We start from the raw sequence: 122,804 nt of genomic DNA, 5'->3' as shown, positions 1-122,804 counted from the left end.
AACCCAAAAAACATTTTAAACAAGAATTATAATTATGTAATTGTACCAAGTAATATCTCAACAATACCAACTGCTTGCAGTGCAGAGAGGGAGGTTCCACGCCAGGAATGGGTCACAGTGTTAGAGGTCAGGAATTCAAGTTCTGGCACAGCTTCACTGTGCTGAATATCTTTAGAGTTGTTGAAATCTGCACCTTCATACCGGGACAAAGGCTCATGTTCTAATACCGAGAATGTTTAGCAGACCCTTCTGCAGGAGTACGGACGTTTATGCTAGTGGGAGCGAATAATGTTCCAGGAATAGAACAGACTTGAGTATTTATAGGGGAGGGAGCTGTTAAGGGGCATAGCTTTCACATCTGTAAGAGCTGAGAAAAATGCACAGAGGTAAGAGGGAGAGAGAGTGAAAAAGAAATAGGAAAGAAAGGTGAGAAAAATGTAAAATGATAACAAGAAATAAATATGTAAGAAGGCAGAAAGGGGAGGAGTTTTTCCTATTTATCTAGGATATCTTTCCTAGACTGTGTTTACCTTCTTAATGATGGCTCACCTTATCAGGAAGTTTGGATAAGACACCACTTGCCTCTGTCTGATATTGATACCTCACCCAAGTCAACCTCACTGTCTAAGCCAATCCTGGTTCTCTTAAATCCCTAACCCACAGCATTCTGGGATTGGTAGTCCTACTTTGTTTTTAATTATTAGGACTACAGGTCCCAGAATGCAGTGGGAAAAAAGGGCTTTAAAAAAAAAAAATCAGGCCTAGCCTTTGATGGTTGACCTAGGTCTGTACGTTGTAGGATCAGTTTTCAAAGGGTTTAGGAGTTAGAAGATCTATATTCAGCTACTGGCTGGCTAGGAAAGTTAGATGGATACATTTATCTGGCTAACTTAGTTAGGATATTCAGTGGCACAAATACATGGCTATCTTACAGTTAGCTGGATAACTTTATCCAGCTAATTTTAAGGCTGCTCTTCGGCTGTCCTAAAGTTATCTTGTATAAAGGAGTTTGACTGCTATGTTAGTCAGCTCTTGAAAGCCAGCCAAGAGATGTATTAAGTTACGCAAATAAAAAGGTATCATGTTTTATATATATAAAGAGAGAGAAAGATAGTTTATATATATATATATATATATAAATACAGAATTTAGGCAACGTAATAGTGTATGAAGTACGCTATTGTAATTATAGAAAAAAATCTCCCAAAAAGGGAAGAAAGCACTCATTGAGAATTGCATTAAAAATGTTTTACTCAAATATTACAAAATTTAAAAATTAATAAGCAACACCTATCTTAATCAAAACTAAATACAATACTAACTGCCTGCAAGCAAATGCAGTGTACTCAGATGAATTACAATACAATCTAATACATAACATCACAAGACAATCTTGAATTTATACGATAATTGGACATCAGAAACGTATAGTAAAGACAAAATAACCAGAAATTCAAGATGTTAGTACATTCGAGATAATGGGCCTTTCCGATACTTGGTAACATACGACTAAGTATATATCAAATGATCACAAACAAAAATGAGCAATAATGTCCATATGTAAGACAATGTACTGTCCAAAGACCCTCACATATCCCTTCACACAAGTTTGTTTTCTATTAACATTTAGTGGCCCGGGTGTGAAAAGTATGAGGTCCCAACAAGGCCCTTGTTTTGCCAGTGAAGGCTTCCTCAGGGGGAGCCCTGGCATAGAAGACACCATAAAAAGCATTTAATCCCGTCAGCTGTTTTCAGGCTAATCAGCGAGCATTTGGCGAGCAGAAGAATTTTCTTCTTAGAGACAGAGCAATATAAGAAATATTCACGGCTCGAGCAATCTAAAAAGGCTGTTTTCAAAAAAAGAGCGTTGGGTGAGAAGAAATGGCGGAGTATATTTACTAAAAGAATTCAACTCGATGAGAGCGGGGTTTTGAATGAGTTGAGCACCACGGTTAAAAAAAAAAAAGTTTGGACTTTTAAAAAAAAGTTTGGACTTAAAAAGAGCACGATCCAAAGGAGTTGACTGCACTGCGGCTACTAAAAAAACAGCCTGAAAGATATGTAACTCCGACTATCCAGCAGGATAAATACATCCCTGAGGAAAGACTCTATCGGGTCTGAAACAAGGCCTTGTCGGGTGGATAATGACGGGTGGACTACGTCACTCATAAAGATAAGTCGGTTATGTGTTATGTTTGGATTGTAGACCGAAGTTTGCAGGATAATGTAAGCTACCAAGTTCAAATTAAGCCGGTTCATTCTAACACTTAGCGAATAGATTTACTGCAATTTTTCAGCAACGATTGTGCTTTAAAATAACCTACAGGGAACATTCAAAAAAATCTAAAAGGATTCATTTTAATTCACACATTTCACAAAATAAAAAAACATCAAGGATTTATTTATTTTTAATTTTTATATACCGATGTTCTTGCATGAAATACAAATCACTCCGGTTTACATAAAACAGTGAAATGCCCCAAAAAAGTGGAGGGGCTTTACATAGAACAATAGAACAAAGTACAAATTAAACAAAGTATAATATAGTATAAATAGTATAAATATAGTATAAATACAAGAAACGATTGAACTCAAAATCATAGTGCAGTTAAAAATCATAATAGTGCAAATCAGTGAGGTGTCCCATGATTGGGTTTGTTATCTCATCTGGGCAGCATTAAGTGTCTGGGAAGGCTTGGTGGAAAAGCCAGGTTTTTAGCTTTTTTTTGAACTCCTGATGATCTAGTTCAAGTCTTAGATCTGGAGGGAGCGCGTTCCATTGGCGGGGGCCTGCTGAAGATAGCGCTCGTTTGCTCAATGATGATTTTAACGGCGGGGCATGCAGTGTGCCTTTGTATGTGCTTCTAATTGGTCTGGAAGATGTATAAGGTTGGAGTTGTGTGCTTAACATGATAGGAGCAAGGATGGAGCAAGGATGGAGGTGGATAGTTTATGATTAAAAAACCTGATACATTACATGGTGGTAATGTCATGGGAAAATTTATGAAACTTTTCACCTTCTCCTCAACAAATTGTTTTGGTATTTTGAAACAATGCTTTAAAGAAAATTTGCGGTAAAAAATAAAAGAAACTTCATGTTCTATATTGAGTAATTATAAGAATACAATTGAAGAACATATATACGGGATATTTTTTGGAGTTGGGATTCAAAGTATTTGTGGGGCATGCAGGGCCTGCTCCAGCAACGTGCAGTCCCTCTGGTAGGGCAAATGAATGTCCTAGGAACTTGCTCACTCTGTAGGCACCCCCACGGCTGTTCCTGTAGTGAGGCTTCCCAACAGAATGAAGTCTTTAGAGAAGCCTCATTGTGCAGGAGAGCGGCTCCAAGACCGGCCCCACTTTAGCACAAGCCACGGTTAGAATAAGTACGAGTGAGGGTGTCCCGACTAAAAGAAGTATCAGGTAGGATTTATGAGCCCCGTGCACCCGACGTGGCAGTACAGACACTTAACAATGCTTCAAGGTAAGAAAACACGGGGCATGGAACGAGGACGCTACGTGTATTCAGATATCACTGTCACAGCCTTTTTTTTTTGTAAACCTTTATTTCTAAAGTTATCCAGCATTTATCTAGCTAACTTAGGCCTGGATTTATCAAAATGCACTAAATATCTCATGCGATAGGAAAAAAGGGGCATGTTTTATGGTAATAGGCAGTTTATCGTAAACAGAATTGTTGTATTTCCTACATACAACCACTGGGGGGACCATTTTTAGTATTTTAAGCTGCTGGAGAGCCAGCCTAGCTATCAGGGCCCTCAAACGAGACAGAGACAGAGACAGAGAGAGAGAGAGAGAGAGAGAGAGAGAGAGAGAGAGAGAGAGACTAGCCATAATGCCCTCATACTAGGTAGATATTTATACCTCTTTATGAGGCCCACCTAGTCACTCGAGGTGAGGTTTAGGTATTAGTGTAGGGGTTAGGGGCCACTTTGACATTCAAAGGTGTTTAACGTATGCAAAAACACCTTAACGCATGCAAAAATGCCATATAGCACTTTGATAAATGACCTCCTTAGCCGGATAACCGGCCTCTCTCTGGATCACCCTGCCCCAGACTTATCTGGCTAACCTTTTAGCCAGCTGAGTCAATGGTAGTCAGATCGGCAGGATTTTTAAATCCCAGTGCCAAACTTACACGGACAAGGGTGCTGAATGAATATAGATTTCTAGGTGCCTAAATTGGCCCCTTTGAAAACTGACTAAGGCTGATATCCTCAGTTTAGGATCCTAAAACGTAGATGGCAGAGTTAGGCACCTAGAACGGATTTTCGATACTTGGCACCTAACTTAGGCCTGGATTCATCATTCCTCGCAGAATGATGAATCCTGCGAAAACGAGCGGGGGGGGGGGGGGGGGGGGCGGGCCTGCAAAAGCTTGCAGCCTTCGCACCACGGCGGTGCGCCGGCTGCCAGCATTTGCACCGAATAGCGCCACCGTGAAAGGTGGTGCTATTCGGCACGCTACTGCCGATGATAATGTTAGTAACATTATCACCGTCAGCGAAGACTCCGACTCCACCCCTACCCAACTCCTCCCCCTAATTTGCATTCTATCACATGCGAAAAGGTCCTTTTCGCATGCGATAGAGGCTTATCGCACTCCATACGGCTGTATCGCGTGCGATAAGCCTTTGATAAACGATCCCCTTAGGCACCTAAATCTAGGCAGATGAATTGTAAGCCTACATTTAGGAGAATTTTCTGCGGACAACAAAGCACTGAGCATTTTTTTAAAAATTGACATTACTTACAGCAAACCATGGCACTGATGTTATGCATGCAGATTGATAATCACCTTATAAATTTATACTCTCAGCTTGAGTAATATCATGAAATCATTGTAAACAGCCTCATTTATTCTTTTTAAACCATTGTGATATCTTGGCTTGAATGTCGGTATATAAAAATTAACAAACAAACAAATAAGTATTATGGGAATGGCAATCATAAAATCATTTAAACTGACCTGGCTCCAGGGACATGTTATATCTCCATGTCTGTAGGGAGAGGCTGAGTCAATTCTCATTTTCTATCTATGGCATAGACTGGACTTGCAGTTCCGTTTCTTAATTTATTTATTTATAACTTTTTATATACCGAGGTTCAATTAACAGGATTAATTATCACTTCGGTTTACATTACAACCTGCAAAAAACAACAGTGACAAAGTCTTGTCTTACATTTAACAAGGTTAAATAATAAATTGATAAATTGGAACTGCAAGTCAATGCATTCAATGAGTGGAAAACCAGGACTGGCTCAGCCTCTCCCTTACAGACATGGTACTCTATTCATTTCTTTAATTAAAATTCATCTGTTGAGCTGGGGTTAGGCAGATTATAACTCTACTGTCTCTGTCCTCTACAGAATTCAGGCATGGAGTTGGATGATTTATGCTGCCTTATTTAATATTATGTGGTTTGTGTGCTCACAAGTGTCCCGAGTTCTGATCGCATGTGGAGTTCAGTTTGCCGATGAGGTGCCTCAGTGCTTGGAGATTTGGTTTCAGCTAATGCCAAGCTCTTTCCTCCTGGCCAGCACTGAGCTCATTCTTCTCCTTATTTTCTCTGAAAGATGTCTGCCCTGTTCCCACCTATCTGCTATGGGTGATGTCTGTGCTCTCCTGACCGCCTGTTACTCAGTCTATAACAAAAAGGACTTCATTCATTCATTCATTCATGCATTCCATTTTCCACCTCACCTTTCTCAGCATCAGAGCAGCTTACATTAAAAAAACCCAACATACAGTCAATAAAAAAAATACAATAGTGTACAAAATAAAGCAACCAAACATAGCATAACCCTCCACTCAACCCAATACCCCCACCCTATCAGCCCTGCCAAAAACAACAGAATGCAATTTAAAATAAAATTCTGCATCCCAACAACCTCCCCCACCCAAGCCCAGATAAAACCTAACTGCAACAAAAATAAGATCCCAATTAAATAGCCTGAACTTTAAACTGGGGAGCCAGCCTCAGCATACCCTAGTCCGGCCTGACCTAACCAAAAGCTGCCTGGAAAAGCCAGTACTTGGTTACTGCAAAACTTAAGATAATCAGCCTCATTATTCAAGAATTTCTCTTCCTTAATGTGGGAAAATATTTCATAAATCCCACTTGGAGGGTATAAGAATGGTGGAAGCACAGAACATCCAATGTCCAAACCCTCATCACCAGGGCTTAGACTTGGGCAGCACCAGGAAGCGAGATAGGAGGCTGCGACCCCCTATTGAGGCCTATGTATTACTTTTGGTATCACCCAATTTCACCCAAATACCAACTGAATAACAGCAGCCTGAATGTGCTCTACGCAGCCTGTTTCATCTTTAACATCAGAAGCCCTCAGAATGCTGCAGCCGGTCCAGTGGTCTGGAAGACCAGTTCTTGGCACAGCCTCTCAAGAGGAGAGGGGAGAATTATCATTATCCAATTACAGTTGGGTCAGATTTGGCAGAGGGAGGTGAATGACTTGGTAAAATCACACAGAGAGAGTAATTGGGAGAGCAGATTTGCCCTGATTTGTGATATAAATACTGAGAATACACAATTCATCTCGAGTATAAGAAGAGCATTAACAGGCCTGTCATGTCCTAATACATGGACAATCAGTACTGGATGGGCTCTCCAATGTGTCCAGTAAGATGACGGCCATCCTTGTGATCTTAAAGCTCGTCTCCTCCACACCATTTATCACAGACTTCAATAGCAGAGTCCTCATTAAGGGTCCCATCATATCTATTTTCAATTAATCTCATTCTGCTTTCTTTTACATTTTCTCTGAGGAAAAGATGTTCATGATCTGTTAAGCTGTTGAGTAGATATCATTTTTTTTTCAGTCAGGCTAATACTAAAACCTTCTAAATCCCTAAGTCTAATTAGCTGACAGGATTCTCTGTTCCTCTCATATTAATGGATAAAATTAACTTGTTTGGAGCCGTTACCCCTTACGGACACTTCACCTCTGACTCCTGAGTTAGATTATGTGACAGGATTCACATTTAATGGACCCTTTATTTTTATCCCTGTATTATAATCTTCCTTTACCTCCGAACCCTGTGTTGTTGTGTTATCAAATGCCAGGAGTCCCCTCTCCTGGATTCATGGATGCTTCGCCTCTCACCCTTGAGTTAAAACCACGTGACAGCATTCCCTTCTCCTATGCATTTACAGTTGCTCTGTCTTTGTGGCGCTGGTGGCTTGTGCTTATTAATAGACAATTTGCTTAGGAGCCACTCCTTGACTTGTAACTGACATGCCAAAGCCAGTGAGTCACCCTTGTTTTAATTCTCACCAGGACTGGGATTGCAAGGAATGTACGCAGAGAAAACAGCCACAATAGCCCTGTAATATACCACATACCCAGATTTTTATTTTTGTTTTTTGGCACATAGTTTGCATGATCTGCACTGCCTTGCCACAGATAGCATAGCAGGCACACCTACAAAACTGAAAGGACATTTCATCATTGAAAGATGGTCTTAAGGTATGAGAGCAACCAGGGAAACCTCCCTGAATCTGCCCTACGTGCGTACAGATATTTCATCTTTCTCTCTAATGGTTTCTGCAGGCTCTGCCTGGAGAAGAAAACCCCTTCCCTCTCCGGGGACCCCACATGTACGTGTCCGACACAAGTTGAAACATATTCGAGTTGGCCTGATGGCCCTAGCGCAGGTGCCCCCCCCCCCCCCCCCAAACTGTGGCATGAGGGCTGGATGCGGCCCTCGGCTGAACTGCAACCGGCAGCAACGGCAGAAGGAGCCTGATCCGGCCCGCGGCAGTGACGACGAAAGGAGTTCAAAAGGGGGATCAGGTTGGCAGACGATGCAAAATTATCTAGCGTTGTTGTTAAAAAATCACGAGCGGATTGTGCTAAATGGGCAGGAGGACCTCGCGAGACTGGAAGACTGGGCATCCAAATGGCAGCTGAAATGTAATGTGGACAAGTGCAGTCATGCGCACGGAAGAAAAGTAAAACCAGGTTGCAGTTACAGAATGTTAGGTTCCATATTAGGAGTTACCACTCAGGAAAGAGACCTGGGAGTCACAGCGGGCAATACATTGAAATCATCAGCTGAGTGCGTTGCAGAAGTCAATAAAAATGATGTAGAATGTTAGGAATTATTAGGAAGGGAACGGTGAATCCAACAGAGCATGTCATAGCACCTCTGTGTCGCTCCATGGTGAGACCCCACCTTGAGTGCTGTGTGCAGTTCTGGTCACCGCATCTCAAAAAAAAAAAAAAGATAGAGTTGCACTGGACAAAAGTTCAAATTGATATAGGGGATGGACTGGCTCCTGCCGCATCAAGGGCACCTTCCTCTTTGTCCGAAGTTGCCTTCTGTGCCAGGTCTATTTATTTAAAACGTATTACTTGCCAATTCTCAATGTGTGCGGCAGCGGGGATCCATGATGGCTGCTTGGGGCTGGAGGGGGAAGTGCGGGCGGTTCGTGGTGGTGGGGGAACCCGTGGACCATGAAATTCAGCCCCCTGATCTAGGCAGAGGTCCCCAAACTGTCTAATGATTTCTGTGGATGGGGGTGGGAGGATAGGGAGGGACTTTCTTTTCCCCCTCCCCGCACCCTCCAGTGATTTCTGGGGGGACCCCTTGCACCTTCTAATGTTTTCTGGAGGGAGCCCCTCCACCCATACCTATGGCTGATGCCCATGTTTTAAATCCAACCCTGAGTCACAATTCTGGTAGGCCTCCTCCTCCTCTGGATTGCTCCTCTTGTCTATCTTTCCGGAGGAGTCACCTGCAGAGCTGGACATGATATGGTGGAAGAGCTCTTACTAATGATTTACAGAGTTACCTATTTTCCCATCACATGTAAATGTTAGCTCCAGGCACTCAGGGGTAGCTAAGTGCCTTCTAGCTGAGAGCATTTCGGATCTCCTCGTGTTTGTATCTACTGCAGCAGTTCTTGCTCTGCATATGTGGTAAGCAACCTGGGCAAACTTCAGCTCCTGCATAAACCTCTCTGCCAGGTGCGCCCTCTCCCTCTCCCGCCATTGTCTCCTCGCACGGGTTTTGCCACAGCTCCCACAGTGGCAACATCAAGAATGGAGCCAGGGCCCTGCCTGCAACTTCTGGGCACTGCCGCCAAGGGACGCATCTCCCTCCCCAGGAAGGACGGGGATGAAGCCCACGGGCAGTGGCGGGAAAGGGGGCAGCGAGGTTTCCAGTGCAGTTCTAATCCAGCCCTTTTCCATGCGCATTCAATTCCCCCCCCCCCCCCAAAGTTAAACCTGAGCCCGTGAATGTCACTGCCCGCCCCTGCGCGGGCAGGGGTGAGGCACAGCCCGGAGAGCAGGTGGCTTTCATTCCTGGCCGCGCCCTGTTTGACGATGCAGTGGGCTCCGGGAACCGGTTTGGCCGGGCTGACTGCTGTCTGAGCAGCCCCGCCCGGATGGCTGTGCCCCTGGCTGCTGGCACAGCGCGGGGGCAGTTTCAGGGCAGAGGGGGGTCCGGAGGCAGCTCTGGTTCTCTGGCACATCGCTTCCAGGCCTGCGAGTCCCCCTTCAGCAAAGTCACACTGCCCCAGGTCTTGCCAAATGAGTACAAACGGCCTCTGGTGATAAAGACTGAGGATTATTTCGACCCCTTTCTGCCTGTCTAATAATACATTTCATTTTCTGCCGGATTCCCTCTCTCCCACCTCTAAATCTGCACATTTCTTCTCAGTTTCTCTCTCATGTCCCCTCTCTTCTCTCTCCCCTATTCCCTCCCTGTGCCCTCTGCGCTTCTCGCTCTCTTCTTCCACCTGCCTGTAGCTCCCTCCCCTTTCCTCTGTACGTCTCTGCTCTTGTCTCTTACTACTACTACTAGGCATGGTTTCTAAATTGCCACTAAACGTGTGCAGCGCTCCCTTCCCTGCGGGTCTCTGCTCTGTACCCTCTCTCTCTCCAGCAGGCTGTGGGCAGGAACAAGCAGCTTGCAGGAAGGAGACGCCAAGCGCCACTGACTGGGGTTCTGGCTCTGGAAATGCAGGATTGAAGGCAGGGGGGTGGGGAGTGGGGTTGCTTGGAGGGAGTGACCCTGAAGATGAGGAGTGGAGATTTAGCAGGTATTTTGTGAAGCCCATGCTCAGCCGGTTGGGCTGTCCAACTCCTTCTGTAGTTCAAAAACATGGGGATAGGTTGAACCCATTGGGGGTCCTTATTCAAAGGCATTGAGCCAGATAATCTGCAGGTTATCTAGCTAAATGCTGACTTTTGAATATTTTGGGCACTTATCCTGCTAAATTTGTCAAATAAGTCACTCTCTGGCTAAAATTTCTCTGAATAACCTAGAAGCGTTCTGGAGCAGAATTAAAGTTAGCTGGCTAATTTATCTGGCTATCTCTGATCATACCCTAGGGCAGTCCTAAGGTCATCTGGATAAAGTTATCCGGCTATCTTTACAATAGTTGGGTACATTCAGCAGCACCGCCATGCCACTGAGTATAAGAATCGCGTGTCCAGCCACCTCTCCTAGGTGCGCGATTTTTTATTTACATGAGGGGGTCACGTTAATAAGGAGGTGCTAGGGACAATAGTGCACCCCTAGCACCTCCTTAGCAGCGGAAGCCCAGGAGAGGGGGCTGTCAGAGCGTTTGGAAAATGGATGCTCAATTTTACCAGCGGCCGTTTTCCTAACCTGACCCACTGGCACATTTTTTTTAACCTTTTGGCACCTCAGACTTAATTTCCTCACAATATTACGTCGGAGGATGTACAGAAAAGCAGTATTTTCTGCTTTTCTGTACACTTTTTGGGGGATAAATTTCTGAGAATAAAATGTGCAAATCGGGCGCATATATTTTTTTCTGTATCTCGGGCGATACTGAGTGCATGCGCATATAATGAGCGCTAATAGTTTCAGGGGAGTTTGGATGCACATTTGGACACGCTAAACCCCTTATTGTATAAAGGGGTAGTGGCCGCGCGTCCAACCTCGGGTAAAGCAGTGGGCTCAGCTGAGTGGGGAACATTATGCGCCAGCAGAAAAATGTAATTTGGAGGTTTTCATGTGAATAGGGATTTTTAAAACCGGCACTTTTATCGTGCAAGACTGAGCTGAAACCTTACTGCAGTGCTACGCAGATTCTGGGGACAATTGCTATCGAAATGTATAGCCCTCTGTTTTCAGCTGCGTTATGTTCTGTGACTCTCCCTTAAAATTAAAGCAAGAGTACATCAGAGCGCATATCCCCCATCTGTGGTATTAATTAATGAATACATAAATAAATACAAGGCAAATCTAGCAGAATGGCTGGGCTGGCAAAGCACAAAACCAAGTGAAGAAGCCTGGAGAATGGCTCCCCCTGAGCACCGCCCGCCTCCTGTCAGGAAGGCCAGATTCTTTTCTGAGCGCACCAAGCCCTGCTCCCAAGTGACAGAGCCAGTTGCAGCCGCGGCAGCAGTTTCGGCAAGCCCTGCTCAGCCCCACCCTCCCCCGAGATGTGGCAAGCAGGAGCGATCCCACCCTGTCACCGCGCCTCTCTTCACCTTTTTGCAAAACAGCACGGGTGACAACTGAAGGAGCAGCTGGAGCCGAGAGACATTTCACGAGGTGGCGCTCTCCAGGTCATTGAGACATCACTGCCCCGGCCCGCACGTGACTGAGAGCGAGCGCGCGAGTCAGGGAAGGGACTGGCGCTGGGGTTGCAGCGCTCTGGGACCTGTCACCTGGGCACCCACGTTGGAATCGCACTCACAGGGCTTGCGAGCTGCACAGTGGCCCTGTGCTCAGACTTAGGCTGTGCTCTTGTCTACTTGATTGAAACTTGGCTGGCGGTTGGACTAAAAGTCTGACTGGACTGGCAGGGGGAAATGGAGCTTTCCACATTGGATTTGTAAAGGATCTCCATAGGTGACCTCCCCACTCAGTACAAAAAAAAAAGGAATAATTCTGGCAAATTTTGCAAAAGGGAACATTCTATTAGAGCCCAATATAAATTCATACAAATGGCAGGCCAGCCTGGCGGCTCAGTGGAAATTATGTTCACTACTCTGTGGCTGGTCCTGGGTTGGATTTATGTCAGGTCTGCTGGCAGCTGAGGCAGCTAGGAGATTTCTCTCCAAGGACTGTGAGTGCCGAGTCCCAGTAATTGCACAATGGTGACACCTAGTGGCCAGAGTTCATGATTGCAGAGGAGCTTTGGTGTGTGCCCCCCCACCCCCCACCCCACCCGCCTTGCCCGCCAAGGACAGTTATGAAGTCTGAATTACAATAAGTGGAAAGGGGTATAAAGTAAGGGAAACTTCCATGAGAAGCTAAATGAGAACTCATAATGCTAGCTCCCAGCCCTGGGTCTGACTACACTGGAAATCCAAAAGGTGCAAGAAGCAACTGCTGGATCAAAATAAAGAATACAAATGCCAAAAAAAAAAAAAATGCTGATATTTACTTTGCAGGAAAATTATTTGCATAGTCCCCTCCCAACTCTCATATGAACATAACATGTAAACTAGCACAGCTCCCATCTCATGGCCCAGCCGGCAGTGACAAGCACTCTTGCATGGAAGATATCTGGGAGAAGCATGCTCAAATTAGGGGCGGAGGAGGAGGGTTCTCAAGGGATGTGTGGTGTCGGCCTGATAGCTCATGTGGTTTGATACCAGAGCCAGGTTTCTGCTCTTTGGGTCAGCTAGGGAAGCTGCATAGTCCTTGAAGGGGAAGGACTTCTCAGCCATGGCTTGCTGGGGACACCTAGTGGCCACAGTTGGGGGTGCATGCATGCCAGTTTTTTGGAAGTCACTGTGGTCTGAGGCACCTGGTTGAGGATTGCTACTGCACTGGTAAGGTTAGTTTGAAAGGATGGCACAAGATGGGGGGAAACCCCAGGTTAGCTCATGGTACTGTGGCCCCAATAGAGACCAGTTCCAATTGCGTAGAAATCCCAAAAGAGCAGAAGGAGTGAAAAAAAAAAACCATAAGAAAAAGATGCATAATTGGGCATAGAAGCCTTGACCACTGGCACTACTGCTCACAAATTTCAAATGTATGCTAATTCCATCCTTTTTGGTACAGCAGCAGCAGAAGAAATCCCAACCCTAAAACATTCAAATTCCTAAAGACATCTGTAAGATATTGAGACACATAAATATGGGCTATGTCCTGCAGGGTTGCCATACACGTGCATTTCTATAAAGGAGTGTACAGAAGGTTGCCTGCCTCAGACCTACTCCAGTGCTGGATGCTTATTAAAACTATTGGATTGATATACAGCAAGCAAGTGGAGACATGCCTGCATATATACATACATGTATGTACTTTGTGACATTTACCAGTAAACGAGAGAGAGTCCATTGAAGTGTGCCAGCTCCCTCCCAGGAAGTTTAAGATTGGAACATCTCCAATGAGATGTCCTCTCCCTGGCTCCTGACCTTGCAGAATAAAAATCAGTGCTCTGTATCCTTCACCATCCTTTGCACACTGCAGGGAATGGAATAAACCAGAGCTCTGTATCTTTCACAGTTCCTGACACTCCTATGTCCTGCTAACACTGCAGGGAACAAAATAAACTGAAGTTCTGTATCTGCTAAGTAAATATCCCAGATCCACGAGGGTGCAGTTGTCTCTGCAAGCATCCAACAAGCTGCTATTCATAGCGGCTTTCTATTGCTGCCGGCATTGCCCTCACAGCTGAAAAAGGAACCTATGTAATTTGAACATTTCATTGTATAATGACATCTTTAGGTCATCTTACTGATATGTTTGTTCTATAAAAGGTATCACAACCTGCAGTGTATCTAAAAAAGAGACAATAATTCAGTTAGGTTTGTTACACCATACCATCTTTCAGGGGCCTGAGCTGGATATTGCATGGTTTATTGGTTTCTCTATATCTCAGTTTCCTAGACCTGACACATCTGCTGAGTTTTTGTTCATCAGTCATGTATAGAGACAGCCTCCCACCCTTGCAACTCACCTCCATAGACTTGCATGTCATCCTCTACTTCCATATATTATCTCCGGATTCATCCATAGACTAAATGGTGTCCTTTTGTACTCTCTCTTTAAACTAATCACATTTTCCAATTTATAATTTCCATCTTATACAAATAAAAATTCTACAAAAAACATACAAATATGCAGTTACTAACCCTATGCACCCAACAAACCCAAGTTAATCAATACTCTTTATATATTTCTTTCACGTTATTGTTTCTCAGATATCAGATAGCTGAATAAATGCTATCTCCTTCTCATCCGCCTTTATCCTTTTCTGTGATAGCCTCTAGAACTTGCATTTTCATAAATTTGAGAACATAAAAACATAAGATATGGCATGATGGATCAGTATCCTGTCTGCCAGTGGCCAATCCGGGTTTTAGGTTACCCAGATCCAAAGACAGATCCATTCCATGTTGCTCACTCCCAGGGATAAACGGTGGCGTTCCCAAATCTACCTGGCTAATTGTTTATGGGCTTTTCTTCTAGGAGCTGTCCAAATCCCTTTTAAACCCCACTATGCTAAATGTCTTGACAACATCCTCCAGCAACACATTCCACAGCTTAATTGTGTGTTGAGGGAAAAACACTTTTTCCAATTTGTTTTAAATCTGCTGCCTGCTAGTTACATGGAGTATCTCCTTGTTCTAATTGAAAGGGTAAATAAATGTTCCACTCCACTCATGATGTTATAAACCTTAATCATATCTCCTCTCACTCATCTCTTTTCCAAGCTGAATAACTCTAACCTGTTTAGCTTTTTTTTTTTTTTTTTAAACAAGGAGCTGTTTCATCCCTTTTATTATGTTGTTGCCTTCTCTGTATCTTTTCTAGTTCTGCTATATTTTTTTTGAAATAGGGTGATCTGAAATGCACTCAGTACTTAAGGTGCGGTTGCAGCATAGATATATACACAGGTATTATAATATTCACAATTTTATTCTCCATTCCTTTCTCAAGAATTCCTAACATTCTATTTGCTTCTGGAGTGCCGCTGCACACTGAGCTGAATATTTCAGCATACTGTCCACAATGACTCCAAGATCCTTTTACTGGATGGTTGCTCTTAATACGAAGCCCAGCATTCTGATCTACTGCATAGTTTGGATTTTTTTTTTTCCTATGTACATCATTTTCACGTGCCACATTAAATTTAATCTGCCAATTAGATGCCCAGTTTTCCAGGGCTGCAGGATCCTCCTGTAGTTCTTTCTGAGTTTGCTTGTGTTTTAACTACTTTGAATATTTTTGTGTCACCTGCAACTCCAATCACTTCACTCATTGCTCCCTTTTCCAAGTCGTTAATTAATAAATTAAATAACACTGGTCTCAGTATAGATCACTGGGGCACTTCACTATTTACCTTTCTTCACTGGGAAAACGGACCATGTTGTCCTACTCTGTTTCCTATCTTTTATTTAACCAGTTAGCAATCCACAGTAAGATATTGCCTCTGATCCCATGAGTCTTTCATGAGGGACTTGCGTGCATTTTCAAAGAGGCCCAGCCATGGGTGTAACCCCCGTTATGCACAGAAGTGCCGGGCCCAAGGAAGGGGGCGGGGCTGGAGGCGGCCATTTGCTGCTGTGCCGGGGAAGCGCACGCCAGCAGTTGGCCAGCTCGCGCAAGTTGCTTCTGCTCCAGAGGAGCTGTAACTTTAAAAAAAAAAAAGGTAAGGTAGGTTAGGTTTAGGGGTTGGGGAGGAGAGGGGAAGGGGAAGGGAGGTTAGGTAGGGGGGGGGGGGCGTTGGAAAGTTCCCTCCCGGTCTATTCCTTAATTGGAGCGGGCTGGGAGTGGCCCGATCTCATCGCTGCACATACTTTTAAAAAAATTAGGCCCCCCTGTGCACGCCGCCCGTACAAATGTATGCGGATTATAAAATCCAGTATACATGTTATAAAATCGATGTGTGCATGCCAGGAAGTGCTCGCACCTTTTAAAATTTACCCCTAAATGAATAGATCCCAAGCTACTAATCTTTATTAATAGCAGTTTATGGACTTCTGCTCTAGGAACTTATTCAAATCTTTTTTAAAACCCATTTACACTAACTGCCTTAACCACATCCTCTGGCTTAATTATGCATTGAGTGAAAAATAATTTTTTCTCCGGTTTTAAATGAACTACTTGCTAACTTCATGGAGTGCCTACTAGTCCTTGTATTATATGAAACATTAAATAACCAATTCACATTTACCTGTTCAAGTCCTTTCAGGATTTTGTAGACCTCTATTATATCCTCTCTCAGCCGTCTCTTCTCCAAGCTGAACAGTCCTAGCCTCTTTAGCCTTTCCTTATAGGGGAGCCATTCCATGCCCCTTTATCATTTTGGTTGCCCTTCTCTGTACTTTCTCCAGTGTAACCATATGTTTTTTGAGATGCAGTGACCAGAACTGCACACAGTATTCAAGGTGCGGTCTCACCATGGAGCGATTCAGAGGCATTATGACAGCCACCATTTTAGTGGCCATTCCCTTCCTAATAATTCCTAACATTATGTTTGCTTTTTTGACTGCTGCAGCACACTGAGCTGACGAATTCAATGTATCATCCACTCTTGCCACCTAGATCTTTCCTGGGTGGTAACTCCAGCATGGGTTATCTTTCACTATATGCATCACCTTGAAATTAACATGGACAAATGCATCTGCCATTTGGAAGCCCAAATCTTCCAGTCTCACAAGGTCCTCCTGCAATTTATCACAATCGGCTTGTGATTTAACTACTCTGAATAATTTTGCATGATCTGCAAATTTGATAACCTCACTCATCGTATTCCTTTCCAGATCATTTATAAATATATTGAAACGCACCGGCCCAAGAACAGATCCCTGAGGCACTCCACTGTTTACCCTTTTCCACTGAGAAAATTGACCATTTAATCCTACTCTCCGTTTCCTGTCTTTTAACCAGTTTGTAATCCACAAAAGGACATTATCTCCTATCCCATGACTTTTTAGTTTTCTTAGAAGCCTCTCATGGGGGACTTTGTCGAACACCTTCTGAAAATCCAAATACACCACATCTACTGATTCACCTTTGTCCAAGTTTATTCACCCCTTCATAAAGATGTAGATTGGTGGGGCATTGGTGTCTCTCCAACATCTCCCTCAGTAAAGACCAAAGCAGTTAGTTGATTTTCTTATGGCCTTATTCTCCTTGAGTGCCCTTTTACAAACCCCTCTGGCCTACCTTGGTCATCTAATAACTCAAATGACTCCTTCACAAGTTTCTTGTTTTTAATGTACTTGAAAAGTTTTTATTATTAGTTTTTTTCCTCTTTGCCAAGACTTGCTTTAAAATTGCTCTTGGACTACTTTATTGATGTTTTACATCTAATTAAGCAGTGCTTATGTGCCTTTTTATTTTTCTTATTAAGTCCTGCTTTCCATTTTTTAAAAAGATGCCTTTTTGGCTTTGATATCCTGTTTCACAGCACAATTTAACAATGCTAGCAGATGCTGGGTCTTCATTTGACCTTTTGTAATTTATGGAATACATTTTATCTGGATTTCTAGGACTGTCTTGTTAAATAGTCTCCATGCAGACTTTTAACCTTGGAATCTCTCCTTTTATTTTCCTTATCTTATCATAGTCTCTATTTTTAAAATTATGTTATTTTGGAGTAGTTTTTTTTTTATATTATTTTCTTTCCAATGTTTATCATCTCAAATTTGATTAAATTATGATCATTATTACCAAGCAGTTCCACCACCATTACCCCTTGCACCAGATCCTGCTTTCCAGTGAGAACTAGATCTTGTTATGACCGTCGGTCGCAGATGGCTGCTCTGTTTCAGAACTCCCCAAGGCGGCGAGGACGCTGCCAGCCACCATGGCTCTCCTGGGCCTTCCCAGGTGCGCGCACGCGCTCCATGGCCCTCCTTTTAAGGATGCCAGGGCAGGAACCTCAGGGGCATCTCCTCTTGATGACATCACTAGCCCTGGACTCTTAAGCATCATCGGGGCCTGACTCTAATCGACTTGGCAACAAGTTCCTTCCTTGCTGTATCCTGCTGATCTCTCTACGGTGCTGGTTCCTGCTCTTCCTGGCGTGAGACACTCTCGGGTACCCGCTCCTCTGGGGCCCTGCTCCTGTCACGGGCTACCTGCTCCTCAGAGGGCCCTGCACCTTGGATGCTGTCTACCAGCTCCCCTGCTCCTCGGGGTTGCTCCTGGAACTACTCTACTTATGGAGACTCAACATTGGTGTACCCCACTCTGCGGCCCATTGCCTTATGACTCTGCTTCATGGATACCCAACGTAGGTGTACCCCACCCTGTGGGCCATTGCCTCACTGCTCTGCTTCATGGAGACTTAGCACTGGTGTACCCCACTCTGCGGCCCATTGCCTTATGATGCTGCTTCATGGAGACCCAACGTAGGTGTACCCCGCTCTGTGGGCCATTGCCTGTGCACAGAGTCACACCCCCCGCTCCTCAGGGTAGTGCGTTGTGTATTCCTGTGACTACACCTCGCTCCCCGCTTTATCTCAGAGACTGTACCGCACTCCCCCGCTCCTCGGGGAAGTGTCCTCTCGCACTGCCAGAGATCCCTGGGCTTCCCCGCTCCTCAGGTAAGTCTACATCATCCCTATTCTGGCAATCGTATCCACACCCCAGTCTCCTGCTCTCTCTGTACTCTCTAGGCTTTATCTCCTATTGCTGCACACCTCACCTCCTGACGGTGAGGCTCAGTGGGGCTCCTCCCCATGGGCGGTACCATCTCTCACCTCGGGCCAAGGGCTCACATATCCTAACAGACCTAAAGTAGCTCCCCTTCTCACTGGTTCCAGGACCAGTTGCTCCATGAAGCAGTCATTTATGGAATCTAGAAAATTAACCTCCCTTACATGTTTTGATGAGGCATTCACCCAATCAGAACAGAGGTAATTGAAATATCACATTGTTATTGTGTTTCCACACTTCATAGCCTATCTAATCTCTGTTAGCATGTCACAATCTGTTTCACGATCCTGGTTGGGTGAATGATAATAAACTCCCATTGTTATACTCTTTCCCATCATGCATAGAATATTTCTATCCATAGAGATTCCAGAGTGCCGTTTGTTTTCTGTAGAATCTGTATCCTGCTTCATTCTAAGGAATCCTTCACATATAAACACCATCTACCATCACGTCTATCTGCTCTATTAATTTGAGATATTTTCTACCCTGGTATTACAGTGTTTCACGAGTGGTCCTTTCTCCACCAGGTCTCTGAGATGCCTATGATGTTGCTATCTTCATCCTAGTGCCATACACTCTAAATCTCCCATCTTTAGTATGCGACTGCCATAATTCTAAAACGCTAACACCTCCATGTATTATTATTAATCTTTTTCATAACATGCTTACTAGCAGTTGATGCAGGTAATTTGGAATTAACTTTTTCTACATCCTCATTGTCAGGACTCTCTAATTTACCTTTTTTTTTTTTTTTTTTTTAATGGTATCCATTGTAGATATCCTGCTCCAAGCCAGGCATTCCTGAGCGACTGCTGGCTTTCCCTGCAATAATAAAGCAGGATTTGAACTTTGGCTTTCCTGGTTCTCAGCCCGTGCCTTCATAAAACACATTGCCTCCGCCTCCCGCCGTTCACCTCCTTAGACGTCCATAGCATTAAAGTCTTGCAGTGCCTCACTGCGCTCAGAGTTGGCAGTCGGTTTTTTTTTTGCCCAGAGCTGCAGTGTTGGCAATGCCTATCCCTCCCCCCCATTTTCTTTGCGAGCACTGTAGTTTAGCTTCTTCAAAAGCTTGGCCTGGAGATGACAGAGGGAAAGAAAGTGGCATTACATCAAAGTTTGAAGAAAGATTCACAGGGAACAGTGGCATATGGAGGCGAATCCAGAGCCCCATACAATATGCTCAAAAATCCATAGTTTCATGAAATTTGACCCTTTTTCTTTTTTTATCATCATAGTTTGCCAGTTTATGTATAAGCCAACCAAAATTTAATGTCATTTTGCCAAGTTTCTTCTCTTGGTTAGATCAGGAGATTATTTAATAATTACCAATTTTCGAACGTGCCTTATATTCAGGGACAGATTTAGGATTTTGCTGCCCCAAGGCACTTTTGGTGCTTTATTAACCCCTCACCTCCAGTAAGGGTCTGCTACAGGGAGGCAGAAGGCTTTTCTCTGCCGAATGAGATTCGCCGAGCTGGAAGGCAGCAAACCTCAGCCAGCCTGCTGCCCCTAAATGGTTGCCATTCTAGGCACAAGTATAATAGGTGCCTATTGACAAATCCAGGGCTGGTTATAGTCCAAAAATAAAACCAGACATGTTAGCAAGTTCGACATACTATAGAACTTCTCGGCTAAGCTGGCTTTCACTTGGAACAGCAACCCTCCAGCAACCGCGTCTCATGACCCAAAAGTTTCCCGTTCCATCGAGGCCAGAAGACTGTCAACGCAAAGGTTTAGCAGTCACAGAGAACTTAAAAAGCAAGAGGTGAGGGGGTTAAACACACAGTGTGACAGATACGCTTTGAGTCAGATTTACTGTGGCATTTTTGTCAGCACAAATCGGAATAAACACCTCTCCCCCTATCTTCTTGGATGCTGCCAGAATGACTTTTGAATGTAAGCTAACGGGAGGGGGGATGAGTCAGAGCTGTAGCGAGAGTGCTGTGCTAAGACACACAATTATTAGTGTCTGAATTCAAGTGGAAGAGACATTTCAGTCTCCTAAGGGAACTGATTGCCTTCTATAAGTATTAGTATATGATTTTGGGATAAACGTATATGTAAGGTGATGGGCATCATATTCCCCTGGTGAATACAAGAAAGCGAGCTGTAAGGGAAACCTGGGAAGGAGATCCAGTACATAAAAGAAATCAGAACAGGAAATGGGTTCCAACTCCCAGAAGATACAGGTGGTCTGGAGGGGGAAGGAACTTCCCAGGCTTTGCCCTATCGAGAGGACGGGAGAGCTCGGGCATGGTAGAAGAAGGGTGAGAACTTGTCTGAAGGAGAGAGGTGGGGCAGGAACAGGAAGCACCAGATGAAGAGACGGTGGAGATGCTGAGCAGCCCCCGAGGACGAGACAGAGCCGATGGACTTGGGAAACGAGCGGTGGAGACCCCCTCCAGAGGAAGACACAGTCATGAAGACTGCAGGTCAGGAGTTTTAAATGAACGCGGCCATGGGGTGGATGTAGTTGCAGCCATAGTGAGAGGAGAAGCACAAACCCCAGCTGCAGACTACGGTGGGACGTGGTAGCAGGGTCTGGCTCCCTATGAACCTGACCCATAGAGCAAAGCTACGCTTCGGCTTTGCAGGAAACTGTGAGCAGTGTGCAGGATGATTAGGGTGAGAGTTGCTTACTTATCATATGAGTTTGAGACTGATGCAGTTTGATAAAATAAAGCTATGGAGACTTTAAGCTACTGGGATAAACTGGGACAGTGTGTGCTTAAGCCCCTCTCTCCAACTGAGGTGAGATCATTTGAACCTGGAAGGAACAGGCAAAATAAAGCTGTAGAGACTTTTAAAAACTACCCCCATTTCTGGAGAGGAAGGACCATGCCTGTTTTTTCAACATTTACCCAGTACCTTATGGTAATTTGCTTTCCTCTGAATTAGCTCTATAGGTAGCAAAATGCTTTGTGGGTGGGTGAATGGGACAGAAAACAAGAGCTGGCCTGAAGCAGCCCTCCAGAAAGCAGGTTACTTGTCTGCTCTGGTTTTCATGGGAGCTGGTTAGACTGTAATATGCCCCTTTTGGCAAAAAACTTCACAGAGTGAGCCAATCAGCTACCCGTGTGTAATTAAATTGTCACGCTTATCAGTAAAGTGGCTTCCAGGGCTACGTATTGCATGCTTTGTTTTTTTTTGTCCCGCAGTGACTTCCTGCTGCTTTTGGGCTTCACCACACACCCAAAGTTTTTTTCTCTAATTTTATTTTGAGTATTAAAATGTTATACATCAAGAAGAGAAAGGCACATCAGTAATGCTCCCTCATTTTATAATTCCCACTTCCAATTCATTTATCCCAGCCCTTGCAAGGACAGTCCCTGGCCAGGCACCACCCACCAGGGCTCTCTCTGGAAATCTGCACTGAAGGACCCTAAACTAGTCACCAGATGTCAGTGCTGCACAGGCAGCAGCATCCCAGCCGGAACCGACCTGCAGAATGGAAAGGCTGGAAATTCAATCCAAGCCTTCCCCATGCCAAGACAGAGCACTGTCACACAGCCAGGAGCCTGCCCCATAATATAACACATACCTAAAGAAGTTATCTTAAAGCAAATTTGGGGCGTATGGAGTAGATACTTGCTGCTCAAAATAAGATCTTTCATGGCATTGTCCAAAGGAAGACGGTGAAAGCAAGGAGAGAAAGATTATTTTACTCTTCTACCAGTTCTGCGTGACAGATTCTTGGGTTCATGTCCCTGGAGCATGGTCAGATGGCGGTGGAAAAAAATCCAAGCTCACCACAGAGTAAGTGAAAACAGTTTCTACCTCAAATATATATAATCAGAATTAGCTTTCAGTGAATTTCCAAGAACATTCAGTATTTTGAGCAGGAACAAAAGGTTTTCATATGCATGAGTTTTTAGAATTATTCTATGTGACTGTAGGAATACGCTGGGCAGGTGCTCATGCTGGCTCCAGAGTGGTGCTGAAAGGATTTAATTTCAAAGGAAATGTCACCTTTAAGAGGACTGGCCTCCCTCAAAAGGAAAAAAAAGAGAAGAAATAATGATAGAAAGGAAACACAGTGCCTTGCGCATAAGAGATGCACGTATCCGGCCTGGCTCAGTCATGAAGCCTCTGGTATAGCTAAGTCAGGGTTGTAACTAGGGTAGGCAAGAGCGGAAGGTGCCCAGCGCAGGTAGAAAGATGACTGAAATGCAAGTGTGGAGCAGCAGCAATAAAATCCATGACCTTTCTCTCTCCTCCTGCGATTTGGGAAGAGAGAAGAGAAGGAAAGAGGATCAGAGTGGAGGGGGTGTAGGACGAAAGGATCAGGATGGGAATAGGGTACAATACACTCGCCTACCTGGGTCCTAAATTACTTAGTTATGGCTCTGGACTAAGGGTACAGCAGCATGAAATATATGCCCTATCCACACAGAAAATTTCCGTTATACAACACAGAAACATTTTCCAAATGTGAATACAAATCTCTCTGCAGTGGGTTTTCATGGCTGTTTATATATTTAGGTGAAAAACCTATGACTGTCATACAAATAGATGAGTAATCATTTTGATGCAGATAAAGACTCATAAACATCAGTGGGTGTCAAAATGGGAATATGAAAAACAAAAGAAAAAATGCTCCCATATCAAGGTTATACATCAATGCCAACCATTGTAGTCTGGCACATCAGGGCCCTAAACCTATAGGGGTAGATTTTTTTTAAAAAGCGTGCGCAGTTCCCGGCGCGTGCACATGGACATACACGCATGTTATAAAATCTGTTGGCCGTGCGTGCGTGTGCAGGCAGCATGCAAGGGGGGGTGGGGCCTTAATTTTAGTACAATTACATGTGGTAACACAATCGGGCCTTCCCCGGTTCCCAAAACGTTCGCTCCAATTAAAGGGTAAGTCCCAATTTTTGTGCACATGGCCCTTTAATAATTCGCCCTATAACTTTTGGTAAAATGATGAAAACAAAAAAAGGGATGAAAGAACATAACACATGGAAAGCAGTAACACTCGAATAACATTTTAGGGCACAATAATCAAAAACGGTTTCCATCGCTGCAAACTTTGCAGATAGCGTTTTAGCCACTAGTGTGGCACCAATACTCAATGCAAAAGCCGGCAGGTATTGCCCCTGGAAACGTTGTCTGCGGGTAACGTTTCCTACAGAAATGTGTGTATTTCTGATTATATAAAAAACTAAAGGTTTTGTTCTCATCTCCAAAACTCTCCTCGATCCCCACCTCTTCCACCGTGCGAGTAAGAGCCTGCATGTTATTAACCCACCTACCCCCAGACAGATTGGGAAGTCATGAAAGCCCTCGTTTTCACAGTTTTCATTTTGCCTTCCCGATGAATGGAATTTGAGTTTGAGTAGACATTAAAAACAAGAAGGTTTACATTAGTCTTGAGCAGAAACAAATTGGCCAAGTCTATGGAGAGAGACCATTATATAGACCAACCCCCCCCCCTCCCTTCAATAGGGGACCAGTTCATGTTACTGCCGGTGCTCTTGCCATCGCAAATCAAGAGGAGACAAGGGTGGCAGTATCCCTTAGAAGCAGAAGTTGCTGGTCATGGCATTTGTCTAATAAAAACTATAGACATGGATTAGTGGTAGCCTTGGACTTTAAAAACATTTTTTAAGTCATGTTCCATAATTTTAGAAAAACAATATCTTAGACTCCATCTATGTTTCTGTTAGGGTTGTGTGAGATTCAAAGCCCAGTCATGCCCATCACTGTAGAAGAACGTCAGTTTTTTTGTCATCATCTCTAGGGAACTATTGTGCGCAGCTCCCTCGTACCTGCTGCTAAGCCACTGGTGAGTGAGATGCTGTGACTTTGAAATAGTAATTATGGAAAAAGTCTTGATATTGAACGGGATTATTCTATTGAATGATTTGGAAGTAGCTGATGTTCTCAGGGCCAATGCAAGTATATTTAGGCACTGTGGGTGAACCTCCAATCGTGGCAGCTTCTCTGGCACAGCATCCCCTCTCACCGTCTGCCAGCACCCCCCTCCCTGTCCAGCATCTCCCCTCTCTTCTCCCCTTCGTTCCCTACTTAGCACATCGTCATTCCAGTTTCCTTACCCACGTCTTGCAGTGCCTCTTGCTTCTTCTTCCTCTCCAACCCCCTACTTGCCCAGAATCTTCTCTCCCCATCAATAGCTCAGCACTTTCTCTCTCTCTCCACACTTCCCTCATCCATCCAGCTTCTTCTCTGTTTCCACCTCCAACACCCATTGCCTTCTCTCTGATGGTGCCATGCCTTAAAAGTAGGGAAGCAGCACCTGGAAGTTTCTGGCAGTTTTGCCGGCCCCCAAAGTTTCGGCTCCTTAGGCACCTGCATAGTTTGCCTAATGGAAGGGTGAGCCTGTATTGCTATAAGATTGTCACCCTCGCAGTGAACATGCTCTGAGCGACGATGGTAAGTATGTAATAACCAACAGCTCTAGCACTGACAAAAACAAAGCAAAACCTGGCATGCACAGTGATAGTCTTCCTAACAGGACAGTACTCGCCTTTCAATTAATTTAAACATAAAAAAAATTCCATGTATTTTCAAGAAATCAGAGCAGCAAAGTTAATTTTATTCCTATGTATAAAACAATAGCCTCCATGTATAATCTACAACAGCCCATCCTCCAGTACAAAGACTAAACAGGCCCAGTCATATGTTTCAACTTAAATTAGTCTGCTTCAGAGGTGAAAGCTTCTGCTAGACCTTTATTTTTTTTTTTTTTGTAGGCCTGCTCTAATAGTTCCTCTTCAAAGCTACCAGTTGGACAATGTAGAGGAGTAACCACCACAGCATTTGGGTACTTTTAAGTTTTTAAATGTGAAGTAATTATGGAAATGGATTTTGAGTTGCATTGTGAGAACATCTGAAAAGTGTCTGTATTGATCTTTTAATTTTGTGTATAAGAAGATTTTTTTTTTTAATTCTACAATGCATTATGTCAAGCTTTTTTTCCTCCATCTAACTATCTTTAACAGAAAAACCACCTAGCCTGTTCTGCCTCACACATTCCCAGCTTGGAGAATCGGCAGCCATGAGGAGGCATTCAGTATGACCCCAAGGACTCTCATGAAAAGCCAACATACGGCTCCTGCTCAGCTTGCTGGATGGATCCTGTCTAATTCTCAGATGCAGCAGATTGGTATCTTATGCACTAGGAGCAGATAGGATGGGAAGGGCACCAGACAGGTGTCTAATAATTTTGTCATAGCATAGGCAACCTGTTCAAATTCTCTGAAAGTGCTTGGAGTTAAAGTAATTAGGAGCAGAGAATAGTCTGGAAAGGACATGACCGAGTCTACCATGAATTATATAACTGTTTTTGAAAACAGCTGTGCGAGAACGCTGAGTGTTAGGGAAAGTTGAATTTTGAGCGTCGGTTGATGCAAGGAAGTCAACAGTAAAAGCAGTTTGAAGATGTGGAATCTCTGAAAAAATGGGAGAGTCGTGGTGAGCGTCTTGATGATTATAAAGAGATAAAGGTGGAACTGTGGAGGACAATACGCTTGTTTGCCTTTTTGCGGTAAGAGTAAGATACTGTGAAAATTGAGTGTGGATACATTTGGGTGAATTTGTGGAGGAAACTTTTGAAGATCTGTGTATTATGCTCCCCTGAAGCAGCCTATTGAATAGCGAAACATGTTGGGAGTATGAACTTGTGAAATATAACTACAAAAGAAATACAATGTTGTAAAGAGGGAGGGGAACAACTGTATTGTTATATAGATTTTCTAAAAAAATTTTTTTTTAATAGTATGACTGTGTATGAATTAGTTTTTATGGTGAACATTTGTTATTCGCTATGTATCTGCGATGAATTAGAAATGCATGTTTGAGGATTTTTTGATAAAAATGTTTTGTATACAATAATAAAAATGTTTCTAATGAATTTATATGTCACTATATATATATTGTTGTGTTGAGTGTGTCTGATTATTTTTATATAATTGCCATTTTTTTTAATCTAATAAATTATATAACAGCATGTAGAACCTGCTTCATACTACCATAGTTCTCACTACAAAACCACATGCGTTATGCAAATATTGTTCCAAAATTCTCAAAACTGCTTGTGCAGAGTGCTGAAAAGTGTGGAAAGTCAAGATAATTATACACAGGGCTTCTGATTTTGTGGGGTAGTTATTCAATGCTAGCCATGTAAGTGACTTAGCTGGCTAAGTCATGATGTGCATGCAGCAGCACACAACGCTGCTGAAAATATACATACACATCTACATCCATATACACACACATATATACATACATAATATATATACACACACACACACTTAGCCGTATAAGTCTACCTGGCTAAGTTTAGATCTGCTCTTTAGGGGCATCTAAACTTAAGGAGCTAACTTCAAATATTGGTAGTTAGGTGTATAATTTTATACAGCTAACTCTCTCCACCCAGTACATGCCTACTTTTTGTATGTGTAACTTAGCCATATAAGGGACTTATATGACTAAGCAGCAGCTGCTGAACATAGGCACATATTCAACAGCTGCTACCTAACCACACAAGTCCAGTTTATCTGGCTAAATAGCACTGAATGCGCTTTGAATATTGCGCTCTAGCTGTTTTATAAGTTGTAAATTTAGGTGCTTTATTTTCTTGTAGGCAGATACAGTACAGTGCGCTCCGACTGAGCGCACTGTTAGGTGGCATTTGGACGCGCGTTTGACGCGCTAGCTTTGCCCCTTATTCAGTAAAGGGTAATAGGGCATCCAAAACGCATGTCCAACCCCCCCGAACCTAATAGCGCCTGCATTTGCGGGCGCTATTAGGTATTCCCGCGCGATTCAGAAAGTAAAATGTGCAGCCAAACCACACATTTACTTTCAGAAATTAGCGCCTACCCAAAGGTAGGCGCTAATTTCTCCGGGCACCGGGAAAGTGCACAGAAAAGCAGTAATAACTGCTTTTCTGTGCACCCTCCAACTTAATATCATGGCGATATTAAGTCGGAGGTCCCGAAAGTTAAAAAAATAATTTGAAAAATCGGCCCACGGCTCGCAGGTTGAAAACCGGACGCTCAATTTTGCCGGCATCTGGTTTCCAAACCCGTGGCTGTCAGCGGGCTTGAGAACCGACGCTGGGAAAATTGAGCGTCGGCTGTCAAACCCACTGACAGCCGCCGCTCCTGTCCGAAAACAGGCGCTAGGGACGCGTTAGTGTCCCTAGCGCCTCTTTTTACCACCGGGCCTAATTTAAATAAATTAACTTACTGAATCGCACGCACAGGAGAGTGGCCTGTGCGTGTGCCGGGAGAGCGGGCGCTCGCCCACTCTCCCGGCACTCGCCCGCTCTCCTGCGATTTTTACTGTATCGGCCCGTGAGTTAGCTAATTTTTGCTGAGTGCTGCTGCTTTAGTGTTGCATGATAAAGAATCAGCAATACAGCTGTATATTCAAATATCAGACTATGACCGGAGAATTTCAGTCTAAGACTTACCTGCCAGCTTCAGGGTGCGTCAGCCATTTCAGGTACGGTAGGTATTTCCCTGGCCCCAGAGGGCTTTAAGTTGCTACCGGAGGCAATGAAGGGTGAAGTAACACGCCAAGGTCACAAGGAGAATCAGAAGGATTTGAGTCTTGGCTTTGCTGGTATGAAGGTTGTTCCTTCATTCACTAGGCTATTTTCCATGGTAGTGCAGGCCACAAAAAAGAAAAAGGCCCTCTGCTTGCTTCCAGCCATTTAACATTTAAAAAGGAGACGGAGCAGCTTTTCAACTAGATCATTAAGCTTGTCCAATCACAACTATGAAAGTCTAAAGGGATAAAGAAAAGCAAGCAGCCATATCCCCTCTTCTAATACACCCAGAAGGCATTTTTGAAGGTTTGTATGGGTTACGTGCCCGGGGGGGGGGGGGGGGGGGGGGGGAATAATTAGGACTACAGTTGTAGCTGGCAATTAAATCATCAGGAATGTAGATAGCTGGTTGGCTGGTGGTCCCGACGATCACTTGGTTACTTGCATGCTTGACGCAGCAAACTTCACACACAGTCTAGGATTTTAGTGTTTGTGGTACTGACCTAGAAGGGGCAGGAGGGAGGTTCTGGAGGCTAAATTTAGACTTTTAGGTAGGAAATTGAAATCCAGAGTCTACAAGGTGGCAATCTCAGAAATGCTCCCCACGCCATGTGCAGGACCCCAGAGGCGGGCTGAGCTCGAGTCTCAGAGCATGGATAAGGCGATGGTGTGGAGGGAGAAGAGGGTTTTAGATTTGATAGGAGCTGGGGGAACATTCTAGGAAAGAGGGAGGCTAGTCCCAATGCAACAGGCTCCACCTTAAGCAGGATGGAACCAGGCTGCTGGCGCTAGCATTTAAAAAAAGGAGACAGAGCAGCTTTTCAACTAGATCATAATGGAACTCCGATAGCTGCTCAGAAGCACATGGTTCAGGAGGGAGGTATTGTCAAAGGATACTGTCAGAACTGTGGCAATTTCTGTACTAATAAGCAAGCATACAATGCACCAACCGCTCCTGTACAATTGCTGTTTTTAAGCATGCAGCAATTCTGGTACTCAGCAACAATAAATAAAGCTCACATTACGTTACACAAGGTTTCAAGTGCAACAGGTACATTTACTGAAGCAGTATAGGAAAATTCAGTATAAAATGTAACATATGCCTGAATCAGCAATGACCTTTTCTACCCAATATAAATGATAAAGACAACTATTTGGATAGAGTAACTTAAGCATATAACCATATAGTGTGAAAGGGCTCAGTTTGTCCTTAAAGTGATTACCAATTCAGTGCAGAGTGACTTATACAGCAGCTCTTTGCCCTACTATCTTCACACTAACTGCTGGTTCCTGGAAAGCTTGACTTCTCCACTGGGAAATGAGCAGAGCAGATTAACCATTTAAAAGGTGCTCAGGCAAACGTCTGTGCATGGACCCCCTTTATTTCTGTGTTGACTGCCACTCTCCCTCCTGTCCCTGATCCTAGCACTCTTCTTCCTCTGCAGCAGCTGAAGGGAGGGTAACCACAGGCCACGTCTGGCCTGTGTGGGTCAACACAAACCCACAGCCACATTTTTCCAGCCTATATAGGCTGATGCAAGCCCAACTCTCTTCTTCTGGCACGTGGAGGCCCATGAAACGCAACATTGCAACGCACCGCCTCCATTGCAGTAAAGTAAACGAAAAGAAAGAAGGGGATAGATCTCAAAGTCCTTCAGGAAATCTTTGTGATAAAAGCCAGTTGCTCAACACTAGTCCGACTCTGGCTGAGTTTCGCCACATGAAATGGGCTGCTTCAGGGGCTACCAAGTGTCAACATAGAGATAACATAGAAAACAATTATATATGGGATCCTACTTTGAAAATAAATACTAATACATAAAACTGACACAAAATATAATTACATAAAAGAACAAATAAAAATTCCATATTTCATAGACATAAAAAGACATCACAACAAGGGGCCTGTACATATAATTAAAAATCTGCTGAAAATGTGTGTAAACATTTGCATATAAAGGAGGCATCATAGGAAGTTCATGGATATGGATCAATAGATTAAATACGTGTGTGGATATTATAAATTAGGTACATTTATTCTCAAACCCATTGACACTGAGAATCATGATCAACAAGAATAACATGACCAGACTGGGTAATACAAATATTTATTATATTTAAAAAAAAAAACCAATCATACAATTTATTTAAGAAGATTTAATAGACGTATTTCTCATTACATTAAGGATACCATTAGATGTTGGCCAATCAACATACTCTGCATCTTATTGTATGACTGCTATATCATCCACTACTTGTATCTTCAAAGAATTAAAGGGCCAATCCTTAATTCAACCAATCCTGCAAAAATTCCAAAATGAGCAGGATCCTAACTGAATGAGAAAGCACTCCTCGATTGTCCCACCAAACTTCACACACTCACTAAACCCAAATGTAGGCTAAGGAAGTGGAGAACTTTCATGCTCGTAGCAAGGGCCATACTGTAAGACCAAACAGAGTCGGATCTTTGTGAAGGACAGGTCCCTGCTGCAACAGATTCCCATGTACCGGAATATGGAGGCTGGAGTCTACCAGGAGTCTTTGCAGATCTGCATACCATAGTCTCCTAGGCCAATCTGATGCCATCAAGAGCACCAGCCCCCCTGTGGCCTTTGACCCTCCAAACTATTCTGCCCAACATGGGCCATGGGATAAAGGCATACAGGAACTTATCCCTCTGGCCAGACCTGCACGAAAGCATTAATACCCAAAGAATTCGGATCTCTCCTGCAACCGAAGAATTGCGGAACCTTTGCATTGCGAGAAGTTGCCAGCAGGTCTAAAAAACATAAGCCCCAGCATTCCACCTTCAGGCTGAGATGCCTCATAAGAACATAAGAAATTGCCATACTGGGTCAAACCAAGGGTCCATCAAGCCCAGTATCCTGTTTCCAAACAGTGCCCAATCTAGGCTACAAGTACCTGGCAAGTACCCCAAAACTAAGTAAATCCCCAGGCCAGTAATAGCAGTGGCTATTCTAAGACAACTTGATTAATAGTAGTTAATGGACTTCTCCAAACCCAGCTACACTAACCACATCCTTTGGCATCATAGAGTGCCCCCCTAGTCTTCTATTATTCAAAAGAGCATGATTAAACTCTGGAATTCATTGCCAGAGGATGTGCTTATAGCAGTTAATAGAGATGTGCATTTGTTTTTCACAAATTAGACAATTTCAACAATGGAGCCCCAGTCTCACCCTAACAGGTGAGACTGGGGCTCCTTCCTGTGGATTACAGTAGCAGTACTGGAGAGTTCCTTGAGTCTACTTAGCCAGAGGACTAAAGAAATTCTACACACCAAAATCCACTATTTTGTTGAGCGTGTCCTCTGATCTGGTGTAGGTGTGGGACACTGAGACAAGAATGGGCTCCTGTTCTTGAAGAGGCGGCTTATTGAGGGTAAGTAATACCCACAGAAACATATTGGATCTGGTGTTTTCCAGACAATCTTTATGCCAATAGCCTTAATGGTGTAAGGGCTCTGGTATTGGGAGGGGGCAGAGATAAAAGATCTCCTGCATCTGATCTAGGTTGTCCAACATAGAATTGCATGGGTATGCTAGCAATATGCTCTAATCAGTGTCAATGCTCTCAGTGTAGGAGATTTATGCTTCTATGGTACCAAGTGCTTAGAAGACTTGGAGGATGTACTGAGTGGCTTTGCTTCAAATGTGTCGAAGACAGTGCTGAGTGAGATTGCATTGACGCATGCATCAATGGCATCAGGAATGGTCGTATTGAAGGGATACTGGCACCATATGTCTGTGTGCTATGCATTCTTAGACTTGTGTTTTTCAGTGCCAATTGTCCTGATGGCTCTGCAGAATGATGCCACTTCTTCCTCAATGCAGGGTGGTCAGCGCTACTCGACCCCCAAGGCCTAGGCCTACTGCAATAACAGGGAGCTCCTGCTCAACTATTTTCGGGGTGAGGCAGACAACACTGCACTGTGGGTAGAAGAGCAACTGCAGCCTCTGAGGGACTTATGCAGTTTCTCCATAACACTGGGTGCACAGGAACACCCATCCGCAGGCCTAACAATTTACCTAGTCATAGTCTGGACCAAGACAGTGGTAGCACAATTCGTGCCCATCGGCGAGGGAGATTACCTCTCCGCAAATGCAGTTCTTAAAACCGCTTGCCGTGGTTTTCTTTTTGCCGGACATCTTGAGGCAAGAAACTGAAGAAGTTGTTTGTTTTTTTCTGTAACACTGAAAAATGCTGTTGTGGGTGCTGCGGGGGCAGCAAGGCAGCTGTAAAAATGAAGATACTTAAGAAAATAAAAATAAATGTGAAAATATTGAGAAAATATATCTTGCTTTATTACATCAGCCCCTATAGAGAAGCGGGAGTGTGCCTGGAGAGCACAATTACTCTGCCCCTTCACCAGCCCCTCCCTGTTTCCTGCAGGTTGCGTGGACCTGGTCCTGCTGTACTGTGTACCAGCTCACTTGCAGTGCTGCTTAAAATATCCTGATTGAGATGCTGTGGTGAAGGATGAATTAGCCCAGATGGATTTAAATTAAGAGCCCACAGATATGATTGACACCAAAATGCCTATATAATCTGCTAATAAAGAGATTAGGAATATAAATACAAATAAACATACTTTAAAATGTCTGTACGAAAATGCCAGATTTTTATAATACATGGCACTAAGAGAAGATACAGAAGTAAGAGTGTGATCTTGTCACCCCAGGAGCTCCCTGCCTGTCACGGTGCCAAGGAGCAAGATGTTAAAAGTGATAAGGTCTCCTTTGAACCTCATGATTAAGAGAAACACCGTGAAACTAATTAGTAGCAGATTTAAAAACAAAAATCAGAGAAATTTTTTCATGCCATGCACAATAAGCTGTGGAATTTGTTGCTGGATGTGTATATAGAATAGATGGGTTTAAATAGGGATCTGAACAAATTCCTAGAGGAAAAGTCCATAAAAGTTTATTAGCCAGATGGACTTGGGAAAGCTACTGCATATCCCTGGGACCAAGCAACAAGGAATGGATCTGCTGTTTGGGATTTGCTAGTGAGACGGACCATGGACAGGATGATGGGCTCGATGGATCTTTCGTTTTACCCAACATGTCACATCTTATGAACATGTTTTTATGCTGTATTGGCCAAAGGCCTGAAATTATACTGCAAATAGCCAAGAAGTAATCCTCCATCTCATCTCTCTGAAAATGGGGGTCACTGCTCAGTGTCTGGAGGATATTAAAAAAAACCAAAACTATGCTAGAAGTCTAGCTCCCAAAGTTCCAACATTTGAAACAAGGAAAGACACACGCAGCAGAACACACTGGAAACTCACAATATCCCACTGCTGACATACAGCAGAATCGTATGACTCAGGAAGAGATACAGGAAAAATGCACACAGTGAATACTGTCACTGTACCTAATCCCAGCCCTCCTGTGCTCTCATTTTATTACCCTGCAAGAGACACAGATGGAAAAGATATGCAGGACATATTACTGTGTCCCAGGTATTACAGCAGCGACAGTAACCTAAGGATGCAGAAAACTGAGAGCTTTGTAGAACCCCCAAACAAAAATGTATATCCAGAGGCATGCAGAAAATCTCACACATGAAATAGATGCATTGTACTTTCTCATGTGATGAAATGGAATTCCAAAAAAAGCTCAACAGTCAATTATATTGTTCCAAGACTAAAAATGCTGACTCTGCAGTCCACAGTTAGCCAGGATGCTGTGCTGGCACTGCTGATTACTTAACACAGGCAGCTGTATTCAGATTCTATATATATTTGCACTTTTAGACTAATGACAAAATACTGTGTAATCTCACAGTCCAGGTTTGAAATGGAGAGTTAGCTTTTCCTTACCCTACATAACTTTTCATACCAATTTTAAACACCATCCAAGTCTCATGTGTAGTGTGGAAATCAAGTTTGCTTACCATAAAACGTTTTTTTGTAGACAGCAGGATGAATTAGCCATTACATATGGGGTGACGACATCCGACAGCACCAAATGTACACCCTGGAGGAAAGACGAGATGGGGAGATATGAGAGACATTTAAATATCTCAAAGGTTTCCATGCACAGGAGGTGAGCCTCTTGACAGAAAGGAGACTCTAGAATGAGGGGTTATGTGATGAGGTTGAAAGGGGATAGACTCAGGAGTAATCTTAGGAAATATTTCTTTCAGGAAAGTGTGGATACATGGAACAGCCTTCTACTGGAGGAGGCAAAAAGCATCTGAATTCAAGAAAGCAGGGAATCTAAGGAAATTATGGGAATTATGCTAAATTAATTGAATGTATGGGCAAACTAGATGGGCCACACAGTATGTTCTAAATGGACTTCTCGCTCCAAGCTAGTAGAGCTTTTAGCTCTAAGCATGTGCAGGAATTCCTATGCAGGCTTTGCCTCATGAGCCTTCTCAGTTGATAGAGCTTGTTTAGGTGTGTAGTTGACTCTCTAGAGAGGTAGGCAGGCAGGCATTTAGCATGGTTAATTCATCATATCTATGGAAATCACCGTTTACGGTAAGCAAACTTGCTTTTTCTGGACATGTGGGGAGTCCCAAGCTGAGGTTTGATGTGGAGGGTTTACTAAGTAAGTAACCTGGACCCCACCATAGAGAGTAGACTGATTGAATAGGTGGTGAAAAAACTGCTTGTCCAAAGTTACTGTCTGTGCTTGAGAGATTATCAAGAAAGTTGTGTGACATAAAAGGTGTGTACCAATGACCAAACTGCAGCTTTGCAGTTGTTTTTGGGAGGTAAATGAGCAATGGAAGAGGCCATAGCTCAAACTTGAATAGTTTTGACTGTGTCTGTAAGTAGGCCTGCATCAGTGTAGTAGTGCTGGATGCAGTCAGCTATCCAATTAGGCAATGTATGTTGGGAGACTGCCGCGCCAAGTCTATTAGGATTGTAGGATTTAAAAAGCTGCGAAGCCTGATGTTGTGGTAGGAGTTCACTTCTTGTAGTAAGCCAAGGCTCTTTTGCAATCCAAGGTATAAAGATTTTTCTGTTCATGCACGTGTGGCCTTGGAAAGAAGGTAGACAATACGATGGACTGATTGATATGCAAAACTGATATGACCTTTGGAATAAACTTTGGGAGAGTATGAAAGAATTGTATATATGGTGGATAGTGAACTAGTGCTTGGAGTTCGCTAGCTCTTCTGACGTTACTGTCAAAAAGGAAAACTTCTCCTCATGTCAAGTATTTGAAAGAAGCAGATTGTAAAAGTTCAAAGGGAGTCTTCATCAAATGAGACAGGACAATATTCAGGTACCATGGTATCAGAGGTTTAACAATAAAGCATTCACAAATCTGGATACCAATGATGAGTAAAAATAGATTTTTCATCAACTGTAATATGGTAAGCTGCTATGGCACTGAAATATACTCTAACAGAGGATGTGGGGAGGCCTGATTGGGTTAGAGTAAGCAAGTAGGACAGCAAATGTTTGAGTATGAAAGAAAACTGATCCAAGGCCTTTTGATGACACCATTTAAAGGCATATGTTTTTCTGGTTGATGGCTTTTCTGGCAGAAAACTATTGTGTCTTCAATCTCTTTGGGCAGAGAGAGGTCTGCAATTACTAAGCATTCAACATCAAAGCTATCGGGATGAAAGGCTCAGGTGAACGAGTTCCTTCATCTTATTTATTTATTTTATTTATTTATACATTTTTATATACCGGCATTAGTTGTGGACATCATGCCGGTTTACATCAAAACTGGTAAAGTATGGAAGTTACATTTTAACAGGGAATTAGAAACTGGGAGGAGGGTAAATAATTAAATAGGATAGACGAGAAATAACAGTAATATTAACATCTTGAGTTAATAAGGCAGGATTTGTCAGATGGATCAAATGACTGTTGGAAAGTTATTTATTTATTTTATTTATTTTAGTTTTTATATACCGATGTTCCTGTATAATATACATATGAGATAAGAAAACTAAATTTGCCTGGTCCATGCTGGAGCTATGAGGATCAGTTGAGATCGATCCATTAGTACCTTCTGAACTGTTCTTGCTATATAGTGATATAGTGCAAAGGCGTGCATGAGACCTTTGTTCCAGTGGAGGAGGACAGCTTCTGAGCTAACGTGAGTTGACTGGGAAGAACTGAGCAAAACTGTTCCAGCTTTCTATTCTGTTCCAGCATGAATAGGTCAACCACTGGAAGACCCCATAAGTTGAATAGTGTGCCTGTTGTAGAGATCACTTATGCAGATGGAAAACTCTGCCGAGATGATCCACTGGGGTGTTGGAGATGCCTGGGAGATACGCGGCTTGTAGGACCACTTAATGCATGCATGCCAATTCCCAGATCATTAGCGCTTCCTAGCAGAGAATCAAAAGATCCTGTGCCTCCCTGCTTGTTGACATAAAACATGGCCACTTTGTTGTCATTTTGAGTTAAAATGGTCTTTCTGCAGAGAGGATGCATGAAAGTTCATACAGCATATCTAATTGCTCTCAGTTCCAGAAGATTGAAGATATTTTTCCTTGAGAGACTGAGTCCTTTGGGTCCAAGAAGTCCCTTTGTGGGCACACCATCCTTTTTTAGAGGCATCTATCACTAACAATACTTGAGGAGGAAGAGCAGAGGAGAGTTTGAATATATTCTTGTTTTCTTTGCTTTTTTCAGAGCAGACTCTACAACTACTGAGGTAATTAGACTAGTCCAAATCCAGATAATTTTTGTACTCTATTGAAGGTCCAATTTGTCATAGGGACAATTGAGATGGGGGGGGGGGGGGGGGGTTCCTACATTGTTACTTGTAGTTGTTACCAAATGTTATGAACTGGGTGAACTACTGGTTCCGAGGAGTGTCCAGAATTTGAAGGAGATCAAAGACCTCCACCCAGATATCCTTATATTTACAAACATTTACTCAGAGAACTTCTCCTTGTTTTTCCACAAATTTTGAATAAGTAAGATCAGAGAAAAGGTATGTTCAAATGGGCCCTGAAGTAGAAAGTATACCTGTTGAACCTTCTTTGGAACTCAAAAGGGTGTGGCAACACCAATTCAGGATTCCCAATATTTGAGATGGTGAAACAGGAGGCTTCCTCAGTTGTCTCAGGTGAATAGGCTTGGTCTACAACCTCTTAATGGCTCGACTCCACTACAATCAAAATGATTGAAGAACCTCTCAACAGGGGTGCTAATGATGTAAATACACAGCAATCCCACAGGATGAAGTCCCAGTATCCCTATTAGAGCAAATACAAAAAGCGTTACTGGGACTCAGTCCTATGAGATTGCTGTGGCAATGCTGGAGAGGAGAGGCTGAAGAGTTAATACCTTTGTCTTTAGTCAAAAATATAAAGACACTTTTCACCAGGCCCGCTATTTCGTAGCATGCTGCCATGTTCTCTGACCAGGTGCGAGAGGTGGAACATCTTCCTTTGAAACAAATTGGGTTCCTGTTCTTGAATTGGAGATAAGTGGTTCCAGTGAAAATATTGGTTCCAATGTTTCCAAGCATAACCCTTCTGCAAGCAATCTCAATGGGGTAAGTGCTCTAGTGATAGGAGGTGGTAGAGACAACATAGCCCCTTCCTGGACAGTCTGCATATAGTCAGGTAGGTAATTCCAAATTATGGCTAGGACCCCGGACTCGATGCATCAAACGAGACACCAATGACATTGATGCTTTCGGCTAGCTCGGTACCGGAGACTTATGCTTGAACGTTGCTGGCAGCTTGGAAGTCTTTGGATGCATGATTTGTCTATGTCAATGCTACCTTGAGATTTTAAGCAATTGGAATATGCCATCTTTGGGAATGTGCATTTCTTATATTTTTTCTTGTATTTTGCTTTCTTTCTTCAGTATTCCACCATTCAGAGTCTAGTCTCTCTGGCTTTCTATTTTGGTTTTGTCTGCATGTTTGTTTCTGATTTGTAGTTGTTCTCTGTTTTACCTATGTGTGACTGAAGTGCAGTATTTCTGCTAGCGTGTAGTTTCTCTGTAGCAGTCCAGCTTGCTCTGTTACTCCAGTAGATGATGCATTAATGTTCTAGGGTCTGGTGTAGTATTTGCAGTACTGCTTTTTCATAAGTTTGCTATTATTTGAATCCCGAGAATCAGGGCTGTGAGTGTATGGTATGGCAAGGTTCTAGATGTCGCTTTCTTTGCAGGAGTTTGTGTTACTTCACAAAATAGCAGTGGAGGGATATTTTTTGCTGAGGTAACACCAGAATTTTTTTCTCATGTTGATTGTAATGTGACTTGTCCTAGCTCTGCTCAGCACCTATTCTGATAAATGACATTTTGTTGTAGTTATGATGATTTCCGGCTTTCTGCAAAGAGAATTCATGAAAAAAAAACCAAAAAAAAAACTAAAGAATACATTAATTTTTGTTTTATTATATGATTGATTAGATCTTTGTTTTCTTTGCTTTTTACATGATATACTTGTGCATTTATAAACTGCAATAAGTATAAAAAATTTAATACAGATTAATAAGGAATTTTTAATTCTGGTATGTGCTTGAAATAATTGAGGTAAAAATGTTTTAAAAGTTTCATGCATGATACATAATGCTGTTGCAAACTACTTAGAAAGCCACTGCAGGGTGCAGCATTTGGTGTTATTTATCAATAAGACTACAACTAGCAGGTCTCAGACCCGCACGCCTACAACCTACCTATGTTAACTTTGTGCCCAACCAAAAAATCAGTTCTGGCTACGCCACTGATGCATGTACTTTTACGTGCATACCATTTAGGGCTATTTTCAAAGAGCCCTTGCATGGATAAAGACTGGTTTTATATACATGCATGCCCTTGAAAATTACCCCGCTATTTCATAGCATGCTGCCATGTTCTCTGACCAGGTGCGAGAGGTGGAACATCTTCCTTTGAAACAAATTGGGTTCCTGTTCTTGAATTGGAGAGGTCTTTAAGATCATGAGAGGTCTTGAACGAGTAGATGTGACTCGGTTATTTTCACTTTCGAATAATAGAAGGACTAGGGGGCATTCCATGAAGTTAGCAAGTAGCACATTTAAGACTAATAGGAGAAAATTCTTTTTCACTCAACGCACAATAAAGCTCTGGAATTTGTTGCTAGAGGATGTGGTTAGTGCAGTTAGTGTAGCTGGGTTCAAAAAAGGTTTGGATAAGTTCTTGGAGGAGAAGTCCATTAATGGCTATTAATCAATTTTACCTTGGGAATAGCCACTGCTATTAATTGCATCAGTAGCATGGGATCTTCTTAGTGTTTGGGTAATTGCCAGGTTCTTGTGGCCTGGTTTTGGCCTCTGTTGGAAACAGGATGCTGGGCTTGATGGACACTTGGTCTGACCCAGCATGGCAATTTCTTATGATAAGTGGCTCCAGTGGATATATTGGTCCCAATGTTTCCAAGCATAACCCTTCTGCAAGCAATCTCAATGGGGTAAGTGCTCTAGTGATAGGAGGTGGTAGAGACAACAGAGCCCCTTCCTGGACAATCTGCATATAGTCAGGTAGGTAATTCCAAATTAGGGTTTTGGGGCCAGTTTGACATTTCTATAACGCTGCTGAAAACAGTAAATCTGTTACCTTAGTCTCTTCCTCAGGGTCCCTTCTTTCTCCTCTGATGTAGTGCGAAGATTCCCTGGAAAGGGTCATCCTATCTCCTATTTCCCTGCAATACTTGGGATCAACCGACTGTTAGTCTTACATTCAGCTCTCAGCTCTAGCAGAGAAGGATTTTAGTGAGGAAAAATCTCTTGCTTAGAGACTTTCTCTCCCTAGTCATACACAAGCAGGTCGATGCAATACGGCTCAGACCACGGGACACGTTTTGGACGTGCATCCAATCGAGCGCATAGGTAATAGCGCTCATCACATGTAAATTCATATTGATGACGTTTTTTTACCTATTTCCCCCCGATGCGAAAAAAAAAAAAAAAAAGTGCACCCAACGCGCACATTTTACCCGCAAAAATTAACGCTGCCCAGATCAGGCGTTAATTCTTGGAGCCCAAAATAATTATTGAAAAGCAGAATACACTGCTTTTCTGTTCCTTTTTTCGGTTCCTCCGACAATATTGTTGCAATATTAACTTGGAGGAACCAAAATAGGAGAATGAAAAAAAAAAAAAAAGTGTGCCGGCGGTTAGGTTAGGAAAAGGGGCACTCGATTAATGAGCGTCCATTTTCCTAACAGCCTGACAGCCACCTCGCCCGGGCGCTCACTGCAGAGGAGGAGCTAGGGGTGCACAATTTCCCCTAGTGCCTCCTTTTTACCACGGTACCCGATTTAAATATTAAATCGGGCGTCCAGGAAAGGTGGATTGGTGGGCGCCCATATCGCATCAGCCTGTAGGAAATTTAGATCCAGCCAGACTGACTGCAGATCAGTTCATTCTGCCAGGGTACTTATGCTTCAGTAGTGGTTACAGCTTCTGGTTTTAATACCAGTCTGTGGCTGAACAGGTCTGTGGCTGAACAGGTGCTTCTTTTCCACCTACAGGAGCAATAAAACAAGAGCACAGCTCAGCCCAACTGCTTGTTTATTTTTCTTTCCTGTCCAAGTGCTCGGTTTAACTTTCTTTCCCGTTGAAAGCTCAACAGGGCAGTAAGCAATTAATAAAAAAAAAACATAGGATCTCTGCCTGTTAACCTAATGCAGTTCTGCTCTCTCTCTCGCTAGACCATTCTTCAGAGGCCCAGGCAAAAAAAAGTTTTAAAATTGCTACATTTTGTTATAATTCTTACCTTTAGACATCCACGTGGACTAACACGGCAATATTACTTTATCCAATCTGAAATAATCTAACCTGTGCGAACGACTAGCTTCCGTCACTGGCACAGTAATGTTTGGCAACTTAGGTTTAGGAGGAAAATGACTGCTACACATTGACGAAGAGAGGCAGTGACTATAAACGAAACGAGTTCGAACACGCGTGACCTCCAAACGGAGCCCCTAAATCTGCCAAATGCGCCTGCTGAGTCCTCCGCGCACGCTGCTTCACCTGGAGCAGGCGCAAGAGGTCGGCCCTAAACCAGAGGCCGAGGCTCGCCCAAGAAAGACCGGTTACATGCAGTGCAGGACCCTGACACAGGGGGGGGGGGGGGGGGGGGGGGGATGGAACAGGACATGGAAAAAAACCACCAGGGGAAAGTATGGAAGAGGAGGAGTCGGGGTGGATTTTAAAAAAAAACAAAAAAACTGGCCCATGGGGTATCCGACGCCCTCGTGCACTTTCCCCTGCAGCACACGTATCGTCCGGCTGCGGCAGGACGGGCTCTGCCGTGGCCTCGCAGGCCTCCAGGGTCGGTGCTAGCTGCTTTGCTGCCCTGTGTGAACCGTTCTTGTGCTGTCCCCTCCCCTGCATCATTCAGTCTGGCCCCGCCCATCAAAAAAGCCTCTAGCCCCCCAAAATGGAACTCGTGGTCAAGGGAAGGGTATTAGGTACCCTAAGCAAGCCTTACAGTCTTGCGCACACACACACACACACACACACACACACCTCAATTATACATTTATAACATTTTACATGAAAAAAGAACATTCAAGAGGCAAAATATCACTTACAACATGCATATTATATTTATATGCACTGCTGTGGTGCCAACCAGAAAACTCTGCACTTGGAGCCCCTATGGAATTAGACTTTTTGTAATGTGTGCTGAGTGTGGGCTTTGCCCTCTGAAAGCCACGAACAAACAGAATTACCATTACAATATAGTAAACCTCCCATACCAAAATAACCCTAAATGCCAGCACTCAATCAGTAACAATCTTTTCTATGAAAATTTAACACTGCAAATATTACACCAGGCCCTAGAACACCAATACACTTCCTATTAGGAAAACAAAACAAATCAGACTGCTATAGATCACTACAGATAAATTATATGGTAGCAGAATATCTCACCTCAGTCACACAGGGAGAACAGACAGACAGACCCTGACCAAATACAGAATAGAGAGGCCAGAAAGTATAAATAGAAACATGCAGCAAACTGAACTGGATCCCACAACAAGCCAGCCTCTATATGCAGAGCAACAATGGAAAAACAGAAACATTACCCATTCTTCATAAAACATAAAAAAAAAATCAAGAAATATAAAAACTCATAATAGCAAAATCATAGTCATAAAAAGAATAAATATTTCAAACCAGTTAAATAGAACATCCAAAATTTCCCAAACACCAATAAAATATTTCAAAAATCTGATGAATAAAAATAGGAAATAACTAAAATATGTTCTAATATTTCCCCCCAAAAATATATTTCAACAGTAGAAATATAAAATTACATCCAATAATTAAAAACTAAGGATTAAAAAATCTCCTGCTCTTCATACCTGGGATCTTTTGATTTAGTCACGGCCACACAAACTATCTTCACTCTCTCACATGCTCCATCTCTTATATATATGCCTATGCTCTCACATACACATTGTGTGTGTGTAAGCATACATGTGATACATAGGCTCTCTCTCTCTCTCACACACAAGCTCCAACACAGATACAGACACATGGCTTCCTTTCTCCAGGTCGTGGTGGGATGGGCTCCACCACATCCCCCTCCTTCCTGTTCATTTCAGGCCGTGATGGGATGAGCTCCACCACGCCCCGCAGATCAGTGGCATAGCCAGAAAGGTGGGTCCAAGGTTATCAAGGGTGGGCAGTAAGCATTCAGGTCTGAACCCTACTAGCTGTACTCTTATTGATAAAGAATGCCTTAGCATGCACCTTACAAGAGATTCCTAAATAGTCTACAACAGCCCTTATGCATCTTGAGTGAAACTTTTTAGAATAATTTTAACTATTATTTCAAGCACTTACCAACATTAAACATTCCTTATTAGCCTGTATTAATTTATTTTATATTTATTACAAACAAGAATATCAGGTAAAAAGCAAAGAACACAAAGATCAGATCCAATCAATTAGGTCATAAAACAAATATCAATGTGTTCTCTTTCTCAAATCCTCTTTCCAGAAAGGTAAAGATCACCATAACTACAATAAGATAGCAATAATCATGGAAACGGGTGCAGAGCAAAACTAGGACAGTTCACATTACAACCCAACATGAAAAAAAGCTTTATTCAAACTCTAGGATCGTCTCTCAAAAAAAAGAAAACAAAAACAAACAAAAAAAGGCACCTAGAAGCTTGCCATACCATATTACAGAACTGACTCTCAGGACTCAAATAACAGCAACCCTATGAAACAGTAGTAATGCAAATACTACACCAGGCCCTAGAACATTAATACACCACCTACTGGGATAACAGAACAAGCCAGACTGCTACAAATCTCTACAGTGAAGTTACAGGCAGCAGCAATACTGCACCTCAGTTACACACAGACCTGGGTGTTTGCACGGAACATCCTCGCACCGGGGCTCCCGTGACGACCTTGCTTCGGCGGGTCTTCTTAGCCACTCCACCACCACCACCTCTACCTCTACCTCTACCTCTACCTCTACCTCTACCTCTACCTCTACCTCTACCTCTACCTCTACCTCTACCACCGCCTTCCCAGGTGTGCCGAGAAGTTTAAAAATAAATAAATAAATAAATAAAAGAATCACGTGATGGGAGCGGCCGGCCCACCGGGGGGAAGCGCGATCCCCCGATAGGGCAATCCGCCCCTCAGGAGGCGTGTCGTCTCGAGGGTCGGGGACGCGGCCTGCCAAGGGAAAAGGCGGGGCGGAGCGTTGAAGGGGGCGTGGCTAAGCGAGGGAGGCGGAACGGGGCGGAGCAGAGCGATGCCGGGTCGGTGCTCGAGCGAAGCAGCCGTGGAGCCGGAATAGGAGCGAGCAGCGGGTGGGCAGAGAGAGAGCGGGGGCCGGCGAGCGGCAGACGGGGGTGGCCGGCGAAGAAGAAGCGCTTCCGGATGGTTTTTGTCGCAAGGGTAGGGGGTTGCCGGCTGGGCTGGGTACCGATCCATCTCCCGGGCGGAGAGGGAAGGCGGGGTGGCTCCTGTGCACCTATTAATAACTCCCCCCTCCAGAAATAGCCATAAATGTCAGTAAGAATAAGTAGTAGTGCGGATAACAAACTGCAGGAAATCTGATAATTATTTGACAGCGCTAGTAAATTATTGATACAGTGGGTGGATTGCAATATGTATAGTATTCGGTGACAAATAGAAATTAAAGAAAGAATAATTACATAATCTGCATTTAGTTTATCAGCTATTCAATGCAAATCTAATAATCTGTGATAGATTTCTTTATAAAATGTTGTGCATCTTTTAATCCGTAATTTATTAAATACATTGCAACATCTAATAAATAATAGTACTAAACTGTGATCATTTTATAATAATAGAAAATATTGGGAGGAGATGAAGAGACTTGAGTATAGGCTTGGAAAATATATACTACAATGAAACCAAAGTGTGAGAAAGAATAAGGAGCAAGGGCATAGGCAGTTAGTAATGAATAACAGGACACGTCCTAGTATGACAGAGAAACATTAGGAGACTTGGAACGAGGCAGAACTCGACTGGGACACCAGGACTCCAGCCACAAAGACACAGCAAGGAGAGTCTGGCAGAGATGCAAAAGGAGAGCTGGTGTGAACCATCAGGCATTTGAGCCTGGACTGGAGGCAACAGCAATGAGGAGAAGGTGAGACATTAAAATGCTGGCATAAACTTTAGGAAATAAACCAGGATCTTGAAGCTGAGAGGAAGGAAAATAAGATATAGGGTGAGCTTAGACCTGGAGGAGAAATAGAAAGAGACAGGAAACCAAGTAGGGTGCATAGGAAATAGAATGAGATTGAAGAGCCAGAGGGAAGAGGAGTGGAGTCCTGACTCTGTTATTCAGAGGGGAGGAAGAAGACACTAAGGCTATGTGAAGTGAGTTAAGAGCCAGACAAGCCATGCAAAGAGAGGCCACAGATACAGAGGAGTCCAGAAAGTAAAAAAAAAAAACGAAACTGGTGATTCTAAGAAGGTTAGAGTTAAAAGGAGGGTAAGTAAAGGCAAGTATAGAGCAAGACAAAGATGAATGAGGAAGACTATAACCGTTAGTGGAGAAAATCAGACGGGACAGAAGCACTGAGGACTTATCCCCATTCCTGAGCACCTCCATTTGGAATCACTTCATATGTTATTAGCTTCATTATGATATGCATGAACCTTTATATTTCTTTTCAGATGTGTAGAATGTGAGATTACCAACATTTGGATTTGGGTGAAAGAAGTGAAATGAACATACTTACTTATACTGTGCTGTCACTGCTAAGGGCAGGAAGCCTGAAGCACTTCCCCAGCCTTCAGCTGCCTCACTAAACCACTTTTGCAGCTCAAAACTACGGAATTCAGTTCAGAATGTGTAGTATTCTCAGGCTGCTACTGTGAAACCCTAAAAAATGCCAGTTAGGATCAAAATCAAGACAGTCTACAGATCTGAAGAGAGAGCACAATGTCATTAGAGAAAGTCAGAGCATCTGGGAAGGGAGCACCTTTGGCGATTGTGGTCAGAGCCCTGACATTCCTGGCAAATCCACTCCCCTGGCACTTCCACCCCAGGCACCAAGCAGCAAACACCTTGCGCAAGCAGGCTGCAGCTTTATTAAACTCAGTAATAGACTGTGCGAACTTGAGCCAAATTTAGAAAAAGCAAAAGCTCCCGAGTGGTTGCCAAAGCTGTTTGCCCATCAGTGGACCGGCTGGGCAGACTCCATCACCGCAAGGCTTGCCGTGGAAACAGCTAAGCTGCAGACGTCTATTCCGCTGCCCAGGGCCCCTGGCAGAACACCGGGTAGGCTGCCCCTTTTCTGGGCTTGACTGCCCACAGCTCGCTCCGCCCGGGGTTCCAGAGGTCACTCGGTGCCGCACCATCTGCCAGCCATGCAGATTAGTGATGGTATGACCCCCCCCCCCCCCCGGCTGCTGCAAGACGTGCTCCAGGCTTCTTGCTGGTGAAGGAGCGGCTTCTCTCTCCCCACAGTAGCAGCCGCCCAGCTGAGTTCCTTCTTTAAGCTGACATCTCCAACACAGATCACGCTCCAGCTCCTTGTTACCTATCTTTTTCTCTCCCTGCACCCTTCCTTGTGAACTCCATTTATCAAGCAAGTCACTCTTCTCTGTACCCTTTTCCTCCATTGCCCACTCCTGACTCCGCGCTTTCCACCTTGCTGTGCCATATGCCTGGAATAAACTTCCTGAGTCGGTGCATTATGCTCCCTTTCTGGCCATATCCAAATGTAGTCTAAAAACGCATCAAGATTGCTTTCACATCCTAACCAGTAACCGCTTCTCTACAATAAATGCATTTCACCCCCCCCCCCCCCGCCTCCTGGTTAGCATTATTAAACCGATCCTGTACATTTGAGCAGCTGGATTCTGTCCTTACTGTATAGCCCCCATATTTCTGTTGTCGCTTAAATTTAAAAAGAAGTTTACAAAGGGAGAATATCTGAAGGTGGAGAGAAGAAATATGAAAAAAATAAGCTTAGGCTTAAGAAGTGGCAGAAAGAGAAGAGAAGCAGGTGAGATGCGATCGTAAAATCCTTAAGTGCTTATTTCAAGAGACTTCAGAAACCAAATGTAGTTGAGCCAGGATGGAGGAAGCGGTGACTGCCCATTGATGGGATTTGGGACAGGAAAGGGAAAGGTTCAGAGTCCGAGAAGCGGCCTGTTTTATGGAGGAGGGAACAGAAACAAGGATTTGGAAAGGGAAAAACAAAATAAACCATTCAATATGGAAAAGACAGGAAAACTGCAGGAAATTTGACATCTTTTAAAAAGGAGAAAGTTCTAGGGGTTCTCTTTTGCAGACGAGTGAGACAATCTAGCCGTAGAATAAGAGGGCAGGGAATTTGAAACAGAGCTGCATCTCCTTCCTTTGAATCAAAACCTGTGCTTTCTAACTTAAACATGAGTGTTTGTCAACACTGTCCTGAGTTAAAGGGCTACTTTTGGGATTAGTAAACTGTGAATTTGAAAATTGTAGAGGTTTCCAGTCTTGACACACAATGCAAAATCTGCAGACTGGGGCAATAGAATTGGCCCATTTCACACCATCTCCTGCTGACTCTCTGCCACTTTGCCTGCCTCTAGCATAGCACCACAGTCCTTAAGAAATAGTCGGCCATTTTGGGCTGGCACACTGTGGCTCTAACATCATCACACTCCTTAAAAAGTTTAGAACGTTTACTTAAATAATGAAAGGATGAAAGAAAGATAAACAGGTTGCAGCAATAGCACTTGGATTGCAAGATTTACTTTCCTGGGATTTTCAAATTCCCATTTAACCAAGCATTACATTTTCCATTTTTTAACCTCTCCCTTGCTAAAGTCCTACCCAACCTTTTCCCTTACCTCCATGTTAATTAACCTCTACCTGCCGTTTTTACACTTCTTCTCTAGCAGGCTGTCACCCTTTTCCCTTACCTCCATGTTAATTAACCTCTACCTGCCGTTTTTACACTTCTTCTCTAGCAGGCTGTCACCCTTCTTGCACATTAGCATTCTTTGCCCTCCATCATTGATCTCCCTGCTTAAATGGCTCCAGAAACCCCACCAGCCCGCTGAGCACTGTTGTTGGCTGACTGGGGCCTGCCAATGTAGCGGCACCTGGTCCCTCTCCTGGGATTTGAATACATTGCCTCCTTGATATGTGCAGGCCCAGACAGATGGGGGGGCATGAGAAGCTGGATTCCCTGCATCATGGCTTAGAGACCTGTGCCATAAACCACAGAGCTGGCCAACACATTGCCATCCTTGTTCTGTAAACCTGGATGAGGAGCCTTCTCCCAGTTTTCCTTGAAAGCTTGACTATAGAATAGATGTCACACTTCTGCTTCCTGCAGGTGCCACTCCTTCCTGTACCACCAAGAACCTCCCCTGGGTCCTTGTTCCCATATGTTTAATATGTGTTCCCATGCTATTTCTCCCTTGGTCAGGCTGCTGTGTGTCAGTGTGTGAGCTCAGAGCTCGTCTCTGTTTACCTCTGACAGGTATCAGCATTACAGCATCCCGTTGCTGCATTGTGTTACATCAGGTTGCTGCCTTAGAGTTCGCCGGCTGTTATATGACATGGTTCGCTCTGTCTCAGCATGTTCTTGTTACCTCTGCTGCTTTGGGTTCTAGGGTTTCTTAAGTGGCTGTCATTCTACTGTTTTGGACCTTATTAACAAAAATTATTTTTTTAAAAGGCCAAGCTTAAATTCTCTAAATGTCCTGTAACTGTTCCACAGCTGTCATGTTCTCTCTTTCAGAAGAGCCGGTAGTTGCATGAAAATATTCAGTTGACAGTAACCTTCAAGCTTCATTCAGGTACGTCCACATTTTTCACTTGTTGAGTGCTCATTGGTTGTGATGTCTCAGTCCCTGTCTCCTCCCTTCTCTCACCTCTGTATCTTGGAGCACACTCGGGTTGTGTTACATTCTGTCACAGTGGCTTGAGATAGAGAAACGTCTGATAGAGGCTGTGGTGTTGCTTTATTAACTCTTCAGTGAGCTCCAGCGCTGCTCCTGCTTCCTGAGCTGTCCTCTGGCTCTGTGCATTGCTTGCTCTAGTGTGAACTGGAATTTGAGTGGGATAAGATCACGGACTTCTGGCTGGCTGAGGCACTTCTGGTATTCGCAGAGGTTTGACAGAGAAATCAGGGGGCATCACATCAAACTGGATTTAAAACACGCAAGTTCACCATTTCTTTTAAGTTTAATTTCACTGTTTGTAAAAGAATATTCTTTTTCTGTAATACTGTTGTATCTTTGTCATGAGGTCAAAGAAGAGAATGCATTCATGTAGAGAATGCATGAAGACTTGTCTTTAAACTATAGTATAGGCGGTCAGAGATACAAAGTTGCAAACGTCTGTATCCCTGACTACCTATAGGGCAGTTCTCTGAAACTTTGTATTTCTAACCACGTCTATGAAAATCTGTCTGTTTCCATATCGGTGAAGATCTGTGCGATCTCCTGCTCTGTCCATGCTGATGTAGCCAGTGCGAAACATGGCTTTGACAGGGGACCACCATCACAATTAACTGTTTCACTGCTTCCAAATGCAAGATAAGTCTGCCTGATAATTATACTGAGTGAATAAAAATTCCTTCTACTTCAGTATGGTTTCTGTGCCTGTAGATGGTTCATCTGACCTGACACTCCCTTGTATTACTTGGATTTGTCCGTCGATGTGTCTCTTGTTCCCCACTTGTTCAGTGGAACAAAGAGTTGTGTTTAAGGTGTTTTGTACAGTGTTTAACGTACATTGAACTTGGATTCCTAAGTATCTGGCTGACCTTCTGGTAGATAATGTTCCTTTAAAGCGATTGTGTTCTTCACAACAGGCATTACTGGTTATGCTAGGGCTGAATAAAATCAAGCTTTCGGTGCCTTGGCATAGGGTTTTCAGTTACTGTGCGCCATGGTTATAGAACTCTGTTTTATTGGATCTGTGAATTGAATTGAATTATCTCTCTTTTCAAAAAAAAAAAAGTTAAAATTGTTGCTTTTGTGGAAGCTTTTGAGGGGACTCAATAAATAATGCTTATGGTTTTTGAGTTTAGTAGTTAATTTTAGTGACAGAGGAAAATTGGAGAAGGTGAATGATGTCTGTGGGTTGTGGATGGGAGATGGGATGGATGGATTCTTTAGAAATGTTTTTTGTGTATGGTAAGCATTCTTTTTTTGGTTTAGACAGATTTAGTGCTATATAACTCACTCTGGGCTGAAGGGGTAGGGGAAGAAATGAAGTTTAACTAACTAATTAAATAAATAAGACTAATAGTCGAGTTTGAAAGTAATGGCATGATGGCATTTATTTATTTATTTATTTATTTATTTATTTAAAACATGGAAGGATCTTGCTTGGATGATGACAGAGTTATAGGAGGAAATGCTAGGATTTCAAGGAGGGTTGACATAAGAACATGCCATACTGGATCAGACCAAGGGTCCATTAAGCCCAGCATCCTGTTTCCAACAGTGGCCAATCCAGACCATAAGAACCTGGCAAGTACCCAAACTCTAAGTCTATTCCATGTTACCGTTGCTAGAAATAGCAGTGGCTATTTTCTAAGTCAACTTAATTAATAGCAAGTAATGGACTTCTTCTCCAAGAACTTATCCAATCCTTTTTTAAACACAGCTACACTAACTGCACTAACCACATCATCTGGCAACAAATTCCAGAGTTTAATTGTGCGTTGAGTGAAAAAGAACTTTCTCCAATTAGTTTTAAATGTGCCACATGCTAACTTCATGGAGTGCCCCCTAGTCTTTCTATTATTTGAAAGAGTAAATAACCGATTCACATTTACCCGTTCTAGACCTCTCATGATTTTATAGACCTCTATCATATCCCCCCTCAGCCGTCTCTTCTCCAAGATGAACAGCCCTAACCTCTTTAGTCTTTCCTCATAGGGGAGCTGTTCCATTCCCTCTATCAGTTTGGTCACCCTTCTCTGTAGCTTCTCCATCGCAACTATATCTTTTTTGAGATGTGACGACCAGAATTGTACACAGTATTCAAAGTGCAGTCTCACCATGGAGCGATATAGAGGCATTATGACATTTTCCATTTTATTCACCATTCCCTTCCTAATATTCCCAACATTCTGTTTGCTTTTTTGACTGCCGCAGCACACTGAACCGATGATTTCATTGTGTTATCCACTATGACACCTAGATCTCTTTCTTGGGTGGTAGCTCCTAATATGGAACCGTGTGGAGTAATGGCAGCACCTAGGGAGATTTTTTTTTGTTTTGTTTTGTTTTTTGTTTTTTTTTTATTAAAGTTTACACAAGAAATTCTGAAATCACCACATGAAAAAAACAAAACATATACTTTTAAAGTAATACAAAGATCATTCAAGAAGCAAGTCCCCAAAACTGAAGGAGGCCATCATATAAAAGATTTAGTCCCCTAACAGGGAAAAGAAGAGATCAATCAAATATTAAAGGCCTTAAAGCCACCCAGACCCTTCTCAAACTAACCAGTCTCCATAGGAAATGTTTCTAAATGTGAAGGGTCAGAAAAAACAAACAGTATTTTGATAAGGAAACACTTGCAAGAAATGTAAGAAAGAGTATGGCACAGAGAGCCAGCACCCTTTGCCTCAACTGTAGGAATTGCGCTCTCCGAAGTTGAATAGTTCATGAAACATGTGGAAACACTAGAATTTTCAGACCTCAAAACAACAATTCTTTATTCTTAAAATATTTCTGAAGAACCTAACTTTTAGCACAAAATGATACCAATAGCGTTGGGCTAGTTGGAATATCATCTACGAATGCTTCCAAATCAGGGCTCACAGGAAGCAAGGTGGATAGGGAGGATCTGAGTTGTCAAAGTAATGTCCGGACTGATGGCAGTGTTTGGAATATAGGAAATGACATCACTGCAGGGAAGAAATGGTTCCTGAGAAAATGCCCGAACACGGGGAAGAATTTAATTAAGGGGAGCATGAAAAAAATACACATTTGGGGGTGGGTCAGGGTGGCGAGCTGTGGGGATTGATTCTATAGATTGAGTATATCTCATGCACAGTTCTGTTTACGTTTTGCAATTTCTGGTCAGAGGCTATGATCAGGGGCTGAAAATTGATAAGGAACGGAGTAAATTACATGAACCTAGGGGAATGAAATCTTACAAAGTTACACATTTTCCTACTCTGCCTTTCTGATATTTTATACTTAAGGGGTTACTCTTTCACACTTTCTCTGGTCCGTGCTTCCTGGTTTTAAGGGTTGGGGTACAGGTTAAAAAAACACTGTTTGGCAGCATCTCTAGTGCAGAGCTTTCCAAGAGCTTTCTCCAGTGCTCAGTGCAGTAGCTCAGGTGACTTGACTTCAAGGTAATTAACTGAATCACAGCTCCGTAAGCCATGGAGACAGAGGACTATTTCACAATCCCTGTCTTTCGGGATTCACTTAATGATGTCCATCATTAATCACATGGACAACTGATATAAATGTTTGTTCTGTTTCATTGCTAAATTCTATTGTTGTTACAATGTATTTGACTACTTTGGGTCGAATGTTTGTTTGAGGAAGGCAATAGAGAAATGCAACCTACCATAACATAACAAAAGGAGATTCCTGTGCAGTGATTACAAATGACCCCTCTATAGTGCTGGGCTCTGTTTCCCTCCTGGCTGTTAATGGAATGACAGTGTGAAGACCCCACATGCCCTGACACTCAACAGCACTTCCACCTAGGACCTAGTCTTAAAACTGTGATCCTAGGATTACCCTCCTAACCCATTGTTAAAGAAGCAGGCTCTCATTGCTGAACCTATAGACCAAAATAATACATCAATATCAGGAGTGCATCCTTAAAATATAAATACATTAATGATACAATAGCATATAATCAGTCTGGATTTTGTAACTCAAGCCACCCCACTTGTGCTAAGGTGGGATAATCCACTAATCCATTTGCTCAATTAACTTCACATAATGATAATAGTCAAACACATTTAAACAAGCCCTCATATAAGTCGAGCCCACCTAACATCCCCAATGGATTATACCAAAGCCCCCAAACTCTAAGCACCTAGTCACTCCTGGAGGAACTCCCAAAGGGACAACCCCCATTAGATTCACCCCTTTGGGAATGACCTACCCGGAGGCAACCTGCCCCTGTGATGGGGAATTCATTTGGTTTCCTAGTACCTCCCATTGAGATACAGCAGGAAGCTGCACCCTTAAAAAAATCCTCCTTGGCTACCAGTGGTACTGGCTGGCCCTTTCCAGGAGCAGGGCTGTAAGCACAGTAAACCCAACTTTTACATGTCCTGAGACAAGAATACGGGCCTGTGGGGTAATACCGAGCCATTAATCCAGCAGCACAGGCTTGTTCACCTTAGTAGGTCTACCCACATTTGCAAACTGATGCCACAGATCACTGTCCTGTACATAACAAGAATCGGTTTCGCAAGAAGTATTAATTGCTTTCATTTAGGAGTAGTTATATATATATTACATCCATTTCAAAGCACTGTAGGTTTTGTGACCATTCTTTTAAAATTTGATAGCGTGGGAGCTGTTCTGATATTAGTGGGAAGGGTGTAAGTAGTTGGATTACATTTGTTTCTTTATAATGGTATAATTTATGCTGTTTGGCTGCCCTACTGCAGCTGGTAAAACACGATGCCCTCAGAAACTGCTAAATTCTCTGCAGGCTGCGATGCTTTTTATTGGTTCAGTATTATCCCAAGATAATGGTGTGTTATATTTGCAAAGTGGGCTTCAGATGTGACATCAAAAAGAGGGATCTACATGATTTCAAAAGTTCACGTACGTCATTAACTTTGTGCGATTCTCAATTCTGGGCCAGTAAAAGGGATCACAGCCTGTAAAAAGTTTGGCTTTCTCCAGGGTCAATATGGTCACTAAAACTCTGCCCACCAGAAGTTGGCAAATGTGAAGAATTTGTTCAGCTTTTGAGTCTTTAGTGACTTTCAGTCCACTGCAAGAATAATCCAGTGTAAATTGTCACCTGTGGAATCTAAGTGGCAACTTTCATTCTGGCGTGCAGGCTACACATGTGATTGTATTTGCCAGCTCGCGCACATGGATGCATCCATTTTATAAACATACGCGAGTATATGCACACATGTTATAAAATCGGCTGGACGTGCATACATGTGTACACGATTTTATATGGACATGCTCATGTGTGCACAAATGCCACATCTACTGCCTAAGTGGGGGATTTTGTAAGATTCATGCACTGACACCAATACCCATTTCCCCAGTCCATTCCCAGTTCACCCAGTAAAAGAATAGGATTTCCTTATTCCCCTAGATAACTAGCTTTTCTTTTCCCTTACCTGCCTCCATCCTTAAAACCCTGCTGAGTAGCCTAGTTTTTTTCCCCTACTTACACCTCCTCCATAGCAGGAGTAAAGTTACGTGGTAGGGGACCCCAGCGCACACGTACTTATGCGCACATTTCTAGGTTCGGACCCAAACTGCCCATGTCCTGCCCAGACTCCACCCACCCCGCCCCACCCATTTTTTGGCCTTTTGGATTTGTGTGCGTACCGGGAGATTCACGCATACTTGGGCATTTTTAAAAATCTGCGCAGCATGCGCTGGCCCAAGACACATGCATATCTCCTGGTTTTCAGCTCGAAAAGACAAAGCAAGGGAATGTTTGTTAAATCTCTAGGGAAACCTCATATAGTGCCACTAAGGGCTACAACCTGTTATGCACAGCTCTAGAAGCGCCAGGGCTTTTTAATCATTGGAATCCCAGAGAAAATGATTCTTTGAAAAGCTATCATATGCATAGGTGCAAAAATGTGTGTATATATACTGTACTATTGTATATAATTAACCTCCTTTTTCTCTTTCTATTTTCCCCCTCCCAGTTATCAGCCCCTGTTAATTGTAACTGCATCTCTTCTTCACGTTTATTTATGTTCTTGGTTGTTTCTTCACACCCCTGTTTCATGTAAACCGGCATGATGTGAATGCTTTCATGAATGCCGGTATAGAAAAACCTTAAATAAATAAATAAATAAATAAATAAAAATGCACTATATGAGGTTTCCCTAGAGATAGTCCCTTGCTTTGTCTTTTTGAGCTGAATCTCTTGCATTTTTGATATTTAAATATTTTCAGCGATACTGGATTTCTTATTTTTTTGGTATCTCTTGGTTTTTTTGCAGGCATAGGGCTTTTAAAATCTACCCCTTAGATTTCTACACCATTTCCTTCCATTTATATAGTCAAATTCTACTTGCATTTTTTGATTAGACTTTCAGTAAAGGGCATGTGCTTACTTGTTTTTTATATTTTCGACCATCAGTGTGCAAATTACAAATTTAGATGATGTAATGTGATGCCAGAGATACACAGACTAAATATTCCTGTGCATCGAGAGACCAATATTCAGTAGTGCGAGGAGCTGCTGATTAGGCCCTCTGCTGATTATAGCCGGATAAAGTCTTAGTTAGCCAGGTAAACTCATCCAACTACCTTTAGGACTGTCCTCCGACACGATGAGACTTAATTGGATAAGTTATCCGACTAATACTGAATATCGGTTAGCTGGGTAACTTTTTTTTTTTTTTTTTATTTGTTCAACTTTTTCAAATACATAACAAGGAACAACCTTGCAAGGAAATACAGAAACATAATTATTTTGAAAATTATACATACATTCATTCATTCATGTATACACTGTTTACTTAACGAAATTTTAACTTCTATATGTTTTTCATTGGAAATCAGGGTGGGGGGAGGAGGAAGGAAGAAAAGCAAAGGAGAATTAAAGGCAATACATAATCCATCATTTGCGACTATTTAACGCTCTGCCTTATTATTGACCCCCATTATTCACGGTCTAGGCCCTCCCATCTAAGAATTGTCTCAATTGTTCGGGCATGAAAAAAAAATATGTATTTCCAGCTGATTTTACAAAGCATTTGCAAGGAAACCGTAAGAGGAAACGCGCCCCCTTGGCCAAGACCTCTGGGCGCATAGTTGTTGCAGCTAAGTCCTGAACTTAGCTGGACTAACCATTCGAATCTTGACCCCAGGGATTCTAAAATTCCTCCAGATCTTTCTCAGTAGGGACAAAACGTAATTGCTGTGTATATCCCCCCCCCCCTCCCCAGCCCACAAAATACTTCTCTATCTCTTCTTCCCACTCCTTGCGCCACTATGGAGCCCTCTCACTGTCTTCCCCCAACCCCCCACAGGGCTGTCCCTGTGATCCAGGGCTGAACCTAGTGGTGGGCGAGAAGGGCACTTGCTTGAGATGCAAAGCCCCTTTAGGGCAGAAAAATGCCTGAAATGCACATGTGGGCTGGTGGCAGATGAAAAGCTGGAACCATGGTGAGGATGGAGAGGGTGCAAATATGCTTGCCTACCTTAAGGCACTAAAATGCTAAGCTGTGATGCTCTTCTTCTCAGCAGCTCTCTCCCTATCCTCCTCCACTGCCCCCATCCCAGCAGCCCTCTTACACTCCTCCACGTCTCACTTTCATGTTTCTGATGACAAATGTTGGTCTATGAAATTTCATCAGACTCTTGCACATTCCAATTTGTTGTCAACAGCAATGCACAGTAAATATTCCATAGTTTCTGAATGCACAAGTGTGGATATCTGTCTAGTTCATCACCTGGATCTTTAGAGTTCAAAGTTTGTACAGGAAAGGGCTAAGGTTTAGAAACTTCTCTGCTCCTTAATCTATTTTATCTTTCCCCAGCTCATTATAATTCTTAAACATTTTTTTTCCCAGTAAGAAAGGTCTTAATGCTCTGTATCCCCATTTCAGTTGCATGGAAAAGGTTTCCGTTACGTCCTCTCAAATCCACATACTGCAGTACCCCTTGGATTTGTGCCATACTGACTAAATGATTGCACCTATTGCGATTACATTTTCTGCACAAAGGAGATTTAACAAAGGAGTCAATTAATTTTCTCCCATTGTAAAATGTTTTTAATAAGTACCTGAACAGTCACATAACCCAGTAATTACTACGTGCAAAAGTGACAGCCATTTGTAGCCTTGTATTCACTTTTGAGGGTATGGTCTCCGGATGCTATATCCTCTCTTAACTTCAACATATGCCTTAATATAGCTCTTCTTCATCTACTTTCCAAAAGAAAGGAAGGCTTAAGAGATCAGTAGCTCTGTGTGCTAGAATATGTGTGTAGAATTTTCAGGATATGGCAGGAAGGCACATAAAAGGATTCCGCACAAGTGAGCATTTAGCTCTGGATGGAACTCCTTGTTAGTAAGGAGAAGATAGCTTAATATTATGCAAGAAAATGTTTATAAATAAAGGGATACATTTACTAAGCACGAAAAGGGTAAAATGCAAACAAAACAGCATTTATCACATGATATTCCCATATCATGCAATTTTTTATTATTATTAGCTTTTATATATCGACATTTGTGGGTACATCCTGCCAGTTTACAATATAACTGAAGGAGGAAATTACAAAAAACCAGGGTGGGGGGAAGAGGGAGCAGATAGGAAGAGAGAAGGGGCGAGAGAAGAGAGGGAAAAAACAGGAAGAGGAGAAAAGGAACAGTACCTAATGAAAAACAACTGAGGAAACATAATAATTGCATTGCAAATTATATACTCAATAAGGGACAGTGTGTAAAACTTTTCCACTGTGAATAATCTTATATAACTTATACATTCCAAAAAGTATTATATACAATAATAACAAAAGGTATTATATACAATAATATACATTATCTTTAACTAGTACATACAGGCGACACTATATATGACATTACAAATTATGTGTTCAGAAAGGCAACTATATATAGACTAGCAGGGTTGCTATAGGGAAAAGAAAGGGTTAAAGGAAAGCGGGGGGGGGGGGGGTAACTAAGGAGGTGCAGAGAAATGGGAGACAGAACAGAGGATAATTAAAAGGAATAAAGGAGAAGGCTGTGAGTACGTTGATGACAAGGGCTCTTTCTCTGAAGGAGTAGAGGGAGCAGGGGGACTATGTGGGATCCGGATCAGGGTAGGCCATTTTAAAGAGCCGTGTTTTAACCCTTGTTTTGAATTTCCGAATGCATGGTTCTAGTCGGAGCTCAAGTGGCATAGTGTTCCAGAGGGAGGGGCCTGCAATGGATAGGGCTCTTTCTCTGGTAGAAGTGTGGTGAGCACATTTAAGGGAAGGGGTGTGAAGGGTTCCTGAGAGTGCGGTTCTAGCAGGACGATTGGAGGAGCAGAATCGAAGAGCATCCTCAAGCCAGGAGTGATTGTGGTTGTGCAGGGAGTTGTGAATAATGGTGAGGGTTTTGTATCTGATGCGGGAGGAGATGGGAAGCCAATGGAGTTCCTTGAGAATAGGGGTAATGTGGTCAGCTTTACGTGTATTTGTAAGGATTCTTGCCATCGCATTCTGTAACATTTGCAGGGGTCTAATGGTAGAGTAGGGAAGGCCTAGAAGTAAGGAATTGCAGTAATCCATTTTTGATAGCATTGTCGCTTGCAGGACTGTGCGGAAGTCTTGAGAATGGAGTAGGGGTTTAATATTTACGATATTGCTCGTTTTCCCCTCCAGAATCTACCTCCTATTGAAATTACTTGCTTTGCATTCATAAAATTTACAAATTCATGCAACTCAGCTAATGAATAGGTAATCCTATGCAAATAAAATAATGTAGCTTACCTCAAAAGAAGCAAGCCGCATTATTTTAATGAATTTTCAAGAGCTGTAGTTAATTTATCCTGGGGACATTGAGATGCTAATGTGCATCCCTATGTCCCCAGGATGTTTCTTAAAGGGCCACGTGGCCCAAAAAACTCCTCTCCAATGAGGAAACCTCCCCAAGGGTCTTGGAAGACTCCCACCCACTGCCAGCACCCTTAAAAAAATGTAAAATATAAATCTAAAAGCTGTGTGTCAATGCCTCACCCCTTCCCAAACCCTTCTCTTTGTTACATATAGCTCTCCCAACCAAAATGTCCCCACTCAAACCAACCCACAACCCTCCCAGTATCATCCTTCCTGGCTTCTCCACCATACAACATAATCCCATCCTCACCCCCACTTAAATAGGAAAGACACCCTGGTGGTCTATGGTGGCCGAAGCCATTTCCCAAAATGGTACCAGCCGGCCTTTTGAAAAATAGCGTTAACTGGCCTAGAGATTAGGGGGTGCTTGGCTGCCACTGGGCTACCAGGGTGTCACCTTTTAGGTAAAGAGGGTCCCAAGAGACAGGAGGAAGTCCCTAGACCGCTAGGGGGAATGGAATGGGGCCACTAATCTACCAGGGGTTATGTTATATTGTGGGGAGGGGGTTAGGAGGTTGATTTGAATGGGGGATATATTTAACAAAGGGGAGGAGTTTGGGAAGAGGTTGGGGTGTCACAATGTGACTTTAAAATCTATTTTTCACACTTTTTTTTAAGGCAGTGCCGCTTCTAGAGGTGGTGGGGGTGGGTGGATGGGAGTCTTACAAGAACCCCAGAAGGGTGTTTTCCTCATCGGGGAGGGGGGAGTTTGCAGGCTGCATGGCCCTTTAACACAATGATAGCCTTGGGTGAAGTGGGTCTTCATCATGCATTTTTCCCCATTTGGCTGTGATACTTTTTAAGTGGTTTCTTCCACGATAAACAAATATCATGATGAAACCGCCACAATATTCTCCCGGGGGGGGGGGGGGGGTGTCAAAATGTCATGGTAATCCCCCCCCCCCACACCTCTTGATATTTTGCCCCTCCCGTGACAAAATATCACGGCTTGAAAAATGACCCCCAAAATGAAGATAAAAGCAAGAAGGTAAAGTTAGAGATGAAAATACCTCAGGCCGTCTGATCTCCGTGGACATCAGGTTTTATCACTCTCATTTTGTGCCTCTGTTTGTTCTCACCTTTCTGATTACTGAATTCTTCCCACGCATGTTTTGCATGAAGCACCGTCCACACCCTTTTGAGCCTGACTGAGATTCTTACTGATTTGGGACCTGATGAGATGATAACTAGCAAAACTCTCTTTTGAACACTTTGACCACAGGTGGGACGTGGCAATGGTGCAGAAGTACCAGTCGCCGGTGCGCGTGTACAAGTCTCCCTTCGAGCTGGTCATGGCGGTAAGTGAAGCTGGGACACAGATTGGGTCTGCAGGGCTGAGCTTGTGGGGCGCGGGGCAGAATCATCTCGTTTCAGTGGGATCTGATACAGAAGAGAGGTGAATGATGTTTCTCTGTCTCCATGATACAGATTCTTTCTAGTTGTTCTCTTTCTTTCTGTGGCTTGTTAAAATTTTATTTTTGTTTTCTTTTACTTTCTTGTTCATTGTTTTTTCTTTCTTGTTTCCTTTTACCTTGTTCTCTTTTCCTCTCACTTTCTGATGTGCTACTTTGTGCCTTCCTTTTCTTGCCATCATCTCTCCAAAGTCCATCTTTCATGCTGCAAGCCCTTTGGGCTTCAAAAAGCAATGAAATCCCAAGACATCCCCCATACCAGGTTCTTTTGATTTTTTTTTTTTTCTGAACCGGTAATTTCCTCCTGCACCTGTGGACTTCCAGCTGAATCAGAAGTGGGACTGGCATCAGAAGCGTTCGTTCGCAACTTTTCTGTTAGTCCAGTGACTGCAGCAATAACCCTTGGCTGGGGGCTGTGCAGCAGGGCTCTATCTGGAAGCCTGCAATCACGGGTCAGTCCAGCTACCAGATGTCGCTGTTGCATGACGACTAGGACTGCTCCTTCCCCAAAAGTACGAACCTTGCCCCCGCAGCTTCCCCGCCAACTCAGGAAGCGAACCCAGGTTTCTGCACACGGCAGTGCATTACAGTGCCACCGGCCCTCCCAAATCTGGTTCTGCTTCTGATTAGCCTCTCTCTGGTTAAAAGGACGGGGACTGAGGAGCAGGAACAAAGATTTGAGTTGACTTTCAGCCTCTGGGAAGCCGAATGCTGCGTTCAAAAAGTTAGTGTGCGAGAATATTTGCCATATGCTGTCTCATCAAAAGTGCTGAGGTGGCTGTCCAGCCCAGCAAAATCCTGTGTAAGCTTGTTAGCAAACATACCTATAGGCTTGCTTTCTGCTGATCAGGACCTGATGGAGGTAGGAATTTATTTCTTTTCAGCAAGTTCAGGAAGATCTCTAAAAAAAAAAAAAAAAATGCCGAGGCCTCTGCTGAATGGTGGTTGACAGCTCTAGGGCTGGTGCGCTGAAATAGTTAAATATTATGTGAATTCCCCGTTGTAAGTTTCTAGGAAATGGTTGGGTAAAGACACCTAGGTGTGCATATTGACTGAACTGTCGAAAGGGCTCCAGTTGTCCACTATAGTTTTGGGCACGCAATGTCTTGTGAATCACTTTAAGCAAGCATGGAGGTGAGGAGAGTCACGCACGCCTGTTATTGTTGCTTGCAACTTAGGCATTGAAAAGGAGGTGGGGCACGGAGGCCATGGCCTGATCAAAATTTGGCCCTTCTGGCAGAATCGCTGGGGCCAGGTTGGGCAGGCAGGAGGAGAGCAGAGGTGCGATGGCCACACGTCCTCCGCCTCTGAAGCTCTGAGCCTGACCGCTGCTTTGAACCACACCAGGGTACTCTGTACAACCACAAGCAGTTGGGGGTCAGCTGGCAGAGAAAGAGGAGGAGGTGGCCCCAGGCCGCTGGTGAGCAACATGGGAAAGGGGGGATCGAGGGGGTGGGAAGAGAGAGGGAGGAGGGCAGGGAGAAAGAGAGCGTGGGAGAGGGAGGAGGGTGCAGGAGAGAGACTGGTGAAGGGCAGGGGACAGAAGGAAGGGGGAGGGGAGGGGACGGAGCATGGTTGTCCCGGGTCCCTCCTTGCCCTCATCTACTTTTCCATGGTCAGGTCCCCGATGGGTGAGAAGCTTGCTTGGTTAGCAGTGCACATCTGCGTGGGAGCAGGGTCTCCCTGTGAAAGAGAATCCGAGGGGGTTTCCTTTGCCGGGGTAGAGGTTGAGACGGGTTTGGTGGAAAGTTAAATCTGGGAGCATTGCTATGCAGCATGGGGACACAGCAAGCTCGTAGTGAATCTGTTGGAAAATGAAGAAGGTATATTATATTGTTCGATCCAGCAAGCCTTTTTTTGTCTGTTTGCTCAGTCACGTTAGAATTTAGTGGACCTAAAATGTTGCTAGAAATTCCCTGTTCTTCTGCCTTTCTGTTCAGCAGGTGATCACTTACAGTGCCTATGAATACCCGTGCACACTCCTTATAAGTTGTGCTTCTGTCCTTTCTAACCCAGGGGAATTATAGTGGATTTTTTTAAATATTTGATTTGTGAAAACCACTCTGAGCCTGGTGCTGTTGATAAAGAGGTACCCGTTTAGGTTGATGTGCCTTGGCTGGAATCTTATTGTGAATGACATTTTATTTTCCACTAGCTGGAACAGATCTTCAAGTTTGTACATAAAGCCTGTGGAAGACATGGAAAGAAAGTCTGCCTAGGCTGCAGGTTTCACCTGTCCTTGCGGATAAAAGCAATATTATGCAGAAAGTACTAAAAGGAAATCCGTTTTAAATCAAAGCTGTCTTTTTGTTCCAAAATTCACCCCAAAACAACATATTGATTTTATACAGTTGGATTCCTAGCAGTACCCCACAGCTAGATTTATGAATTAGTTTTGTGACTTCTTTTTACCTTACTACTCACTCAATAGCTTCAGAATCTCACAAAACAATTTAACAGTTAATATTTGTGAATTGCATCTGCATATTTAGTATAGGTTAGTATCTGCTTAAGAGAGCTCGTGACCCAGGAGCTTGCTCTGTTTGGGGGTCAGGAAATAATTTTCCTTTGTCAAATCAGTTGTCGACTTACATAGGGATTGTCCGCCCTGGTTTTGGTAAATGAGTGGTGATCCATTATGGATAGCCTGGAGAATGTTCCCCTCCATGGACGGATGTCAACTTTCTGATCATCTCTCTGTGAGACGAGCCTTCTCAAAACATATAGACAGCACCAGTGGCTCCCAAACCAGTAATTCCAAACCCCCCCCCCCCCCATCAAATAAAAAAACAAGTCTGGTTTTCAGAGTAACCAAAATAAACAAATTAACTTTCTGATTAGACATGCATGCAGATATTTTTCATGAATATTTATGATGAATATTCTAAAAGCCAGATGTGCCAGAAGACTGGATTTGAAAACCACCAGGCTATGTGCAAGTGAAAAATCAGAGCCAAAGTTATCAGCAGAGGTGAAGGGGTTAGTCACTAAAGGTTTTCTCTCATTTTGTGTCTATGGGAAAAATGCTTAGTAAATAGGGTCCTTGGTGTGCTGTGACAGTAGTGACAGATGGGAGGGACTGACTTTTTGATATCTCTTGATTTCACTAATTGCCTTCCTGCAGGTTCTGGACTTGCAATTGTGCAGTGTTGAAACTGTCTCATCTTTTTCTCTCTTTAAAGTTAATTTTTATTTTATTTTATTTTATGAAAGTTTATCACTATGGTCTTTTTTTTTTTAGCTTGCATGGAATGTACACCTTTTGAACTTACCAGTCAAATTTTTATTTATTTATTTTTGGAACATTGCAATGCTTAGAAAAAAAGAAGTTGATATGTTTAGGTTAATATGTTTGAAAAACATGCTGGGTTTTACTGCTCAGTTACATCGAAGCTATGTTGATGTTACATGTGAAAGGAAGGTGGGGAAGTGCCAACGTTTCATACAGCAGCAGTGGCAGGACTGGTCGTCAGTTCAGCATGAAAGCCCCTCCACTATGTTTAATATACAGAGCTTGGTGTTGCCAGTAAATACATAAGAAATTGCCATACTAGGTCAGATAGAGGGTCCATCAAACCCAGCATCCTGTTTCCAACAGTGGCCAATCCAGGTTACAAGTACCTGACAGGATCCCAAACAGTAAATAAATCCCATGCTACTAATGCCGGTAATAAACAGTGGCTATTCCTGAAGGCAACTTGATCAATAGCAGTTTATGGACTTCTTCTCCAAGAACTTGTCCACACCTTTTTTAAATCCAGCTATGATAACTACCTTAATCATATCCTCTGGCAATGAAATCCAGAGCTTAATTGTGCATTGAGTGAAAAATAATTGTCTCTGATTTGTTTTAAATGTGCTACTTGCCAACTTCATGTCATGCCCCCTATTTCTTGTAGTTAGTCCAGTTAGTCTTGACTTCAGTAAACATCATTGCATCATAATAAAGGGATGTGATGTCTAACAGTCAGTGAGGGGTACCATCCTCTGCTTTTTTATTTAAAAATATTAGATCAGGTGTGAGCCCAAATGATAAACTTATAAGGAAGCTTATAAGAACTGCTGGAATGGGTCAGCTTGATGACCCAACAGGAGATCTGGAGTCTTTTCCTACTGCTTCTCAGGCTTGTTAGGGTTGGTAGTGTTGGCTCTTATAGTGAATACGCAGGAACTGATAAAAGAAGAGGATTGAAAGTAGCTGCTTTGCGATCTGCTTCATGCTTTCTTGGTCACATTGGGACACTATTGAAGGCCATGGGTTATCAAAAAGAGGTTTAAAGGAGAAGGGTCTGCAGGGGGGAAAAATGAATACTGTAGCTGTAAGCTGAGAATTTCACCCATCTGACTTTTCCAAACATAGACAATATGCACAAGAAAGAGGCCTAATATCTCTGTCTTTTCCCCTTCATTCTTTCACAGTCCCCTTTCTCTTGTGATTTTGTGTCACCCCTGAAGCTGCTGTGTGTTCAAGTTTTGCTCACCTTCCTTTGATTCCCCTGTGAGCTGCGTGCGACTGTTCCTGGAAAGGGAGCTGTTTGCGTGTTGTTGCTCCCCAGCCAGGGACTGAACTGTGGTGTCAGCTGCAGCGCTCCCAAGTCCCAGCTGCACTGGCCGGGCTATTTCTGGAGTGTTTGTCACATCCCCATTTGGTGTGGGTCGCGCTTGTCAAATGTGCCAGCTGCCACTCTCTGAATGGCTTCTTTTTGTGAGTCTGTGTAAATGAAAGGAATCACTGGATCCTATCCAGGTTATGAGGGCACTAGAGCAGTAGATGCTGGGAACCAAGGGTCACCTGATCCTCATCTAATGATCAGACAGACACCAGGATATCCCACAGAAGTCGGGCAAGCCTTTGCACAAGAGCCCTTATCCTGAGGTTGTATGTTGATGCTGCTCCCTGTAGATCAGACTTCAGAAATCGCTGCCGGGCAGACTGAAAATTCCGGACTCTGGATGCCCTCGTCGCGTTAGGCTTCAGCAGTAATAATGCTGCTGCTGCTGCTCAGGGTGTGCCCGTAACATTTGTGCAGATCTGCCATTCTCATGTTTCTGCGCTGGCACAGCTAACACATCTTTTATCTTTCCAAGGTAGACACAAGGAAGGACGTGAAAGCCAATGCTTTTGCAGGAATTTTTTTTTTTTTACAACTTTTCAGCTACGACTTTGTTGAACATGACCTTGCCCTTATTGGATCAAGGTTATTTTTCCTAGGATAGGTGGCAGGGCCCATGCTTCATCTTCCAAGCTGGGGCCTTTACAAAAAGTACCATGCCTTTGGATGAATGGATTAAACTACCACGAGTTCATTTTTAAGTGCTAAAAATGAAACGTGATTGTAATTGGGTTTTCAAAAGGACTTAGTAAGTAAGGACTTGGCCAGCTAGATCAAAGCCTTTGGGAATTTACTGGACTGAGCAGCTCAGATTCAGGGCGGGTTCTGAGGCATGGTAGAAAATTGGGTGGCTAACTATGGGCCTCATCACTAAGCAGTTTTCCCACAGACACAGAATGGGAGAAAAGCCTTAGTAAATCAAGCCCTATGATTTCAGCACTAGCCACCTGACTTGGCCAGTCAAATCTAGGTACTGCAATAGTAGGCCTAAATCTGATTAGCAGGCATTCACTATTCCAATCCCCTTCTCCCTGCCTCCTAAAATGTTAAAATATCTAGAGGCCAATCATCCCCTCATGATCTCTCCCCTTCCCCGATCTAAAAATTATTGCTCTCCCTCCCGAGCCTCCACTGTTCAGAATCTCCTAGAATCTCCTCAGACTGAACCAGCAGGAGAATCCAGTCTTACCTCCTCCCAGACAGATTGGCTGAAAAGCAGCTTAACACAGCCAAACAAAATTTGTTCTGTTAATTTGGGCACTTAGTCATTTTCTGAAAATTGGCTTGTGTGTAACCTGTTTGTAAAGCACTCAGTAAAAGTGTATACATTTTATTGTATGCAATGTCACATCATCGAGACATATATGTGAACATGGGTGGATCCTTACAACAACATTAAGCTTAACTTTTGCATTAAAAGGTGCATTGGGTCTTTCTAAGCCTTGACATCAAAGTCTGCACAAGTGCAAACTTCTGACTCCTTGCATTCCTGCAATATGAAAGGATTGACTTGCATCAAGCAGAACTGTATTCATTTTAGCAGCAAACGCCTGTCATCTGATCAGGGCTGGATTTAGGCAGAAGCAACATAGGCACATGCCTAGAGCACCAAATTCTGAAGGCACCCACTTCCTGCAGTTCTTTGATTTCCAGGGGTAAATCCCCTCTTCCCCTGGTCCTCTGCATGTGAATGCCATACTCTTAAATCCGGACCTGAATCTGATACCTAAGATTTCATCAGGGATGTCTATGGGTGTTCCTATATAAGAGGATGTGGGCTTATCCTTTTGTTGTTCCTTGAGTGCTGGGAATGGTCAGCAGTTTATCACCCAGACTTAAACTCTGATCTTTGCTACAGGACACTAGAATCACCAGACCATCTGCTAACAAACATCTGAAACTCTAATCCTGATATATTGTTGTACACACACACTCACACCTCAAATTTCAGCCTGCCAGGAAGTGCCATTCTCCCGGTCTTCACCCTAACACAAACTTCTGTCCTAACTATGGTTTTCACTCCATGTGAGCTGCGGTTGATGTTATGTTGGCGGTGGCCTTAGGAAGCCTTCGCAATCTGTTATGTGCACGCAGGCTTTGGCTAGATGTAGCAAGAGTTGCCATGAGCAGCTACTGCGTGAGAATACAAGATGTGTGCCCATGGACCTCAGTGAACCTAGAGAGGAGCTCTGGGGAAACACCGAGGCTGGTGAGATAAATCCGTGTCTGGGTCAAGGCCAAGCCCAGGTCCCTGCCGACCTGCATTCCTCAGTGAGACCAACCACCCTTGTTTGGTCTCTGGGAACAGCAATGGCAGCAGGCCGGGTAGGAGACAAGGGCAGACGAAGGCTCTGGAACATGAAGACTGAGACAGGAGACTTGGGGCGTGAAGACTCAGATGAAAAGCTTGGGATGTGAAGACTCAGGTGAGAAGCTTAGCACGAAGACTCAGGATCAAGGTTCAGGAACAAAGTCAAGTACTGGGTTGAGACTGCAATGCAGCGCACCCTACACAGCCCACCTACATGGGCAGACCCAATGGGCTGGTCACGGACCATGCTTGAGAGCGAAGCGGACTCCAGACGAATATGTGGAATTAGAACACAGAACATGGTGAAGATTCAATAGAAACCTGTACCAAGACGCGCCCTACACAGCTGCCCAAGGCTGGTCACAGACCACACTGGAATAGCACAGGTTCAATCAGAGTCTTAGGCATGGACGGAGCAGCCACCAGAACATTCGAGGGCCGAGATGATTTCCAGGGTAAGGGACCAAGACGAGACTTGGCTTCGAGCATAGGGTAGGGGGCCAAGACGAAACTTGGCTTTAGGCATGAAACATGGGACCAAGACGAGACTTGGCTTCAAGTGAAGATGACCCTCTGGAGGCTAGCGCTGCGAATGAGAAGGCAGACCCATGCCACGAGGTAATGAGACATGACATGACATGACACACCAGAGAAGGTAGTAATGAGGAACCAAGGGTCCAGGAAGCAGAAGCGGAGACGAGGCATCAGGAAGGAACATTAGGAAGACTATGAGATATCAGGAAGAGACCAGGAACATGAAGAACAATGAGGGATCCCACGAAGAACAAGAAATACCAGCAGAAGTGAAGACGAGAAGTCCTTGAGATGAACTAACTCCTTGCGAAGGCAACTAAGGACTGGAAGCTGGGCCCTTATATAGGGCTGAAGATCAGGAGACGCCCTGGGAGGAGTCCAGGTGGGGCCAGGAGGCTGGCCCTTTAAATCAGTGAAGGAGGCGCGGCCCGCACCCCAGGAAGCCGGAAACAGGAAGTTCAGCACCGTGGAGAGCAGCCATGCTGCCGCTGTGAGTAGCAGAGAAGCCGAGCAGGGCCGAGGAGCAGGCCCCGACGTCAGCAGCGGCTCCTGCCACTGCAGGAAGCACCAAGGGTGGCTCCAGCAGCCAGGAAAGCCCGGGGACTGTGGCCTCCAGGCCGCGAAGTGAAGATGGCGTCGGCGGCAGTTCCAGCCACATTGAAATCCCGAAGTCTGTGGCTCCCTGCCGCAGTGAAGAGAGGAAACAGCTGACTGCAGCTCCTGCTGTGAAGAACGTCAGCGGCTCCATGCCGCGTTGGTAAGTACAGAGTTATAACAGTTGAGTCCTAAGACTGATTTCCTTTTTTGTGTCAAGACTCCCTTCAGGGCATAAATTAGTCAAATCTGTAACTTTTTATTCATCCAGGTCACAAATAAGTGCAGGACAGTTTATCCAGTATAGACACTCAACTTCCACTAATGCCCTTGGCTTTCTTCTTTCTTCACCTATCCGTGAATGCCCTCATCTTATTACCTCCCAGTTAAGCCTAGGGCACTACAGAGGACAGAGTCAGTCCAGAGGGTGGCTGCTAAAATGGCCAGTGGTTTTCGTTATAAAGCATATTGGGACAGACTAGAGGAAAGATGAGGTAGGGGAGATATGATAGAGACATTTAAATACCTCCAAGGTTTCCATGCACAGGAGGTGAGCCTCTTTCAAAGGGAAGAAAGCTCTAGAACAAAGAGTCATGGGATGAGGGTGAAAGTGGGTAGGCTCAAGAGTAATCTGTGGAAATCTTTCTATATAGAAAAGGTGGTGGATGCATGGAGCTGCCTCCCAGTGGAAATGATGGAGACAAGGACAGTATCTGAGGATCTCTAAGGGAGTGGTGGGGATTGTAGAGCTGAGCAGTTGATGTGGATGAGCAGACTAGGGAAGCTTTGTGGGCTTTTTCTGCCATCACGTTTCTACGCTCTGTCAGCTTCTAAAAGTTCTCATCAGTAGGTGATCTTTGAATCATGCAAAACATTTGAAATCATGTTTCTACTTGTAAAAACTGGTGGTAGGCTAAATATTTGACTGAATGATTTTTCTCTAGTTCTAGCAACTTGCTGTAGGAATTCTGAAAGACTTTGCTTACGTTGCATTTTAACCTGTACATTGATAACTTTGTTAGGTTCTGGTGGAAGGCTCCTGGTTCAATTCCTGAGCCGGCTCTTCCGCTCCCTAGGTCCAGCTGGGGCCTGCAGATGCTGTGGAGGCAGCATCCACAGTGGCTGTATTCAGGGCCCGTGATTTCACGGTTCTGGAAGGAGCCCCTGACCGGCACCGCCATGCAATGACCAGACTGGGCTGAAGGAGATTATAAATAGGGGGGGGGGGGGGGGGGGGGGGGGGGAAATTCCCAGGGTAGTTACAAATGAAGACTAACGGTGGCAGATCCCACACCTGCCTCCGACTGAGCCAGAAGTACAAAGGAGCAAAAGGAAATTGCTGGGTCAAAAAAGAAAAAAAGAATGAAGGGTACGTGAAGGTCGCTTTGAGAATCCCGTGGGTGCTCCCTCCAAACTGAACCATCATCTGCTTTCAGCTTGAACTTGCAGCTCTTAGGATCCAAACCAAGGAATGGGACTCTTCTCAGCAAATCGTAACTGTGACTACTAACTGAGCTAATAGAAGTTCCCTATCTCATTGTTTATTTCTCTTTACAGTATCTTATATAGAAAGAAGGGTTGATGAGAGTACTGCAGATATATTAAAATAGAAAGGAGAGAATATCGTACAGTAGAGGATCACATGGTTTTGGTGGCCTCTGCAGTCACTGAAAGGCAAGTGGCCCTCTATGTAGGATACAGAGACTTTGAGTCTGAAAGTTATAGAAAGTCAAATCGTGCCCTTTGCTTTCCTTCCCATAGTAGAGAATATTTCCTAGCATCATTATACTAGGAAATAAAACCCAACTCCTGGAATGAGCTCTCTCTCTCTCTCTCTGTGTGCAGGACAGCCTCCGTTCCAGCCACAGCAGGTGCTGTACTGGAATCAGCTGCCAGGAAAGGCACATTATCTAGATGTTTTTGTTCCTCGGAATTGGTGTTTGCACGTTCCTGCTGTGGCAGGCAGAATGCTACAAGTCCATGCCCTCGGGCTCAGCCTGCAATTCAGGGGAAGTTCAATGTCAGGCATCAGAAATATTATTGCATCTCTGTGGGACGGATAGAGGGAGAGAGAGACAGGAAGAAAAATCAGGGACAAAGAAAAGAGTGCAAGAAGGAGAGAGAAGGCTGGGGTGAAGTGGTATATTAGCTTCTGAGAATTCAGTCTGTGCTTGATGGAGAAGCCTAGGTATTTTAAAAACTCGGTAATGGAAACCAGAAACCTGTGTAGAGAGACTGGAGCCGAGCCTGGCATATCGGATGACTTTGTCTGAAGCTATAGGCTTTGCTTCTGAAGCCGCAAAGGAGTGACGCCATTCAGGAGTGGCGCACCATGGCCGAACCACCCAGGAGCACAGTTCTTGGAGCAGCAGAGACTCTGCAGGTCAGGAAAAGGATGTGAATCACAGAGGTGTGCGCTAGGTCCTGAGGGTTAGCTTAGGTCTGCTGAGTGTGGGGCTCGGAAGTGGCACAGCAGACAGTGCTGTGGGCCGGGATCCAGGTTCTTTGGCAGAACTGTCTGCGACTCGATGCTTCTGGTTGCAGCTGACATACAGGGGCGGAGGAGAATGGGAATAAACTTGAACCATGTCTGTCCTGAGGATGCCTGACTGTGGCTTACTGAAAAACTGAACCGTGCTATCGAGTGAGGTAAATATAGGGAAACGGAAGTTGGGCATATGAGTTTCTTCGTATGCTCTCATTTAGGAGGTTTTGCTGTTGGCAATGCTTCTTGCCGAGCATAAAAAGCCATAGGTGGGGACCTTCATTTTCACTTTTTATTTTATTTTTCTCAGGGAATTATCAGTGTTCATTACAATGAACAAAATGTAATAAGCACTAATAAATTCCTGGAGTAAATGAAGATTCCCCCACCATAGGGCAGCGCTTCCCAGCCCTGTCCTGGAGGGACACCTAACCGCGGTCTGGTTTTTGGGACGTCTTTAATGAACAGGCATGAGAGAGGGAGGGAGCTGCATACAGTGGAGGCCCGCTAGGTGCGCTTCCAGCAGAGTCGAGATCTACCAGCCACAGGGCACATTTGGCTCTGCTTTGCCCCGCCATCAGTGCGTGCATCCCACAGGGCTGCCGCCATTTACCTCTGCATGAACATCTTTCTCTCTTGTGTGAGCGGCCCCCATTACGCTCGGTGCTTCCGTGGCCCCTCACGTCAGGGAGCCTCATCAGAATCCCTCTCATGACAGGGCCCTGCACCACCGCCCCTCTCTCAACTAAACCTCGTCACATCCTTCACTATAGGGCTCGCTGACTGATATAAAAACGCTGCGCTTCAGCTGCCAGTCTCATTGCAATTGTAATGCACTGCCCGTAGACTCTGATTTTTCTTAAACAGGACGTTAGACAGATCCTCTGGAAAAGCAACGCAATATCCTCTTTCTTTCTGGCGTTAGCTGGGGGTTACAAGGCTGTGCATGTCCAGTCACACTGAAGAGCGAAGGTGAGACCTGGAACCTGGGGCTCCAGTTTTCATAGCTCAGGGCTCTCACCAGGAAGACCCACTGCCAGCCTCTGCCTCTGAAAGTCACAGAAATGTCAGTCTAGAAATAGCCTAAAAATCAGTTTTCATGAGGTATGTTGTTAGAGGCTCAGTCAGGTGCCATATGTGACAGTGATTTCAATCCATCATTATGAATATCTTACATTTCATTAGATAGTATATGTATGTATGTATATATATAGTGTATATGGGAAAAGCAATAACAAGCTTCCCCATGGAGCTTGCAATCTCATGGAGCATTTGTCCTCAATTTCAAGCTCATTTTTAAAGAGAAATTCCTTGTGGAGTTTCCCTTTGAAAATTTGAGCCCATACTCATGGACTTTGCACCTGCATCCAAGCTGATACAAAGTGCATGCTGCAAATTACATGTGAAGATTTGATTATGCAATCCCTGCATATAATTTCCCTCCCCCAACCTAACTGTACCCCTTTGTATGGCTGGGTAAAAGTAATGCACGGAGGGAGGGCAATAATAAGCCCAGGTTTTTACAGAGTAGTCTGGACTCCAGCCTTAACTCCACAGAATCAGCTTTATTATTTACAGCATAATAGAAATCAAGCAGAGAAAGTCTGCTTACCTCAGCAGTTCTAAATCAAGAGTTACAGAAATAGGACAGTCTTATTTCTGTCCTATTTCTGTAGGAGCTGCTGCCTCCTTATCCCCAGGGCTTCTCTATTCCCCCCTGGTCCTGTTCTCTTATCCTCTGCTTAGGGAACTGCCCCGTTACCAAGATTCCCTTCTGGGCTGTGCCTTAAGGTGGACCAGGCTAAATGACCAGTCCTGGTCTTTTAAGAGGGTCCCGATATACACTCCTTTACAGTGGGCTTACCTGTGTAAAAACATCTGACTGTTGCTTTCTACATCACCTCCTGCTCTTCATGTGCCTTTTCTTTCTTCCAGCTGCTTCTCTTCCATTGTCCTTCTCAAGCTCCTAAAGCCTGGATTTTTATTCTTTTTGAACATGTGAATGATCTGGCTGAGACGCATGTCCCTGTACGCCAAGTTTCATGGCACGGCAAACGTCTATGAAATGGCTGCAAACTGCCCTTCAAGTCTGGGGCGTCCTAGTACTGTGTCAGTGCTACACTACTGCTCTCGCACATTCGAGACTAAGAAGGCTGTCGTTTTTTCTGGCTTTCAGGTCTTAGATACTGCTCTTTTTTTGATGGGCCAGAGATAGTATTTGTTGGGAGAACGTTGATTTAATAGCAAAGTTCTGATGAAGTTCAGACGAAGTAGCCCTCGCTCTATTAATTGAGCGCTGATGGATTGGATGTGGTAAACACTGTTCTTAGAACAGGGTCATTGAATAGGGCTTGGATGGAATTGACACTGTTCTGGTAATGGGACTCTGACAGGAATTGAATGGGGTAGAGATATTGCACTGGTGAAAAGGCACTAATAATTCTTGAATAGTGGAGTAGTGAGAGACTGATGACATTTGGATGAGGTAGAAGTAGCTGTTGTAAAATGATGGGGATGGATACTGTATATGATGAGGATTAATGGGAACAGACACTGCTCTGGTAATGGGGTTCCTGATCGGGATTAATGGGGTAGACACTGCTCTAATGATGGGGGTCACTGAAGGGGATTGGATAAGGTGGACACTACTACTACGGTGCTGATGGGGATGGGGTGGGGTTAGGCACTGCTAAGATTGGTTCAAACATTGCTGTACTAAGGAACCACTGATGGGAAGAGATGTTGCAGATTATTCTTTCACTGGGGCTTAGCAATAGGTTCCTGAAAAATATGTAGACTTTTTTTTTTCTATTCTATTTCAGGCCTATGAGAAGCGCTTCCCCACGTGCCCTCTAATCCCTGTCTTCCTTGGCAGCAGCATCCTTTCAGAGTACAAAAGTAAAGACGGAGCGATGCACGTAGTAGAGCGGAGTTGCAGACTCAGCGTGGATGCGCCACGCCTACTGAAGAAGGTGAGTGGGAACACTTAACCCTCTTCTCCTCCCCCGTGGGAACTTGTTTCCACTCTTCTCTGCCAAATGTATCTGTCAAAGGGTCTTCACTGCCACACTCACCACACAATGTAGCCTGGTGGAAGCCTTTGGGAACACTACAAAGACACCCCTCCCCCCCAGTGCGAAGCTGGGAGATTCTTCAAGTAACAGTGGGGTTTGATCTGCACTCGCTTCTCTTGGGGTGGAAGTGGGATGGAAGTGCCTATCTGTCAAGCGTAAATAGAAAAATGGGCTGTAAGTGACTAAGGGGTACTTCTTGTAAATTCCTATCCTGATTATCTCAAATAAATAAAAGCCATTGGGTACCCTAACCACTTATTTATTGTGGATTCTTCTGTCTACCTGGGGTTCTCCTCATCATGAGTCCAATTCAATACTTTCATGCCTTCATGACCCTATACAAAGGATTGGTATATCTGTAACCAGAACAAGGAGTGGCTGCACTCATTCTGTCTGAGAAGTAGTCCAGCGGCTTCAAGTTTTGACACAACTGCAAACAAAAGATGTCCATTACTGACAATCAATCATTTGTAGAGTATCTGGGACAAAGTCACAATGCCTTCAGTTTTGACATCTGTGTGACAATGTAACCCAGAGAGTTTCAGGCCTGGAAGGAAAGGCTTCAAACTTTTCTTGCAGGGCTAAAGTCCAGCTGAGTGAAGGACGTGTCAAAGGCCTGACTCAAGGACCATGGCTATGTGCTGAAGAGAACCTCAACTTTGGCTTCTCAGTCCCCATTTGAGCTAAGGCTCTAAGTGCCCAAGCAAGGAATAGAAGAGTGGCTCTTTGACAAATTACTCTGAGATTCAGGAGGGTCTGTATTGCATTGTATTTAAATTTGCTGTTTGTTTATGGTATGGTTGGTATTTATTTATTTATTTATTTATTTATTTAGGGTTTTTATATACCGACTTTCTTGATATATATATATCAAATCAAGTCGGTTTCCATTTAACACAACTGTCGCCGGGGGGGCGTTACATAAAACAATAAACAAAGTATTGAACGGAGAACGTATTGTTTTGTTTACTTATGATTATTTTTGTAACATTGTTATCCACCAAGATCTGTGGATTGGTGGAATACAAATTGTTATATATAAATAAATAATCCTAAGCAACCATGCCTGGAGGCAAACTCTGCCTCCCAGAGTGAGACAATATCAGACCAGTCTACAAATGTCCAGCCCAGAACATTTGACAGTGACTTCTAGAGAGACATGAGGAATGTCCACTTCCCAGTGAGGCTAACCTGGGTATTATCATCTGCTCTCTTCAAGGCAAAGTTGGACAGGAGAATTATGGACGTTTTTGCATGACACACTAGGTGTTTTGAGGCCCTGTTGTTGAGTATTTCAGTACTTCTTGGTGCCTTCCCTTTAGCACTGTGGTGCATGTCAGTACAGACAGAGGTTCAGCACCCTGAGCCTGTCTCAGTGGGAAGCTTCTCCTACTCCTTAATCTTGCTCTTAGATCCCAGGCCAGTATGATCACAGACATTTCTTTTAGTAATATTTTCTGAGGAGTCCTGGTACCCTGGATATCTGTCAGAGGAATACTGTTCCAAAAAAGAATACTCTGACCTCTCATCAGGGCTTTCTCTACCATGGGCATGAAATAGATCACAACCTGAAGACCTTTCCATCTCAAAGAGTATGGCTAATATCTCCTTTGAGTTATGGGTTCAGAGTGAGCTTGAGTATGTCTTTCTGGCCTCCAATATTTGGATGCCTAAAGCGTTGGTAGAAGTGCCTGTCACCCTCTCTTCTAGGATGTACAGAAGAGGATGCAAGAGATCCCCACACACCGTACTTCTAGCATCTTGTTTCTGATAGTGGCCAACCTGGTTCACTTTTAAGTACTCAGCAGAACATATTGTCCTTTTATTTTCTGTGTTTGAAACAAGGAAGGAGAAAATATACCACGTTGGTCATATGAAAGACAGTAAGGTGTCATTAGTTTCTGTCAGTTTTTGGCAGGTAGTAAGGTGACTTTTTGCTTTTTTCTCTGCCTGTCTCACATTGTTTGACAAATGGTAAGGTGTTTCTCTGCTTTCTCCTCCTTACAGATTGCTGGCGTTGAGTTTGTTTGCTTTGTGCAGAAGAACACTCTGAATTGGAAGGACCGCACACTGTTGATCGAGGCACGCAACGAGACCTTCAACAATCGTGTCCTTGTTCATGAAACCTGCAGTTACTCTGTAAGTGGCCTTGGCGTGTACCATTGTTACTCTGATTGCCAATGGCAAGGCGCAGTACAGGTATTATGCACCTCTGTGATGACATCAGCAGCCGTGTACTATTTCATACAGTATCTGATCACTATTAGAAATATAGCTGCCCTACTCCTAAATGTTATTGGATCCTTCAGCCCCCATGAGCCAGACACAAAAGCTGGGGTCTGGTTACCTATGCTGCCAGAACCTGGATGCTGAAAACTGAGATCCCCTGAGCTACTGAGAAGCTCTGCCCAGAGCAAAGTCTTTTCCGGGAGAAGGGAGCTCACTGAACAAGGCTCTCCGAAGTCACTTTTCAGCATGACTTGACACCCTTTGTGCCTGTGGCTCTTCCGTTGCTGGAACCATGACGCATTTTTGTATCGACTGTTGCTCTGTGTGTTCGTGAGATTGCACACAGGGATTCAGCACTGACGCATTCTGAATTCTTCCAGTAGCGGTTTCATTCCCCAGATGCTGCAGTTCCTCTTCCCTCGATCTCTCCGGGCTCCTGGGCTTCCTAGGAGGCTCATTTGGGTATTGTTTTCTGTGGCTGCTGCTCATGCCTCCATGCCCTTCCCGCTGTTCACTGGAATCGTGTTTGCATTTTCTCTTGCTCTGGGTAGAGCTCCTTTCCCCCCATCTCTCCTGGCACTCGTTATATCCCATAGAGTCTTGTTTGCAGTCTGCACTGCTCCTGGATGTATTGACAGCAGTGGCTTTCTCTCCCCGCAGCCTCTTCTACGTTCATTTGAGTCCTAAGGAAGGCAGGGCAGGGATCTGGGGCTCTTTCACCATAGATTAGGACACGGATGAGAATCCTGGTTTGTTCATTTTCAAGGGGGTTTTCATTCAGCTGTGGTGGGTTGGTTCATTCCCACTGAGTTGTGGTTCTGAAATTGCTTACCAGCTTACTTTGTATGTCCTATTGATATTGTAGGATTTAACTTGCTGTTTCTAATAGAATATGTTTGCAAGCAGTGGGTCTGATTTTTCAGGTTTTGAAGGCTAGGAACAAATTTTAGGTATGAAGTAAATCAATGCCGAGCTGGAAGCCAGTGAACCCCTGCCCCTCAAGTTGACTGTCCTTACCCTAGGGGGTAAAAGCAACAGCACAGCATGGTTTTTTTTTATTTTTTATTTTTTTAATTACTGCACTGCCTGCCTTGAACGGTATAAATGAGAGCAGTGTTCATAAATTACTGTGCTATCTTTCAATTGAAATGTGCTCTGCTTAGGTCATCTAATTTTCAGATCTGATTATCTAAATGAGGAACAAACAAAGTGACATCTGTTGTAATTGAATTTTGGTTGGAAACAAATTTTGCATGCTTGTGAACTTAAGACAGAGTTGGATGCACGATGCAGTTCCTCCGTGCGGCATGGCGAGGTAACGGATGGGGTGGAACAGGCCAGCAGACATTGGGTTTTGGCTTTATTAGGCATAACCTTTGATAGTCTGCCTTTGGACATATTTACTGTCCAATCAGATAAGCCTAATTATGTTCCCATGTTCTTGATACTTATTCAGACTTTTGTTTATACCATAATTATTTTAATGAATAAATGCACGGAAACATTTTGCTAATCATTCTTAACTGTGGATTGGATTTTGCCAATCATTCTTAACTCCAGAGTCAGGGGAAGTAAAAGTACTTGCAGATTGATTTATTTTGAGGTCAGTGTTCAGAAGGATTTGTCTGGCAAGTCCAGACAATATTGGGGATTGAATTCTTCCCCTCGCTGACAGGTGGTCAGCGAGGGGAAGTGAGGGAGCATTCTGGGGCTGGGGCTTCAACTTAGCCAGGTAAGTCTGGCTGTGGTGGAGAGCAGCCCTAAGTTACCTGGGAAGGTGTTTGCCAGATAACTTGGAACTTAACTGCTTATATTAAGTACATACCAAATGCACAAGTGGTGAACAAGCTAAAATATCCCTTAATAATTGTTTTATTTTTTAAGAACCTTTTTTTAAAAATTCTTTTATGTTTTATTTTTATCTATAGTGGAGAACTAACACTCATATCATAACACTGCCAATTATGCAGAAAGGAATCACTACCCTATTTCTGATGTCCTTTAGCCAATCATTGTACTGCCACCCAATAACCTACCAATCTGTATTTTATTTTTCAGTTTCACCAAATAGATTATAAAACATCTTATATATTTTTATGTATGTATGTCTCAAATGTCCATTCTTAGATTGACAACACATATTCTCAATTAGCACGACATTATCTGATGTTCACTACCCCCTCCCCCCCAAAAAAACATTTCCCTTTGGAATTGAAGGAATAAGGCAATGCATAACCCCTGAGCAAGCCTTTAGAGTGAAACAAAGGGCCCCTTGTTGGGAATTGAACATTGGCTAAGTGAGAATAGTGTTGTGAATCTGGGAAAGGACATTTAAGAGATTCATATACATGATTTGTTTTTTATAAGAGGTTTTTTAATTTATTTGGTGAAATTGGAAAATAAAATACAGATTGTTAGGTTATTGGGTGGAAGTACAATGATTGGCTTTAAAGGATACCAGAAATATGATGGTGATTCCTTTCTGCATAAGTGCAGTTTTATGATATGAGTGTTACCACTCCATTATAGATAAAATATAAAATAATTTAAAAAAAACAAGTTATTAAAAAACTAAAAAAATTAATTAAAAAAAATAAGCATTTGGTTTATTATTTTCAGTGGCGTAGTTTGGTGACCTTGATTTATTTACTATATTAAGCATATAGCCAGCTAAGCCATAATTAAAGGCCAGATCCCCCAACACTCCTGCAAACCCCAAAAGGATTAAACATTTTAGAGTACATTTTTAAAAGCTCGTGTGGGTGTCCATGTGTGCGCGGTTCCCAGCATGAGTGCATGGATGCTCTGATTTTATAACGTGCATGCGTCGCCACGCACATTATAAAATCCGATATCCGCGCGCACGTACAAACCCTATTTTGTATTGGCACGTGTTCAGTGGGGGAATTTTTTTAACTTACATGCAGCGATGTAATCAGGCCTTTGCCCCAGCTCCCTCCCAGTCCGCTCCAATAAAGGAGCAGACTGGGAGGGATCTTCCCTATCCCCCTAACTATCCCCCTAACTCACCTTCCTCCCTTTTCCCCTCTCTAGCCTGATCCCTAAATCCACCCTACCTACCCTATTTTTTTTTTTATTGATAACTTACCTGCTTCTTTGAGCAGAAGTAAGTTGTATGTGTCAGCTGCTGCCGGCAGGCGCTTCACTGGGACAGCGGAAAATGGTGCTGTCCGGTCGCCCCCCGCCTCACCCCTGCCCCCTTTCAACAACCCGGGACTTCTGCACATACCAGGAGACATGTGCGTGGCCGGGCTGTTTTGAAAATACGTTCGGCCTGGCCACGCGCACATCTGCTGGTATTTAAAAACGTACCTGTTTGCGAGTTATAATGGCCCGATGCCCCATCACAAGATATTTTAATTAAAAGAATTGCTGTAGGCCTCATCTTCCCTCCCCCTTTCCCTCTCTTCCCACCACACTGGCCCATCCACACAGAATCTCCCCAAACCACCAAGCAATGCCAAGAGCCAGTACTGGTTCCTGGCACTAACGTGGTGGTCAGTCGGATGCTATGCCCCTACATGTTTTTAATCTTTTCGAGCTTGGAAAGGTGGTGGGGGATCAGGCCAGCTGGCCGAGGGATTTTATTTATTTATTTATTTATTTTTGGCTTAACCAGCTTATACCTAATATATAAGTGATCTAGAAAAAGGAGCAATGATAGAGGTGATCAAATATGCGGATAATGTAAAAATTATACAAAGTAGTTAAAGCACAAGCTGATTGTCAGAAATTGCAGAAGGACATTTTGAGACTGGGGAACTGGGCATCTAAATGGCAGATGAAATTTAATGTGGAGAAATGCAAGATAATGCACCTAGGAAAAAAAATAATCCTAACTAATGCTGAACTCCGTATGAGTTACCATCCAGGAAAAGGACCTTGTGGACAAAACGTTAAAATCTTTAGCTCAGTTTCTGATGGCAGCTAAAAAAGCAACTAGAATGTTAGGAATTTTTTGGAAAGGAATAGAAATCAAAGCCGAGTAAAAATTTTTTTGAAATTAAATTAAATTTAAAAAAAGATATTGATCTTACTGAATGAAAAATACAGCGACTGCCACAAATAGCATAAAATGAGTCTTTGTTGTTTACATGAATACCAATCTTGCAGGAGTGTATTGTTCAAAGATAACTCGTCCTCTTTTAAAAAAAAATCAATTAACAATCAAACTTGCTGAATCCGTGCACAGGATGCAGCAATGAAGAACGTGAAACAACTCTTCTAACCAAGACAGATGGCCTTGATGTTTCGCCGGTGTATTTATTTATTTATTTATTTATTTATTTATTTATTTAAGTGTTTGACTTCATCGGGGGGAGAATGCCAAGAAGCATCGCGGTAATTAAAAAGGCATGTTACAGTGTCAATCAATTAGTAAAAGGGCATTTAACCATGACGTGACTGTCAGGAAAACGTTGAATTTGTTTCAAAAAGTATTTCAATATCCAAACCTTCCTTGCTCCTGAAGTTGAGGGAGAAATCATACTTGTTGAAACAAATTCAAAATTTTTCCTGACAGTCACGCCATGGTTAAATGCCCTTTTACTAATTGATTGACACAGTTACATGCCTATTTAAATACCGCGACGCTTCTTGGTATTCTCCCCCTGATGAAGCCAAACACCTAAATAAATAAATTTACGGCGAAACATCAAGGCCTTCTGTCGGGGTTAGAAGAGTTGTTTCACGTTCTTCGTTGTTGCATCCTGTGCACGGATTCAGCACGTTTGATTGTTAATTGATTTTTTTAAAAGAGGACTATTTATCTTTGAACAATACACTCCTGCAAGATTGGTATTCATGTAAACAATGAAGACTCATTGTATGCTATTTGTAGCAGTCGTTGTATTTTTCATTCAGTAAGATCAATATCTGTTTTCAATTTAATTTAATTAAAAAAACATGTTCAATAATTGTTTGTAATTAAATAAAGTATGTTATTGAGGTTTTCCCAGAAGACAACCATGTTCCTTAAGTTTCTAGATTTCCATATATATATATATGGGAAATGAAGGAACGCCACTATTATCTAAAATACAAACAATGGCCTAGATTAATCAAAATACGATACATTTTGAATGGATAATGCCCGTGATAAGGAAAAGGGGCATGGCTATGATAATTTTAGAGTTACTGCACTGTCGGGCTGATACAGTAAAAACCGCGGGAGAGCCGGTGCTCCGAGGCAAGCGCCTGCTCTCCCGACACTCGCCCAGGCCACTCTCCTGGGCACGCGATCGAGTATTTAAATGAGGGCCCACGATAATAAGGAGGCCCTAGGGACACTAGCGCGTCCCTAGCGCCTCCTTATTGACAGAAGTGGCAGCTGTCAGCGGGTTTGACAGCCGACGCTCAATTTTACTGGCATCGGTTCTCGAACCCGCTGAGAGCTACGGGTTCAGAAAACGGACACCGGCAAAATTGAGCATCTGTCTTCCAACCCGTGGGCTGCGGGCAGATTTTCAATTTTTTTTTTTTCAATTTTTATTTATTTTTGGGGCCTCCGACTTAATATCACTATGATATTAAGTCGGAGGGTGTACAGAAAAGCAGTTTTTACTGCTTTTCTGTACAGTTTCCTGGTGCCGACAGAAATTAACACCTACCTTTGGGAGGCGCTAATTTCTGAAAGTAAAATGTGCAGCTTGGCTGCACATTTTACTTACTGAATCATGCGGGAATAGCTAATAGGCCCATCAACATGCATTTGCATGTTACGGGTGCTATTAGTTTCAGGGGGGTTGGCCGAGCATTTTCCATGCGCTATTACCCCTTACTGTATAAGGGGTAAAAATAGTGCATCGAAAACGTGCGGCCAAATGGGGGCTAATGGTGCGCTCGGCCGAGTGTACCATACTGAACTGGCCCGTGTGTGCTATTTTTAATTTTTGTGTGTGTGGGGGGGGGGGGGGGGGGGGGGGGGGGGGGGGAGAGAGAGAGTGAGTGAGACTCTTTATAAGGTTCTCATAGTAGTCAACTATTTATATTCAATAAATAAATAAATAAATATTACTATAGGAGGGTCATCTAGTAACTTGAGGTGAGGTTTTGATGGTGGGCTAGGATTTTGGGGCCAGTTTTACATGCACAGTGAGATGTATGAACAGCACAGTACACATGGGAAGATTTGTTGTAATTTTGAGAGAGGAAAGTCACACAAAGATGAGATTTCTATAATGGTCTCTCGCCCTAGTTTGATAGTATCCTGGTAGAGAGTCCATCAACCTGGGAAGAGCCAGGTAGCATTTTTTCTCTCTTACGAACATTGCCAGCAAGCTGCTTGGAAAATTTATTTATTTTTTTTTACTTTTCAGACAGTGCTTAAGTAGACAGTCTGTTTTGTGAGCACGATGAACTGCTCATCTGCAGAAAAAGCAAAGTTGTTTAGCTGTAGCAGGTGCAGTCTGAAGGCAGCAGCCCACCAGTCGCACAAACCCATCCACTTCCTCTTAGCAGTTCTTCTCCCCGAGTCAGTGCTAACAATGAACAACATGTAAACAATGAAGACTCATTGTATGCTATTTGTGGTGGTCGTTGTATTTTTCATTCAGTAAGATCAATATCTGTTTCCAATTTAATTAAAAACAAATTTTCAATAATTGTTTGTAATTAAATAAAGTATGTTAATGAGGTTTCCCAGAAGACAACCATGTTCCTTAAATTTCTAGATTTCCATAAATATATATATGGGAAATGAAGGAACGCTACTATTATCTAAAATACAAACAATGGCCTAGATTAATCAAAATACGATAACTTTTGCATGGATAATGCCCGTGATAAGGAAAAGGGGCATGGCTATGATAATTGTAGAGTTACTGCACTGTCGGGCTGATACAGTAAAAACCGCGGGAGAGCCGGTGCTCCGAGGTGAGCGCCATGGGACTGAGCAGCATGGGAACTACTGCACCTGAGCAGAGAGAGGCCTTGTGATGCGCCAAGCGCAGTCAGGTAAGCCACTTGTGTGACTGGGGAGCTGCTGTCTTCAAACAGCACCTGGTACAGGTAAACAACGTTGATTCATTACTCCACACAGTATATTTGTGAATGTCTTTGCTATGATTGATATGATACCCAGTGCTGGTAAGAGATTTTTCTTATTTTGAACCTATAAGCAGAATTCTTTAGGAAATAAAACCAAAAGGGCTTATACATCCCATTTCATCTCCTGAGCAGCCTTTGTTCCAGGTTTCGTGCTTCGTTGATATTAGTATTTGTCTTTCGCCGCTAGGTCCTACTGCACCCCATTTCTCATAGCAGGGAGCCATTGTGCAGAGCCTATAATGGTTGTGCATATAATACCCGGTCCCTTCCATAAATAGGCCAAGCAGTGCAGGGGCCTTCCCTGGCTGACAGAACAACAACAACAACAACAAAACAACCCAAACCTTTCTTCAGAGCCTGTTCTAGTGTTCTCTGTAGGTTTCCCAGCATTATCTTATGAAGAGCAATGCTTTGCTTTACTTTCTCTCCAGAGACTCAGTACTGTCTCACCTTTTCCTCATCCTTTAAGCAATAACTTTATTATCATTATAAATGTTTCTCCTGCAGTTATAAAGCACATTCATGCCAGCTAAGATGGTAACTTTTAAATAGGCACATGGGCACATTTGCGTGCATTTGCCAGCTCGCGCCCATGGACACAGCTATTTTATAACATACGCACGTATATGCACGCATGGTATTAAATAGGCTGACCTATTTAATACCATGCGTGTGCATGTGCAACATGTGCAACTTCTATTGCGTAAGTGGGGTGGGATTTTAAAAGCAATGCACACCGACACAATTGGCCATTTTCCCAGTTCATTCCCAATTTGCCCATAAGAACATAAGAAAATGCCATACTGGGTCAGACCAAGGGTCCATCAAGCCCAGCATCCTGTTTCCAACAGTGGTCATTCCAGGCCTAAGAACCTGGCAAGTACTCAAAAACTAAGTCTATTCCATGTAACCATTGCTAATGGCAGTGGCTATTCTCTAAGTGAACTTAATAGCAGGTAATGGACTTCTTCTCCAAGAACTTATCCAATCCTTTTTTAAACACAGCTATACTAACTGCACTAACCACGTCCTCTGGCAACAAATTCCAGAGTTTAATTGTGCGTTGAGTAAAAAAGAACTTTCTCTGATTAGTTTTAAATGTGCCACATGCTAACTTCATGGAGTGCCCCCTAGTCTTTCTATTATCCGAAAGAGTAAATAACCGATTCACATCTCCCGTTCTAGACCTCTCATGATTTTAAACACCTCTATCATATCCCCCCTCAGCCGTCTCTTCTCCAAGCTGAAAAGTCCTAACCTCTTTAGTCCCCAGGTAAGGGATAGAACTTCCTAACCCCCCCCCCCCCCCAGTTAAATAGCCTCCCTTCTCCCCTGTTAGCCCTGACCCTTAAAACCCCACTGATTTTTTTACTTTATTTGTTTTATGACTTACACACCATCCATAGCAGAAGTAAAGTTATGCGGCAAGGGATCCCAGCACACATTTTTGCATATAAATATTTATGCACTGGTTTCAATGTGAAATGTATTTATTTATTTTAAAGTATTTATATCCCACCCCTCCAAAGTTCGGGGCAGGTTACAATGATACAAACATAATACCATTAAAATAAAAACAAACAAATATAAATAAGTTAACTTAAAACATGAATAAGTAAAACATAAAATAAATCAAGAGACTAAATAAAAGATCAGGAATTACATAAATTGGGAAAGGCTTGGAGTAAAAGATGATGCCTGTGTGTTTTCTTGAATGTGTTTTTATCATGAATTAGTCGCATTTCGGGTGGAATTGAATTCCAAAATATGGGCCCGGCTATAGAAAATATACGTTCCCTGGTGGAAACTAATTTGGTAGTTTTTGGTGAAGGGACTTGGAGTAGGAGTTTGTTTTTAGAGCAGAGATTTCGGCATGGAGTGTAAATATGTAGTGAAGCAGAGAGCCAGGATGTGATGTTGCTGTAAATTAGAGTGTGCAGAATCGTTAAGGTTTTGTATTGTATGCGCCACTTGACAGGAAGCCAGTGTAGTTTCTGAAGAACCGGAGTAATGTGGTCGCGGAATTTGATATTGTGGAGAAGCCGTGCTGCTGAGTTTCGCAACAGTTGCAAAGGGCAAGTAGTGATTTGCGGTAAGCCTAACAGCAAAGAGTTGCAGTAATCAATACTAGAAAGGATTAGTGATTGGATCACTGTACGAAAGTGAATTGGATCAATGAGGGGTTTGACATGTCCTAATAACCTGATTTTAAAGAGAGAGCTTTTAAATAATGTTTGGATGTGTGAATTTCAGTCTAACTTAGGATCTAAAATGATTCCTAGATTATGTACTTGTTTCACTATGCTGAGTGAGCAGTTATCATGTTGGATGGAAGATGGAATGTTCTCGAAACGGGGATTTCCTAATATGAGTATTTCTGTTTCTGAAAGATTCAGTTTATTGTGAATTAGCCAATTTTTGATCGTCGAAAGACACAAAGTGAGGAATTTTAGTGTGTCTGGTGGGAAAAATAAATTGTATGTCATCTGCATAGATTCTATAAATTCTATAAATCCAGGAATGCCCATGCCCCGCCCCTTTTTTGGAAAAATATTTTTGTGCACGCAGCGGGAGATATGCGCGTAGGTGGGTGGCTTTTAAAATCCGCTTGGTATGCGCCGGCCCAACATATTCGCGTGTCTCCCGGTTTTGGTGCACATCGGGCTTTTAAAATATTCACCTGTAAGATTCTCCATACTGTTGCATTCCAGAGTGTGCTTACAACCTTTGACCTCTTGCCCTTGTGTTTGCCGTGGGCTCCAGGTTCACCCTGACAATGAGGACTGGACATGCTTTGAGCAGTCTGCATCGCTTGACATCAAGTCGTTCTTTGGGTTTGAAAGCACAGTGGAAAGAATAGCAATGAAACAGTACACAACAAACATTAAGAAGGTAAGCAAAGGAAACAGCCTGCAGAATCTGTTTGAGCTGGGCACAGAGCATAGAAACCTGTTTGCTAGAGATATGGTTGAATGTAGTATTGCAAGTCAGTGTTATAAGTAGTGGGTGTGGGTGAGTGGTGCTAATATGCCAGAATGGAGTCTTTTTTTTTTTTTTTTGCATGTGTTTACATTATTTATATTCCATTTTTCGATATTCTAAGCTAGGTTTTTTGCCATCACAGTACCAGATTAAAAAAATAGAACAGAATGTTAGATTTTTAAAACTGATGAGGTTTCCAAAATCACAGCCTCCTAAAGCAAACAATGACAATGTTTATTTCTATATAGCATCAGCAAGAAGTTAAGGGGGAATTACTGTAATTTCCTGATTGTAAACAGCAATAAATTATTCCAGAAAGAGCGAGAATTGAGAGACTTGTCCATATCCCCCCCCCCCCCCCCCCCCCATAGATGTGTAAGAGGATGAGGTGGGAGATGTCCTTTCAGGGTAGAAATGAGTTTATTTCCTTCTTTTTTTTTTTGCCCTCTCTCAGACTGTTGCCTTCCTTCTGTGGCTCTGCAGTTTTATTAATGGCACAGCAATTTCCTTTCTGCTATAGGGCAAAGAAGTGATTGAGTATTACCTGAATGAACTAATCTCTCAGGGCATCACACACATTCCCCGATGGAAACCCCCAGCTCTTGGAAGCAAGGACCGCTCCGGGACTGCGGGAGGTAACCTGAACAGCACGCCTGCTTGCGGGAGGGAGTCGGCAGGGCACTCCGGGCAGAGCACTAACAGAGAGCAGCTCGCCATGCCCAGCCTTTCAGCAGAGGCAAGCACCCCTGATGGTAAGTAACCCTTAGCCAGTCGTATCAAGTCATTCCGAGGAGTTTTACAAACATTTTGCAGGTTCTTGCTCATTGCTACAAAGTATTCCTTCTAAAATTCAGCTGGACTTAAGCAAGTTTATCTGTCACGTTGCTTTTATTTGTGTTTAGTTATTCTGTTTTGTACAACATTTCTGGAATGTGAATGTTTTATATATTGTATATCGCTAAGACCTTTTTGTGTTAAGTGATTAATACATTTTTATAAATGTAAATGTCACTGAATGCATAACGGCGCACAGAGGGCCTGCTTTGCTCAGTTCCGTGTCCTGGGGCAGATACTAGGATGCTCACTATTTGCACATTTACATTTCTCAAACAGGTGAATGTCTGCAGCTCTGATGTGCTTGAGTTTGAACATAGACTGGGTAAATCACTACGATAGTAGCAGTATAATAAACTGTGGCATTATCTTTCGCTTAAATCCTCTATTCCATGCATATCCAAACATATCTGTCTGCTCTCGGGACAGAAACGAGAGAGCCATAAAGAGGCAGAGACCACAGTAGAGGTTTAAAAATAATTTATCAACAGAATGTCAAGGCACCAGCCTATTTTAGTCTCTCTGTCATGATATTTTGTGGTGCTTCTGTTTGAACAATAACATATTATTAACAGGCTATTGATCATGCTTGCCGGTAATTTGATGATGTTATGGTGTTCATTCAGGCTACCAGCTAGTTTCATATATTATTTTCTCTCTTTTTTTCTCTCTAGCTGATAAATTGCATGCGGACTACATTGAGCGCTACTTAGGACATCTTACCCCTCTGCAGGAGAGCTGCCTCATCCAACTTCGCCAATGGCTACAAGAAACACACAAAGGCAAGGTAATAATAATGTTGAAAATCATCCCTACACAAAAAAAGCGTGAAGCAGGTGAACATGGTGGCTGCCTCACTAGAATGAGCTCAAAACATTTACAGAAAAGCCTAACAGGGAGCACGAGGGCGTCTTTATTACAGAAAAGGAAGGAGAGAACCTCACTGCCCCTGCCTGGGCAGTATGGGAGGGAGGCGTCTGTTCTACCCAAAGTAAGATACTTGCCCTGGAGAATGCAGCCTTTTGTCAATGAAACAGACATACGGGATAAGGCAGGAGGAAGTTGACCAGAAAGTAGCCAGATGTAGAATTTGATTCAGCTGTTCAAATTATAATGGAAGGATTAGAGAAAGGAAGTTGTGGTTTGCACAGATATTGAGTACAGGATCTCCTGACAGTGACAGTGTGTGCCAGGTTTCTCCTGCCGGTGGTGTGGTCAGTTGGATTAAGCTGCAGTTTGTACTGATTAGTAGGGTGTGGGATCTTTTCTGGTGCTGAAGAAGGGACATGTGGTTGAAGGGTACTGCGGGGTGTAGTGCTGTGTGCAGGATCTCTCCCGGCATTGGAGCAGACAGTTCAATTGAGCTGTGGGTGTGCTGGTGCAAGGTGCAGGATCCGCCCTGCTGTTAGAGCAGAGAGTTGACTGAGTTGTGGTTTGCCCAGATGATGAGTGCAGTTGATTGACTGGTGACAGTTTCTCTTTTAATAAGTAACACGATTATCTTGCTTCTGTGTGATCATGAAGCAGTCTTTAGCAGGCACACCCAGAGCTTGTTGGGTCACAGAAATATTTTATTGTCATGGCATGTCATATCAGGACTCAACAAACAAAAACATCTTTTTGTTCTATAGTCTGAGAGCGGTGAAAGCGGAGAAGGTAATGTTTAGATTCCTGCCAGCGTGAAGTTTGTAATTGTGTTTTTTGCTGATCTCATACGCTGTGCTTCCCTTACAGTTTGCTTTAAAAGTGTGGTGAGAACAGAAGTACTGTAAAACAAGGCTGATACTCCATGCCCTTTCTCTTATGCCTTTATAGCACTTTTTCCTTGGAAATGTGTGTGTTTGAGGACCAGATGAGCTAAGGGCTTTAGCTCAATTTCTGTCTGAGAAAATCCCTTAATGCATCTGGGCCTGGATGTTTTCTGTGATTCTTCTTTTCTGATGCTCTGATTGATGTGAACTGCAGTGATGCTGCTGGCAATGTCCTGGAAAGCCTATGAGCACGCAGTCCATTACGCTATCCCCAAGAACGGGATGGCGAGAGAGGGTGTTTATAGCACCTGCCCATGGGAGTGGTTGCCATCACTGGGGGAACCTGGCTGACCATGGAAGAGCTGACCTCTCCAGTCCGTGTATGTAAGGATGGGGCTTTTGTTAATCTGACAGTGAGCTTCCTTCTCCTAAGAGGGCCCCTGCTGACTGTGCGTAGAGCTGCTGTCACCAGGACATCTTGGCTCACTGAGGTGGGAGTCTGTTCTCTCTAGAAAGATCAGGGCTCACCAGGTTTCTCTTGAAAAAAATCATTTTCCTCCAGAATGTCTGTAAATATATTTTTTTAAATTTTCCACAGATTCCCAAGGATGAGCATATTCTCCGGTTTCTGAGAGCTCGGGACTTCAGTATTGAGAGGGCACGGGATATGCTGTGCCAGTCGCTGACCTGGCGTAAGCAGTATCAGGTGGACAGTATCTTAGAGACCTGGCAAGCCCCAGCCCTCCTGGAGGAGTACTACGCAGGGGGATGGCACTACCATGACAAAGGTTAGCCCTTATCCTCCTTCATTGCTCCTGATGTCATCCTCGAACAAGAAACGGGTTTGTTCTTTGGGACTGTGGGAATGCACCACCTAGACACATTCAAAGGGGGGCATGGAGAAAACCTTCCAACCTAGGGAAAGTGGGCACGCAGCAAGCCCTCCCATAGTACTAGCCAGAAACATTTGTCTGCGATATTTTTGGTGCCTGGACATCATCTCCTCTGACCTCGCGATGCTTTCCCTTACTTTAAGATGGCCGCCCGTTGTATATCCTGCGTCTGGGCCAGATGGACACAAAAGGTTTGGTGAAGGCTTTGGGAGAGGAATCTCTGCTGCGACATGTGAGTGCCGTGCCCTGAAGGCTCTCTTTCTACTAATGTCCTCTTTGCAGCTGGGAGAGAGAAGGCCCAATCCCTCTTGGTTTCATTAATGTTTGGGGCCAGTAGGCTGGCCTGTCCCTTTTACTTCTAGTGAATTATCCTATTTAAAAGAGGACAATTGCAGGTTGGTTTTGTTTTTTTTTTAAAGAATGTTACTGCAAAAATGAACACTACTATCACTGACCATAAGAGGCTGTGATTTTGGAAAGAGGATTTGTTTTAAAAATCGGTCCATCTTTTATCTCTTTTTAATCTGCTACTGTAATAGTGGAAAATGCCTTTTATTGCTTTGTCATCACTGCTGGAGTTTCAGGTGCCTGTCCTTTGCTGAAAAACTTTGTATTGTACCTAACAGCAGGTAGTAGAAGTTACGTGTTATTGATCTTTGGGTAATGCTCATGCATTTACCAATAATGTATCATTACTTGGCTTTTATTGCTCTGCTGGGAAAATGTCACATGCCAAACACTGGAAATCACTAGCCCCAGACTACAGAACTTGGACTGTTTCAGACTCTTCCTTCTCATTTTGCTGTGTCCGTAGAAGCAGGGATTCACAATCACTGAGCAGTGTCATTGTGTGCATAGTCCAGCTGTGATTGCCCATCGCTGGACTGACTCGCTCTGGGCTGTGCCCAGACCAGCAGTATTTTGCAGTTATGAACTGCATTAAGTTAAGTCATGTGTTGAATACTAAAGTATCACTTTTCAGTGAGTTGCTGTTTTCTCTGTAGGTTTTGTCAATTAATGAGGAAGGACAAAAAAGGTGTGAAGATAACACCCAGGAATTTGGCCGTCCTATCAGGTGAGTGCACTATGGATGGCATTGCATGCTGTCTTAATATCATAAAGTTAAATAACTGAATTTTATTCCATCAGTTGTAGTAGATGTAGGCTATCCAAATCTAAGCTCTGTTTCAGTCAGCTTGTATTGAATCTACTCTCTGTTTTGCCAGAGACTTCCCATATGTTTTCCTCTGCTTCCTCCTCTCTAATGCTCCATAGCTGAGGATTCCTCCCCTCATACTGTGCCCTGACTGGGGACGCTCCCTGTTCTCTAATCCTCCATGGCTGAAGCTGCCTCCCCTCATACTGTGCCCTGACTGGGGACGCTCCCTGTTCTGTTATCCTCCATGGCTGAGGCTGCCTCCCCTCGTTCTGTGCCCTGACTGGGGACGCTCCCTGTTCTGTAATCCTCCATGGCTGAGGCTGCCTCCCCTCGTACTGTGCCCTGACTGGGGACGCTCCCTGTTCTGTAATCCTCCATGGCTGAGGCTGCCTCCCCTCATACTGTGCCCTGACTGGGGACGCTCCCTGTTCTGTTATCCTCCATGGCTGAGGCTGCCTCCCCTCATACTGTGCCCTGACTGGGGATGCTCCCTGTTCTGTTATCCTCCATGGCTGAGGCTGCCTCCCCTCGTACTGTGCCCTGACTGGGGACGCTCCCTGTTCTGTAATCCTCCATGGCTGAGGCTGCCTCCCCTCATTCTGTGCCCTGACTGGGGACGCTCCCTGTTCTGTAATCCTCCATGGCTGAGGCTGCCTCCCCTCGTACTGTGCCCTGACTGGGGACGCTCCCTGTTCTGTAATCCTCCATGGCTGAGGCTGCCTCCCCTCTTACTGTGCCCTGACTGGGGACGCTCCCTGTTCTCTAATCCTCCATGGCTGAGGCTGCCTCCCCTCGTACTGTGCCCTGACTGGGGACGCTCCCTGTTCTGTAATCCTCCATGGCTGAGGCTGCCTCCCCTCATACTGTGCCCTGACTGGGGATTGCTCCCTGTTCTGTAATCCTCCATGGCTGAGGCTGCCTCCCCTCATACTGTGCCCTGACTGGGGATTGCTCCCTGTTCTGTAATCCTCCATGGCTGAGGCTGCCTCCCCTCATACTGTGCCCTGACTGGGGATTGCTCCCTGTTCTGTAATCCTCCATGGCTGAGGCTGCCTCCCCTCGTACTGTGCCCTGACTGGGGATTGCTCCCTGTTCTGTAATCCTCCATGGCTGAGGCTGCCTCCCCTCGTACTGTGCCCTGACTGGGGACGCTCCCTGTTCTGTAATCCTCCATGGCTGAGGCTGCCTCCCCTCGTACTGTGCCCTGACTGGGGACGCTCCCTGTTCTGTAATCCTCCATGGCTGAGGCTGCCTCCCCTCGTACTGTGCCCTGACTGGGGACGCTCCCTGTTCTGTAATCCTCCATGGCTGAGGCTGCCTCCCCTCGTACTGTGCCCTGACTGGGGATGCTCCCTGTTCTGTAATCCTCCATGGCTGAGGCTGCCTCCCCTCATACTGTGCCCTGACTGGGGACGCTCCCTGTTCTGTAATCCTCCATGGCTGAGGCTGCCTCCCCTCATACTGTGCCCTGACTGGGGACGCTCCCTGTTCTGTAATCCTCCATGGCTGAGGCTGCCTCCCCTCATTCTGTGCCCTGACTGGGGACGCTCCCTGTTCTGTAATCCTCCATGGCTGAGGCTGCCTCCCCTCGTACTGTGCCCTGACTGGGGACGCTCCCTGTTCTGTAATCCTCCATGGCTGAGGCTGCCTCCCCTCGTACTGTGCCCTGACTGGGGACGCTCCCTGTTCTGTAATCCTCCATGGCTGAGGCTGCCTCCCCTCGTACTGTGCCCTGACTGGGGACGCTCCCTGTTCTGTTATCCTCCATGGCTGAAGCTGCCTCCCCTCTTACTGTGCCCTGACTGGGGATGCTCCCTGTTCTGTAATCCTCCATGGCTGAGGCTGCCTCTCCTCATTCTTTGCCTTGGTCGAGATTGCTCTCAGTTCTCTTTTCTTGCCTTTTGCTCTTTGTTTTCCTGAGATTGCTCTATGATCTTCATTGGCAGGAGTTGTTTCCTTAGCATTTCTCTTCATAGAAAGATTTACACATGTTGGGTTACTGAAACAGAATTCACTGACAGTAGGGTATCTGCTGCCTATGAACACTATATCACAGGGGTAGGCAACTCTGATCCTGGAGTGCCACAAACAGGTCTGCTTGTCAGGACAACCACAATGAATATGCATGAGATAGATTTGCATGCACTGCCTCCCCTGTATGCAGATATACCTCATGCATATTCATTGTGGATGTCCTGAAAGCCCGACCTGTTTGTGGCACTTGAGGACTGAAGTTGCCTACCCTTGCTCTCTCCTATGGGTGGTGATCTTGGTCTGTAGGACCCTACCTCTTTTCCAGTGCCAGAGGCTTTGATTCTCTATGTATCACTCCTGCGGGCTTCTGTGACTTGCTTCTTTGGACCTCTCACAGCCAAACCATTTGATTAAGACAAAGCCTCTGGGGGACCCGAGAGGCGCTGGGCCCATTGAACGATCACGCACACGTCAAAGCTCCTTTCTTGTCTCGTACACCAGAGGGGGGAATACAAAGGGAGAACGGCTTTGCAGGCCAGTGGGGCTCCTTTGTCAGGACCATCTCTGTCCATGCTGAGTGGCCTCGCCGACCCTCATCTTGTTTGAAAATTGCCCCCTCATATGTGGGTAAATGTACGTGCCCTGTGACTCGGCATGCCTGCTTTTATGCACATCAAAAAGTGGGCGGAGTTAGGTCGAGGAGGGGGAGGTCCGCTCAGTGCTTACATTTCTAAATCATCGCACGTACCTGCAGTCATGTACTCTGCACCTGCCCGCGATGTACCCACCGCCCACGTTTTCCCAGGGAAACGTTACAGGCAGGGTCAAACTTGCCATCCCCCAAAAAGCATAGACATCCCTGAATTCTATTAGTTATTGATAGCGCTGTTAAAAAAACAGGGGAAAGTAAACTACAAAAAAAGGGGGGGGGAGGGGGGAAACAGAGCAGATATGGAGAAATGGCCTCCGGTTTTGTTGCTTCTCTGACTTTGACTGCTCGTGAACTCCTTCTGCTGAAAATGCCAAAGATACCCCCCCCCCCTCAAAAGAGAAGGGGCAGCGAAAGGCTTCAATTAGCTAAAATCCAAGAGGACAGTTTTCAAATTTATTTACCCGCTTTTATAAATAGTGATTTACCCTCCCTCAGCAGAGCCCACACCGCTTGTGCTTTTATCCGCGTTCAGTGGAGGCCTCCCCTGGGTGCATTTTTTCCAATCGGGAGCAGAATATAAAATGTACATTTTGGGGGTTTTTCCCCCCCCCCCCCCCAAGTCCACAGGCCTCATTTTCTTTGCAAAAACTCTCCCCATGCATGAAGCAGGCGCTAAGGTCCGTGGTTACCTTGTGTCTGTGGGAAAGCTTCAAAGGGATTGCACAGCACATTTATGCTCCGGAAACCTGGGGAATGGTTCGCGGTTAAAAAGTCTGAATATTGGTCCCCCAAATGACCCAGGTGACCTGCAAGGATAGAACCTTCATCTTTTTTTTTTTTTTTTAGGATAAAATGAAAATATTGTCAAAGCAGCTCAAGGTGGGAGAGGGGAAGGGGGTGATTGCCCCTCCCCCACCCCCTTGTTAGCATTTCTTTATTCTGAGTGCAGGCTCTTCTTTAACGGAGGCTGTTCCGGGCTCTGCCATACTCTGTCCTCTTCCACTGACCTTTTCCCACCACCATGGCCTCTTCTTACCACTCTTTTGGCTGATATTTTGTTTCCCCACAAAGCATCGTGGTGGCAGATGAGAGTATGAACGTGGTTTTTTGTTTTTTGCATTCTGTGTTCAAGGAACTGGACCTGTCTTGTGGATCTGGAGGGGCTGAACATGCGGCACCTGTGGCGGCCTGGAGTCAAAGCTCTTCTCAGGATCATTGAAGTGGTGGAGGCCAATTATCCTGAGACTCTGGGGCGCTTGCTCATCTTGCGAGCCCCCAGGGTCTTTCCTGTGCTCTGGACGCTGGTGAGTCGCGGCGGTGGGATCTGCTGCATTTGCAGCTCTTTACTGCACAAGCGCTGAGAGCTGCGTCACGAATACTGAGAGACACCCACGCTACAATATTACGAGCATTGAGCGTCACTTGAGCTGTAGCGGCAGTGTCTTTCAGGACTGTAATAGCGCTACGCTAAACGGCAGGGGCAGATTGGCCTATTGGGTGACTGGGCCATGCCCCGGTGGGCCACTCAGGCCAATCATGTGGTTACGTTGGTTACAGAGGTCCCATATCTGCGGAGCCTCTGCAACCAACACTAGTCCCCCCCAAACTACTCTTCTCATGCAATGGGAGCCTTCACCAAGGCTTTCCACTCATTTCTGCTTTCTTTATTTCATTTTTTCATGCAGCAACAAAGGCTCACTGGACCTCAGACCCCACCACTTTCAGCCGCAGTGGTGGAAAAGATTCCAGCTGCCTCCTCCCACCAGCTCTACCTCTCCCATCAGGAGGCAGCCAGCAGACTGTGGCAATGCTTATCCTCCCTTTATCAATCCAGAGAGATCTATTATTTCCATTTTCATATGCAATTAATTTAAAAAAGAAACAAGAAAATTTGGACACCTGTGGACCAATGATTAAACAGGTCCCATATGTGCTGAAAGGACAAAAATCTATTAGTAACTTCGGCATAGTTGCTTTGAAGGTCCTTATATAAAGAGCAAAGAGTTCTTGCACGATTGTGGTACAGTGAGGAATTTAAAACATAATGGGGCAGATCTTAAAACCTGCACATGGGCGTAGATTTGTTCGTGCAACCCCGCGCAAACAAATCTACGCCCGATTTTATAACATGTGCGCGCGTGCAAGGGGGTGCACAATTGTGCAACTTGCGCGCACCAATCCGCACAGCCTTCCTCCGTTCCCTCCGGGGCCGCTCCGAAATTGGAGCGGCCTCAGAGGGAACTTTCCTTCCACCTCCCCCCACCTTCCCCTATCTAACCCACCCCCCAGCCTTAACTAAATCCAAAATGATAAGGGGAATGGAACAACTCCCCTATGAGGAAAGACTAAAGAGGTTAGGACTTTTCAGCTTGGAGAAGAGACGGCTGAGGGGGGATATGATAGAGGTGTTTAAAATCATGAGAGGTCTAGAACGGGTAGATGTGAATCGGTTATTTACTCTTTCGGATAATAGAAAGACTAGGGAGCACTCCATGAAGTTAGCATGGGGCACATTTAAAACTAATCGGAGAAAGTTCTTTTTTACTCAACGCACAATTAAACTCTGGAATTTGTTGCCAGAGGATGTGGTTAGTGCAGTTAGTATAGCTGTGTTTAAAAAAGGATTGGATAAGTTCTTGGAGGAGAAGTCCATTACCTGCTATTAAGTTCACTTGGGGGCGGATTTTAAAAGGAGCGCGAATAGCCTACTTTTGTTTGCGCTCCAGGCGCAAACAAAAGTACGCTGGATTTTAGTAAATACGCGCGGAGCCGCGCGTATCTGCTAAAAACCTGGATCGGCGCGCGCAAGGCTATGGATTTTGTATAGCCGGCGCGCGCCGAGCCGTGCAGCCTACCCCCGTTCCCTCCAAGGCCGCTCCGAAATCGGAGCGGCCTCGGAGGGAACTTTCCTTTGCCCTCCCCTCACCTTCCCCTCCCTTCCCCTACCTAACCCACCCGCCCGGCCCTGTCTAAACCCCCCCCTTACCTTTGTCGGGGGATTTACGCCTCCCAGAGGGAGGCGTAAATCCCCGCGCGCCAGCGGGCCTCTTGCGCGCCGGGCCGCGACCTGGGGGCGGGTACGGAGGGCGCGGCCACGCCCCCGGACCGCCCTGGGCCGTAGCCACGCCCCCGTACCCGCCCCAAAACGCTGCCGACACGCCCCCGAAACGCCGCGACGACCGGGCCCGCCCCCGACACGCCCCTGACACGCCCCCCTCGGAGAACCCCGGGGCTTACGCGAGTCCCGGGGCTCTGCGCGCGCCGGGAAGCCTATGTAAAATAGGCTTCCCGGCGCGCAGGGCCCTGCTCGCCTAAATCCGCCCGGTTTTGGGTGGATTTAGGCGAGCAGGGCTCTGAAAATCCGCCCCCTTAGAGAATAGCCACTGCCATTAGCAATGGTTACATGGAATAGACTTTTTTTGGGTACTTGCCAGGTTTTTATGGCCTGGATTGGCCACTGTTGGAAACAGGATGCTGGGCTTGATGGACCCTTGATCTGACCCAGTATGGCATTTTCTTATGTTCTTATGATCCATCCCCTTTATCATTTTGGTAGCCCTTCTCTGTACCTTCTCCATTGCAACTATATCTTTTTTGAGATATGGTGACCAGAATTGTACACAGTATTCAATGTGCAGTCTCACCATGGAGTGATACAGAGGCATTATGACATTTTCTGTTTTATTCACCATTCCCTTTCTAATAATTCCCAACATTCTGTTTGCTTTTTTGACTGCTGCAGCACACTGAACTGATGATTTAAATGTATTATCCACAATGATGCCTAGATCTCTTTCTTGGGTGGTAGCACCTAATATGGAACCTAACATTGTGAAAATATAGCATGGGTTATTTTTCCCTATATGCATCACATTGCACTTATCCATATTAAATTCCATCTGCCCCATGTTGCAAGAACTGAGAAACATTCACAAGTTCAACTCTTCAGTATGGTGTCAAATGCATGAGAAACTCCCAGAGTTTTAGCTTTTCAGAATCTATTTGCTAATATAGCTGCCTATGTACTAAGCTGCGGTACTTAATAAACCCTGAAGTATTTTCCACAGTGGTCAAATATTGCTGGGAAAAATACTGCAGTTTAGCTGCCCCCAGAAATTCCACACAATGGCAGCCGCTCAGTGGAGGCATGCATATTCATTAGAAGCTGGCTGGGTGTGTCCCAAGGTCTGGGTTGAAAACCACTGCACTAGTGGGCCAATACAGAAAACTTCGCGGGAGAGCCGGCGAGCGCCCGCTCTCCCGACGCGCACCCAGACCACTCTCCTGGGCGCGCGATTCAGGAAGCCCAGGTATGCAAATTAGGGTCTGCGGTAAAAAGGAGGCGCTAGGGACACTAGCGCATCCCTAGCGCCTCCTTTTTGCCAGAGGTGGAGGCTGTCAGTGGATTTGACAGCCGACGCTTAATTTTACCAGCATCGGTTGTCAAACCCGCAGACAGCCACGGGTTTGGAAAATAGACGCCGGCAAAATTGAGGGTCTGTTTTCCAACCTGCGGGCCGTGGGCAGATTTTTTCTTTTAATTTTTAATTTTTTTTATCTTTGGGGCCTCCGACTTAACATTGCTATGAGTCGGAGGGTGTACAGAAAAACAGTTTTTTCTGCTTTTCTGTACACTTTCTTGGTGCTGGCTGAAATTAACTCCTGTCTTTGGCAGGCGTTAATTTCTGAAAGTAAAATGTGCGGCTTGACTGCACATTTTACTTTCTGTATCGCGCGGGACTAACTAATAGGCTCATCAACATGTATTTGCATGCTGCGGGCGCTATTAGTTTCAGGGGGGTTGGACGTGCATTTTCCACGCGCTATTACCCTTTACTGTATAAGGGGTAAAAATAGCGCGTCGAAAACGCATATCCAAATGCGGGTTAACGGTGCGCTCAGCCTGAGCGCACTTTACTGCATTGGCCCGTCGGGAAGGTAAGCACACTGTGTAACAGCAAACGTATTTTCAGCCACTTAGGGAAGGATTGTTCTCAGGGATGAGGATAGGTTAGTTGAGGGAACGTACATGTTTACAACTGTACATGTCATTTTTTGACCCTGTCATTTTTGACAGGCCTTTACCCTTGCCATACAAATAAATATTTTATTTCACCTCTAATCCAGTGCTTTGCAATCCAGTCCTGGCGTTTTCCAGAGCCAGTCTGCTTATCCACAGTGAGTATGCAAGAGAGATATTTTCATGCACTGCCTCCTTTGTATGCAAATCTGTCTCATGCATATTCATTGTAGATATCTTGAAAACCAAACTGGCAAGGAGGTGTTCCAGTACCAGCTTGAGAAGCGCTGCTCTAAGTCATGCTTTTTTTGCTGAAAAGATTTTTTCTTTTCTTCTGGTAGTGCCACGTTCCCTGGAGGTGGAGGCCATGGTGTCAGTAACGCTCGCTCTCTCTCTTGCTGCAGGTCAGTCCCTTCATCAACGAGAATACAAGACAGAAGTTCTTGATTTACAGTGGCAATAACTACCAGGGAGCAGGTGGACTCCTCGATTACCTGGACAAGGAAGTGATTCCTGACTTTCTCGGAGGGGAGTGTGTGGTGAGGCTCAAGTCAAATGTTTCCTTCAATATTATATATATTGTGCTTGGGGTTTGCATTTTGTTTTTACTATACTAGGGCAGTGGTTCTCACACCTGACAGAGGATGCTCATGTGCATGAACACATGACCATCATGGGGCTAAATATAAACACATACTCTGCGTCCCGCAAGAATGGGTGCAGAGAAGAAATAGGATATTTCCTAGCACACCACACCATACAGAAAAGATATTCTGATTCTGGTGTCATCTCAGTAAAAGCAACACAAACTCCTACTATCAGGTAGGGATGTGAATCGTTTATCTGACGATTGAAAATATCGTCCGATATTTTCAATATTGTCAGGTATCGGGGGGTCCGCGATAGGAAACCCCACGATTAATTTAGTGGGTTTTCTTATCGTTATGGGGGGAGGGGGGGGCGGGAAGAAAGGACACAACCTAAAAACACAACCTGACCCTTTAAAATGAGTTTGTTAGTATCCCCCCACCCTCCGGGACCACCCCCCCCCCCAATTTTTAAATACCTGGTGGTCCAGCGGGGGTCCCGGGAGCATTCTCCCGCGCTCGGGCTGTTGGCTGCCACTAATCAAAATGGCGCCGATGGCCCTTTGCTCTTACCATGTGACAGGGGCTATCGGTGCCATTGGTCGGCCCCTGTCACATGGTAGGTGCACTGGATGGCCGGCGCCATTTTTAAAGATGGCGCCGGCCGTCCATTGCTCCTACCATGTGACAGGGACATGAAATAATATTGGTAACTCAAAAACCTAAAACAAATTGGATGTTCTGATTGACCCATTCGGTCTCTTCACATCCCCTGGCTCACTCAACTTGGACAAATCATATTTCCCATCCGTTCAGACTTCTGCAATAGTATCTTGCAGTGCACCAGGAGACTTGTGCTCTTGGCCCTATATTTTCCTACATTACTCCTGTAAATGCATTGTTAAGTATGCAGTGCATAAAATGTTTATTTGTCCCCGATCAACTCAGATTTTTCCTTAGTTCTGAAAAGATCACTGGTGCTAGCCCAGAACTGGTTGAGGGAGTCGGTACATTATTGATATCCAGGTTCATGTTTGATTTGCTCTTTTTTGCTTGTTGGCTTTTCTTCAGTTATTCCTATGTTTGCTGATTCATCCTCTCTCCCTCTACTAATTTTGAGGTCTAATGCAGATGGGCTGTATCAATGTCATTTTTCATATTTCCAGTTTAGTGATTTTATATCAATATTTCTACAATGATTGACAAGCGGTATTTCTTATAATGTGGTTCTCATGTGCAATTTGAAATACCTATAAATAAAAATGTAAAGAAATACTTCTGTAGTAGTTTATATGAGGACTAGTGAAAACTGTCCAGCGTGGCTTCAATTGTGCAAACGATCAACATTGTTTTATTTTATTACGTAATTAACAGAAAGTGTACAGAAACTTAGGGAACCACTATAAAGAATATCGACAGTATATTTGATGTCTCTCGTTGCCCAGTTCCAGAAAACATTAAATAGTGATTATTGAAGAATAAGAATAAAAAGCACCGGGCCCCGTACAGATCCCTGAGGCATTGCATGATTTATCATCCTCCAGTTAGTCCTACTTTCTGTTTCCTCTCTTTTAATCAGTTCACAATCCACAACAGTGGCGTAGCCAGGGCCGGCGGAAGCACTAGGCGAGCTAGGCCTGGGCCCAGGGTACTAACCATTAGGCGGCCCCAGCAGCAGTGGCAAAGAGGAGTGGGGATTCGAATCTCCACTCCTCTTTGCTGCCGCCGCTAGTGAAAGGTAGGAGTCGGGGAGGGGTGGTCGACACAACTGGTGGGGGTGGCGGAAGGCAGAAGGTGCTTAGGGCGCCTAATCCCCTTGCACCAGCCCTGGGCGGTGGGTGACTGCCTGAGAAACAGGGCTTTGCAGTCAGAGCATATTGTCTTTGCAGAGTGCGCTTTCCACTGCTCATGGTACCACCTGGTGGCCATAGAGAGACACAAAAGTGTGATTGATACAAGCTTTTATAAATATAGAAAAGAAACCTGGGAAGGACGTAATTTACATTTCTAAAGCCCATAGTCTTGGGAAGGCTGACATAGGTTTTGTAATAGCTAGGAGGTGGCATAGTCCTTGGCTTCCATGCTTCTGACTGGGTTCTGGGTCGAACAGCTAAGTTGTAATATTCTTTCCACTTTTCTTCTTTCAGTGCAGCATCCCGGAAGGAGGCCTCATCCCCAAATCTCTTTACCAAATAGAAGAGCCAGAGACATCTGATCACATCCGGCTCTGGACAGAAACTATTTACCACTCCGCGTGTGTTTTAAAGGGAGCGCCGCATGAGGTATGGTTTACCATGGAACACGTCTTTTATAACAGAAGTGCCTTCTAGAGATCTACCCACAAACGTTTACCCCCAGAAAGCATTTTCTGTATTTTTTCCTTCTTAATTTTAAGCTGTTTTCTTTTCCTGCTCAGTCCTCCTCTGGTCTGGCTTGTGGCTGCTCTTGATATCAGTTATGTCCCAATACCTTTTCCCTCATCCTCACTGTTAGCCAGTATGAATACTGATACCCAGGAGGAGAAGTGTGGCTTTTTATTGGAAACATCAGAGGATTACTCTGGCAGTCACATTTAAAGTAGATTCTTAAATACAGTTTAAGATTTATTCATTTATAAAATATTTATATCCCCTTTCCCAGACCTAAATGGAATGCCTGAGGCAGTTTATAATTGCACCAATCAGCATCACATACAGAATGAAAACAGCAACAATAATAACGGAGAAACTTAGTTCAATATAAACACACCAGACAGCCAGTCTACATTAAGCTGCTGACCATTCCCTTCAAATGACAAATCCAGGCTATCATTGGCACTAAGGACAAAAGCCTCACCTCACCCAATAAGTTCCTCTGCATTGCTTACAATTGTCTTCAATAGCCAACCCTCTTGACCCTGTTCCATCACAAGATCTCATCCAGCCTTCAGAATCAGGAACGCCTTAACCTTCTTCCTGAAATTTAGTTCTTGCTGACTTTGACTAGAAGACTATTCTACAGTTTGGATACCACTACCAAAAAGGCCCCAGCCCTACGATGAACCAGCCTCATCATCCGAGCTGTAAGTGCTTGTAGCAAATAAGAGCATAAAAACATAAGATATGCCATACTGGGTCAATCCGAGGGTCCGTCAAGCCCAGTATCCTGTTTCCCAACAGTGGCCATACCAAGTCACAAATACCTGGCAAGTACCCAAACATTAAATGGATCCCATGCTACTAATGGCAGGAAACTTGTCTACTAACTTTCAAAAAGAAACTAAAGACATGGCTGTTCTGCCAAGCCTTCCCCGTCAATTGCCCAACAGCCTGATTTAAAACTATCCCATCATTTATGTAAATAAACCAACGTTAATTATGCTCACAAGTCATCAGGAGGTTGGCTCCTTTGCCTCCCTCCTATATTCCATTGTATATAGTAATGTATCTTTGTTCTCCCTCTCTTTTTTTCCTTCTCCCAGTTAAGGCATCCTTGTTGTAATGTAACTTTATGCTCCTTTAAATTGTATCATGTTGATTGGTTGGTTACAGTTACTGCTTAGTTCGATGTAAACCGAGTTGATTTGATTTGTATCAAGAAAGTCGGTATATAAAAGCCTTAATAAATAAATAAAAATAAATAATGTCAGCAATAAGTAGTGGCTATTCTCTACTGATTAACAGCAGTTTATGGACTTCTCCAGGAACTTATCCAACCCTTTTTTAAACCCAGCTACACTAATTGCCTTAACCACATCCTCGGCAATGAATTCCAGAGCTTAATTGTGTATTGAGTATAAAATAATTTCTATGATTTGTTTTAAATGTGCTACTTGCTAACCTCATGGAGTGCCCCCTAGTCTTTTTATTATCCAAAAGAGTAAATAACTGTTTCACATTTACCCATTCAAGCCCTTTCATGATTTTGTAGACCTCTATCATATCCCGCCTCAGCTGCCTTTCTCCAAGATGAACAGCCCTAACCTCCTTAGCCTTTTCTCATAGGGGAGCCATTCCATCCCTTTTATCATTTTGGTCACTTTTCTCTGTACTTTCTCCAGTGCAACTACATCTTTTTTGAGATGCAGCAACCAGAATTTCACACAGTATTCAATTGCCATTGCCTTCCTAATAATTCCTGTTTGCCTTTTTGACCCCCACTGAGCCAATGATTTCAATGTAATATCAACTAAGACGCCCAGATCTTTTTACTGGGTGGTAACTCCTAATATGGAACCTAACATCATGTAACTACAGCAGGGGTTATTTTTCCCTTGCACTTGTTGTATTTATATTTCATCTGCCATATGGATGCCCAGTCTTTCAGTCTCACAAGATCCTCGTGCATTTTATCACAGTCCACTTGTGATTTACCTACTCTGAATAATTTTGTGTCATCTGCAAATTTGATCACCTCACTCGTTGTACCCCTTTCCAGATCATTTATAAATAAATTAAAAATCTCCGGTCCAAGTACAGATCTCTGAGGTACTGCATTGTTTACATTTTTCCACTGTGAAAGCAGACCATTTAATCCTATTCTCTGTTTCCTGTCTTTTAACCAGTTTGCAGTCCCCAAAAGACATCGCCTCCTATCCCATGACTTTTTAGTTTTCTTAGAAGCCTCTCATGAGGGACTTTATCAAATGCCTTCTGAAAATCCAAATACACCATATTTACTACCTTTATCTACATGTTTACCCATCCCTTCAGGTTTGTGAAGCAAGACTTCCCTTGGGTAAATCCATTCTGGCTGTGTCTCATTAAAACATGTCTATCTATACGTTCTGAGATTTTATTCTTTATAATTGTTTCTATGAAGTCCGGCTCACCAGTTTATAGTTTCTCAGACCACCTCTGGAGCCCTTTTTAAATATTGAAGTTACGTTGGCCATCTTCTAGTCCAGGTAAAACAGATGATTTTAATGATAGGTTACAAATTAATTGTAATAGGTCTGAAATTTCATTTTTTTATTTTTTTTTAGAACCCTGAGGTATATACCATCTGGTCCAGGTGATTTGCTACTCTTCAGTTTATCAGTCTGGCATACTATATCTTCCAGGTTCACAGTGATTTGGTTCAGTTCATCTGAATCGTCACCCTTGAATACTGTCTCCAGAATGGGTATCTCCCCAACATCCTCATCAGTAAACACTGAGTAAAGAATTAATTTAGTCTTTCCATGATGGTCTTATTTTCCCTAAGTGCCCCTTTAACTCGTCAATCATCTAATGGTCCAACAGACTCCCTCACAGGCTTCCTGCTTTGGATATATTTTAAAAAGTTTTTATTATGAGTTTTTGCTTCTATGGCCGACTTCTTTTCAAATTTTTTAGTTTGTCTTATCAATGTTTTACATTTAACTTACCAATGCTTATACTTTTTCCTATTTTCTTCAGATGGATCCTTCTTCCAATTTTTGAAGGAAAATCTTTTGCTAAAATAGCTTCTTTTAACCATGCCGGCAATTGTTTGGCTTTCCTTCCACTTTTCATAATGCATTGAATACATTTGAACTGCACTTCTAAGATGGTATTTTTTAACAATGTTCATGCCTGTTGAACATTCTTAACCTTTGTAGCTGCACCTTTCAGTTGTTTTCTAACTATTTTTCTCATTTTATCGAAGTTTCCCTTTTGAAAGTTTAATGCTAGAGCCATGGATTTACTTATTTGTCCCCCTTCCAGTCATTAATTCAAATTTGATCATATTATTATTATTATTGCTAAGAGGCCCCACCACTGTTATCTCGCTTACCAAATCCTGCATGCCGCTAAGAACTAGATCTAAAAATAGCTCCCTCTCTCATCAGTTCCTGAACCAATTGCTCCATAAAGCTGTCATTTATTCCATCCAGGAACTTTAGCACTCTAGCATGTCCTGATGTTACATTTACCCAGTCAGTATCGGGGTAATTGAACTCTCTCATTATTACTGCACTATCAATTTGATTAGCTTCCCTGATTTCTCTTAGCATTTCATCATCCATCTTATCAATTTGGCCAGGTGGACGGTAGTATAGTCCTATCATTATACTCTTCTCGAACACACATGGGATTTCTACCCATAAAGATTCTATTGTGCATTTCTTCTCTTGCAGGATCCTTATCCTATTGGACTCTATGCCATCTCGGGCATAAAGCGCCATACTCCTTGCTATCATTGCAATATAATTTGTACCCTGGTATAGCACTATCCCTTCTTCCACCATGTCTCAAAGATACCAATTAAGTCTATGCAATCATTCACTGCTATTCATTCTAACTCTCCCATCTTACTTCTGACATTGGCAATCAGACATTTCAAAGTTTGTTTTTTGTTTGTATTAACAGACTGCTTTTCAGATGACGGGGATAAATTTGGAATCTTTTAGCCCAGGTGATTCTTTACTTATAGGCAAATGTCCCTCACTTGAGCGCAGCTCTCTGCTAGGGTAAACCAATTCAAGCCATTCATTAAATGGAGAGGAGGAGCTATTCCCTCTGAAAACTTGGAATGCCAAGACCAGCAGCTTACATGTGGCTCTTTCTACCACTGGCAACCAATGCAGCCTATGCAGCAAGGGATGCACACTTGCTTTCCTTGCACTCGCAGTTACCTTGTGTTTTCCTGCTAATCTGAATGCCTAGGAGTGAAAGAGTTGATTGGATTACCGAGCTGGGGATAACATTGACTAAGTGACACTTCTGTGGTAATGTTGGCAGAGTTTTGTAAAATCTTTTTTGGTATAATTCTGTCACTTAAAAGTGAAAGAAACAGTTAACTAATGCACAGTATATGAGAAGGTCTTTATACCTCTGGGTTTTTTGGAAGGAGAAGGGCTGAAATGGGTAACAGGGCTGTTTGAAAATTATCCCATTGCTTTACCCAGATGAAAACACCCACGGACGTGTGTAGCTGGGTTGGTGGAGCATCCCCTGGGATGTGTTTTGGGCACATGCATTGCATTTTCAAACGTACGCGTGCTATTTCCCAGCCAACATTAGCCCGAAGAAACAAGTGCAAAATGCACGGGCCGTTTTCAAAGGCATAAAATATGTGCAGACTTTCCCTTTGAAAATGTGCACAAAATCCGTGAGGGCAGAGCACCTGCAGACTTTGTACCTGAGGAGAGTGTTTTAAATATGCATTTGAGGGGAGGGCAAGAGAGTTGGGAGACATTTTTTGTTTGGCAGAGGTTTTCACCCTCAGAAGGATTCTGAGTTGCACAGATTGTGGCTTCCTCCCCGCTGCATGACTTTTGACACCTTGTACACAGAATGTCAGCTGCCCAAGGAAAAAGGAAAGGAAACCCACCAGAGATACTAGATGAGACTCAAGATACACAATGCTGGGATGTGGGAAGAGGGTATTGATTCAGACTCCTTATACACTCCCCGCCCAGTCACCCGCTGTATAGAACGAGGGGGAGAGGAGGATGCAATCCTCAGGGCCAGATTTCTTTCAGGCAACAAGTTCGGTTTCCCTGCACAATTTTGAAGCAGTTCATCCTTTGCTCGAGGAAAAGGAGCTTAAGAACAGGGAAAAATATTAAACAGAAAAAAATTGTACGCCCACAAACCTATGCAAAAAGCTCTGCAGGTCCTTGATAGGAAAGAGGTAAATATAAGAGTTGGGTTAAAGTTTCACAGTGCTTTCTTCACAGCATTTTTTTTCCTGCACAATTTCTTGTATGGAATATTTTCCCCTCCAGAAGCTACAGAAAATTAAATCTTGGGCAAAAGAAGGTTTTGTTTCAAAATTAGGCGAGCAAATGGGCTGGCAGACCTTTTGCGCTCTGTTTTGCTCTGCTTTTGACAAAACTTACATTTGGGCCTTAATCCACTCCATTGTTTTCTTTCTGAGCAGATGGTTGTGGAAATTCTGGAAGGTGAATCTGTGATCACTTGGGACTTCGACATCCTCCGGGGAGATGTCCTCTTCAGCCTCTTTCATTCCAAGCGTGCGCCAGCTACTCGGCACAGGGAGATGGCGGCATTACCCAGCTCACCAGCGGCTGGGAGCAATGTGCAGTTAATAGACAAGGGCTGGGTCCTGGGGTCAGACTACAGTCAGGTGGAGTCTCCACTGGTTTGCAGAGAAGGAGAGAGCGTCCAGGTCAGACACTTCCTGAAAAAAATGTATTTATTTATTCAATTTTGCATTTGTATGTGTTTATTTACTTATTTTATTTTAAAGCTTTTCTATACCATCATTAAGATGGCTACCGTCACAACAGTTTACAGTAAGGCACATAAAAATAATGATGCTCAAATATATCAGTTTACATAGGTGCCATAATGGTTCGGTAACATAGTTTGTAAACAACGTTAATTGGTAAATTTATTTATTTATTTATTTACTTTTATATACCGGTGTTCGATTTTACATATCACATCGGTTTACATTTAAACAAAATTTGCAGGAACTTATGCGTTACCTTTGTCAAATACATTAAACATTTAAATATGGGGATTGTTAACAAGGGATATAAAAGAACATGGGGAATGGCTAACACTACGGGATGCACGAAGGGATGCACAAAGGTAAATGTGATAAATCATGTCCAAATCTCTCTGAATCAGTTTTGAATACAAGAGTAGCTTTATAATTTTTGTAAGAAATAGTATTTTGTCCTAAGGTTACATTGTTATGGTTTTACTTTTATTTTATTCTTTGTACATTGTTTTACTGTTTTATTGTATCGCCCACCTGAGTTCTTTGTAAACCGGCATGATGTGCTGCACGAATGTCGGTAAATAAAAGTTAATAAATAAATAAATAAATAAATAAAATAATAATTGTAACTTTTGGTGATGAGTGAAAAAATAAAAATAAAATCTACACACATAGGGGGTAATTTTCAAAAGGAGTTACATGCGTAAATGTAGCTACTATTGTAGCAATTTTCAAAAGCCATTTACTCAAGTAAAGTGCACTTATGTGAGTAAATCCTATAGACAAGTCAATGGCATATATTGTAGTAATTTTCAAAAACCCACTTACTCAAGTAAAGTGAATTTACTCCAGTAAACCTGGTTTTTACTCGAGTAAATGCTTTTTAAAATCAGGCCCATAATGATTACTGCAATGTGTGTGGGTGTTCAATTGTTCGTACCTTGCACTTCCCTGGGTTCTATTCTCCCTTCTCTTTTTGATAAGCTTGTTTAAAGAGCCAGGTTTTTAAACTTTTTCTAAAGGTTTTGCTGTGTCTTTGTAATCTTAACTGCAAGGGCATGGTGTTCCATAGTATGGGTCCTGCCAAAGATAGCACCCTTTCTCTTCCTTGTGTTAGTTTTGCTGTTTTGATTGATGGAATAGTAGGAGTGCTTTGTTGGCTGATCTCAGGTTTCTGTTATGGACATATACGCGAAGGGCTGTGTTCAGCCATTCTACTTTTTTGTTATGTATTAATTTATGTATGGTGCATAGTGTTCTGTACTGTATTCTTTGCTCAATGGGTAGCCAGTGTAACTCAGCCAGGGTTTCGGTGATGTGGTCTCTTTTACTTTTACTGGTCAAAACTCTTGCAGCTGTGTTTTGTAAAATTTGTAGTGGTCTTAGTGAGGTATATGGTAGCCCTAGTAGGAGGGCGTTACAATAATCAGTGCTTGCAAAAATCAACGCTTGTAGCACTGATCGAAGTGGTTTAAGTCTTCTGAGAACCATGAGTTTGGCGTATCCTTCCTTTACTTTTAAAGATATATGCTGTTTTAAGCTTAGTTCCATGTCAATTATTACTCCTAGGTTCCGTACTTTCTCTGCTAATTCTATTTTTTTGTTGTTTTTGAGTGTGATTGGACTTTGAATGATCTCAATATTTTTGCGTTCTGAATGTAGGAATTCTGTTTTCTCTATATTAATTACTAACTCCATTTGGTTTAGTAGCTGCTTGATGATATCTAGATACATGGTAGCTATGTTTAATGTTTTTTCAATTGTGTCATCGATGGGTATTATTAATTGAATATCGTCAGTGTATATATAATGTGTGATGCCCAGACCAGCCAGCAGGTGACATAACGGTAAAAGGTATATGTTGAAGAGTGTAGCAGATAGGGCTGATCCCTGTGGTACTCCTGTTTAAAGGTTTATTTTTTCTGACATTACGTCTTTGATTTATACTTGGAAATATCTGTTACTTAGATGTGATCTAAACCATTTGATAGTTTTGTTACTTAATCCTATTTCTTCTAGTCTATTTAAAAGTATGCCATGATTTATGGTATCAAAGGCCACTGACAGATCTAGCATCACTAGAATATAATGTTTACCACTATCGAAACCTCTCATAGTGTTGTCTGTTAGCGCAAGCAGTAGTGTCTCTGTGCTGTAGTGTTTTCGAAAGCCATGTTGTGATGGATACAGAATATTATTGCTACCGTATGTAAGTGTTCTGCTAGTTGCTTTTCTATAGTTTTTTCTATTAATTTTGCAATTAGGGGTAGGTTTGATACTGATCTGTAATTGCTCCGGTTAAGCGGGTCGCTATTTTTCTTCTTTAAAATTGGTTTTACGATTCCCTCTTTTAGTGTATCTGGCATGGTTCCTTCCTCTAAGGATAGATTAACGATCTTTGCTAATGTCAGGGATACTGTGTTGGCTACTTTTTTATGTCTATGGTTGGTATTGTGTCTGAGAACAGTCTGAGAATGGTCTAAGGCACAGAGGCTGTAGTGCTGCATCAAAAAAGATGGAATTTGAGAAAATTGTAATACTTCAGGTTTCCCAAGAGGCAGATTAAAGGCCACCTTGAAAAGGAAGACCTTCAGGAGCCTCTTGAAAACCCTAAAACAGACTTCTTTATGAAGTGCTAGTAGCAGATGATTCAACCAAGTTAGACCCATTGCATAAAGGAGCCTCTCTCTCTCTTGATTCATTGAGTCTGATGAAAGAGAGGATTATGGGGGAATCACAGTTGATAATGCATAATGGTGACACAAATAACTCCTGCCCTCTTAACTCTAGTCCATAGTAAATTTAGTAATGATGTATTTGAGCAGTTTTACATCTTCTAGCCATCTAGAACAACTGCATTATTCAACTTTCAAATTTTAGCCCTTGCTTTGATGATATAAAATAAATATTTCTAAGAATCTTTTTGATGTATTGTTCTGTCTTGGAAATACATAGCATGCTGAGGGATCAGATGACTTTGTGCACCTTATCTTTACATCAGGAAGATGCACTGTGCTCTGGTGTTGCCTCTATATCATGTGTGCTATGGTGACCTTGAATCCCCAAGGGAGAGTGTTTCTGTCACTGTAGTGAATGTGCCTCTCCATAGCATTGTGCTGTGGTGACCTTCCTGACCTTGTCCATCAGCGTGCATGCTATGGTGTAGTGATCTTGCTTCTTCATTGTGTTGTGGGGCCCTAAACTGACTTTCCCTCTCAGGGTTCTCATGTGACCCGCTGGCCTGGATTCTACATTCTCCAGTGGAAGGTGCACAGTCCCTCCTCATGCTCAAGCAGCAGCCTTGCACGAGTTGATGATGTCCTAGCATCACTACAGGGATCCAGTCACAAATGTAAACTGATGTACTACTTTGAGGTGCTGGCATCAGAGGACTTCAGGTAAGAATGTAACTTTTTAATATAGGGCCTCTTGACCCATCCAGTGTGCCCAGCGCTTAGCACTGTTTTTCAGCACTTGACACCTAACTTAGGAGTCTAAATCCAAGACAAATGAATAGCAGGTCTAACTTTAAGAGCCTAAGTTTTTAGAAGCCTGAAAACATAGGTAAATAAATTTCAGAACTCACCTTTTTTTGACTATGAGCCTCAAATATAAAGTCTATCTGAGAATGTCATGGGTTTGCAGACATACACTTTCCATGGTTTTGATTTATTTTTTTATTGCCATTAATAAACTCTAAATTGCGTATGCGTACAGTGATGTCTTGTCACAAAGAGCTTGAAGTCAATGCTCGAAAATATTCTGAGATCCTAAATTTTAGGAACCAAAAATTTAGGGAGATTTTCAACTGAACTTAGAAATGTAAACTTTCAGCTGAAAGGTCACTTAAATGTGGGTGCCTAAATTTAGATCTACAATTCATTTGCCTAGATTTAGGTGCCTAAGTTAGGTGTCTATTACTAAAAATGAATATTAAGCTCCAACATTTTTCCTCCAACCCTGACTCTGCCCTAGTCAGTTTTCAAAGGGGTTAATTAAGGTGCCTAACTCCCAAAATTAAGCACCTAAAAATACTGAAAATCAACCCCCTGTACAGTTTAAATGGATATCTGAGATACAGGGATAGGTTGTGCAGATTTAGATGGCTAGATCGAATGACTTGAAAATTTCACTAGGTGGCTGTATTTAGCTGCTTAAAAAAATGAGCATTTTTGGAGGTGTGGGGGAGGGAAGTGAAATACACAAAAATATTGCATTTTTAAATATGTGAGTATATTTTTCAATGCGTAGGCCATTTGCAGATAGAGCACGTGCAAGACATTGTACTTTTCTACCCTTGCAAAATTTATTACATTTTTCAAGAGAATCTCCCTATGAACATTTGCAGAAACTTGCTTGCACATAGAAGTACTTGTTTACCTTTGCTGCTCACTGAAAAGTTCCTAGGATCAGAGGGGCAGAATTGGCTATTTATATCATGTTTCCTGGCTCCCAGGAGCCACACTCTCCCCTGAAATGGAGGCTTGCTTTCCTTGTCTCAGTAAAGTTCAGCTCATGTTTTTAAGACAGGCCTTGTAAAATTTATGAAGGGCAAGTTCAAAAGTCCCCTACCCCGCCCCTCCCCCTCCCCCGATTTTGCCCCAGTTCTCAAAGGGAAAGTGCACAGAGAAGTGTGGTGGCAGAAAAATTCCATACAGCTTATCTACTCTGCCCTTCCACACCAACTGCTCAGCTCTACAATCCCTAACACTCCCTCAGAGATCCCCTATGCTTATCCTGTGCTTTCTTGAATTCCAAATAGTCCTTGTCTCCACCACCTCCACTGGGAGGCAGTCCTGTGCAACTGTAAAGAAATATTCCCTAAGATTACCCCTGAGCCTACCCCCTTTCACCCTCATCCCATGACCCTTCATTCTAAAACCTCCTTTCCATAGAAGCCTCAGAGGTATTTAAATATCTCTATCCTATCTTCCCTAGCTCCCCGTTCCTCTAGGGTATATATGTTTAGATCTTTGTCAATCCCCATATGCTTTTCGACAAAGACCACTGACCATTTTAGTAGCCGCCCTCTGGATGACTCCATCCAGTTTATATCCTCTTGAAGGTGTGGTCACCAAAACTGTATTCCAAATCAGGTCTCACCAGGGACTTAGGGGCAACATCACTTCCTTTTTTCTGCTGACCATGCCTCTCCCTATGCACCTGAACATCTTTTTGGCTTTTGCCGTCACATTATCCACCTGTTTAGCCACCTTAAGATGATCACCTACGATCACCTGCTCTTGTTTCATGCACAGAAGAATTTCGCCCTCTGTACCTTTGGGTTTTTTGCAAGGCCAAATGCATGACTCTGCATTTTTTAGCATGAAATCTAGGCTGCATACCTTAGACCATTCCTCGAGCTTCGCTCAATGCCTCCTCATATTTTCTGCACCTTCCCTGATGTATACCCTGTTGCAGATTTTGGTATCGTCCACAAAAAAAGGCAAACCTTTCTTGGCAATCCTTCTGCAATATCATTCATGGAAATGTTCATATGCACTTTCCCTTTGAAAATTTTCCAAGGAAAAAGTACCCACATATGTTTGCAGCAGCTTTGTTTGCGGGTACATGCTCCTGGCAAAACGAATGCACATTGTTTTGAAAATGCAAAACTAGGCACACTGTTGCCTTGTCTAGTCTAACCCTCCTCTAAAAATACGTCCATGAGAACGTTCCAGAATATGTGTTCTCTAAACATAAAAGCAAGACAAGCAAAGACAATTCATTAAAATCTCACAGCAGTGACCTCTCCCCTCCTCTTGCTGTCAGAGCAATGCTGGAAGCTGACTGGATTGCTTTAGGAGTGTACAGCAATCCCAGGGACCATGCACTTGGGAAAGGTGCTGGGTGGATGGGGAGAAGAGGGAAGGGAAGAGGGCATTACTGTGAGATTTGCCTAACTGTGGAGGGATCAGGGGAGTGAGGGTTAGGCAGGCAGGCCACCTCCTGATTGTTTTTTTTATTTAATTTTTATTGAGTACTTGGAGGGGTGATCGCTCATTCCAGCAGGGCCCGTTGGTGTGACTTTGGGTTAGGAGGGGGGGGGGGGGGGGATTCTGTGATTCAGGCCACCAGGCCCAGGTGGGACTGTTTTGTTTTTTTTTTATAGTATGGCCATTTAACTGGCCTTATTCTTTTGATATATCTGGTTAAGTTTGGATATCTTTAGGACTGGATATCATTAGGACTGTTCTGAGGCAGATACAGTTCTATATTGGCTAAGTTAGCTGAATAACTTTGCTCTGCTCAAGATAGCCCCTTTTTTTATTTGAGTAAAATCTAGCTGGATATGTAATCCCAAAAATATTCAAAAGTCGGCATTTAGCCGGAGTGACTCACAAGTTATTTGGCTAAATGACTTTGAATATCAGCCCCAAAGTTCCTAAAAATGACCCATCTTTTTTCTCTCTCGTACCTTTTGTAGCACAAAAGGTGATTCATCAGTGGAGACATGGAAGGGAGGGAAATAAACAGCAGAGGGGGAGAGGAAATGACAGTAACAGATGGAGCGAGAACCATCCCAAATGTCATCGAAGCAAATTTTAACATGAGTGTCCCGGGCATGTATGTATGTACTAAGCATGTTTTTCTTGTTTCATGGCAGAGGATCCATGTCAAGTCTTGAATCCTGCAACAGTGGCTTTTCTCAGTTCAGCGGTGTTACCACCTCCTCCCAGAGCAGCTCTCTTGTCTCAAGATAGCTGGGGCTGCACATCTGGTGAGATTGGAAATGTGTCTGGATGGCTTAAGCCTTCTTCTGGACTGCCTCGGATTACGACTGGAGAGAAGAAGAGCGAAAAACCCTTCCCAGGCCAGGTTTAAACTTCTCCAGGCCACCCAAAATTATTTACCTCTCCGAACCACAGGCATCATGTGTGTAACTCTATCTATAAGACAACATCAGAATAATTTGAGATCCGCAGCGAAATCCTGTAACTGATGTAGGTTTGAGCATTTTACATTGGAAATATTTTAGAATATGGACAATAATTTGTCGGGACTTGAATTTTATACAAAGTCTATGGATTCAGATACTGTGCCACAGGCAGAAGACTAGCAAGGCCTTACACCCCCAGGGCGTTAGTCACAAGTTTATTCTCCACGGTACGGATTGCTAGCATGTCACAAGGCCTAGTTATGTGAGGGGCGAGCGGTGCTTTCCACGCCGTGGCATTCAGCTAAAGACTGTGCCTCGTCTGGCAATATTTCATGCTCACGTGCAACCCAGCATTTCTATGCACATGGCGTTCAACTCCAGCACCTTCTCAGACCACAAGCTTTTCACAGGGTTTCAACTTCCGTCTTCCTCAGGTTTCTTAGCAATAAGTGTACGGCCTTCTCTTCGCTTTCAGGGAGCTCTGTAATGCTTTAGAAAGGGCCTGCTGCAGAAAAGCAATAAGGATGTTATGAAGACCACAGCTGAGAGCACAAAATAGCACCAGACCAAGCTCACGTTCAGGATCCCGTGGGCTCTGTGTGTCACGTTCCCACGGCAGCCCAACTCCTAGAGTCGTGACAGCACCGGAGCTGCACAGCTCAGAAATAATGTGAGCTCTGAACAGCATGCCTGCGAGCCTGACAGCAGCACTGGAGTTGCACTGCGCAGCTATGGCCAGGGAGCGAGAGGGGCATTCTAGCCCTAAGGAAGTATTTGGAGTATTTTTTGACAAGAATTTACTAATGAGTATTTATTCTTCTTATTTAAAATGTATTTTGTAGATGCATTTATTGTTTTAGTTATTAAATTTGAAATCTGAAGTGTTGCATTTCTTTTCATTCTAAATCTGTGGATCAGACCTTGCTTCTTCATAGTCCTCTTGGAAGAGCCTACCCTGGTTTGCTTAGTTTGCTGCGGCAAGATTTCTCTTGTGCCATGGTGGTCTCCCTCCCCTCCCCTCCCTTCTTCATCATGTCCTGAAGAATTGAGGAAGCTAGCAGGGCTATGGTGAAGCCCATCTCACAGCAGCCTGAAGAGTCGAGGAGGCTGGAGGGGCCACGGTGGAGCCCATCTCACTGTGGCCTGAAAAAAACAAGGAGGACAGTAGAGCCGCAGTCGAACCCATCTTATCGTGACCTGAAGAGAAGAAGAGGTCCTGAGAGTTTGTGTGTGTGTGTGTGTATGTATGTATGTGAGAGAGAAAGCGTATGTGTGTAAGAGCCTGTCATGTAAGTGTGTGTGTATGTGTGAACCTGTGTGGGGGTGTGAGCCTGTGCATGTCTATGTATGTGTGTGTGAGAGAATTAAGAAATTACTACTTATCTTATAATTTCCTTGTCTTTAATGAAGTCAGGTTAATCCACACCAGTGAGTTATGCACCTCTACCAGCAGGTGGAGACAGAGCAAAGCTGATGTCGCTAGTATTCTCTGCAAAAGCCAACTGTGGACAACTAAACAAAACATGATCATAACTATTCAACCATTCAAACATTCAGTTAGCAGGAAAACACTGAGGTCAGACAAGGAGTATAATATTACTAATCTAGGGACTAGATCTGACACTTACCAGTAATCTCCAGAGGTGCAGCCTCTCAGGAGGACAATATCGCCACCATACGGCAGCCAAGGGCGGGAAGGTGGATTAACCTGCCTTCATTAAAAAAAGGAAATGATCAGATAAGTAGAAATTTCACCTCTCTTAGCATTCAGACAGGTTAATCCACACCAGTGGGATGTACCAAAGAATTTAGGTTTGTCCTCTTTGCTGCAGTACAAGTATAATAGCACACCACTGCACTTGAATCTCTTTTCACACTCACAGTTCTGAGTATTAATCCTTTCCAGCATTTAATTTGTTCCCTTCACTGAATGTGAAGTGTTGCACTCTATTTTCCTTATTAGCACAACTTTGTGCAGTGGGATTCCATTACTGCTTAACCTTATAAGTAATTTAGGCAAGCAATTTAAGCAAATTGGTCCTTAAGTCCCATATTAGCTAGCCAGACACATCTTCTCAAAAGAATCATTGAAGCCGTCTGTTCCCCTCTTTCACAGAAGATCTGGTTATCATATAGCTGGTGTCATTAATGAATCTTTTTCCCTCTCAGGAAATAAACTTCTTTTCCGGACTTTAATTTCTCCTGTTCTCATCATTGGAGAGACAGAGGTGTAGCAGAGATATACACAATCTTGCTTCTCAGGTTCAAGCATAAAAACATGTGATTCTGCCACAAATATTAATCTTAACAGGATTAACTGACTCTAGCCTGGTTCTTACTGGAATATACTGAATTCCCATTACTAAACACTTTGAATACACTCACACACACACAATATCCATACACTCTCTGGTGTGTGCCTTCCTCTCTGTGCTTTCTACTACTTCTTAAAGTTGCTGAGCAGGCTCTGGTAGAGCTAGGACATAAAAACCCTTCTGCCACTCTCTGACTGGAATCCCAGCCGCAGCAATTGTCCTGTCAGCTTAGCAGGAAACACTTTGGGTTATTGTGGATACGATACACTGACAGTTTCCAGCAGCTCCTAGGTTCCAGCATGGGCTATGACAGTCCCAATCAGCTGCCACTCCACAGCAGCACTCCCCCTCTTCAGGAGCCCAGATAAGTATTATATATATTTTAATTATCTATCCCAAGCTCTTTATTTTAACCACTGGGTTACAGCGTGAAAGCAAGGGCATGTATAAGAGAGAGGGAGTTTGTGGGAGAATGAATGAATGTGTTGGAGAGTGCGTGTGAGAGGGAGAAGATAAAGTTTGTGTGGCTTTACATCCCCAATCCACAACAATTTTAGAGCATCTGGAAATTAAAAGATCCCAGAAATGGAGAGCAGGAGAATTTTTTTTTAATCCTTATTAGTTTTAATTATTGAGTATTTTCTTCTGTTTCAGCTGTTTTGAAATATGTTATTGGTGTTTTGGGAAATACTAGAACATTTTTTAATTATTGGAGATTTTATTCACCAGGGGGTCAATATTCAAATCCTGGCCAGCTAAGTAAATTAGCTGGATAACACTTATTCCGCTAAGTTACAAGGATATTCAGCGGTAGACCTGCTATTCCCCAGGTCTAAACTTAGACAGACAACTTATCTAGCTAAGTATCAATATTGCTAGTTAGCCAGATAAGCTATCCAGCTAAATAGTGCCGCCCTGATCTGCCCACTGCCCGCCACAAAGTTGTCTGCCTAATAGCTAGATAAGTGACTAATCTAGCTATCTAGCAGCTGCTTAATGTGAGAAGACATTCAATGACTATCCACTGTCTGAATATTGAGCCCCAGATGTTTTGAAATATTTTGTTAGTGTATGGGAAATAGAAAAAATTTATGCAAGGGTGAGGGGAGAAAGGGTGGAATAGCTTGCAGTTTCTAAAACCGCTGTTAGGAAATTTAAATATCAATGGAGAGTGGAAGCCTTCAGGGGAATGTGGAAGCACATGTTTAAAAATGCAAGTGTATTCATTGCCATTGATTCGGCCATGGTTCCTATCCTATATTTCTAAACTTGTTTAATTATATTTTCAATTTAGTTAAAAGTATATTTCCTGGCCTTTTCACAGTCACATCACCAGTGACCCAGCGGGTATAAATATATGACATCGTAAAATTTGGTTTGGTGCGACATGAGGATCAAGCAAACTTGAAAGTGTGCCCATTTAACTAGCTTACCGGGCTAGAATTTCGCCAGATAAGATGGGGGCATTCCTGGGGTGAGCAAGGGGCATTCTAGGGAGGAGAGGAGTTAACCGCTTTGGTTAATCGGCTAACTCCGATATTCAGTTAGCCAGTTACCTTCTGTGGCTAACTCTGGTCGGGCCATAGGGCTGTCGTAAAGTTAGTCGGTTATACATGACTGACTGTAAGATAGCCGGGTATATTCAGTGGTGCAACCATGCTACTGAATATACCCCGCTAGTTAGCCAGTTATGTATAACCAGTGAACTATGAGGTGCCGCTGTACAGTGGTTGAGAATCTCTGGTTTAGGGGCCTGTGGCCTACCTTTTATCTAATCCAAGGAAAAACCTTCTTCTTACAGTGCAGCAGGTACTAAGTCACTTTTAGCAGTCCCTTGGGGATGAAAGCCTACTTTCTCCTTCGACAGACTTTTCTTCAAGGACGGCCTGGGATTTAATTTTTCAGAAAGCGTGAAGAGAGCAGTTTTCAAAAGCTTGTACCTAGTTAAACACATGGAATACATGAATAGAAAATTTTTTGATAAATGCCCCCTTTCTATGCGGCAGAAAATACAGATGCGTGCATGCATGTGTGCTTTCAGCAGCCCCAGAAAAGGGCAGGGGAAGTAAAGTATTCCATGCGTGTTTTCTGAGTGTAAGGAATCCTGGAATACCTGTCAGGGAGGCACTGTTCCAAAAAAGAAATACTCAACAGCCTTTCCACCAAGGCCTTTTCTGCTACAGAACATAAGAACATAAGAACATGCCATACTGGGTCAGACCAAGGGTCCATCAAGCCCAGCATCCTGTTTCCAACAGTGGCCAATCCAGGCCATAAGAACCTGGCAAGTACCCAAAAACTAAGTCTATTCCATGTAACCATTGCTAATGGCAGTGGCTATTCTCTAAGTGAACTTAATAGCAGGTAATGGACTTCTCCTCCAAGAACTTATCCAATCCTTTTTTAAACATAGCTATACTAACTGCACTTACCATATCCTCTGGCAACAAATTCCAGAGATTTATTGTGCGTTGAGTGAAAAAGAATTTTCTCCGATTAGTTTTAAATGTGCTACTTGCTAACTTCATGGAATGCCCCCTAGTCCTTCTATTATTCGAAAGTGTAAATAACTGAGTCACATCTACTCGTTCAAGGCCTCTCATGATCTTAAAGACCTCTATTATATCCCCCCTCAGCCGTTTCTTCTCCAAGCTGAAAAGCCCTAACCTCTTCAGCCTTTCCTCATAGGAGAGCTGTTCCATCCCCTTTATCATTTTGGTTGCCTTTCTCTGTACCTTCTCCATTGCAACTATATCTTTTTTGAGATACGGCGACCAGAATTGTACACAGTATTCAAGGTGTGGTCTCACCATGGAGCGATATAGAGGCATTATGACATTTTCCGTTTTATTAACCATTCCCTTCCTAATAATTCCTAACATTCTATTTGCTTTTTTGACTGCTGCAGCACACTGAGCCGACGATTTCAATGTATTATCTACTATGACGCCTAGATCTCTTTCTTGGGTGGTAGCTCCTAATATGGAACCTAACATCGTGTAACTACAGCAAGGGTTATTTTTCCCTATATGCAACACCTTGCACTTGTCCACATTAAATTTCATCTGCCATTTGGATGCCCAATCTTCCAGTCTTGCAAGGTCCTCCTGTAATGTATCACAGTCTGCTTGTGATTTAACTACTCTGAATAATTATGTATCATCCGCAAATTTGATATCGTCACTCGTCGTATTCCTTTCCAGATCATTGATATATATTGAAAAGCACTGGTCCAAGTACAGATCCCTGAGGCACTTCACTGTTTACCCTTTTCCACTGAGAAAATTGACCATTTAGTCCTACTCTCTGTTTCCTGTCTTTTAACCAGTTTTTAATCCACGAAAGGACATTGCCTCCTATCCCATGACTTTTTAGTTTTCGTAGAAGCCTCTCATGAGGGACTTTGTCAAACGCCTTCTGAAAATCCAAATACACTACATCTACCGGTTCACCTTTATCCACATGTTTATTAACCCCTTCAAAAAAATGAAGCAGGTTTGTTAGGCAAGACTTCCCTTGGGTAAATCCATGTTGACTGTGTTCCATTAAATCATGTCTTTCTATATGCTCTACAATTTTGATCTTGAGGATAGTTTGCACTATTTTTCCTGGCACTGAAGTTAGGCTCACTGGTCTATAGTTACCCGGATCACCCCTGGAGCCTTTTTTAAATATTGGGGTTACATTGGCCACCCTCCAGTCTTCAGGTACAATGGATGATTTTAATGATAGGTTACAAATTTTAACTAATAGGTCAGAAATTTCATTTTTGAGTTCCTTTAGTACCCTAGGATGCATACCATCCGGTCCAGGTGACTTGCTACTCTTTAGTTTGTCAATCTGGCCTACTACATCTTCCAGGTTGACAGTGATTTCATTCAATTTGTCTGACTCATCACCCCTGAAAACCAACCTTACCTCGACAATTATTGGTATTTAAACCCACTATAACACTTCACATTCACTCCGAATTATGTATTTTCCCCGACCAGCTGTCATCCGCACTCAGGAAAAAAGCAGGGAATAGGTTTCATTACTTCTTCCCTCAATGTTATATCGAGTGACCAGGGACGAGGGGCATCGGGTGTGCCTCCCTGCTCTGCTTGCTAGAGGGGAGTTGAGAGTTTACTGGGGCGGATGCTCTGCCCCATGAACCCCGTTGTCCCGCTTCAGTGGGAGATGGACAGACCCTGGGAAGAAGGAGAAAAGGAGGCATAGGAGGAGAGAAACCACTCCTGGGTATGGGATGGGGGGGGGGGGGGATGATGAGCCGAATCAGGGGGGGACAGTGGTGAGAGGGTGATATGTCAACCCTCCGTGAATCCGGTGTAGAGCCACTTCACGCTGATCATCCTTTAAGAAGCTCTGTAACATTCACAGGCTGCGCTCGGCTACAGCTAGTGCGGCTTGTTCTGTGGGTTGCTACCGGCCCTCGTACACTTGAATTGAGGGTGGACTGCCCCCCACACCGTGCATGAGTGTCTGTGCTATCCCACCTAAAAACTATGGTGTCGAATTGCCAACCATGTACTAAGCTGGTAAGCTTTTTCTAAGAAGCCAGGAATGACTGCCAGCACTGGGCTATAATTTGGGCTGATTTTGGATAGCCACAAATCAATATCTTTACTATCCCAATCTAAGCTAGGCACCATATCTCACCTCAACTGCTCATCATACTCCCACCCAGCCGTACCCCCATAGGTACGGCTGGGTGGGAGTATGATGGTACTGTTCACGTATACTGCGCGTCGTACGGTATTTGAACAGGGTGATTTTTCTACTTTAATGCTAGGCATAATTCTAAAAGCCGCTGACCAAGTAGCTAATGTGGTCCTTAAATGCCAGCTTGCAGGCCTAACCCATTATATCCCAGATTCCTATTTAGAGCCTAGCTCTAATGTCTGGGACATAACAAGTGAAGGGGTTATCATGATTCAAGAGGATTGTTAAACCTAGCCCTATACTGATAAACTATTGGGACTAAGTTCTAACCAGTGGGAAGAGCGTGAGTTTAAATAGTTGTGAAGAAGGACTGCACTAATTGCGATCTAAAGAATTACCGGAGTTGAAAGAATTAGATAAAAGAAGGAATTCAGTGTAAAGAGAAGTGTTTCTTTATTAATAAAGGGGAGTTCCCAGTGTATTAAGAACATAAGAACATGCCATACTGGGTCAGACCAGGGGTCCATCAAGCCCAGCATCCTGTTTCCAACAGTGGCCAATCCAGGCCATAAGAACCTGGCAAGTACCCAAAAACTAAGTCTATTCCATGTTACCATTGCTAATGGCAGTGGCTTTTCTCTAGGTGAACTTAATAGCAGGTAATGGACTTCTCCTCCAAGAACTTATCCAATCCTTTTTTAAACACAGCTATACTAACTGCACTAACCACATCCTCTGACAACAAATTCCAGAGTTCAATTGTGCGTTGAGTAAAAAAGAACTTTCTCCGATTAGTTTTAAATGTGCCACATGCTAACTTCATGGAGTGCTCCCTAGTCTTTCTATTATCTGAAAGAGTAAATAACCTATTCACATCTACCCGTTCTAGACCTCTCATGATTTTAAACACCTCTATCATGTCCCTCTATCATGTATTAAATCCGTCTGTATTATTATTTATTGACTTGAATCGGGATTGAAGCTGTGAGGCGGGCGGGGCACGAGAGCGCAAGCACCGGTCGTACCTAAAAAGAGCCAGGCGATTTCAGAATGATCCATCATCTGTCCTTCCTGAAGGGAGGACCAGTAGACCAGAACGATTATTTGGACCCCGAAGCCAACTTCATATATTACGCATCAATTGACCAGGACTTCGGTTATGGTGAGGCATTGGGGGAAATTCATGATTTGCTAAGGCGGACATTGCGTCTGCCCTCCGACACCCCAGATGTTTCCATTTGAGGGGGTACAATATCAGGGTTAATTTATGTAGACAAATGCCTGCAGATGTGCTGATCCATATCTTGTTCCTATTTCAAGAAGTTCAGCACTTTTGTAAATGGGCGGTGGAGCAGGACATCTGTAGAGAAAAAAATCACCCATTACCTGGACAATTTTGTTCGCAGGCCACAGGGACACATATGCATTCGCCCAAGCCCTTAAGGCATTCAGCAGTACGGCGGACATTTTGGGTATACAGCTTGACATGCGAACAGGGAGCAACATTTCCCTAGCTGTTAGCTTGCATGCTTCAGGGCACTTTGACTCGGCTCCTTCCCTGTCCCTGTAGCTCACTACAAAACATTAGGGCCCGCCCAAATATTGTCCTTTCTCCAATGGTCACGTGTCTCCCGCACAAAAATCTAGAAAGTGTGGCGTTACGTCATCTTGGCCGTGAGCAAGTCAAGGATGGTTACTAAAAATTTAGTTACTCATCGGTCATCTTAATTGCGCTTGCAAAATCAGGCGCATGGGTCGCCCATTCATTTTAGGAGCATCCCACTTTACTTCGGGTATCCGAAGGGGCCATCATTTATTATAATCACCCAGGAGCTGAGTATAATCACCCAGGAGCTGAGACAGGATCTGAAAGTCTATATACGCCACATAGATTCAAGGCCCAGTGGCCTTCACATTGGGAAGCCTTGGGTGTTCTAAGAGATATCACCTTTCTCGAGTGGTTCCCTATTGGCCCCATTTCCGGAATATGAAATTTACATGCTGGTCCGACAATAGGGCAGGGGTGCAGGCCATAAATTCCCTCACTGATCACTCACACAAGGGCCCGAGACTATTGCGGGACTTGGTTTCCGTGCATTAAGCTGGTTTTCATGGCTCGCTCTGCCCACGCATTAAGCTGGTCTTCATGGCTAAACATGTACCTGGGGCGGATAACAGCATGGCCGATGCACTTTCCCGTTTTCAGTGGGCTCGTTCCAGATTCCTGGCCCCAGAGGCAGAGGTGCAACTATCGCGTATTC

The 122,804-nt window shown here is 43.6% G+C and overlaps 1 protein-coding gene across 2 annotated transcripts; it reads left to right on the top strand.

Moving 5' to 3' along the window:
* The first annotated feature begins 43,889 nt into the window (after positions 1–43,889).
* SEC14L5 (SEC14 like lipid binding 5) lies at positions 43,890–114,447 on the top strand. 2 transcript variants are annotated; one of them, XM_029577277.1, is made up of 17 exons: positions 43,890–44,758; positions 48,360–48,417; positions 59,601–59,676; positions 73,150–73,299; positions 75,409–75,540; positions 85,462–85,590; positions 86,201–86,432; positions 87,189–87,301; positions 88,864–89,053; positions 89,302–89,390; positions 90,163–90,233; positions 94,076–94,247; positions 98,368–98,502; positions 100,698–100,832; positions 106,378–106,626; positions 109,906–110,084; positions 113,294–114,447. In XM_029577277.1, exons 3-17 carry the CDS (start codon positions 59,614–59,616, stop codon positions 113,388–113,390), a joined length of 2,136 nt encoding a protein of 711 aa, XP_029433137.1. In that variant the 5' UTR covers positions 43,890–44,758; positions 48,360–48,417; positions 59,601–59,613; the 3' UTR covers positions 113,391–114,447. The 2 variants fall into 2 exon arrangements, with proteins under 2 accessions (XP_029433137.1, XP_029433138.1); XM_029577278.1 differs by having other exon boundaries at positions 48,339–48,417.
* The last annotated feature ends 8,357 nt before the right edge of the window (positions 114,448–122,804 follow it).

This window comes from Rhinatrema bivittatum, chromosome 14 (genome assembly GCF_901001135.1).
Source record: "Rhinatrema bivittatum chromosome 14, aRhiBiv1.1, whole genome shotgun sequence".
Lineage (NCBI taxonomy): Eukaryota > Metazoa > Chordata > Amphibia > Gymnophiona > Rhinatrematidae > Rhinatrema > Rhinatrema bivittatum.
Note: the sequence above shows the minus strand (reverse complement) of the source record. Positions and strands in the feature narration are given on the sequence as shown.

What these genes read in the sequence shown, in the direction of transcription:
- SEC14L5 (XM_029577277.1), top strand. Translation starts at nt 59,614, where the DNA reads ATGGTGCAGAAGTACCAGTCGCCGGTGCGCGTGTACAAGTCTCCCTTC. An exon ending in TTCTCGGAGGGGAGTGTGTG is followed by an intron (nt 98,503 to 100,697) that starts GTGAGGCTCAAG and finishes TTCTTCTTTCAG; the next exon opens with TGCAGCATCCCGGAAGGAGG. An exon ending in TAAAGGGAGCGCCGCATGAG is followed by an intron (nt 100,833 to 106,377) that starts GTATGGTTTACC and finishes CTTTCTGAGCAG; the next exon opens with ATGGTTGTGGAAATTCTGGA.